Genomic DNA, 133,418 nt, shown 5'->3' on the forward strand with positions numbered 1-133,418 from the left:
CATATTAGGACTGAGGAGTGACGTAGAGACGCCGTATACGTCTCAGGTTGTTGTAATTAAGGTGAACTAACCCTTTAAAGAGTTCTTCTAGGAGGCACCAACTGAAAGGTGTGACAGCAGTCTGTCCGGACACATCTGAGTCCGACAGAAGCCCTCTACTCACAGTAAGGATGCATAACCGACTGCACGGATGTAGGATTCCTGATACAGCTTGTGTTTACACACGAAGTCCCTGAAGGGATGGAGAGGAGACGAAGCACAGCACAGGAGTAGGAACAGTGGTTCACGTTGTACAAAGGTGTATTTGTAGTGAAAGTCATTCTTCCTAGCCGTGTGCTGTGCTGCCGGCCTCTCTTCACCGTTCCTCTTGGTTTATTTTGGGCGGTCCTCATCTAAAGAAAGCACAGAATATTCCTCTCCAGGCTGTAAAAAGGGATTTTTAATAAGCACCAAACTTGTAACGTCCTCCTTTTGTTCTCCTTTTCTTGGCAAAACAGAGGAAGCACTCCTCCCGCCATCCTCACTGGACGCTCGGTGCCAGCAGGTATCCGTTGAAGGTGATGTAAACATCCACGTCGTCGCTGTACACGGCGTTCTCCCTCTCCCTCTTGTAGAGCCGGACCCAGACCTCGTCGTTCAGGGCCAGGTCCATCATGACGCTCTGGCTCTGCATGATGGACCTCTCGCTGGGCTGGGCGTACAGGATCACCTGCTCCTTGTCGTTGTGCATCAGGTGCAGGTAGGTCTCCTTGAAGTTCCAGGTGTGGATGTTGACGTTGAAGAAGTAGATCCCCGGCACGTAGCAGTAGAACTTGCCCTTGAACATGTTGAAGTGCTCCTGGAGGTTGACGAACACCGTGTCGAACACCAGCGCCTGGTAGTAGTCTATGCTGTGCAGCGACTTGCGACGGCCCACCGAGAAGGAGGAGTGAGGGATCTTGCAGGCGTCTCCAGGGGAGCCGGCCTGGCCTTTGGTGCCTTTAGGGCCCACGGGTCCTCGGTGGCCCACCGCTCCCTCCAAACCGGGCTTGCCAAGTGTACCCTTGTCCCCTCTGTCTCCTTTATCACCTGCGTGGATGAGAAGAAACATCGGGAGAATAATCATACTTTCTTATTTAACCCCTTTATGCTACTTCACAACATTTCACAGGAGACATTGTGCCTCACTACTCTTACTTTACAGTTATAGTTACTTTACTCAAGAAACATGGAATAATCAATTAGTACAATAAAGTTAAGAACACAGAAATAAAATGAAATAAAATCTTTTTTTGAATGCAGGAATGGAGCGTTAACTGATCGGACTTCTTACTCCGCTGGTGATCTCTGGTTGTTAATCGGAACATTATAATATTTGAGCTTTTAACACGTGGAAGAAGTCTTTCATTGAGACGCTGATATCTTGTTTTTGTCTGTTGTCGTGCTCGTAAACAGTCCCGGCTGGTCCAGATGTCGCGATTGTTTTTTGAGTTTCGGCTCTTACTGAGTAAACGACAATAAATAAACACTCCGACATGCAGACAACGCCATTAAGCTTTTTCTGACTTTTATTACGACTGCAAATTCATAAATGGAAACAAGCTACAGGAAAGCTCTCACGTCTGACGCTCCAAATCCTTCTCATAAATCTGAAGGGATTCCTCTGAACGTCTGTCTGCACAATGTTAACTGGTGCGTTCAGGAGCCAGTTTTAAAACGCTGAGTCATTGTTATGTTGTCTGTGACCTGTACTGACCTCCGCTGAGGACCAGTATGAAGCATGAGGAGCAATAACGTGTGTTTATTTCAGCGAGAGGGAACATCGTCTCATGCCACAGGGTCTCAAACAGAAAATACAAGTTCTAAAGCTTTCCGTCTCAAATACGTTCTCCTCATACGAGACAACTGAGCTTTAATTTGAAGGAAAAGGTGTTAATGTGTAGGAGACAAAGCAGTTAGTTCTATTGCTGCAGTTTGTATTGTACGATATTATTTATGGTCATCAGGCTGGAAACACAACGACACGTCTCCAAATGAACTGTTCTTTTGAATCCATCTCCTCCTCCTGGGGCAGAATGAATCATTTAGAACATTATCTGAATAATGCACAAAATCACACAGAGCTGCTCCTCTCAATAACCTCTCAACATCCCATAATAACAAAGTGACACACTCACACACACACACACATACACACACACACACACACACACACACACACACACACACACTCAAGTCAGACTTTATTGTTCTGAGCAGTCAGTGAGTCAGTGCAATACAGAGAAGGGTGTGTGTGTGTGTGTGCATGTATGTATGTGTGTGTGTATTTGTGCATGTATGTGTGTGTGTGTGTGTTTTCTGCCACATCAGCAGCTTCAGTGCCAGGTGAAGCGTCTGTTCCCTTGTTGCACAGCTGCACTACAGTAACGCTGTGAACTGTTTGTTTTATTGCCTCATCTGTAAAGAAGACGAACAACTTGAGACATAAATACAACTTGTGAGGGTTAAATCCTTTCTCTCCACTTTCCATCCACGTTATAAAGTCCAGTTCTCAGTGTGCTGGACCTGAACGTGGTCCAATAGAAAGTTCTGCTTCAGTCGCAAAGACATTCTATAGTTCAGTGAGTTCCAATCCATGTGTGTCTACGCGCATTCTGAAGTATCGCATTAGCAAACTGTATGGAAACTCCAAAACTTAATAAAACTTCCCTCACTTGACCCCTTGCGAAGTCCCGCCTCCAGAACAGGGACTGGCCAATCATAGCGTAGCAGAGCTCCATCGACTCTCATCAATGCGTCCGTTTACTCGTCGTGTGATGGAGAAAACATTAGCAGAGTACATTAGCACCTTGTTTACTAGCGTTAGCACTTCTATGCTACGCTAGCTACTGAAGGTACACTGAATGTATTTACACTTTTAGCTTCTAACTTTATCTTTTTAAGCTGTTTTCATCCTGAAACAAATCTTTTACGCTCGCTTGAAGTGCTTTTTTTGTCTTTGTTGAAAAAGACTTGATGCACTAAATAGATTATGGAAACATTGATGAATAACATCTAGATCACATGAGAGCCACATGCAGCCTCTTCCTTTAAATGTCTTTATATTGTCTTCGTCTACAGAGAAACATGACACCAGCTGACATGAAGACCTCTCTCCATCTTCCTCTCTCAGGTGGTTAGATGGTCACTTCTTCTTCTACTCTGTTTTCTGGCAGATTACATTCGTAGCCTACGGTGCAAACGTCTGTCTGACCGAACTACACTGAAGCCGAGTTCACTGACTCCAAACCAGCTGATGGAATCTACACTTTCCTTATTTTACGACATTCCAAAGGTTAAAATACTTATAATACAAACTTTAAACTGCAGCTTTCAGTGGAGAAGTTGTGGTTCTTCTGCAGCACAAAAATAACTTAATTGCCTAAAACTATGCGTGCCCACTATTTCTGGGTCTGTCGGCGGCTCAGCGCTGGTTCGGGGGTTGATCTCGGGTCAGAACAGAATCGGCATGTTCGGTTATCAAACGACCAGCGCATGAAGTGTGATGACACATGGTTTGGACCGCTCTGGTTGAGTTGGCCGCTCAGGCTCTGATATTAAACACACATGTTCCTCGCAAAGAGAAGAAATATCCCTCTCCAGCTGTGAGTTCTTGGATATCGTTAATATCCTTGTATTTTCTTAATCCCTTTCCTCTTGTTTTATATCTCTCTGCGTTTCCTCCCTTCAGGCTTAAACACACACACACACACACACACACACACACACACACACACACACACACACACACACACACACAAATAAGGCCACACAAATGCATAAACACAGAATAATCATCTCGTACACGCTGACACAGAGTTGCCCGAGTTGAGTCAGTCATGTGTTACAGTAGAAGTCTTATGGAGTCCATACGTTTCCTCTTATCCTAAGAACTGACCCGGAGGCTCGAGTCAGGTATGATCCTCCATCTGACCTCGTGGTTGTTGTTTTATGTGTTTTTGTAGACAGAAGTCAGACTGAAGAAGGCGACACACAAACCCTTCCAGGTCTGTTGAAATGTTGCCTTCTTCAGCCCAATAAAACTGTCTTTGTGTGGAAACACAAGTATAAATGTCTTTCTTCCTTCACTTTAGAGCTCGCATGAATTCATTAGTTGATATGGATTTTCTGTGAGAGACACTGTAAAAGGCTGTTTAACGTCGCTGTTGTTTAGCAGCCTGGTTCCTTCACTAAGTCTTTAAGAAGAGGTTGATTTTATTTCTAAAGTGGTTCCAGGTTGGAGCGTCTCCTTTCCTTTCTGAAGCACCAATGCACGGCTACTCTTCAGCAGCACTGTTCCACTACAACATACATGATTACTCTCCTGGTTACAAAGGCGTGTTGTCAGACAAACATCTGTAGAAGCAGAAGCTGAGATCTGATTGAGGAAACAGATACTTAAGGAAGGATGGTTTTAATGAAAACGTTCAACTGCAGCACTTTCATTGACCCTCGTCTAAGCCCCGCCCCCTCAGAGCTACATTACCATGGAGCCCACACTGTCACTAACTGCACTGCCGGTAAACGAAGTCAGAGACAAAGACTTCCCATGTTCCATCCTGCAAGTATCAAAAGAAGAACTGGAAACAGACAGGAAGCACCAGTAAACTTTAATTCCGTGCTCAGAAGCTAACAGAAGCTAACAGGAGCTAATCCGGGCTCTGGTACCTTTGAGGATGGTCATGTTGATGACAGTGCGGACCTCCGGTATCTGATATTGGGCCGTGGCGGCGGGGGTCTCCGGGTGGTCGCAGCACCGCCTGCAGAGCCTGGAGGGAGGTCTGGAGGGGGAGGGGACGCAGCAAGCCAGGGGGAGGAGCAAGAGCAGCCTGAGACACACCGCCGACATGGCTGTCACGAGCTGGAGGTGAAGTGAAACAGAAAGGGGAGAGAGTGGAACAGTTACAGCGTGCACGTACGAAGACACCCGAGACTCTAAAGCACATCACGTAACACTTTGTTCTTAGAATGAAGCTTTTGAGAACTCTCTTCTCCAGAGCAACTTCTGCAAAGTCCAGTAAGCTCAACTTAAAACTACCTCCTGGAGAGAAAAACAAAGCCAACAACTTTTGGGTGAGTCTTGTTGTTTGTTGCATTGTTCACATTCCTGTGGATATCTGGCCATGTGTCAAGATACGTCCAAGACAAAAACAAACGTTTAAAATGCTGACTTCTGGCAGTCCTTAAGAATCAACAAGCAAAACCGTCTTTCTCTCTTTTTTCCATAAATGTGCAACAATCAAACAAGAGAAATCCTATTAAACCGCCATTCTCTCTAGTGACCACCAGGGGGCGACTCCTCTGGTTGTATAGAAGTCTATGAGAAAATGACTCTACTTCTCTCTTGATTTATTACCTCAGTAAACATTGTAAACATGAGTTTATGGTCTCAATCTCTAGTTTCAAGCCTTCTTCAATACAGCATGATGTTCATTTAGTACATTATGGTCCATTTAGAGTCACACAGACCATAAAGCAGGGGATGCTTTAGGGCGGGGCTACACGGTGATTGACAGGTCTCTACCTCGTCTCACAACTTTAATACTTCAATTCATGAAAGTTAATTGTAACATTTTTGTCTTTTACCCAGGAGACTGTTCGTTTCTCATGTCAAACAAGTTGATTTAAAATCACCACATTAAATTATTAAAAGCTTTATTTATTCATTTTTGGGCCACAGACGGGCAGAAGATGAGAAACTGCATCCAATTATATATTTGTCTATTTACTAAATCTCTTATTCTTTCCTTTTATCTCTGTTTTGGGTTTCACCAACTCTTCATGAAAAAATATTCGTCAGAGTTTATTTATAGAAAACAGCTGCGGGGTGTTGAGTGGAATTTGAGGATCTACAACAAAAACAGTGGTCAGATAAATCCTCTGTCTGTTCTGTGTCCGCCATCGTTTTCCTCTTTCAGTCTCTTCAGGCGACAGTTTATCCCAGATTCCCTCTTTCTACCTCTCTTCCTCCCACTCATCCGTCTCCATCCATCCTCAGCCTCTGACATCCACACGAGTAACACAAAGTCGTCTGAAAAGCGAGACGGAGAAGAGCAACGACAACAAAAGGTCTGATGAGAGAGAGAATAAACAGGGGGATGAAAGATGAGAGATCGTCAGAGGGTTCCACGGCGATGGATGGAGCATGTGAGAAAAATAAATAGCGTTTTTGTCGAGCTCCTGATAGTGAAATATAATCATAACCGTTATGATCTGAATGTTTCTACTCACTTACGCAACAAGTTCTATTATTTTACTGATTATCTGCAACGACGACGCTTCAACTCCAACTTTACAAAACTTCACAGAATAAACTGCAGCATGTGTCACACGGTAAAAAGAACTCAATGTTTGTTGCAGAACGACTGCACCGTGTGGAAAACGTAACTTGTGTTTCTACTTTTTTTGTTGGAGAACTTTTTACTGTGGATTCACTGCAGCGACACGAAAAACAAAGAAGATTTTGGAGATTTCCATCAATCCCACATACTGCTCACCAATGTTTCCACCAGTGGGTTGTTTATCCTCACACAGTATTCCTAAAGTAATGCGCCATAATTCCTTTGTAATCTTGAGCGATGTGAAGTGATGCAGTACATGCAGCGACAAAGTCGTCTTAGGGACGAGGTCGGGGACGACAGATGGGTCTAAAAACACAAGAACAGCGATCTCCGGGGTGAACGTCTCCTCTCGTGTGGCAACAAATGTTAACGCTGACTTTTAATGTTACGTGACTTCCTGCTTATTTGATCCCAAACCACCATCTTTTACTCTTTCAAACAAAGTAGTCCCCCCCCCCGGGGGCCCTGATGGAGGAGCAACGAGTGCAAAATGTAACTTCTGAGCAGCTCTGTTGTTGGTGAATATATATATATATATTATATATATATATATTAAATGCTTCATGCATTCTACACCAGGTGCATTTAGAAAGCTGGAATACTTTGACAAACTTAACCTTTCTGCAACCACTATCCTGCAAAAATAAAACAGAATATAATATAATAAATACTTTACAGACCAAACACATTGTTTCCCCATAGACCACCAATATAAAACACTGAATAAGCAGCATCTCGGAGTCCCGTGTCCAGTTCAAAGAGAAGAACAATTCCAGCCGAGTCTGAACTCTATCGGTAGGTTAGCAGTTTAACTTTTCTGACCTTATTTAACTGAAAGTTAAGGTTGCTTCACTCAAACACCTGTCGACCTCATGCATCAAGACTCTTCATATGTGTGTGTTGTCAAAAGTGAATGCAGAGGAACACTAAGCGTGTACACACTGAAATGTTATTTAAATACTTCTCACTACCTTCATGAAACACCAACTATTGAATAGTTTGCACTGATATAATGCAATCACACATGATGACACATGAACCTCAGTTTGTCCATCACTCTCGGTGCACGAACAATATCTGCTAAATGTAGTGAAAGTGATACAACATCAGACATTAAGATCCCTGGGTCCTTAAATCTGTTTTTATGGATCTATTATTGAACAGATCTCATGTTTGGTAACCGGATATCTGACACCTCTTGAGTTGGTGCCAAATGTGTATATCACCTCACGTTACCCCTCCTCACCTCAAGAAAAGAAAAAGCCGCGTGCACAACACGCACGATCACGATAAGTGCCAAACACAAACACTCGTGCCGCGTAACGCACCGACCGCAACACGCATAATGAATTAATTTCGGGAGCCACGTCTACAAACGCCAGAGCATCATTGGCATGCAGCTGCAGTCCGGATAAACCACACACACACACACACACACACACACACACACACACACACACACACACACACACACGAGCACCGTGCACTATGAGAAAGGTGTCAGCGAGACGCGTGCACGAGGATAACCGGCCAACTTTCTCCACCAAAAAAAGAGCTGCTGCTGAGTTTGTGAAGTAACTTCTTGCACGTCTCTGCGGGAACGCGAACGCACCGCCCGGTGTCTCTTCTTCTTCTTCTTCTTCTTCTTCTTCTTCTTGCTTTGTGTTGTTGTTAAAGCTCCGGTGGTGAGGGGGGGGGGGGGGGGGTATTATTGTTCAGAGCCGTGATTGTCATGAAGTCGTTGTCACATCGTGTCAAGAGTGTCTGGTCGCTTTTTTCTTACCTGGTGGAGTTTCACCGGAGGAGGAAAGAAACCGGGCTGCTGGTGTCAGAGAAGAGGAGGAACTACTGAGGAGCAGCCTCTCTCTCCCCCTCTCTCTCTCTCTCCCTCTCTCTCTCTCTCTCTCTCTCTCTCTCTCTCTCTCTCTCTCTCTCTCTCCCCCCCCCCCCTCTCTCTCTCTCTCTCTGTCTCTCTCTCTCTCTGTCTCTCTCTCTCTGTCTCTCTCTCTCTCTCTCTCCCTCCCTCTCTCTCTCTCTCTCTCCCCCCTCTTCCTTTGACAACACTCCCCTCCACCCTCCCCTGAAGCTCCACATCCATCACTCTCACTGAGGAGGTTTTTATGACGGAGAGCATGAGGGAGCTGTCACCACCCAAACACAACATCAGGTCAACTCTGTCCACGTTTTCACTTGATCGTGTCCGTAGTCTCAGATTCTGTTCCCTTTAATTCGTCTCACGCTGAACTGACTCAAAAATACAAAAATAACTCTCTTAAACTCCCATTAGTTCATAAATCAGGCTGTCGGAGCTTCTTTTATTCTGCTGTCATTTGTATAAAGCTGTCATCTGATTCTCTTCCCTCTCTGGGAAAAAAAGACGTTGAGATAATCTGAAGAAGAACATTTTTGAAAACCATTAAAAAAAAAGTAATACAGAAGAAGTTGAAGTTGGTGTTTCACATAATGTACTTTAACGTCTCATCTGTAAGTTAAAGAAACAATCCACTCTTAAAAACACGGGGAGCTGTTTTCCAGATGTGCAGACATTAGACGTCTGAGTGTCCTGAGGGCCTCGAGGGCCAATCGTTCAGTGAGCACATTCATCAATAATGAAATATAAGAGAAGCATAGAGCATCTTATGTTGTGCATATAAAATAAAAAAAACAACTTTGACCAAAAGACTACCTTTATTATTATTATTACCTTTATTGGTAAATAAACAAAGAGGTGGAGGCTTCATGTGTTAAAGCTGCATTCTCTCTACTGACCACCAGGGGGCGACTCCTCTGGTTGTATAGAAGTCTATGAGAAAATGACTCTACTTCTCTCTTGATTTATTACCTCAGTAAACATTGTAAACATGAGTTTATGGTCTCAATCTCTAGTTTCAAGTCTTCTTCAATACAGCATGATGTTCATTTAGTACATTATGGTCCATTTAGAGTCACACAGACCATAAAGCAGGGGATGCTTTAGGGCGGGGCTACACGGTGATTGACAGGTCTCTACCAGAGACGTATACGACGTCTCTACGTCACTCCTCCTCAGTCCAGATATGGTCACTTCCTGTTCACTGGTTGCAAAACACAACATGGTGACGGCCATATTCCAAGATGGCGACGGCGAAATTGTCGAACTGGCTTCAAAACTTCAGTCCACAAACCAATATGTCCACTTTTTATATATAAATAAATCATTATCTTTCACTTGAATAACACGGTCATAAAACAAACAGCTGGTTTTAACTGGTCGAGATGAGAGAAGGTGATGTGGAATCGGCTGTAAAAAATGATCAGGAATGTTCTTTTACACACAAAATATAGATATGTAATGATTTATAGATAAATCAGTGAATTGGGTCGTGATGATTCATCTTCTTTTTCTTTTTTTAAGTGTGAAGTTGGGAAACACTGACCTATGGGACAAAAACACCCGGCCAACTGTCCGTGGAATGAATTTAACACTGCGTCTAGATTTCTTATTATATTCATGGTCTGAACCAAAGAACTCTGCGGGGAATGAAGACACAAGTCTGGAGGTAGGCTGAAGGAATCATCAGACATAAAGATACAGAGTGTAAGATCAACTAACGGGGAGATTCCGTTTGATAAGCAGAACAAAGTCTTTCCTCAGCTCAGCGGTCTCGCCCTGCAGCCCTGTTGTACTCGGCTCTCTCATATGGAAGGACGTCTGCGATGGTAAAAACAGATAATTATACAGCAAACTTTTTAGCAAGCTTAACACATCCTGTTTAATAAAGACTCCCAGATGTAGTTTGCATTCAGCACAGACCGGTAAGAACTGGAGAATGAGAAGATGTCCTCGTGTCCATGTTTTCACAGGACACTACTTGTTTAGGTTTAGAAATAAAGGTCCTGGTTTGGGTTGTGATGAGTACGTTTGTTACGTAGGTCGGCTACTGCACGCACACAACGCAGTAAAGTAATTGACCTGCTGGTGGCACTAAATGGAGAGTTACTCAAGTGATACATCCTCTGGAGAACATGAATACCTGGCAATTCATCCAGTAGGTCTTGAAATAGTTCAGCATGACATCAAATTTCTTAAAACAATGATTGATTTCCAGTAAATTCTGAAATGAATAGCAGCATCACCTCCGGAGGATCAAACGCAACTTAAAAGTGAAGAAGCCTCTGAAGTGCAGATGCTTGGCTGCCCGTTCTGACTCTACTGAGGATGATTCAACGACAAGAGCGACTAAAACATCAGAACAATGAGAACACGTGTTGACTGCGTTTCTTAGAAAGTGCACCTCAGCTCTGATTATTTCGCCAGAAGGCTTGAAAGTTGAACCGGCGATCTTCCGAACATCAAAGCCGGTTTGACTTCCTGAGCGGAGGACGTCCGTCTGACACAACATGCTCTTCATTTAATCTGCAATCATCGGTCTTTCTCTTTGGCTTCCATATGCCACAAGTTATTCCACATGTCCTCCCAAGTCCCCCTATACCCTCTATGTATTTATATCTATCATTAACCGCATGAACTCAGTTTCCCTTTTGTTTCCGGTCCCGATGTTTCCAGCTGTTTTCAGAGAACGAGCTCTACAATGTAGCAGCTAAACGTATACGATTCCCTCAGGACCTGGTGAAGAGCGAGACGGAGATAAAGGAGAGTGAATGCTGGAAACAAGTTCCAACAGCACTCTTAATGAATGCTACACCTCTGCTCCTCGTCTGCTGGATGAGTCGAGTAAACAAAAACTACATCAAATACTGGTCAAAGTTGAGTTAAACTGAGCTGAAATATTAACTTGAAATCCAGACGTCAGGCATCATATTTGCTTTAATGAGCATGAATTATAGAGGTACGCTTCAAAAGAAGACAGAATAGAGAGAGATTGCAGGCACAAAGAAATATCTTATGTTTATATTCAATCTGACTTATAAAATGTACTCAAGTTCATTTGGTTTTCTTTCATCACTTTCATCACTACTCTCTAGTTCTGAAGACTAAACCATCTCATACAGTACTGAAGAAAAAGGTTTATTCATTCGATCCTGTTTACGTTAAAACTCGGCCCCTTTAGGTTATAAAAAGTCCTGGCTGGTGAGAAAATGACTCTACTTCTCTCTTGATTTATTACCTCAGTAAACATTGTAAACATGAGTTTATGGTCTCAATCTCTAGTTTCAAGTCTTCTTCAATACAGCATGATGTTCATTTAGTACATTATGGTCCATTTAGAGTCAAACAGACCATAAAGCAGGGGATGCTTTAGGGCGGGGCTACACGGTGATTGACAGGTCTCTACCAGAGACGTATACGCCGTCTCTACGTCACTCCTCAGTCCAGATATGGTCACTTCCTGTTCACTGGTTGCACAAGAAACAACATGGCGACGGCCGTAAACCAAGATGGCCGAATCGCCGAACTCAAGGCTTCAAAACCTCAGTCCACAAAGCAATGGGTGACGTCATGACGACTACGACAGCGATCTGTCCGTCAGCAGACCTGCTCGTGTGAAACAAGAAGTCAGTGTTGATTCATTTGTCAGGTAACTTGCTTACTTCAATAACAGTTTCCTGTGAAGACAGAAGTTTATTTTCACTGTTTGTATGTAACGAGAGAAAATTGACTTTTTTTGTTGCCGGACTTTCAAAAAACGAGGAGTTGTTTTTCCTTTAACATCTGTGAGCTACAAGAAGTAACATTCTTTGTAACTGCTGTTATATTTCAGAGCTCCACATATCAACGTGCTCATCCATTTGGTACCTTCCCGTTTTAAATATGAAACTTTTATTCCACCGCCTGTCTCTCTGTCACTTTGTCTTTTGTTCTGTCTCTCTGCTTTGTCTCTCGACGTCTTCACCAGCTTTTCTTTCCCCGCTCTGTGCGACACCTTTGAGGTCGCATCTGTGGAAACTCGACATGGGAGGAAGATGAGACAGATGGTGGGAGAGATCGGGGGAGTTAGCAGTGTGTACTGTGTGTGTGTTTCTGCAGAGTGTCTCTCTTTGTCTCTATTGGACGCCTCTCTTGCTCTCCGTATGTGTGAGACAGTGTGTGTGTGTGTGTGTGTGTGTGCATGAGAGACACCTCTATAAACTGAAAGCTAATTACAGATCACACATGTGAGAGTGGTGTAACACACATACATCCTTAGACACACACACACACACACACCCACACACACACACACACACACACACACACACACACACACACACACACACTTCATTTGTTTTGTTAGTTCCACTTGACTTTAGCCTCTTTAAATGGAGCGTGTGTGTTACACAAAGACTAAAATATGTTCTTTTTGAGAGGATGGAAGGTTTTTAAGAGAAAGATTTAAATACATAGAGACACACACATTTAAAACCACAAGATACAGAGATACAAAAATATTTTTTCATCTGCTGTCCCCGGCCAGATGTTTGAAGGCAGCCTAAAATTACAAAATTTCAACTGAAAATGGAATTAAAATTCATAGATAAACAGACAGCAACGTATAGACAAAAGTGTACGACACTAGAGCAGAGCAGACACAACAGGCTGCAGCATGCGTCAGGCAGAACAAACCCACCTACAGTACGAGCACACATATATAACACTGAGGCACATAACAGACACATCAAAATGGAAAATAGCAACACTGAACAAGACAAATGCACATGTAGGCGAAACAAGCAGGCAGGACAGACAGCACATCAATGCTGGCACACCTGATCGGCAACTTTGTCTCCCGTTTGTTTCTTTAGCCGCTTTATGAGCTTTCTCACCTGTAGTTTTCTGCAAGTTGAATACAGAACACACATATTCAACACATATCTCTCCTGTACCAGTCTGGTAGGACTGCATGAACAGCCTGCTGCATTGGATCAAAGCATGAACTATCAACACTATTATCGTTCACCGACTGTAACACCTCACCTATAAAAATAGTCAACACTGGAAATTAAAAATCTATGTCTTTGTTCTCCATTTTTCAATCGATAAAATCTGTTAATCCTCAGCAGCTGTTGGGAAGCATTAATAAATCTAAAATCATATGCTATGCCTTTAGAAATGCAGCGATCCTGATGAGCGTTAATCTGAGTGTCATACTTAAAAGTACATCAGTTTAGAATGCTGACATCACATTAACTGGCTGTTATCAGTAGTAAATACAAACATACAGAGCAGACAGTCAGTTAGTAAAAAACAAATACATAGACAGGTCATGTTACACATTAAAACTGTCTGTGTATATATGATATACTCAGTTACTTTGTTGAGTAAAAATATTGATGGTACTTGAGATAAAATAATTCTTAAATACATTCTGAATAAATATAGGTAAAAAAAAAAAAGATGGCGACGGCCGAAATGCAAATCTGGAGGCTTTAAAACCGTGACTACTTCAGTACTTCATAAATTTGCAGGTATTAGGATGAGGCTCAGTCCTTGAGGCACTTTTATTAGAAACTTGTTGCAGGAGATTACAGAGGTTTAAAATTCATTAATTTAGACGGCAATCTTGAGGTGATAGATTAAAAGAATTAGAAACACAGAGAATATTACAATTAGCGTGCTAATTTAGCTGATAGGTGGGTTTTACATTAATATTACTGGTTTCTAATTAGGACGCTCTTAAACCTTTAATTGGATTATTCACATGAACAGAAATACACAATAAACTGGTCAGTCAGTGTAGAGTCAGGCAGGAGTTTTCAGTTTATTTCAATTTGAAGCATCTTGGCTTCTTGCTATACACCAGAACATTTCACCTGTGTGTGTGTGTGTGTGTGTGTGTGTATAACAGATAAGGCCTTTAGGATTGTACCTTCCTTCCTGCCACTGATAAACAGTAATTTAATGATAACAGTGTGAGAGACAAACAAACCAATTCATTAAGAGAAAGAAATCTTCCGCTTCCCCAAACACTGTGACATTTAGAAGGAGCAATTAAAGCTCAGGCACTGAGTCACTCCATCAAAGATCGAAAAGGACCTTTAAACAACTGGCTGACAAAGTGCAAAAAGTGAACGAGGATTTAATGTGGTTTGTTTTTACGATTTTCACTTCCAACACGTCGCATATGGAGACTTGGTCTGGATGCGTTCACGTCATTTTTCAATGCGCAGGGAAGTCCGATAGACTTCAACACGTGGTCAACGTTGTGAATTTAAACACTTTGATGAGGGTTTGGGTTAAAACAAGTAGCCTACTTTTTGTTACATAACTTAGTATCTGACGTAAGTTATGTAAGTAAAGTAAGTCAGCAGTGACTCACACGGTACATGAACAGCGGTGTCCTGGGTGAAAGTCCTGTGTGTCTTTACCAGATGACAACTTCCGGTTCTGAAAGGCGAAGTCAATGCTTCATGTCTTAAAGCTGCATTCTCTCAATCTCTAGTTTCAAGTCTGCTTCAATACAGCATGATGTTCATATTGTAAATTATGGTACCAAAAACAATATGCGACAGCCAACAAGCAGAACTCGAGGCCTCAAAACATCAGTCTACAAGCCAATGAGTTGCACCACGGTGACTATGTCCACTTCTTATTTACAGTATGGTTTGGACCCACCTCCCTATGTGGAGTTTGTCGTTCTTTAGACTACGTCACCTGACTTCCTCCTTTGCTCCCAACATAACAGCCAATAGAGGACAGTCCTGCACGTGGGCTCATCCAGCATTCGTAGAAAGAAATATTGCGCTGTAATTTGTAGATATCCCACAAAACTTATTTCATATTTTATCCACGTGATCTTGAACTAGGACTTATGAAGATGGATCGATCAGACAAACAGTGATATTTCCTCCAGGAGTACGCTGTTCTTTCCCCGTGTGAAATGAGAAGTCAACATTGATGTTTTTCTCACGTAACTTTTATACTTCAGTGATGGCACTTCTGTAGTTATTTTAACCCAAGCAATGATCTTTTCCTAAACCTAACCAAGTTGTTTCCTGTGAAGACGGACATTTATTTTTAAGATATCATTTGAATGGTTGTAGAAGGGTACGTTGTAGGAGGGAACGTTGCAGGAGGGTACGTTGCAAGAGGGTACATTTTTTGAGGGTACGTTGCAGGAGGGTACGTTGTAAGAGGGTACGTTGCAGGAGGGTACGTTGCAGGAGGGTACGTTGCATGAGGGTACGTTGCAAGAGGGTACGTTGCAAGAGGGTACGTTGCATGAGGGTACGTTGCATGAGGGTACGTTGCAAGAGGGTACGTTGCAAGAGGGTACGTTGCAAGAGGGTACGTTGCATGAGGGTACGTTGCATGAGGGTACGTTGCAAGAGGGTACGTTGCAAGAGGGTACGTTGCAAGAGGGTACGTTGCATGAGGGTACGTTGCAGGAGGGTACGTTGCAAGAGGGTACGTTGCATGAGGGTACGTTGCAAGAGGGTACGTTGTAAGAGGGTACGTTGCATGAGGGTACGTTGCAGGAGGGTACGTTGCAAGAGGGTACGTTGCAAGAGGGTACGTTGTAAGAGGGTACGTTGCAAGAGGGTTTTCCTTTCTAAATGTATTTACTATGATTGAATCTGGAATTAATAATCTGTTAAAATGACTTGTGCGATGTGTTGTCTACAGCATGTATGAAGCTGGCTTTGTATTTGACTGGACTGATCGATGAAGGTTAGAGTCTCTTATTTCTTGTCTCTTGAGTATTCTGAGATCTGACTGAACGTTAGAATATATATAAATAATATCCCCTCATCCATCTCCCACCATTCTCCTTCCTCCATCTCTTTTTCACTCTAATATCTTCCATCCAATTTTCTCCCTTTTCCTTCCTTCTGTCACGTCCTGTCCTCCTCGTCCTCCTCCTGCTCCCTCACATCGTTTGCTTCCTTTCACATCTTGGTCACGCTGTCTATTTGATTGCAGCTTGCTTCCGTGGAGTTTTCTGTCCTTTTGCTTTTTGGGTCATTTTCCGTCTGTCTGTTTTCATTTCCATATCCACCTATATTCTTCAGTTCTCAAAGAAATTATTTTCCTCCAGCTCACCCTCTGTCTCCTCTTTCTCTCAGATTTCTTTTTACCTTTTATTTTTTGCTAACTTTCTCTGAGCTGCCTCATATTACTGTTCCCTCAGCTCTTAGTCTTACCACCTCTCTTTGTACTTTTGCCTGTACTTCTATTCCTCAGCCTCCTACTCCTGTTCTATACCACATATATGTCACAAATATACTCATCTTCACACAGTAGTATACTCTTTTGGCATTTATTACAGAAGAGATGAATGTAATGGAGCCAAACTGTGACCTCCTGCCAATGGAAACTTTGGAAGCTTGAAGCCCTTTGTGAAAACCTTTTCATAGTAAAATGATCATGTGACCAGCAAATTTTAAGTACATTTGCAAGTCTGGCAGGAGTCTTCCAGTTCATATGTAATGTTTTTAACATCATAAGTGGGCGTGGTCACCATGACGTCACCCATTGGTTTGTGCACTACAGTTTTGAAGTCTTGAGTTTGTCCTTTTTTTGTGAAATGGACTTTGATTTGTTGGTACAACACTGTTGCAGGGACCAGCGGGTGTCGAATTCCACTTGTCAGATTCTTTAGCAGTTTACCAATGTGATTTGTACACAAGTTACCATGCTAAGTGTTAGCATGCTGGTTAGAGATGTTCCAAAACAGTTTTTTCAATTCCAATTCTGGTACCTGAACTCGCCGCATCAGCCGATACCGAGTACCGATTGGATACCAGCGCTTTAAAAGCACATCACTGGTTTACTGGTGGCATTTTCCAATGTAAGATTTAATTGCTGACATTTTGCTAGCTCTGGCTAAAGTTACACTCCCCACGAGCACCTGCCTGATCTGTACTTGAAGAACTTAAAAGGTTCTCTAAAGAACCTTTTCCAATTTTGTTTTGCTAATGTATACCATCCTCCACCATCCAATAACTCAAACATGAATTAATAATAACCCTTTAACATCCCAAAGAACCTTATGACAAACCTGTAGAACCATTCAATAGATAAAATGGTTCTTTAGTGAGTGACGGTTCTTTGTGGAACCACACAGCCCTTTAAAGAACCCGGTAAGAACCATTATTTTTCCGTGTGTGCCTTATAACTATCTCTAAAGCCACATCCATTACTTTTATTGCCTAATGTCGGCCCAGTGATCCATTTCTACGATTCTAAGACCAGTGAGGATTTAAAACAAACCACTCTTGAGCACTCTGAGCTTTTAGACCACAATCTGAAGAAATAGTCCAATGGATGGAAAATGTTTTTGTAAACTTCACTTTACAAATGACCTAAATCTCCCTGAAACCTTCCTTCTCCTCCTCCGCTTACTTACCCTTCACAGTTTGATTAAAGTTCCAGTTTAAGAGCGAGTGGACGTTGGTTAATGAGGTTTCTCTACCTCCTCTCTCTCCTTCTCTCTCTCTCCCTTTTTGCTTTGGTTCTCTTGTTTCACACATTAGAAAGAAAAATAGAAAAACTGCTTCCCTTAATGTAAACAGAATAAAAACTCTCACATTTCTATCCTTTCAAACTGAACTACACTTCACTCTTTTATGATGACTCATCCGTATGAGATGTACTGTGCTTTTTCCATACACAAGTTTCAGGTATGCGTTTGGTTTGATGTGTGTGTTCTGCCCACACGAGCACTTTAAAGACTGTTTTCATTGTTCTCTCTGCTGCAGCTCCTCGTCCCTCTTTACACTCTTTAGTTCAACTCATGCAAACGTTACTAAAACAACTTATATGTTGAGTTTTTTTTTCCTCTTTCTCTCTGTTTTAATCTCCCTTTGTCTTTCTTTGTTAACAAAAATCAAATAGCATCAAGGCCAGCGAGATGGGCCTCCAATGAGCAGGCAGGGGTTAGCCCTGAGCGTCCCAGCTGTAAAACGAGACACACCTGATGCCAATTAATCCAGACGTTCATACACAAGCTGGGTCCCATTTCAGAGCTCCGCTTCCTCCTTCAAAAGTCTGCACTTCAAGGCTGCAAATGCCATGAAGGTTTCCCTCGACAGAAGAAACCGCAGAATAATTCTGAGAGCTGCAGCCTTGTTTTTATGAATCTGTAGGACGCAACAGGGAAGAAGTGTAGATTCAACCCACCGGTCCTGAAGTTGCTCACTTTATATTTGGAGGTTATTATGTGAAGAAGTCTGAGAGACCGAAACAAAGAAGGTCATTAGAGCATCGTTGTTAGAAACAAGCTCTGAGAGCTGAAGTCTGGTGAAAAGGAGCTTTAGGTTTCAGATCTTATTCTACTCTTTAGACTGACTGTAGTGTGAAAAACACAGCTAATCACATACATTCAAGCATGTGTTACTTTATATGAAGAACATCGTAAAGTCTGCTGTTTATCTTGAGATTAATTAGTTTTTGTACATATATACATATATGTATATATATGTATATATGTATATATGTATATATGTATTTTAATGATTCAAGCACTGCCTTCATTTACCAAACTGTGGGTTTTGTACTGAATGTTGGCTATTTGAGGGTAAATCAAATAAACCTTGAACTGATATGTTCAGCATCAACATTTTTTTGTTTTGTATATAAAAAAGTAGTTTCTAGGAAACTGAACCATCTTCATCTCCAGCAGCTCAGTGAGTTTAATCCTTCAGGACGGACAGACTTATTTTTATAAATGTAACATATATTATATATGATTGTTAGTTTATCATATTTAGTTTATATTCTTAACAATGTCTTCAAACTATCGCGCTGTGTTTATTGTCATGCACCAAGTCAAATCCCTTCTGTGTGTGATGCTAATGTGTACTTTGTGTTTGCTATTTTATTACAGCTTATAACATGAAGCTTAAAAGCTGGACCTCTACTTGACACAAAGGGTCTCCATGTGGTTCCTCTGACGTGTAGTTTCAAGTTACAGCGTAGGCCGAGTAGCTAAAGCGTGACCCCTTGATGCACAACTACAAACCCCCAAATACAAAGCCACTGACACTCCCCCAAAGCCTCATGGGAACTGCAGATTCTGAACAAAACAATCGTTGTAAAATCAACGATCGATGAGAGTAACCTTCTATAAAACCTTCTCTCGGAGGCTTGAATGAAATGTGCAGGAGGCCTCTGTCCTTGTGTGTAAACTGAGCGTGACCCGTATGAATGCGTGCTTCGTACTCCTCTCTCCGGATTCTTCCGTCTGCCTTTCGTCATTCTTTTGGGCCTCCCTCTCTCTCAGTGTTTCCTGCAGGACCTCTGCTCACTCTCAACACCCTCCTCCCACATCCTCCCTCTCTCCCAGTCTAACCACCGCTCCCAAGATAAATGCAGACCACAATGAAAACACGGCCTTCAGCTGTTTAACCCATCACTGTGAGGAATGAGAGGGAGAAGGAGCCCAGGGGAGCGATGGAGAAAGTGGAGAGAAACGAAGCTAAAACTGTCTCTTTAAAAAAAAATAGAAATACTTTGCTTTACAGATGCCACAGCTGTGTGTCAAAGTGTGATTAAAACAATATTGAATCCAGTCAAATACAATATATGACATGAATGTTGCGGCTGTTAAACGTTTTACTCACACTGAAAGCCTCACTGCACAGTTCTGATTCATTGCTCTGATATTTAGTTTGTTTTGTTTAGCCGTTCACATTATTATATTATAAGTGGATCAGATTCCAGTGAGAACAACAAAGATGTCTCACATAACCTTCAGCTTCGTGTAACGGGCAGACACTGTACATTTCCTGTGAAAACACAAGTTTATTTTGAAAAGCCACTACGTGTGTAACGAGCTTCCCTGAATATCCTAAACTGAGGACGGAGAGGAAACAGTTTGACGGTTCGAGCCGCTGACTAAGCGTCTGAATTTGTTGAGTTGGAAGTGAGAACGCGTCGTTTCTATTTTTCTGTTCTTACAAAATAAAAATCAACGTTGAAATTGATTTTAGAAATCTAAAAAGAGATTCCGCACTAATTCAGAGGAGCATGGAGGCTGTGCCTCGTTCTCGCCAGCTTGTGGTCTTTGTGAGGATGAAACAGCAGCTTCCCGTCACGCTCGTGTTGTTGTTACGATGAAAAATGCATCCATGACGTGTTCTCCGTTGTTCCATAACTGTGAAGAATTGGTTTGTAAATCCTATCGTGTGCGAGGACTCTGCTCACTCAGTGTTCACGGTTCAGTGGAGATGTTTTCATCCAGCGAGTGAACTACTGGATGGAGATCAACTGGATTCCCTGTTGCTGTGGACAAAGTTATGACCACACACACACACACACGCCTTATCTATACCTACAGTATTACTACAAAGAGACGAACCTATTGTGTGGTTATGAAGACGAGTGTGATGGCTTATGAACAAGTTTGCTAGATATCAAAGCTACACACACACTGATCAAGTGAAGGTCAGCACGATGTTCACGAACTGGACATTTCACTCATAATTTCTGTGAATGTTAATTTATTAAAACTGATTATTAAAATGTCAGCTCCCTCTGAAGCACTTCAATGTGTGTGTGTGTGTGTGTGTGTGTGTGTGTGTGTGCTCTCTGGCTGTTAGCAGTGAGCCGTGGCTGTTCTGTAAAATGTTTCATTCAGTGAGGAGAACCTCGATGTTTTGAGGTCAGACATTGTGTTTGGAGTTTCAGAATACTTTAATACCTCCTCAGGGCGTTTTCATACTTGGCCTGAGTACTCGAATCTCAAGCCATGATCACCTGTTTGGAGGATAAGTATGAGAAGTTAATATCCAGTCATCCTCCATTCTGCCACGATTCATTCTGAACATAGTGAGACATGCTTTAGGAAAGCTCAGAACAGTGTAATACAGTAACAACGTAACGCATTGACGTAATGAGACACGTGACAACATAACAGCGTAACAGCGTAATGTGTAATAAGCTCTACAGGTGAGCAGAACGCTGACCCTTTAGGCCGGCTGCTATTGGCTCCTTTTAAAGAGCACCTTGAGCTTCTTCTTGGTGGTTTATTCAGCTGCTTCCTCTCTTCATGACAGGAAAATTAATCTCAGATTCAGATCAAATAGCAACATAATTCATCAGGAGTCTCCTAATGGTGAATGTTTTACAGTGGCCCAGTGGCCTAATGGACAAGGCACCAGCCTCCGAAGCTGGGGATTGTGGGTTCAAGTCCCACCTGGGTTGAAATAGTTTGTTTGTGGTTTAGTGAAATAGTGTTGATGTTCATGGTGGTCCCTACTGTCACTAGATGTCGCGGCCAACCACATCAAGACTTCTCATCATCTGAGGAACTATCAGCTCATCAGACATGGTGAGAATTATTGTGACATTTTCGACCACAACAATAATCTTTTTCATACTTAACGTGAATTAAAACCTCACCGCTCATTTCCCTGCTACATGTAAAACATCATCTAACAGTCTGTCATTGGGAATGAAGAGGTATTTGTAACATTATCCAACTGTGTTTAAGGTGCGCAGTTCAAAATGATCTTTTGCTTCCACGCGGCTCTCAACATGGCGCCGGCAGAGTTGGTGGCTAAGCTAACAGCGCTAACGGTGCAAAACAACCGCTACATCACCAGGACGACGCTGGCGGTCTGGAAGGCGTTATCAGCTGCAACCGCCGTATGAGAGCAGAGCAGAGCGGCGGCTGTGAGCTAACCAATGGGGCACGCTCACATGCACTCACATGCACTCACATGCACTCACATGCACTAAAGGCCATGGCTTAGCTATGTCAACAAAGCAAAGAGAAGCTCTGATAACGCACACAGAGAGAGAGAGACTTCATTCTCTGAATGTCTTAAAGAAAACCTCTAAGAACACGATGAAGTGTAGTGAAATACAAAGTGAAAATTCATTGAGTTCTGCTCTTTGTTTTAGATTGTTTAACACATTTGTATTTAAGGTAACACGTCTCTGGAGGGGCTTCAGATTGTTAAAAATACATCTTACAGTTTTCACATGGATGATGTTGGTTTAATATTGCATGTTTGCTCATACCTGATGTTAATATTGTGGTCGGTGGCGACTCAGATTTCGGTAAAGACAAAGTTAATCAGCTCCATCCGTCCTCTCAACTGTTTTCATTGAGCAGCAAGATGGCCGACGTCCATAATTGAATCAACATCCCACGCCAAGTCTGCCGGCCTTTCCCCTCTGGCTCTCTCTCCTCCGGTCAGAGTTCAGTCTTCTTCAGACTGAACTCATTCATTTCCTGATAAATATGCAGATCGATTGTTTGCTGAATTGTTTGACCAGCTGGTTGATTAACTGAGAGGGAAAGGAGCTGCAGGCCTCCTTCTTAACTCGATCACACATACATCTTCAGTCTCTGCACTGTGAGCGGGAAACACAGCTCAATATTCAGGCAAACGAGCCCAGACACCGCACCGCTTCCCTTCACCTCCGGAGGAAATAACGTTTACGATGTCGCGTACGTGATACTGACACATTTAAAGAAAAGCAGAACCTTCATTTTAAGACCTCTGGTGTGTGAGAGAGTCTCCATGCTTCATCTTTAACTCAGTAGCTCAGTTTAGTCGACTCTGAAAGAGGCACCAACACCTGACTTTGTTTAAATCAGCGGATCACATGTGCAGACTCAACATCAACAGTCCCTTTTGGCATTCGGGTTTCTTTTATTGTTGAACACCATCCTGGTGGATACGGTACCAGCTGTAACTCAGAGCTGCTGACTTATCTTCACCTCAATCATCCATTAATGCTCACTTGCTATTTGCGTTCAATGGCGCCCCCTAACGGCTGCCACAGGGAAGAGCCAGAAATCCTGTGATTTAATCAACATTCAAGATTATACAAACAGCATTTAACAAATCCGTTGAATGTTTAAGAATCATTTAAATCCAGAAGAAGAAATGAGTGAAAACATCTTTTAAAGAGTAACTTTGGTATTTTTCTAATAAAACAATATCATTGTGTCTCAGTGGCTAATGGACAGCAGTGTTTTAGTTGGTTCAGTATTAAAGGAACAACATTGCAGACGCTTAATGGATGCAATTTAATCCTCACAGTCAATGTATTGTTTCAATAATTTTAAGTGTCTGCCGACATTATGGAAAGAACCCGACAGAAATACAAAGAAAAGCGGTTTTATTTCTCTGTTTGTGAGCTTTAATTGTCTTCTTCATGACTGAGCCTCCAGCCACAGGGAGGGACGCCGATCCACTAGAGTCCAGACTGAGTCCACATTCATGTCTCTCACACGATGAATCAGACCAAATGTTTTTTAACCATTCAAAGCTTCTTTTGAAGTTTTCTATTGAACCTGTCGTCATATTTTATAACTTCAACGTGAATAAAGTGATTCATCCGATGAAACAAGTTAGTGTTTATCTATATTGGATATAACTCGTCAGTGCTGTCAAAATGTTGTTTTTGAAATGCTAAAAGCCAACAAATGTGGAATGAAGAGAAATATTTTCTGAGATAAAAACATGTTGAACGATTACGTCGATGTTTTGTTCAATAAATGTTGACTGTTGGACTTTGAGCTCTGGAGTTATTGGAAATGTTTCATCCGTATAATATACAATAGTATGATATTCCACCCAAACATGTAAACAAACATTTTATTGCAAACTTGTTGACAAAACAGAAATATGCTTTAATATCGTTCGATGTCTTTAAAATAGAGATTCAGTCTGTAATAGAGTATTCATGATGGTTTACAGTCGAGTCAAACAACCGTTACATTTCATTATGAGGGTTTCTTCATCACTTCTGAAAAAATATTTAATTTGAGTCCTATTCTTTCTAAACTTATTTTATTATATTATCACTATGTTTCTTTTACTGCATGCTGGATAAACACTTCATAATATCAGTTCTGAAAGATGCTGCATAAATAAGGAGATCTCGCTGTTCGGCTGAGATCTCAGAATCCTCCTCCAGCACTTTTCAGCCTCCCGTGGTTTCCTACTCCAGGACTTTGAGGACATTGATAGAGATGATGAACCACCGTCTCAGGGGCTGCTGATGACCTGTTTGATCCAGTCGGTGAGCCGGGTGACGCGAGTGTAGACGCCGTAGTAGTCTGGACGCCCGCAGCCTTTGCCCCAGCTCACCACGCCGGCGAGGAACCAGCGACCCGACGGCTCCTGGCACACCAAGGGACCGCCAGAGTCCCCCTGACAGAGACAGGCGGCGTTAAAAGGGGACAGGGGGGGGGGGACATCTTAATGTCTCTACAGCACAAGATGACCACGACAGGCTGATGACCACTGGTGACTCAACTATGATGTCACTCGGGGCCTGGACGTCTGGCCTTTAAAACACATTTTTATGGCCGGCAGGAACACGAGTACTCCACCCTGAGGACGTCCAGGATGTTTGTTTACGATGAATCTGTTCCACTTTTGTGCCTTCTGACACTAAATATACCATGACTGAGGATTCTACCCAAATGAAATGTGTTATATAACTATGAAGTATTACAGGAACCATACGGAACATTAGATATCTGTATTTAGTACCACATATAATGCCTCATATCTGTCTCTTGTTCAATGCAGCTGAAGAAAAGGTTGATTGAGAGCAGTGAGACTGAACCACAACAGTAAAGGTGCAGCCTGGAAAGCCACAACAAGATCAGCTCTGTAAAGCTGAGGGGAACTGCAGACATGATCCTCTGTGGGGTGGTGGTCACCGCGAGTGTCCGTCCACATGTTGGCATTGTACGTCTCTGAAAACCACGGATATGTTGAATGTTCAGAGCAAGTGACGTATGACGTGGTATGAAAGTTAAGTGGTGTAATAACGAGTATAACAAGAGGGAAAGTCAGTGAGGGCAGGTGGGAGGATGGACAGGTAAAATGAAACGTACGTTATTACATTACATTGTTAATGTTGTAAGTTGACCTTACGTTAAGTAGTTACGTTAAGTAGTTACGTTAAGTAGTTACGTTAAGTAGTTACGTTATGTTGTTAGTTATTTTTGTAACTTGACGTTGTTGTGTTACATTGTTACTTAATGTTGCTACATTATGTTGTTAGGTTACGTTGTTACCTCACGTTGTAGTTGTGTTGCCTACACCGTACCAATCTTTTCACAACTTTAACGACATGGAATTGTGCGTTTCTGGAACAGTGACATGAGGCTGATACAAACTTATTTTTGGTCCGGAAACGTCGTCAACCAACCGTGGTTTGCAGAAACGTACGATGCCGATATTTCTGTCGACTGGGTTGTAGTTTCACCTTTTATTTCACGCAGTAATCTAATCCACCGTGGACATAAAATCATAGTGCAGCTTTAAATTCAAACTGCATTGTGATGAAATGAAAAGGGAGCACTATATATACTGGTTCAGTTTTTACATGTTTCTCTGTACCTGACAGGCATCCTTGTCTCCACTGCGGTAACCAGCGCAAAGCATTCTGGGAGTGACCAGGTGGCCGTAGGAGCGAACGCAGGCTTCCTCGCTCACCAGGCGAACATTCACCTTCTGAAGCACATTACTGGCACTGCCTGAAGAGGAGAGGGGTCAGAGAGGGTCAACGGGTGACACCCAAAAGATTGACAACATGTTCTTCCTCTTCCATTTATACAATGAAGACAACGTCTGCATTCACTTCCCCTTCCTCGTGTTGCTGTATTTGGCTACATGGAAAAAGAAAAAGGTTCCTTAAGTCCACAGAGAGCTGAAATTCAAAAGCAACAGTTAATTATGTCACAGAAAGCCATCACATGATTTCTACAGCTTCAACAGAAACCACTAAACGTGTTTATGTTACCGGTTCTCAACCGGCAGCGACGTTTTCATCCTTTCAATGACAAGAAACCACTTCACCGCACTTTAACATCTAATCCACCTCAGCTTTTCTTGAAATATTTGTGAAACTGTGTTTCTGAGGGTGGTTTCTAACACCTTCTGTCTCAAACGGCCGTCTTCTGTTCATTGGGTTCATCAGAAACCACAACCCACTCTCTTCCACCCACATCCCTCCATCTCCTCCTGCGTCTCTAATCTAAACGAGCTGATTTCAGCCCTCTAATTCAAAGTGCTACTGAGGATATGGGGGTTTTACTGGCTGCACATAAAATCACTTCCTGCGAAAATACTGCATTATTCTGCGAAATACCATAAGCCATCGGAAAAAAAGTTGACTGCTCATCCTGTGACAGAAATAAAAACAACTTTGGACATCAACCTTTATGAAAGAAACCTACGAGTCAAAAGCACCAAATAACGGTCCATCTTAAAATGTCTCCTGGTGATAAACCTGCACATTTACAAGGCGGTCAAATGGAAATGATAATGGGAATGGGATGAAAAACAATTCCTTTACCTGTAGTTCTGAGTAAAACGTTGAATCGACGGCGGTTTTGCAGCATTTGAAGTGTTTGTTTAGAGAATGACTGTGATGACCTGTTCTCACTCCCAACAGTGACCCGTTTTAGATTACTTTTATTACGCAACCAACGTACTAAACTAACACCACGTACGCAAGTTACGTAACAAACATACTGTAACCCAAAGAAGATCTAACCCTAAACCTAACCGTAGTTTATTTTGAAAAGATACTCTGCAAACTGCAAAACACACGTTACTTCATGCAACGCTACGTATCCTCACACGTGTGTCATCTTATGGAAAGTAATTTCTCATGTTTTCGTGCTTTTTCCTACAAAAGTCCAGCAACACGAGTCAATTTCTGCTCGTTGCGTGAATACAGTCTTTTCAAAATAAACTTCTGTTTTCACGGGTACATGTTGTGGAAAAGACTGTTGGACTAATCCCGCCGAGTGTGTGTTCATGCCGTCTTTATACTTCCTCATTCGTGATTACGTGGATAACGCGTACAATTATTTCGTGGCACATTACTTTCCGTAGGTTTCGCTATGAATGCTGGGTGAGAACAGCGTGTTGCGTATAACAGGCAGAAACTCACACGCCGTCTCCAAACGTCCACAACTGACACCAGAGGACACGTTGTTCAAGGGGTCAGAGGTTAAATCTGAGAGAAGACAAACTCTCACTTCCTTGTGTAGCCATTCTCCATCCGTCCAGACTGTCACACCTGTCCCAGTCTCCTCTCCTCTCCTGCAGTCACAACTTCCCCTCCTCTTCCCTCACCTGACCACATCCTCACCTGCTTCCCTCTTCACTGATCAGTGTCAGTATATTTAGCAGCCCGTCTGCACCCACACTTTGCCAGGTTGTCTTTGTCGTGTATGTCTTTTGCTTTCCAGCCATTTCTGATTTAGTACCAAAGAAAGAAACACAAAGAACTTGTGGAACACGCGAGCTTAGAGACGGATTCATTAAAAAGCTGGTGCAGCTCGATCCTGTTCTTTATTTCCCTCCATAGTAACATTTCTTCAAATGAAACAAGCTCTGAGATACAACCTGTGATTAAGGAGTGAACTGGTGAATCTCTGCCACTGATTCTGGATTAAATACTAAATCCCATCTTCTACCAACTCCACTACTTCCACTACTTTTCCCCTCTCCATCCGCTCCCCTTCCCTTCTCACCCCTCTCTCGGAGAGCCCCCCAGCCGGTGACCCAGCAGAGCAGGCCCGGCTCCAGCTGGTGGGCGGGCGGAGGCAGGCAGGCGGGCCGAGCGTGTCCGGCCAGCAGCGCGGAGGCGGGTCGGTCCAGCTTCAGCAGGGCCAGGTCGTAGTCGTGGGACTCGTCGTCGTAGTACTGGTGAAGGTGGATCCGCTGGACTCGCGCCACCTCTTCGGTGGAGCTGCTGGGGTTGAGCAGGAGTTTCCCCAGGTAGACGGTCCACACCGAGGGGGAGTAGAGGCTGCAGGAGGAAAGACTTCTTATAGGGGCAATAAATAACTTTTAAATATAGTTCCACCCAACTGTTTCTATATCTCAAAAAGCTACTTCCTCTTTCCGAATGTCCACTGAAATAACAACACAAGCTTTTGATCATACAGGCAACATTAAACGATCAGAATCGTTCATCCTCTGCAGGATGTCGCAGCTGTAGATTTGCTCGTGGTCCAACAGAAAAGAACAAGCAGCCGGACTGAAGGTAAAAAAAAAATGTGGAACTCATTTCAAAAATGCTGAAGCTGCTTCAGAGCTTTGATGAATAAACATCTTTAGCTGGAAAAAAATAATCAGAGCGCCTTTGTTTTGAAGGTTACATTCCTCCACTTCCTCCCGTCTCTTACCGGTCGTCATAGAAACAGTGGGCAGCGGAGACCACCCATTGGCTGGAGATCAACGCCCCCCCGCAGATGTGTGTTCCCCGCACCTGAAGGCTGGCCTGCCATGGCCACTCCCCCTCCGTGGCATTGGTCCCGCCCACTATACGGCTGGAGAACTGCCTCAGGCCGCAGTCTGGAACACACACACACACACACACACACACACACACACACACACACACACACAGAAATATTAAAACACAGAAAATAAATGCTGAAAATGTGTAAAAATAATCAGCATAGTAGTGTTAAAAAGAAGACCAAGATTTTTGCTAGATAGCTTTTTTAAAATGTATAATATTGTGTTTTTTATTATTATTTTGTGAATTTTTTTTTCAAAATTAGATTTTGTTGTTTTCTTTCTTTTCACTTTATGTATGAAACCAGGTTGACATTAAGTCTCAGGAAAGATTCACTCGTTCAGAATCTCATCAGTTTATCACAACCAGTTCTGGTTCCGACCCGCCAGATAAATGAACTCTTTATCGTCTCACCACACTGCTTCTCGTCGGAGGCGTCGGGGCAGTCGCTAACGAAGTCGCACTCTGGATTCGGCTTCTTCAGACACGTTCCATCAGCGCACACGTAGGTCATATCTGTACACTGCACACCTGCACACACACACACACACACACACACACACACACACACACACACACACACACACACACACACTGTGTTGCAGCCTCCACACACTACATTTCATGTTGATTGTTTTTCATTAATGTTGCATTTCTGATACACAACACATTTTGTTTAGAGGTAAAAATAAAATGTTGAAAACTAGATTTTGGTATTTTGTGAGTGTGTGTGGTGTGCTCGTGTCGGTGTGTGTGTACGTGCACGTTTGCAGGTTTGAGTGTGTTACCATCAGTGCAGTTCAACTCGTCCGTTGCTTCGGGGCAGTCTGGGAGTTGGTCGCACACTTTGTAGTAGTCCACACACTGACTGTCCTCTGGACACTGGTACTGTGCCACACACACTGAAACACACACACACACACGCACACACACACACAGTCATTTTCTCATAGACTTCTATACAACCAGAGGAGTCGCCCCCTGGTGGACACTAGAGAGAATGCAGCTTTAACACATGAAGCTTTGAAGAACCGGAGGTTGACGTCTGGCTTCGACAGAATATAATGTACAACACATTCGATTACTTTAAGACATCAATAAATACCACAGTTCCTCTCGTCCAGTCCGTTGGGACAGTCTTTGATTCCATCACAAGCAGGAACACAGAGGCCGTTAACAGAGCACAGAAACTGGCCTGGACACGCTGTAAAACACACACACACACACACACACACACACACACACACACACACACACACACACACATTACAAAAATGTGTTCATGAACACGAGTAAAACACAACAGAGACGTCTCTGAGCACACATCCACATCGTACGATCTGATAGGTTGAAGACTCCGTAGCGCAGCTGAAGTCCCGGCCCGGTGAGCGACACCTCCGACCTCATGGCGACGGCGGTCACCGCGGAGAGCAGGAAGAGGCGTTCACTGTACGGCTGGAGGCCTCTGGAGCCACACAGTCTGAGAAGAGGACAGAGAGACACTGAAGTCAGAGGATCAAACCCCAGAGACGTGTCCCTGCAGAGACAACTGGCTCTGGTGGACGTTTGAGAAGTTTCAATAACATGGAGTGAACCTTAAGAACAACACTCGATTCCCAGTTTGTCACAAGATGTATCAGATTGAACATTAATATAATGTAAAGTGCCTCTGATTTGAAATAAAGAAAGAGGACTCTGCTGCCCCCTGTTGTTCAGCACTGAGCATCTTTACTGTGTAATTCAGATATATGTCATTCTATTTGTGTTTTTTAGGTATTGTGAAACTAACTGAAATGTCAGCACATCACGTCCTGTATGGAAACATTCTACATACGCACACACACACACGCACACACACACGCTTCCTGTCACACACAGGTGGCGGTTATAAATACACAGTATTTAACAAGCTGACAAGACAAAGCATTTTCTGATCTCTCTGCTCTGATTTGTACCAAGAGAATCATTTTAGTTATTTTCCATGTTGTCTATTTCTTGCTGCCACCTGCGCGAGGTGTCTGGTGGTTAGCAGGCTGAAGAGGAAGCAAGAACATCGACATAAAACATCCGTGCAGATTAAGACGTGTTTTATATAGAAGTTGTGTTGTGCAGACTTGTTGATCTCTATTGAAGGTTTGGCACATGAGATATAAAAAGAGTTTTAAAAAGCCTTTGCAAGTGGAAATTTTGGGCAAGAAATGCCAAAATGGCCACAAAGACACTGAAAACAACTACAAAGAGACGCAAAACAGATGCAAAGAGACTCACAATGACTATGAAAAGTAGCAGAACAACCACAGACAAAACACCAAAAAGACACAAAATGGCCGGCTCATCGTGGTCCAGCCTACCTGCGGTTCTGGATGGTCCACCGTCCCTGGGTGCAGGCCTGGTTGAAGCTGGCTCTGCTCAGCTCATAGCCCTCAAATTCCAGAAACAAGCCCATCCCTACACCGGGCGTCTGAGATCACACAGGACAGCAAACACAAAAACACAATAACGTTACAACACATACTGACATGCATGGTCACCAGGAAGTAATGAATCAATCACTCAATACATCAAAACGTTGGAGTCATATGGACGACAGAGTGTCTTACACATGGATGGATTACTGAACGGGGCCTACCGGGCACAGGCACAGGCCCAGGGGCCCAAAGACTCAGGGGCCCCCCGGGCCTTCACTTACAAAACAACTACAGTCAAAGAGACACGTACCAACCAGGAAGAGGGTTACAAAATATAAAACGTCCACAAATAGATGCAAAGGAGACTGACATCGACTATGAAAAGGAGCAAAACAACTACAAAGAGACACTGAACAACCACAAAAAGACACAAAACATCGACAAAAAGACAGTAAATGATCACAAAGAGAAACAAAATGACCACAAAGAGACCAGATTAACTATAAAGAGACACTAAAGTACCATAAAAAGGACATGAAACAACTACAAAGAGACACAAAAACGACCACAAACACACAAAGTAGACAGAGAGATCCGTAACTACAACAGAGGGCCCGTTGTCTCATAATCGTCCGACGGTCTTACAGTAAAGCTCCAGGTACAGTTGGTGTCGGGGGGGTAGTAGCTGGGGAAGAAGGGCGTCCTCAGCGTCCCCTGGAACCCCGATACTGCCTTCAGCTCTATAGTGGAGTTACAGTCTGAGAGAGAGAGAAGATTTTCAATCCACAATCACATGAAACATTGCTGAACTAGTCAAAGGAAGGTTGAGGTGGTCTTACCCTGACGGTCCCAGGCCTGTGCAGACAGAGAGAAGGGGTCCTTGTAGTTGTACAGACCCTGTTTCCAAACCACCGTCATCCACTCCCCTGAAGACAGGACGTTCACCACGCGCTCGTGTCTGCTGCAGCCATACACACTGGGAGGACAGACGGGAAGATAACTCAAGAGTTTAGAGAATAAAAAAGGGTAAAAACATCATAAATATTAGCCTGATATGTCCCAGCTGATATATCTGTGGATGAAACCCACGAAGTGATGAGGTGGGAGTCGGAGGGGGTGAGGGAGTCGTACACCACCAGCCTGTCCCGGCACTCCGGCAGCAGCCACTCCATGTGGAGCTCCAGCTGGGATCCGGGGCCGGCCTGGAGGTGCCACATGCAGGAGGAGCGCTGCGTGTCGGGGCCCCGGAGGGCCGAGGGGCTGCTGGACACCACCTTCTGGTAGCGGTAACAGTCTGGTGGAAACGATGCAAAGAAAGAAAAACAGAGTTAGAGTTGAGCTCATGTGGGATTTTGTGTTGGAGTAGATTCAGGCCTTGATTGTATGTTTGGATTTATTGTATTTATTAAAACACTAAATTAATTGCCATCAAAACTATTCATGCCAGCAAGGATGCGAAGAGGTGATTGTTTTTTTAATTAAAGGTTTGAATAGATTCTGCAAAGTACCCTCATACAACAGTTCGTATGATATCTTATCTCCTTCATTTTTCCTACATTTTCCTACGAAAGTCCAGCAACACGTGACAATTTACGCCCATTACACGAATAAAGTATTTTCAAAATAACTTCCCTCTTCACAGGAAACAACTTAGCTAAGTTTAGGCAACAAAACTACTTAGTTAGGTTTCGGAAAACATCAGGTTTGGGTTAAAATAACCACGGATGTGTCGTTTACTTAAGTTACGTGACAATTAAATCAACTTTCTGTGTCACATGAGGAACAAACGGAGGTAAACAGTTATGCAGTGTTTATGTCCTGGGCTTTTATTGTGAAAGTTAAGAGAAAAAACGGCAGGTTTTGTAACAAATCTTTGGCCAAATGTTGGAATTACAATTTCCATGTCCGTCATGTGACGCCATGAAGCCCAAAAATACTTTTTCCCCCGTTGACTTACACTGAGAAAGAGACCTCTGTTACTCAGAGGATCGTTTATTTTAAAGGTAAATCAACCTTCCTCCTGAGGGCTGGGAGGCGGGGCTAAAGAAAACGCTAGTGAGCATGCTCAGTGGGCCCAGAGATCGTTGGGTAACTTTATACACCGGGGTCAAACTTTCATGGGAATGAACGCTGAATCCAGTCCTCTTCATACGACCATGGTGGGTCAGGTCTGCGCTGCCTTTGTCAAAGTTTAAGGAGTAATAAAGTTGTCCCTCTTCATTCATGGAGCCTCCTTGTTGAACACTGCGGTGAATATTTTGGATATGTGATTGGTTGATGTCTATATTTGTGGTGCGAAAGCTCAGGAAAATTAATCCAATTAAGTTACTTCTTCACGTTCTGTGTGAAAGTACTTATGACAAAGACAGTTTGGGCTGCATGCTAATCACAGTTCAATCACATTGTTAATTGATACAAGCAGAAAACATAAAAAAATAGTGTGATACCAAACGAGGCTTTCAAAAGCTCAATAACTTTGGAGTCGGTTTCTGTGGAACAAAAAGACAGAAGAGACGATTTAAAACCAACCAAACACTTTCCTGCTCACACACATTTCATCTCCTGTCTCACTCTCACCACTGACAGACAGCGAGGGGAGGTGCAGGAGGTATCCGCTGCAGCTGGCCTCCTCCTCCCCCGACCCTCCATACCCCCTCAGGCCCTCCTCCAGGCTCCTGGTGACCTCCTCCAGTGTGACCCTCCCAACATGGCTACCCGGCACCGACATCACCATCCAGAAGTGAGCCACAAGGCTCCCCTCCCTGCATGACACAAAGCCAGGACCATGAAGATGAAATCACGTGCCTCTGGTTGAAAAGGTTTCAAGTGTGCTGCACCTGTAACCACGCCCATCAGTGATGTCACAGTGTACCACAGAGTACACCGCTACATCACTGCAGCGAGGGGAGTGAATTAAACCACTAGACGTCAGCAAAACAATGTTTTCAGCTGATGTTAGGTCGCTCTTTAAGTGCTGATGCATTGTGAAGCCACTATCTTTAAGATGAGTTACTCCTACAAAAGTCCAGCAACACGTGTCCATTTCCGCTCGTTATATGCATACAATCTTTTCAAAATAAAATACTGTCTTCACAGGAAACAAGTAAAACTACTTGGTTAGGTTTAGGAAAAGGTCGTTGTTTGTGTTAAAATAACTTCAGAAGTGCCGTTACTTAAGTACTTAAGTACGTAGTACTAACTACTTACTACTTACTTAAGTACTTAAATACTTAAGTACTTAACTAAGTTATTCGAGGTATCCTCTTACTGTCACAATCTTGTTTTTGGTTTAGTTTGTTTCCTGTTTTATTTTGAAGTTCTCTGCCTCTTGCGTCCTGTGTTTGTTTGACTTCCTGTCTTTGTGGTTTTTCTCGTCAGCCTCGCTCTGTTCCCTCGTGTTTCTTATACTAATCAGCTCTCAGCCCTCGTGTCTGCCCACCTGTGTCTCGTGGTCTGATTAGTTTCTTGTGTATTTATAGTCCTTCTGTCTTTCGTCTGTTTTGTGGTTCGTCTGCGATGTTTCCTGTTTGTGTCCCTCGTGTCGTTGGCCTATTTACCTGATCCTGTTTTGGTTGTGATTTAGCAAGTTGGATTTTCAATTCGTCACCTTTGGACTCATCGTCCTCGTAATAATAAATAAAATAACTTTATTTATATAGCACCTTTAAAACACAGTTTACAAAGCGCTTTGACCGACGAAGCAGCAAAAGCAGCAATAATAAGAACAGAAAGCTCAGTGAGGCCCAACAAAGAAAGACGACTAAGGTGAGAGTTAAACCCGGATAAAACAAAACAGTCGATACGATAAAAATAAACTAAGAAATCAATTAAATGAAAAAAAATAATTTAATAAAATCAACAAATAATAATAAAGTAGTAAAGCGACGTCACATAAAAGCCAGTCTGTAAAAATGGGTTTTAAGAAGTGAAGTGTGAAGTCAACATTTCCTCTGTATATTTTGGGGCCAGACCCAGATGTGCTTTAAAAGTGCTTTGTAAGTTTTGTTTTGGTTATAAAAATCACCGTTAAACATGCTTCTGCTCCTCAGTCTTTTCAAAGCAACAAAACTACTTTAGTTAAGTTTAGGATTAAAATAACTACTAAAGTTCTGTGATAAAAACATCAACATTGACATGTTGTTTGACACGGGGAACAAACTACGGTCTTTATACTTCCTCGTTCATGATTACGTTAATAACATATCATTTTGTAAAGATCCATTAATTACCGCGCATTATTTTGTGTAGGTTCAGCGATGAAGCTCTACTGTATGTCTCACCTTGCAGCTATTCTCCCTGGTTATTGTTACCGTTCATGAAACAGTTAGATCCACGTACCCAAAGGCGAACACAGTGGTGTAGTTGAAGTACCGAGAAAGACTGGAGCCCATTATTATCTTCTTTACCTGAAAGACAGAGGAAGACAATATCACCTGTTTACAGGAGTCAGAACCGTCTAAACACGGATTGTAGACTCCGTTTACAACAGAGAGCTGCAGGAATGAGTCCTGAAAAACAAGAAATGACTTTTGCGTGTACGGTTCCCAAGTCAATGTGTCTTTTAAATCTAGTTATGGTTAGATCAAAAAGCATCGTTCAAAATCATAAAAGTGGACTTCTGAAAAACAGGGTTAATAAACAGTAGAACTGACACGGTGGTTTCTTCATTTTCATATCTGCATCTTATTCCGTCTCTCCTCAAACTCGTTGCTGACTAATTTAGAACAATGTCTAAGCACTGGTTGGACGGAGACGGATAGAGTTTGTGGCATGAGATGACAAAGGAAGCGCTGGTTTCCACCACTTTCAATCGCTGCCGATGAATACCTACTACTGCTGCAGAGTCATTTGTCCTGTGAATTAACGCCAATTATAAGTGAAGACAAAAGACAGACGTTAGTGGGGGTTTTGTCCAGTAGGAAAAGAGGCTTCATGGAGTTGTTTTTGGAGTACTGCTGCTTTCCATCCTCACCAGGTAGTTCATTAGCATTGTGAAAACTACATGTAAACACAGAAAAGCAGTAGCAGTCTTGGTCCCTTAGGAGGTAATTCTACATCAGCGTCAGAGGAATTCATGGTCCCCACTCACCATGATCCGTACCCCTTTGGCCTCCTTCTTGAATGCAGGGCTGCTGTGAGAGGACAGATCGGCAGAGAAGTTCCTGTTGAGGATGGACAGGTAGGCCGTGTACTGCTGCTGGACTCGAGGCTCCAACACCCAAACCCTGTACTCTGTCACAGAGGAAGGTCCACACAGCGTTCAATAAACACACAGCGATGCTAGCCGAGACTGTGCTTTGAGCTAAATGCTAACACGCTCTCAATGCTAACAGGCTGAGGTATAGTGGGTATAATATTAACAATAGTCATCATCTTAGTTCAGTGTGATTACTGCTAATTAGCAGAACTCCACCACGGTCACATGACTTCACGTTAGTCTATAAAGGAACTTGGGGACGATGAACAAAGTAAAAAAGAGGAAAACTCTGTACCCAGGAAGTACCAGGCCAGTGTGGCTCCTGCGGCGACGAGGATGATGATGAGGAAGGCCAACACACACTTACAGGACCGAGCCCTCCTGGTGGGTGGAGCCACAGGTTGGTCACCAACTTCTACCTGTTGAGAATAGACAAACACTGTGACTTTCTATTGGCATTGAAAATATAAAATCTGGCAGTCTGGAGGGTCTTTTCACGCAGCGTCTGAGTGAGGGATTATGTTCCCTATAGATTATGTTCCCTATAGATTATGTTCCATGTGGATTATGTTCCCTATAGATTATGTTCCATGTGGATTATGTTCCCTATAGATTATGTTCCATGTGGATTATGTTCCCTATAGATTATGTTCCATGTGGATTATGTTCCCTGTGGATTATGTTCCATGTGGATTATGTTCCCTGTGGATTATGTTCCATGTGGATTATGTTCCCTATGGATTATGTTCCCTGTGGATTATGTTCCCTGTGGATTATGTTCCATGTGGATTATGTTCCATGTGGATTATGTTCCATGTAGATTATGTTTGCTATAGATTATGTTCCATGTGGATTATGTTCCCTATAGATTATGTTCCATGTGGATTATGTTCCCTGTGGATTATGTTCCATGTGGATTATGTTCCATGTGGATTATGTTCCCTTTAGATTATGTTCCATGTGGATTATGTTCCCTATAGATTATGTTCCATGTGGATTATGTTCCCTGTGGATTATGTTCCCTGTGGATTATGTTCCATGTGGATTATGTTCCCTTTAGATTATGTTCCAAGTGGATTATGTTCCCTGTAGATTATGTTCCCTGTAGATTATGTTCCCTATAGATTATGTTCCATGTGGATTATGTTCCCTATAGATTATGTTCCATGTGGATTATGTTCCCTATAGATTATGTTCCCTATAGATTATGTTCCATGTGGATTAACATGTGGATAACTGGGTTCTTCAGTTTCTCTGGTGAAACGCATCATCAGGCAACAACATGATCTATTATTTTGACATTTTCAGGAATTCAAAATTACAGTTTTTACACATTTTATCGCCCACAACTAGCATTTAGTTATATTCTTATTCCCATCAGTAATACATTTGACATATGAAACATATATCTAAATGTATATATAAATATACATATATATATAAAAGGCCCATTTTTATGTTATAGTCTGAACAGTTTACCTTCAAGATGACTCAACTGATTTAGCATCACTCTCCTATTGTCGGACTCACAATGAACAATTAGAAAAAGGATCGAAACAGAAGGAGCGTTTTTTCTTCCCTGTCAAAATCTGGCGCCTACATTACCCACAATGCAACCCGGGGTCTGGTAAATCCAACAAGTTTAGTGACATTAGTCAAGCAGCTCCCACTGGAGCCACACATAGTTTAAAATGTAAATTAATAATAAATATGCATAAAATACCACAAAATAAAGAAGCGGCGCAGCATTAAGTGTGTGTGTGTGTGTGTGTGTGTGTGTGTGTGTTGTATTCCTGCCTTTGTATTGATTGGCTTTTCAATCTGTGAAGCTCTATGATTGCAACAAGATAAAAAAAACAAAAAAAACAATAGCCTCCATTTAGAGAATAGCCTTTAGAGTTCAGTTAAACACTATTTTAATCGAACGAGTCCACGTTAATGTGAAGCTGTGTGAGTGAAAAGCAGTTGTTAGTGTCATCATTACTGACCCCGTGGTTCAGAGGACCAGCTGAGACCACCTGATCACATGAGATCGACTTCTTGGAGCCGTGCCCGAGCGCCATCGCCTCCTCACCACGCGTCCTTTGCTCCTTGACAAATCATCTCACCGTCCGTCGAGGGCTCGTTGATTGAACTTCCGACTCGGCAGCTTTTTTATTTAGCATCTCTGCTCAGCACAAAAAAAAAACAGACATGTTGCTCCAGCAGACGGAGAACAGCTCTCTGTTTGTAAGTCCAAAGGTAAAACAAGAAAAAAATCAATATCTCCTAAAGCTTGTTGGGTTTCAGTGGAATAAAACTCAAGGTACGTCCACGAACTGCTGGCTTGAGCTGATCTCACATGTTGTTGAGCTCTTTCTCATCTCAAAGGAGCAGCCAGGTGAGAACAGGTACGCTGATGCCACTGAGCATCGCCTAGCGACGGCGATGCTGCCCTGCACACCTGGGAATGAGGCCGCGTACGTCGGCTCAACGCGCTTTCCCAGAGTTCATTTCACTTTCCATGCAAACAAGAAATCCCACATGGGCAGTGAAGCGAGGTCGAGATGTGAAAGGATTAACAGATTTAATATTGATCTCTGGCTTCTTCTTTCTGAAGATAAATTCCCTGTGAAATGTCAAATTCTGAATGTTTTCTCAACAATACGTAAACAAAATGTCCCCAAATACTCGTTTATTTTATCAGGAATTCCACTTTTATTTTTAAAAATATATATATTTGAGTCATTACACACAGCGTGCAGAAACAAAACAACAACAAAACAAATGAACGGCAACACTTTATATTTGTTCATTCATGACAACTTGTCCCTTTGATGATATATTTTCATGAACAGTAACAAAGCAGTAACATGGTTAGAAAAGTCCCGACATGGATTCTTTAAAAGTCAACAACTGATTCACCTTCTAAGTCTTTTAATATAGCTGCCATAATAGCATATAATAAATACATATTTATTTGCTATTAAAGTTATCATTTTGAGGTTTTGCCCACTAGTGGCGCTAGAGAGCAATGTTTTGATGAGTCACAGTATTGTTTAAAATGTGACAAACACTGATCTTTAACACAGAAGAGACCAGCAATGCAACATTTAAAGAGATAGAGTGAAGGTTCGGACCACTGTAGGTTCAAATATATCAGAAATGTATAAATGTATAAAAGAATTTACGAGATTAAAGTTGTACAAACCTCAGACATTTCTGAGAAATACTCTGAGATTATAAAATCCGCAATTTCGTTCCTAATTTTAGGATTTTGTCGAGGCACCACATCAGGAGGATCGACCTCATCACAACAAAGACGGCGAATGTGCAAAACCTGAATGTCTTTGCTCCTAATGTGTTATTATGAGCACGACCTCTGAGTGAAGCCGGTCATGAAAGACACTTAACACACGTTTTCTTTCATGTTCTTTCTGCCTTTTTTTACGAACATAAATAAATACTCGTACAATTAATACACTGCCGAGTCTAACGGAGGATCTGTGATGTGAAGCTCTGAGGTTTCCACAAAAAAATGAAACTAATCTCATTAGATTTATGATTTTATTTCTCGTAACTTTGTGAGTTTATTCTCGTAAATTTCCCACTTTATTCTCAGAGAATATCCAAGTTCTTTACCCCCCACCTGCCGAGTCAGCAATTATTTTACTTTACCCAAGATGTCCCTAATACTCCGACCGAGGCTGCTCTTTTGAATAAAGAAATAAAGAATCTGCATGTATCCACCCTCATGAAGTATGTCTCTCAAGCTGTTGTACTAAACAGGCTGATCATAAACACAGGTAGATGTTTCATTTATATATAGATATATATATATATCTATATATATATATATATAGAGAGAGAGAGACATAAACATCTATAAGTATAAGAAACAACCAAAGCATAATTGGGAACATGAAGCTTCTAGTTTTTTTGTTTCTGTTTTAATAACATTTTCATTGTTTTTACTGACTTTTTTTTGCTTTGTCTTCACTCAGAGAAACTGCAGTAAAATGAGATCCGTTATAAATATTGCGATAAATAAGCAGAATATAACAGTGTAGAAACAAAATACATTCTTTGGAACCAGCCGGTGTTTGAGAGTATAAGATTAAGCATTAAATAAAAGTGTCTGTCCTTCGCTCCGTTCCCGTCTTCCTCACATGTATCCGTCACCAGAGGGCTCCACTGACCTGCTGGTCGACATCAGAGCGATCCTCTCCAGGAAGTGACTCGGCAGAGCCGGACTCAACCCTGACCCGCAGAGGTCCAACGGCCGTGGCGTGAAAAGGGGCGGGAAGACCGGTGAGGAGCTGCAAGGAGGAGGAAGAGGAGGAGACAGGAGGCAGGAGGATTCAAAGGACTGATCAACGTCCTCCTGACTCACCTGCTCCTCGCCAACGCCGCTAACGCCTGAATCCATGCTGAGGAGCTCGGGGCCGTCGGGCTGCGGCGTCTCGACTCGCTCGTAACCGGAACAAACCTGGATGGACCCTTTGTGGAAAACGCCTCCGCCGCCTCCGAACAACTTCTGAAAATCGACCTCTTTGCCGCTCCCTCCCTCGCTCTCCTCCTCGCCCTCGGCCGTGTTGATGCTATCCGCCTCCAGGCTCTCTTGACTGACCTCCTCGCCGCTGCACACGCCCGAATCCAGACTCTGGAGCCTGGCGCGCTCCACCTGGATCTTCTCGGCCCTCTCGTAGTCCGAGACCATCGGCATGGACTCGCTGTCGTTGCCGCCTTTGGAGAGCAGCAGGCGGATCTCCACTTCTTCTCCTCTCGCTTCCTGTTGTGCTTTGTCAGCGTGACCACCAACAGGCCCGTAGGGTGTATCGGCGGCGCAGGGCGCCAGACTCCCCGCGGTGAGCGAGGAGACGGGAAGAGGAGGAGGAGGAGGAGGAGGACACAGATGGGAGTAACTGGGGTTGGAGAAGTTGGAGTTGGTCGACTCGTAGCTGCTTTCGCTTCTCATCTTCTCCAGCAGCGCCGCCTCCAGGCCCAGCGGCGCCACGCCGTCCACGGCGTAGGTGACCTCCACGGAGACAACTTCCGCGGGTTTGAAGAGGGAATGAAAGGACTCGTCGGAGAAGTGAGGGGACCAGTTCTGTGAAGAAGAGAAGGGTTAAAAACATACAGAACTGTGCAGAATGAGGTTGTGAAGCTGCTTTTAAATAGATCATAAAGGTCACATGTCTTTTTGACTGATGACTCGTTGCTTTCCGTCTGGTTTCTACATGAGATGTACATCCTGCTGTCATGTCGAGCTTTCTTTAAAGCTGCGTTCATCAATATGTTTACATGATGGCTTCACATTTAGAGTCAAATTTGGATTCAGTCTCACTGTTATTTACAACATTGTTTGCAGCTGCATCGGACAGCTGGAGAAGACTATCTGCAAAAGAGACATAATAACATAATAATACATCCGTGTTGTTTACAGCTTGTTCTGCTGCCTCCAAGTGGCAGCTTTAATGTGTCATGTGCTCTCGCTCTAACACAGTTCTTACAGTGATAAACATTTGCCTAAGAAGGCAAATAATAGTCTGTTTGCAAATACAAAAAACAAACAGATTAACTCAAGTTATGAGTCATGAGCTCACCTGGAAATCGACATCCTGCAGGAAGGACTTCGCTGGGTTCGGAAGAGGCGGCCCTCTGATTCTCTTCACCATGTAAACCCTGCAAAACAGAGCGACGTCATCTTAAAACACGAGAGAGAAAATATACTCCTACATACGACTAACATAGAAAATCTAAATGTGTGTGTGTGCTCACCAGCTGGATTTGTCGGTCTTAAAGTGAATGACGGCCAGAAACACGGCGAACGCTGCAGCAGCGGCGACCATGGCCAAAATACCGACGTGACGATCTGACAAACGCGGGACAGAACGAATCACGTTAGAGATAATAACACGGTGTTTATCGCACCGTGAGGAACAAATCTGGGGGGTCAGGTTTCATGCAATTATCCCGATACACAGTGATTATGAGACAAACGCCCCCACCACCTCTCCTACATATATAGAGTCTCTCTGTAGTCCTTACGAACCTCTTAATTGTATAATTTTGTACTGTTTGCAGATGTTTGCCCCTTTTTGTAGTTGTTTGTGGTCTCTTTGTGTTCTCATTGTAGTTTTTCTTGTCATTTTGTGGTCATTTTTAATCTCATCGTGATTTCTTGTCTCTTTGTAGTCATGTAGCGACTCTTTGTGTCTCTTTGTGTCTCTTTGTAGTCATGTAGCGACTATTTGTGTCTCTTTGTAGTCATTTAGCGACTCTTTGTGTCTCTTTGTAGTCATTTAGTGACTCTTTGTGTCTCTTTGTGTCTCTTTGTAGTCATGTAGCGACTCTTTGTGTCTCTTTGTAGTCATTTAGTGACTCTTTGTGTCTCTTTGTAGTCATTTAGCGACTCTTTGTGTCTCTTTGTGTATCTTTGTAGTCATGTAGCGACTCTTTGTGGTCTCTTCATGTCTTTTTGTAGTCCTTCAGCTTTCTGTGTAATTATAACTGTTAAACGAAACCACTTCATCATATTTGGGATCTTTTACCTGACGGTCGTTCTTTTGTTCCTCCTACGGCTGACTCCCATGATGCAACGGGGCTCCAGTCGCTCCAGTCGCTCCAGATCGACTTCTTCTCGTCTTGAACGGCCTTCACTCGGACGCGTGCCTCGTACCTCTCGCCTCGCCTCAACTGGTTCTCGTGCAGCTCCCTGGTGAAGCTCCATTTCTTGTCAGCTGTTAAAATGTTTTTCAGCACAGAGGGATCCTGACAAGGACGAAATCAACAGGCTGTTGTTCTTTTTTTTGTTCATGCATTGATCATTTGTACAAATAGTTCATCTCTGACAAAATAAACACACACCATCCACGACTGATCCTCGTGTTTCCACTGCAGTTCGGACCTGTAAAAGACGATTGCCTCATTCTTGGTGACTTGGGGGAACCAGGAGACGGTGGTAAAGTTGACGTCTGGTCGCGGCGGAGGATGCAGCTTTACTGCAGCGGCACACAGTTTGTTTTAAGGTCAGCATGAGCAGCTCGCAAGGTAAGTCACAGGGAGGCAGGGTGTGTGTATATCATTGTACTCACTGTGACAAGCTGGCTTGAAGGAAAGGCTCAACGTTTGCTTCCCGGGGTTACAGCTCAGATTGATGGACAGGACCTGACTGGACAGAAACTGAGAAGAAAAGACATTCATCAGACATCATAACAGCTGATGAAATGTAGATATAAAAGCTTCATCGGTGCTTGTCAGAAAAGAATAAATGAGGGTACGTTTGTGTTGAATGTGCTTTTGTAGCTTTGCATTCTGGGAACTACACATTCTCAGTTTCTTGCCAGGAGTTAGATGATGAGATTGATGGAACTCTCATGTCTCTATGCTAGCTACCACCAGCAGCCGGCGAGCTTAGCTTAGCATAAAGGTAAATCTGATAAAGGTCAGCAATAAACTGTAACAAACTTTTTTTTAAGAGCGAAAACTAGGTAAATCTTCCCTCCTATGACCCCCATAACACCGCTACCTGTTCTTTATGCACTGCGGGTTTGTTGGTACGGATTAAATAAACGAGATCAGGATGTTCTCAAACAGCGTTCAGAGCTATATTTACGAAAAGGAACGCGCTGTCATTTGTAGATATCCAACAAAAATTAATTTGCATATAATCCACGTAATCATGAACCAGGAAGTATAAAAAAAATGCAAAAACCAGTCTTTTACTCAGGAGGCCGTTGTTCGTTCCTCGTGTGAAAAGAGAAGTCAACGTCGATTTATTTGTCACGCAACGTCCGTACATTAGTAACGTCACTTCAGTAGTTATATTAACCACAAACCGCCATCTTTTCCTAAACCTAACAAAGTACTTTTGTTGCTTGAACCTAACTAAGTATTTCGTCATCTTTTCCTAAACTTAACTAAGTTGTTTCCCGTGAAGGAGGAAGTTTATTTTGAAAACACGCGCGGAAATTGACACGTGTTGCTGGACCTTCGTAGGGAAACGCACGAAAAGGTAGGAATAACGTTTTAATAAGATATCATACCAACATTTGTACGAGGATATGTTAATACGAGCCAGAGCTTCATGTGTTAAAGCTGCATTCTCTCTAGTGTCCACCAGGGGGCGACTCCTCTGGTTGTATAGAAGTCTATGAGAAAATGACTCTACTTCTCTCTTGATTTATTACCTCAGTAAACATTGTAAACATGAGTTTATGGTCTCAATCTCTAGTTTCAAGTCTTCTTCAATACAGCATGATGTTCATTTAGTACATTATGGTCCATTTAGAGTCAAACAGACCATAAAGCAGGGGATGCTTTAGGGCGGGGCTACACGGTGATTGACAGGTCTCTACCAGAGACGTATACGGCGTCTCTACGTCTCTCCTCCTCAGTCCAGATATGGTCACGACTACGTCTGCTTCTTATAGACAGTCTATGGATGTAACTAGTGAATTGGTTGTTATGCTAAGCTAAAAAGCTTTTCTCTAACAGACAAACATGAGAGAGGTATTGGTCTTTTCATAAAATTCTCTGCAGTAAAGCAAATGAGCGTATTTCCTAAAGTGTTGAACTATTCCTTGACATATTAGTGTTTGGTCAAAACTCCTCACCAGCCTTACTCGGTATCTTCTCTTGAAGAACAGCAAGCACGTCTTCAGCGTCGGTCTGGAGGCGTCCACCGGCTCCAGCATGCATGAGTTGCGGTAGTTGGTAAACTCACTAAAAGGGAGGGAAAGCATGTTTCTCTTTATGCTGCTGGTCTCATAACAGTTCTCTTCTGCTGACTGTGTGTTTGAGTGCATTTCTTAGTCCCTACCTCTTTCTCTCGGCGAGTATCGTGCACACGTTGCCTGGATGATCGGACACAGACGTGCTGTTCCACAGACAGGTGATGGTCTGATCGTAGTCACTGTGGCAGGTGAGCTCTGTGAGCTCTGACGGAGAGATGAAGGGAAATGTTTGTGCTTCACTTGAGTCTTGTGTAACGAAAGATCTCATATCAAAAATATAAATCGAGCGATGAAAATAATAAAAACCACTGACTGTTATCTGGGACGCTCGGACAATTCTCGTCTCCGACAGCGCAGACGCAGAGCAGAGCCAGAGGAAGAAACAGAAGAGGGGTTTTATTATTTCTCTCCATTTATCCTCTCATCTGTCTTCTCCTTTTGGTGTTTGGTTTTTGGACTGTTTGGTTTTGCAAAGCTGAAGGTTCGATGGATTGTTCTTGCTTCAGAGTGCAACTCACTGCTTCCTCCGTCTTCTCATTCTGTGGAGAGGGATGACACACACACACACACACACACTTAATGCTGCGCCGCTTCTTTATTTTGTGGCATTTGCAGGTTTATTTCTGCACACACACACACACACACACACACACACACACACACACTTAATGCTGTGCCGCTTCTTTATTTTGTGGCATTTGCAGGTTTATTTCTGCACACACACACACACACACACACACACACACACACACACACACACACACACACACACACACACACACACCCCTGACCACAAACACAGCAGGTGTCACAGGTGTGACACCAGCAGGTGATGGGGATGTTTCGGATCCTGCCTCAGTGCCTCTGCTCTGGTTCGACTCACACGAAACATCTGATGATGTGATTCTTTGTCAAAGATCAGCAGCAGTCAATCTCTGTCTTGTCCTTTTGTTTCTTTTATCTTTTACTTCGTTGACTGAATCCTTTATCTGAACAGCACTTAAAGCCGCTGTGTTAACACAGGCTGATGGTTTCAAGTTACACCACGAGAGGTTTAGTTTTTCATGTTTGTGGGTCAGTTTAACATGAAAAAAGAAAACTTTTCCACCAGTAGGTCGACAGGTGCGTAGGAGAACGCCTGAGGTGGGCAATATAGAACAAAGAACTCACGCTGTCTTCTTCACTTATTCATATTTCAACGTTTCATCCGGTTACTTTACAAAACAATAAGAGAACAAACGGGCTGCTAGACTCACGAAGATGAACCAGGTCATCAATCAACCAGGAATCGTAAACACCATGGCACCAGCAGATACACACAAAGAGTGTGAAGACAAAAAGTTTAAAATGCTCATCGCCATAGTGAGGAAAAGCTGCCGTACCGAGATGAATGTTTAACAGATGCAGTATCAGAATAAACAGAATAATAAGGGCTGTGCTGCTCCTCTGATGAAGAATGTGAGCACAATATAACGATGCAGGACGGAGCGGAGTCAGATTTTTAATGAAAGCATTTATATAAAAGCATGAAAAGTTATTGTCGTTATGAAACACACGATGTTACGCAAGAAAAACATTACAAAACGAAAACACCGCGTTTATTTATTCATGTTGCATCTGGAGGAATTTAAACAGCAGCAACAAAGACAAGTCTCTGGGGCAGATAATGCGGTCGGCATCTTCATATAAAACAAAATAGGACGAGACGTTGTCGTGTAACGAGACACACAACAAAGGTCTCCAGCTGGACTCGAAGCTTCGAATCACCAAACATGAAGCAGTGAACCTGGAGCTCCTGCAGCAGCTGTTTACAGCTGATGATGGCTTTAACATGTTTGGATGATCGCATCAGTTGGGGGATGTCAGAGTAGTCAAACTCTGCACATAAGTGGCTTCAAAGAGAGGGGACATTGGGGTGAAGCGTGAAGCATGCATTAACACTCACACAATCAACCAGCCGATCAGTGCACACATGGGTCAGTTTGATTTAACGAGCTCCTTCTCATCATGTCCAATAAGAAATAAAAGGACCAACAATAGTCCCAGCAGTTGAAACATGAATAATTAATGAGCCACAGCCCGTTTTCATTAGTCAACACTCGTCCTGATGACACCAAACACAAAGCTGCCGGTCGGTCAGACTCTTACCTGTTGGAGCAGCGGCTCAGGATCTGCTTCACAGCTCTGCTTTCATTCCATGTGACGCTCTGTGAAGGAACGCCAGATAAATATCACTGGTTTGGGTTTTTTTTATTATCCTCTCATAGGAAATGGCAAACAGCCACCGTGGTGAAGAAGATAACGTCCGCACGCTTTGAACGTCACTACTCAGAAACACAATCACAAAGCAAGATCAGACTGTTAAGGAGCTCTCGGTTTGAATACGCTCGAAGGTGTGACAACTGAAGTCATCTTCATCTGTTTCAGAGTCTGCGGTTTAGCACCTCAGAGGCGCTTTAGTCTCGGACGTATTCTAATGTTGTTGTGCAGCGGCTCCAGAGGGTTTCAGGAGGAACAGACATCACATTCCCAACAGGTGGACTCTGGATTCTGCCTACTTTCAGTGTGCACGCTGCAGTTTGAGAGTTTCAAAGTTAATGTTTCACCTTCCTTTACTTCCCTGCAGCCTGTTGTTTCCCCACTATATATATATATATATATATATATATATACATATATATACATATACATATATATATATATATATATACATATATATATGTATATGTATATATATATATATATATATATGTATATGTATATGTATATATATATATATATATATATATATGTATATGTATACATATATATATATATATATATACATATATATATGTATATGTATATATATATATATATATATATGTATATGTATATATATGTATTCACACTGAGCAAACACACGAGCACCACATTAATATCTCATGAGTGATTCTGCTTTATTCAGCTTTTTATGGCAAAACATGCAATTGATACTGAGCGGTTGTTGTTTTCACATCTGAAACACGCTGACTTAAAGTCAAAAACAGGATGGTGTGTGTGTGTGTGTGCGTGCGTCAGGTTATTTGTGGTGTGTGGTTATTACAGCCCACTGCAAACACACACAGCCCCAAACTGCAAAAACTAAATCAAAAAACTGCACAATAACAATTACATCACATATTTCCATTTTATATGTGTAAGAAAACATTTTAAACTTATTTTGTAATCTGCGTGCACAGGGGGAGTTCGTCATGAGGTTTTAATAAAGGTTTAAAATGTATTTTTTCTGAGAACAGGTGAACTTCCTGCTACCGGCACTTCCTTTTCTTAAAACAGCACTACGTGCTGAGCATGGCGTCAGCGATCACAATCACTAAATTAGAGGCATACCTTCCCAACTATATGTGTTATCGGAAAAAAATTTAAAAACCGCAAATGTGCCAGTAATCAGGAAGTAAAGCTCTCGGTGGTTCAGAAAGGTGAGAAAAGGGAAGCTGAACTGCAAAGATCCTCTTAAAGCAACAGTGTACCAAAGTATTATCAGAGCCAGACCACAGAACCAGTATCTGTCACAAAGTGTTCCATCACATTCAGGAACAAAAACATCCAAAATACACATCCAGGGGTTGATTTTACTACTTTGTCTGTAGATTTCTCCTAAATTCACCAAAAGTTACCATTACATAATGCCTCATTTGCATATTTAAACAACATTTCAGTAAACTTGTAACACAATAAATACTGCTCTTAATGTGAGTGATGAAGTGGTGAAGTTTCATGGTGATATCTGTGAGTTCATGTGTTCACCTGTAGAGTCTCTAAATGTCTGTAATGTAACTAAACGTCTCTTTAAAGGACGTTTCCTCTAAATGAGTTTGTTCTCAGACTCTGATGATAAATCTCCACTTCAGCAGCTCTTACATTCACCAAACTTCACACGTTCATTCCTCTCTGTGTGCTGAAGGTTCACACATCACTCACACACTCATTTATACATTTATTAATAAAACATGGAGGAATTTGTTTTTATAATTGTTGGTTTATGGAGTGGTACAAAGTTCATCTGAACCAAACACAGAGAACAAGTTATCCACTAAACTAACTAACTAACTGATCTCAGTAAACTAATTAACTTGTCGGTTGTTTAGTTGCCTAAAGTTAACTGTTGGTGGTTTAGTTGCCTGAAGCTAAGTTTTGTTTTTAATATATTGTGTTCCCAGGTTGTTCTGAGGGACACAAAAAAACTGATAGATTGCATTTTGTGACTATTTCACAAACTGCCGTGAGACTGTGTTGGTTTATAAGAACTGGACGTGCTGAACTGAAGAAGACTTGAAACTAGAGATTGAGACCATAAACTCATGTTTACAATGTTTACTGAGGTAATAAATCAAGAGAGAAGTAGAGTCATTTTCTCATAGACTTCTATACAACCAGAGGAGTCGCCCCCTGGTGGACACTAGAGAGAATGCAGCTTTAACACACGAAGCTTTGACTTCACTTTTTAGAGATAGAAGTTGCAGCCTGGTAACAAAAGTCATGCTATCATGTGGCATTATGGGAAGTGTATGATCTTGTGTTTTTTGCAGCTTGACCTATGTACGGGAAGTTTTGGTTCGTAAACGGAGATAAGTCCAGTGTGACCAGCTCATAACACACGATGACCCGGCTCAATGTCACGCTGCACAACTTCCCTCGACTGAAGATCTGTATCTCATGATCAGTGACTGATGGTTGGGGAAATCCTCTTTCAGGGAAGCAGCACTTTGAACATAGACTACAAGTCTTCAGCCTCACTTTATCTACCTCGTTCTAACTTCTCTCACTGTTCCTTCTGTTTAAATATTTTTCTGACATTTGGACTTCCCCTAAAAGCCGACACTCTGTTCTCTCACTTTCTTCTCAAAAGCACGGAAGCGACCACAAACTAGAAAGAACAAACACACCAACACACACCACTTCCTAACCTCTTTGTCTTCCCAGAAAGCTACGGTTGTTTCTACTCAGAAAAATAAAAAAAAGTCATTCACTATCCAGCAAGTGAGCTCTTCATTTCCTGTTCTCTAATAAACTTTTATTTTCTTGACGCAAAGACTTCTCTGTGCTCAGCCTCTAACAGCCATTGAACCTTTTTTTATCCAGGATAATCCCATGAGATTCTGAATCTCTTCTACAAAGAATGATGCCAGTTACTCACTCACTCACTCACTCGCTCACTTACTTACTTACTCACTCACTCTAGGGTTGTGTGAGGTGCACTAAAACCTGCCACTCAGCAGACACATTGCACTGACTCCGTTTGGTAATAAAGCTGTGGCTGGAGGAGTTGAGGGGTGAACGATGGTGGAAGAAATGAAGGTCCAGCAGAAACATGTCGGAGTGAAGAGCACAACCTGAAGCAGCAGCAGGGACTCAGTATAGATTATTATAAATCTGATTATTCATTCAACATTTACTGGATAGATTGCTGCAACATTTGGAGCAGAAACGTTTCTCTATAAGTTAACAGAATTGTTTTGATAATATCAGCATGTTAGCATTAGCATTGTGAGCATGTTAGCATTAGCATTTAGCCCAAAGTGCAGGCTAACTCAACAGGAATGCAGTCCAATGTCCAGTATCTGTGCCTCTACTATGCATGGGCCTACGTGCCGCTTGGATGGTAACGTTGGGTCTTTCCCTACTGTCTCAGTCCCCCCTCCCTTCCTTCTTATTTATTAATGCTCCTACTTCTGGAGACAGCGTCACTGCCGTCCGCCGGTCACAGTGACCCAAGAAGAGCCAGATATTCTGGTCCCTGGGCCCATACACAAAGGGCGTCCTGTTTTCCTCGGGTGTGATGGGGGTGATATTGAGGCCAGTCCCTACTGGACTTTACCTTCTTTTTAGGACTCATGAGAGACATGAATCCTGTGACTAATCCTATGTCAGTGACTCTATGCCGGGGCCTGAACTGAGTTTAATACAAAAGAGTACAAAAGTAAGATTATAAAGATTATCTGAGCAAATGTATAATATAGACGTGAATGAATACATTTTACAGATATATGAATAAACACATAGGATAACCTTGGAGAAAATAATATAGTGGCAAACGCATACATTTTTCCTCCCACACCTCACAGTATGTAGACACAAGAGGAACTACTGATGGGGCCTTTAAACACACACTAAGAGTTACTGGGTCACTCTATGTCTCTCTCTCTCTCTCTCTCTGTATCTCTATGTCTCTCTGTCTCTCTGTATCTCTATGTCTCTCTCTCTCTCTCTCTCTCTCTCTGTCTCTCTCTGTCTCTCTCTCTCTCTGTCTCTCTCTGTCTCTCTCTGTCTCTCTCTCTCTCTCTCTCTCTCTCTCTCTGTATCTCTATGTCTCTCTCTCTCTCTCTGTCTCTCTCTGTATCTCTCTCTGTCTCTCTCTGTCTCTCTCTGTCTCTCTCTCTCTCTCTCTCTCTCTCTGTATCTCTATGTCTCTCTCTCTCTCTCTGTCTCTCTCTCTCTCTCTCTCTCTCTCTCTCTCTGTATCTCTCTGTCTCTCTGTCTCTCTCTCTCTATGTCTCTCTCTGTCTCGCTCTCTATGTCTCTCTGTGTGTCTCTCTCTCTCTGTCTCTCTCTCTCTCACTCTGTATCTCTCTCTCTCTCTCTCTCTCTCTCTGTCTCTGTCTCTCTCTCTATGTCTCTCTCTCTCTCTGTCTCTCTCTGTCTCTCTCTCTCTCTCTCTCTCTCTGTCTCTCTCTGTCTCTCTCTCTCTCTCTCTCTCTCTGTCTCTCTCTCTCTCTCTCTCTGTCTCTCTCTCTCTCTCTCTCTCTCTCTCTCTCTCTCTGTATCTCTCTGTCTCTCTCTCTCTGTCTCTCTCTGTCTCTCTCTCTCTCTCTCTCTCTCTCTGTATCTCTCTGTCTCTCTCTCTCTCTCTCTCTGTCTCTCTCTCTCTCTCTCTCTGTCTCTCTCTGTCTCTCTCTCTCTCTCTCTCTCTCCCTCTGTATCTCTCTGTCTCTCTCTCTCTGTATCTCTCTGTCTCTATGTCTCTCTCTGTCTCGCTCTCTATGTCTCTCTCTGTCTCTCTCTCTATGTCTCTCTCTGTCTCTCTCTATGTCTCTCTCTCTATGTCTCTCTGTGTCTCTCTCTCTCTCTCTCTCTCTCGCTCTCTCTCTCTCTCTCTCTCTATCTCTCCCTCTCTCTGTGTCTGTCTCTCTCTCTCTGTCTCTCTCTATGTCTCTCTGTGTCTCTCTCTCTCTCTCTCGCTCTCTCTCTCTGTCTCTCTCTCTCTCTCTCTCTCTGTCTCTCTCTCTCTCTGTGTCTGTCTCTCTCCTCACACCCCCACACTGTTTCCTTTTCCCTCCACCTCTCGCTTCCTCCCACATCTCTCACCTTCTCTCACCTTCCCACATATCAAACCTTGTCTACCTGCCTTTCTCTCTCCTACTTGTTTTTTGTTGTTGTTTTTTTACCGATGCCTCTTTTTGCTGCACTATCCCTTTTCTGCTGTAATACTGCAAATGTATATTTATATTTGTATATTTATATTTGTATATATATATGTATATGTATATATATGTGCGTATATATTTAGTCCTGCTGTGGGAGCTGTGTTATCTCTCTTATCTTACTTTGATACAGATGTGAAGAACTTCAAACTAATCTACGTCAGTCAGTTCAAACAAAGTTAAAGAAACTCTTAATTTGAAAGAGCTCACAGTCTTTTTTTTAAGTTTGTTTCCACAGTGACACACTTAGACTCCTACTTCCTGTCCAAACGCCAAAATAAAATCATAACTGTATTTTATGATCAGAACATGAGAGGCCATTGGAAACTAAACAGGTCTTTCATATCATCATCATCATCAAACCAACTAAAAGCACCTCTAATCTGTCATCAACAACACAGAACATCCTCATTTCTCGTCACCGACTCATTCATTCATTAAAGTTTATCTTTTTAAAACCCCTCACGACATAAGAGATAAGATACCAAAGATAAGGAACGTACCCGCTCAGCGTCTGTCTGTGGAGAGCTGCTGATCGATTCGTCACCATGTCTGTCGACTCATTCAGAGACACTAAGAGAAGTCCTGTTTCCCCTCCAGAAGCCCAATCGATGCCTCCAACCTCTAAAGTGACGTCAAGGAAAAGTTTCTGAGTAAAGAAGAAAAAGAAGTGAAGTGGTGGTTGGTGTGGTTTCTCTGACGGTATCTTGGTGAAACAGCATCCCATGTTTGAAGAAGAGCTGTGAGAGAAGGGTGGAAACCCCTTTAGAGGATCGGCTCTTTCTCTCTTTTCATAAACGCTTTTCATGTTCACTTCATCACTTTAGTTTCAGGCAAAATAAAAACTCTTAAGTTTCGGTTGATTGTTGCCTCCTGTGACACATGTGATGGTGTCACTACTTTGGTGGTGTCTCTTTGAAGAGAGCTGAACTAAATATAGTGTACACTGTAACTGATATTGAAGTACCTTGTATAATTATACTTCTAAACCTCACAACTATCCCTTTAAACAATGCAAAATATACCCTCACACGCTCCTTAACACCAAGTGAAGAAGCCTTCTATTGTACTTGTACTCTTAAATCTTAAATCTTAGGTGACTTTTTGTTTACTTTGAAGGAATATAGTTGTTGTTTTTCAGCTTATTTGCTTTCTTAAGAGTTAGATGAGAAGATTGATACCACTGTCACATCTATAAGATGCATGTGATCAAGGGGCTTAGCTTAGCTTAGCTTAGCTTAAAGACTGGAAACAGGGGGAACAGTTAGCCTGCTGATGAAGCTAACACAATATAAATAAAGAAAACACTTCATCAATTTGACAAAACATGCGCAACATTTCAACAACATCTTCTTCGACTTCACGACACCATGTGACGCGTGAAGCATAACATATCTTTTGTTTACTTGGTGCGTCACTTTAAATGTTGATGCCGCAAAGCATTGTGGGGCGGAATTATCTTCTTTCCTTTGGAAAAGGAAGCTGCAGTGTTTCCTAGGCTGAAGGACACTTAGATACTTCAGGTCATTTCACTCAGTCAGACTCATGTTTAGCTGAATAATATAATAAGATTAAGAGGTTAACAAGGTTCAGATTGTAGAATCTCTGGCTCGTGTGCTTGGCTTTGGCGCCCCCCTGTGGTTCTATCACAAACAGCTGAGTTGCTACATTGTTACATTGTAGAACCACGAGTTACTCTTCACAGCATGCAGATCAGTGCAGACTGACCATCATCAACTGTCATTCGACCAATCAGGACACTCGTCTTTTGTCAATAGTTAGATGAAAGAAATGAGACTTCTTCCATCAGCGTGTCTCACGTCTCTGTGTGTGTGACCTGAACAGACGTCACTGTTCATGACCAATCATTTAAATATTACACCCGACTCATATTCACTAAAAGTGTTCAGTCATCAGAACAACGATGAACACTGAGCATAAAGTAACAGACTGATTGTCTCAGAAAGAAACATTTTAACAAACCTCAGCAGAGAAACTAACAAAATATAAATATGATCCGAGTTCAGACTGAGACGTTTTCTCCTAAATTCTCTAAAAGTTACCATTAGATAATCACTCATTTGCATATTTAAACACATCAGAAAACTTGTAATACTAATACTAATCGTCTTAATGTGAATAATCAACTGGAGAAGTCTATTCGTTAAATATTGTCCCCTTGAATGATTGAAGACATTTATATATATAACGTCTAAATAAGAGAAGACAAGACAATAATGTTCATATTGAAAGAAGGCGGCAACATTTCACTGTGAGAGGAGCTGGTGTTCACAGCGAGATAACAGAAAGACTTTATCAACACACTCACCCGTTACTCCCTCCGGCTGGAACACAGACCCACGACCCGCCCGACCCGGTCGACTCCCTTTCTGCATCGTCTGTACGAGACTCCGTTACAACAGAGAACGTTCAGAAGGAGTGAGTCAGAGACGAATTCAGACGAAAAGGAAGTCAGGAAGTTTGGAAGCTTCACTTCCCTTTTATCTGAAGCCCTGTCCTTTTTATTACTATTAGGAGGTTTAACACGTTAGAGAGGAACGTGTTTCTATCGAAATGCATTTAGGTTCCTTGTTTTGAAGGAAATGAAAGAGGATTATTAATTATTATTTTTACTGGTGACACTGAATTATAAGAGGTGGAAACAAACATGTTGAGTTCAATAAACATGTGAACCTGAGGAAGGCTGCCACAGATACATCGAGACAATAATGAGCTTTGTGTGTATTATTATGAGCTTTGTGTGTATTATTATGAGCTTTGTGTGTATTATTATGAGCTTTGTGTGTATTATTATGAGCTTTGTGTGTATTAGTATGAGCTTTGTGTGTATTAGTATGAGCTTTGTGTGTATTATTATGAGCTTTGTGTGTATTATTATGAGCTTTGTGTGTATTATTATGAGCTTTGTGTGTATTATTATGAGCTTTGTGTGTATTATAATTACTGTGGGACAACGGGATCAAATAAGAGGAGGCTGCAAAAAAAACACTATTTGAAAGCAACAAATCTAGTTCTGTAATTCTATTGTATTTCACTTCTCCTCCAGTTAACCCTTATTATCAAAAGGCAAAAAGCACAGTGTGTGTGTGTGTGTGTGTGTAAATGTCTAATCAGCATTCTGAATATTGAGCTCACAGGTCTGAAGTCCAACGATTGAACTCAAAGTGAGCTTCTCTACCAGCCGCCTGAACTGAACTCTGATCTCAGTCAGTTTTGTGTCCCTTATACATATATATATATATATATATACAGTATATATGTATACATGAGGAGCAGACGTGCATGAGCTTTCAACAACTGCACCGACTCGTGATTCAAAGTGCAGCTCTGCTTTATTCCATCGTGAGCATCACAGCTGTAAACAAACCTTTAACGTTCGTGTTCACGCTCTTCGGTCAAGTCGTCTAGTTTGGAATGAAAAAAGTTTGTAAATGTTTAAAGGAATACTTTTCACATCTTTTGGGGAACAACAAGAATCTCGATACCACTCTCATATCTGCACATTAAATATGAAGCAAAGCCAGCAGGAGGTTAGCTTAGCTTAGCATAAAGGCTGTTTTTGTGCATGAATTTAAACAAACAAGATGTAATCAGGCAGCAACCTCCGGTTCTTCCGAGTGAAGTCAGAGCTTCATGTGTTAAAGCTGCATTCTCTCTAGTGTCCACCAGGGGGCGACTCCTCTGGTTGTATAGAAGTCTATGAGAAAATGACTCTACTTCTCTCTTGATTTATTACCTCAGTAAACATTGTAAACATGAGTTTATGGTCTCAATCTCTAGTTTCAAGTCTTCTTCAATACAGCATGATGTTCATTTAGTACATTATGGTCCATTTAGAGTCAAACAGACCATAAAGCAGGGGATGCTTTAGGGCGGGGCTACACGGTGATTGACAGGTCTCTACCTCGGTGGACTAAAATGCCGAACTCGAGGCTTCAAGACATCAGTCCACAAACCAATGGGTGACGTCACGACATCTACGTCCACTTCTTACTGTATATGGTGAAAATTTGTAAAAGGCGTTGGATGGTAGGATTTTTAAAACTTAAAACAGAGCCAGGTTAGCTGTTTTCAACATTTCCAGTCTTTATGCTAAGCTAAGCTAAGCTAACCGTCTGCTGGCTGAGTGGTATCAATCTTCTCATCTAACTCTCGCCAAGACACTAAACAAGCAGAATATTAGCAGGACGTATTTTACCAAAATGTCAAACTCTTCCTTCAAAGACCACCACCGGTCTGATCCGGTCTGACCCGGTCTGATCTTTAACCCCCCCGTTAACCAATCACAAATGTTTCCCTCGTCCTTCGGAGATGACGTGCTCGGGCACGGCTCGGGTGTACCACTCCGACCACCCGCCGTCGTACACCGACACCTCCGGTTGGCCGCACTCGTGGGCCGCCAGCGCCACGGTGCACGCCGTCACGGCCGAGCCGCACAAGACGCAGACGGGCCGGCCGAGGTCCACGCCGGCCCGGACGAACAGAGCCTGGAGCTGCTCCCTGGGCAGGAAGTGACCCGACGGCGACAGGAAGTAGTGGAAGGGCACGTTGATGGAGCCGGGGATGTGGCCCGGCTCCGTGTCTGTCAATCAATCAGAGAGAGGAGAATGAGCGGGAGACATTTAACCCTTTAATAGGAAATACGCCATCTTTAATGTGGATGTAGGATCTAAATGTGTTGTTCTTCCAGCATCCTGCGCCGTCATTTGACATGACAGTGAAGGTTCCATTTGTAGGTTTTACATCAGTTCCATTGTTAAATAAAAAGGTTCCATTTGCTTGTATTGCAAACTAGCTCCGTGTCCAACAGTGACAATCGTATCCCAAGATACGAGGGCGAGGATTGAGGCGGTCTATTGTTTAAAAATGTACGATACCGATCCTCCTACTTTGATCAACGCACTCAAAGCACTTTGTAACTTAGCTTTTGAAAGGAGCTTTATAAATAGAGTTATTATAATACTGTACACATATTGTTTGAATCTATTACTATTTGCTACCTGAGTTTTAATATCAAAACAAACCTTTTTCAATACTTTACTTTGAAAAGTACGAGCATATTTTCAACAAAAACTCCTTTTTGCATTTAACGAAGTAAAAGTTCCAGCTGTGCAAGAACTTAATCTATAACTAGTACACAGCCATGAATCATATATAAAATGAGCAGATATCATATTCAAAGTTATTACGCTATGAAGTCAGTCTGCGTTTAAAGAGTTTTATTATTATTAGTTTGATAGATGAATGAATAAGAAAAGATTCTCTTGATTTGGCACGAAGGGGAAAACCAGTTCCTCTCTTCCCTGAACTATAAAGATTAGAAAACAATGGAAGCAGTCAGTCAGCCTGAGGTCAAAGTTCACCCTGAGACTGTGTTCACATGTGGAGTTTCACCTGTGATAGGGAGCTCTACCAGCACCTCTGTGTGTGTGCGTGTGTGTGTGTGTGTGCGTGTGTATGCGTGTGTGTGTATGCGTGTGTGTGTGTGTATGCGTGTGTGTGTATGCGTGTGTGTGTGTGCGTGTGTGTGTGTGCGTGTGTGTGTGTACTCAGGGTGTGTTATCACTGCATATCTGTAAAGATCTGAATATCTGAGAGTGAACAATATATCTAAAGACTCGAGGCCGTCCAGTCAGCTGCTCCTGTGCTGTTTGCTTCTGGTGTCATTATTGTTCCACATTAACCTTTTTATCTTATTATAACTCAAGTTGTCTGAGAGGAAACCAGACTTCTGCTGCTCTCCTCTTCAGAGCGTCTGAACGTTACGCTCACAGACGAGGAAACCTTCGTTGTGAGTTACGCTTTGAGAGGAAATGTGTTTTTGTCGTTGATGTTTGCTTCGGACCAACTTTCACCGGGAGACCGCGGTTCGTGTCCCGTGTGAACTGAGAAGTTTTATTGCGTTTAGGTTTATTTTATTTATTTATAAATAGACACAATTTAAACAATAAAATAAAAGTAAACAAAATAAACATCACAGTGCAGGAAGAGGCTTATTGGAAGCCTTCAACGAAATAATATTTAAATGTAACAATATTACAGAGAACATAAAATGAATATGCATAAAGATACGACTACGTACAATATTATTGACAAGATGTTTTTACAAGATATGAAAGATGATAATAATATCAATACATTACCAACAACAAAAGAACAATATTGTGTTTTTTTACTAAAGCTAACCGAGTAGTTTTGTTTTGTATTTTATTTCATTTTGTTGCAATTTACACCTTTAACCACGAGTTTCAAACGATTATAAACTAAGACTGTATGAAATACGTTTCCCTCATAATGTGAATAAGATCGCACTTTAGTTGATGTGTTACTCTGAACATAGATATTGTACATAAAGTAATAACAATAGCTGTATTTGTGTTGGTATTATGTTCTGAAAGTTAACAATAGAAATGATATTTCCATGTGTAGCTCAATATGTTTTACTTCAGGCTCCATGTGTGTAATATCTGTAATATAATACAAACATGATGAACTGAACTTTCTGTTTTACACGTTTAGCCTCATGTAATCCAACATGAGGACAGTTTATGTGTCGATGCATCTATTTGCCACAATATCAGATTCATGAATATCACGATATTGATTTGAATTGATTCGACCGGTTTCCTTTAAATCAAAGTAGAAACACGTTGAGCTGCTCGACACACTGATGAGTCTCAACATCATCCGACTGACTGATGTTGTGCCGATCATCACATCTGCTGCTGATCGGATCAATGAATGAGCAGCGAGGCTTGATTAATGCGATCAATAAGGATTCATTCAACTCAGGCAGGTTAAGAATGCAACATTATGTGATCAAACCTGAGAACACATCAGAATGCAGTGTTGTGGTTTGAGAAATGAACAAACGACATCCTCCGTCCAGGGACCTTCACACCGGGACAGAAAAAACTCCCCAAAATAACTTTAACGGGGAGAAAAGAGGAAGAAACATCAAGATGAACAGAGGAGAGATCCCATCAGGAGAACAACAGATGTCATGTGAATAATAGAGTTTTAGAAATAATAATAATAGAAATGTGACGAAGGATTACAACCGCAAAATAAATAGTTCACACAAATAAGAGACAAATGAACCTTTGTATTGTTTTACCTGAGTAATGATTAAAGTGTGTTTTACAGCCTAATGAAGTCTTGCAGCATTGCAGCATTTGAAGATTTCACTTCTGCAAGATTTAGAATCAAGTGTCTGATAAATGATCATGAAATAAAAAAGATGATTTGTGTTTGACAGCAGAGCCTCCTCACGGATCAAAGGGACTAAAGGTGACGTTTAGTAATCATTTACTGCTGTGAAGGAGATCCATAACTCATAACTTTCAGTTCGGGTTCGTGTGTAACGGACTACTCACTGTCTCTGGGTTCGGGGTCCAGTCCTCTGAACCGGGCCGCGGGTCTGGCGTCCACCACCTGGAACCTCTTGGTGTCCAGGTTGTCCAGGATGTCCTCGTAGGTCTTGATCCAGGAGCGGTTCAGGGAGGCCTTGAACTCGGCCGGCGCCGGTCTGGCGTACCGGTCGCTCACCGGTCGACCCTCCAGCTCCCAGCTCCCGAGCCCCCCGTTGAGCAGCGAGACCGCGCTGTGCCCGAACACCCGGAACATCCACCACGCGCGCGGCGCCGAGAACGCGCCGAACTCGCTGGCGTCGTACACCACGACGTGCGTGTTGCGCTCTATCCCCAAACTCCCGACGTAGTCTGCAAAGACCCTCTCCGGCGGCAGCATGTGGTCCAGAGGAGACGTTTTATCGCAGCACTGATCGATGTCGAAGAACAACGCGCCCGGGATGTGCCGCTTCTTGAACTCGCTCTTTGCGCTGCGCCGCAGTTTGGGCAAAAACCAAGAGGTGTCCAAGATGCGCATTTTCCCCTGGACCCTCACGGCCTCCGCGAGCCACCTGGAGGTCACCAGAGCTTTGGCTTGAAGCGCCATGGTTCACTCTGGAGAGGTAGTTCACTCTGCTGGGATAGACCTGGTCCTGGGCTAAAGGTTGAGAGAGAGAGAGAGCGAGAGAGAGAGAGAGAGAGAGAGAGAGAGAGAGAGAGAGAGAGAGAGAGAGAGAGAGAGAGAGAACGCCCCCAGATGACCGAGCAACAGCTGGAAGTGAATGGAGGCGGTGACGCGCCACACTGTAATGTGATTATATACTTACTTTGATGGTATTTAAACTCATGCATGTATTAAACATAATAAGCCTACAGGTCACTGCATCATCACAAGGAACATTTCATTTTATCAAAGAGTTATTATTCCAAAGTAACGGACCACAAGAGTTTTAGGCTTTATGTCTAATCTATAAACAATGACGCACCAATAGGACTACATTTTCATGACCTCTGATTTTTACTGTATCCATATACAATATATCAATACCAACCAACAGAATAAAAATAAAATAAATAAATATATTTGATACATATTTACATGGTTTACGTGTGTGTGTGTATATATATATATATATATATATATATATATATATATATATATATATCATTTTTCCTTAAATTGTACTATTTTAATCAGCTTTAATTATTTATTTTTATTATTATTAGTAGTAGTCGTCGTCGTAGAGGTAGTAGTCGTAGTAGAAGTAGTAGTAGTAGTAGTACTGATATTACTACTGATATAGTAGTAATATCAGTAGTAAAAACATACAGTATGCATAGCACACTAGAAGTTTACCAGGTAGGAACTTTACGCATCTTCGACTGTTTTCCAGCCGGTTGCTTCAAAGCGGTGCACCACAGCAGCTCACCGGATGTTGATGGACTCACGTTGCTGTTTCTGAGTTCAACGCGAATCCTCATCGAGGTAGTTTGTGAGACATTTACACAAAACTTGACGTAAGTCCACCAGGATGTCTGCGTCGTTGGTCAGAAGAGGACTGGAGCTGTTCAACAGTGACGTCAAAGGTCAGCCCGTTAGCTCGCTAGCTTAGCATTGGCTAACATTAGCATTCAGAGTCAGACACGTTTTAGGTTTTATTTCACAAAATAAAAGTCCAACATGCGACTTAGTTCTGATTTTATTTTATTATCTCTCATTATGATTCTTCACATCACGTGCTACTCCATTATATGACGCAGTATTATAAATAGCATGTTCATACATCTTACAAATATTAAGTTTACAATAAGGAAATTTAATTATCTTTAAGTCAAAATATCTTTAAACGTGTTTTTTATTTTCTTCTATAAGATCTGTTGGAAATTTTAATTAAAAAAAAAATGATTTTCGTTTGTATAAAAAATGTTTTACTCGTTTGATTACTGTAAATTTTAAAACATAAATATTGTTGCATAAATGTTGCAACTTATCTCTTAGGTATTCAGTAACAATTTCAACCCAATCCAGTTAAAAATAAGCATCTAGTGAGATTTATAATTCTCTGAATTCATATAAAATATATATATTTCAAGTACATAGGATTTTTGCACGGCCCCATGAATTTAGTAGAAGTTTTCACATAAAAATATGGAAAATATAATAAAGATGCACAACATAACTTTCCCAGAAGGAGAGAGCTGTGCAGGATGTGCAACAGTTCACAATAAAGAGAATATGTGCAATGAAGAGGGATACTAGTCCCTCCCACACATAACCAGTTCACTTAGTATCTTCTGCCTTTCTCCACCTCCCAGATGTCGGTAAAGTGAAGAAGAAGAAGAAGAAGCAGCAGCAGACGACTCCCGGCTCCTCCTCCGTGATGGAGCTGGTGAGCACCAAGCGTCAGGGAGTCACCCGGCAGGTCAAACGTCTGCAGGGCCGCCTGGGACCCGGCAAGAGCAAAGCTACAGTCAAAGACAAGAGGATCAAGTCCGCAGTGGGTCAGTCTGGTCCTGGTCCTGGTCCTGCATCGGGGGTCCAGTAGGGAAATGCACCCGGAAGTAGAAGTCTCACGTTAGTTCAGCAAATGTGCAGCTCAGTGTTGTTTGAATAGACCAAGTGTGACTCGTGTGTCGGGTGTTTGATGCTGAACATATGGTGTAGAATGAACCAACACGGGCTCTGTTACACACTTCACAAAGTTCAAAACCAACAATTGTTTTAGTAACCTGGTCCTTGAAGCCGTCGGGGGTGTTTTGTGTCACAACATCTGTTCTGCCTTCGCGCTCTGAACATCCTCTTCTTCTTCGTTGGTGTTGTTTTCAGAGGAGTTCAGGAAGAAGCAGAAGAAGAGCCAGATGAGCACTAACCTGAAGTACTTCATGGAAGCCGACTACAAAGCACCAGAGTCTCACACTCTGAAGGTGAGACAGCAGAGGTCACTCGGCTGTAGAGACGTTTTCAGAAATAACTGTGTACGTAGTCAACAGCAGGAGAAACGATCTTTAGATCCATGAAGTACACGTATGATATTTGTCAGTTTAAAAGATAATTTTGCACGTCAAGAAAGTCTCAGTTAGTCGTAGAAACATTGAGTTTTGTCTCAACATCTCGTAGTCTCACGATGTCCGTCACCAACGTGGACGTTAGCTCGATAAGCTAACAAGCCAAGCTAACTTAGGTTTTGTTCCACGCAGTAACGTAATCTCGCTGACGTGTTTCATCAGCCGGAAGAACGAGTGCGACCTCGTTGTTGGTGTGACACACAGACATCATAACTTCAGAGAGAGACGGCACTCTGACGTGTGCTAAAAAACGTGTAAAACTGTCTTATTCTTAATCTACAGGAACAACATCATTCGTGCTTCATGTTTTCCTCATTTGATTAACTTCACATGAGTTCCTGCTCCTCTATAAGAGAGTTTGACTTCCTCTCTGTCTCTCACTTTAGATCCTGAGCCACAACTCGGGGAGGCAGTCGAGGAATCACCCGGAGCCGCCGGCCAAGAAGGCCAAAGAGACGCCATCTTTGTTCACAGAGAAGGAGTTCCAGCAGTTCCAGAAGGAATACTTCGGCAGGACTGTCGAGGAGAAGAAATGAAGCGCACCGAAAAAAAACCCACAAAGACGCTTCAGCCTCAGTGGAAACTCCCGAAGCTGCTGATATTTACTGCTTTACGTCGTTCTGGTGTCTCAATCAGGATATTCCGGTTTGGACTAAAGACTTTTGTTTATTATCGAATTGGAAATTCAAAGACATCGTATAAATGTTTCAACATCTAGAATCACAAGATGACTGTTATTGTTATTCAAGGTGTAACAGAAATAAATCTACATGCACAAAATGTACGAGTTTAACCCAGAAGACAACCTCTGCTTCACGTGTTAAAGCTGCATTCTCTCTAGTGTCCACCAGGGGGCGACTCCTCTGGTTGTATAGAAGTCTATGAGAAAATGACTCTACTTCTCTCTTGATTTATTACCTCAGTAAACATTGTAAACATGAGTTTATGGTCTCAATCTCTAGTTTCAAGTCTTCTTCAATACAGCATGATGTTCATTTAGTACATTATGGTCCATTTAGAGTCACACAGACCATAAAGCAGGGGATGCTTTAGGGCGGGGCTACACCGTGATTGACAGGTCTCTACCAGAGACGTATACGGAGTCTCTACGTCACTCCTCCTCAGTCCAGATATGGTCACTTCCTGTTCACTGGTTGATAAAAATTCCTTCTGGGTTTACAACAGTGATTCCTGTACCTTTACACCTGAGCTCAGGATATTAATACAGTATTAACACCATATTTCACTCCCACAGTTTATTTGATTGAATCTGAAATAGCAGAACCGACAAAACAAGGCGGATCCACCTTAAAGCTACAGGTTTAAACGTGTTAGTGAGCAGGGTTCAGTGAGTTCAGTGATCTCACACGAGTAACTGGAAGCCTGCCGTTTCAGAGAAGAAGGAGACTTCTTGTGTCTTTGTGTTCTGTGTTTTGTAAATGATTTCAAGACTTTACATTTGTGTTGTGGTGTTTTTAACACTTTAAATATTTGGTACATGTTGTCATGGATGAGTGAGCTCTAACCTAAATATGTAAACAAATCAACAGGAAGTCATTATTTATTAATTACACTACATTCAATGTTATAATGATCCAAATAAACAGAAATAAAACATTTAAATGAAAACAGGAAACTGAAGGAGGATGATGTCACAATGACATCGTGGTGAGAGAGGTGAGGTATCTAACACAGAAACGCACAAACACACACTCACGTACACACAGACACTAACACACTCAAGCACACGCACACACACACACTCGCAGACACATTCACGCACACACACAGTCACTCACGCTCACACACGTACACACACACCTTCCTCCACAAGAAGTTAGTTTTCAGCATAAATCCCAGATTGTTCTTCCTTCAGACCATCATCATAATATGAAAATGTATTTGTCATATTAACACTAGAAGGGATTTTTGTCTTGTTTGAACAAAACAAACCTGCTTTATAATAATCTCTATAAACATTTAAGGACTGTCCTTGTTAAAACCTGCAGCTCGCCAGCAGGGGGCAGTCCAGCTCTTACCCCGCGTGAACCAGACGAGTTCATCAAGTCTAACCAGCAGCTGCAACGAACTCTCAGGAGACTGTCATGAATCAATACCTCATGAAGGAGTACAACGTATAGTTACTGTGCAGAGGACAGGCGCAAACAGCTGGAAGGCGATAGAGTGCACCGATGTGAACGTTTTCTTATTATATAGTGACGTTATTGTCCACAAACATGTTAAAATAGCTCATGAATACAGTTCGTAGTCTAAATCTTTTGTGTTGGATTTAATTTAATCCCAGATACGGTTATTTAATAAAGGCACCGGAAATAAAACATAATTATTAGTCATTAACATTTATAAAAGACTAAAAAACTGTTTCCTTTCTCAATGTTTACATTTTGCATCTGACCTACATTCTGAGGAGTGGAGGACGCTCCTGTTTAAAGATCCATGTGGATCTATTTTGTCAGCTGTGTATAGACGTTATGCATCCAACCACAATCACAAACCACATTCAAGCGCAGTAATCGCAGCGGTGTTTGTGTAAACTGTCCAGCTGTGAGGTGGTTATTGCTTATGAATTAGTATTTTCCTCTGAGAGGGGGAAACTCTTCTGATACCTAAGAACGAATTGCCCCCGCGGAGTGATACCGCGGAAGCAGACAGTCGGCAGTGTTTCGGCGCTTTATATAGCTGTGGGACTCTCTCCGCTCGGTCTTCGTCGCCACGTCTTACATCGTAAACATCAACTCCCAGTGAACGCTGTCTCGCGCCAAAATGGCAGTTTAACGGCGTGCAGCGGCTATCTTTGCAGCGGCAACAACCCGGCAGTGCAGCGGCTAAGTGCTCCGGCTATTTCTTGCAAAATGGCGTAAGTATTTATTTATTTTAATTTACGACACTTTCACCTCCGTGGTGTCACATTACAAGCTGTCAGTTAAGTCCCACCGTGGGTTGTTTCCGGGTGGTTTGTTATGTTTACCATCGTCTCTGTAAACGGCGATAGCCTTTTAAAGCCCCCTCCATTTTAAACAGTTTGTATGTATTCCACCGCGACAGAAGGTATTCGTCAACATCGGTTAGTGTTTGTGTGTATATTAAACACTTGACAACGTGGCGTGTCCAAAATGGCGCGCATGGGCTCTCACAGATGGCTCTCTGTTGTGAAAATGGCGGTTGCCCCGCCCATGACGCACAGGAGGTGGGCGGGGTCACCGGGCAGTAGCATTATGACCAAATTAGGAGATGTTATCCCCCACGGTAGAGGGCGGTGGGGTGTGTCCATGACGTCACCTAAATGGAGCCGATTAGTCTAAATATAGCCCCCCCCCCCTCCATATGTTAATGACGTTAACAGCCTTAACGACCAAAGCACGCGGCTAAACTAGAGTATAAAATCAAAGAAGCTTAATTGTTTCCGGAAGTGAAGATAATCTGTTAACAATACAATGATTCAAATAAACTAATTCTTAAAATTAAACGCATGTATAAGGTTAAAATATATTAGAGAAAATGATGGTGTAAAATATACTTAAATAAATAATAAGTAATTAAATATTAAATTAGGAGCACAATGTTAGTTTTAATAGTGGATGTTTTTGTCTAAATATCAAGCTCCATTTATTTTATTATTGTATTTTATTATATATTGTGCATTTTTACATTTAATATGTTTTACTAAACTTATACACGAAAATACTTTTTCAAATAATGTAATTAAAATGTAAAATATATAAAAGGAAATGATTGGATAAAAAGTCAAACATAGTTGGGTCATGTAATTAAACATTAAAACATAATCATAGTTTTAATAGCTGATGTTTCTGTCTAAATATCTGTAGGTTTACTTTTAGACATTATACATGAAAATACTTTTTCATATAATGTATTTAAACCCAAAAAAAACACATTTTCCATCAGCAGGTCAAACTTAAAAAATATAATCAAAGATTTAAAAAAAATAAGTGCAAACACCATTTATAGATACTTTATTTTATATTTAAAATATTATTATTTTAAAATATTATTTTTTTATATTTTTAAATATTATTTTAAAATATTATTTTTTTATATTTTTAAATATTATTTTTTTAGTTTTTTAAATATTTTATTTTATATTTTATTTATTATATACATATAGACGTGTCATAATATTCTCATATAGTTTAGATATATTTGCCCTCTTCTGATGGACCTCTTCATATCTGAGTTAAGTGTTTCTGCTCGTATTTAACCCTTTAGTGACCGTGTCTTCTTCTTCAGGTCTCTCTCGGGATCAACACACAGCTTTGCTGCCGTCGACAGCAGAACCGAACCTCTCGACCCGCTGACGTCATCGGGCTCGTCTTTGTTTTTATTCACGCTGAGCAACAGAACCAGAAGCAGTCATGACCCTCTGCCTGGAGGCCGTGGAGGCCCTGTACTTAGGTTGGTTTCATGTGATGATGAACTAAATGTTGAGCACGAGATAGACGGATACTTTACTAATCCTACAAGGGATTACAGGTAGAGCAATACGAATAACACTGGACAGGATGAACCAAACGTCCATTTGGTTCATCTCGTTTATTTAATGTGTGTCAGAGACATAGTTTGAAACATATAATCAGGATTTAGTGCATAAATCTGATATTAAATGAGTGTTTATGTCTTCAGGGCCCTCGTTTCTGACGGCTGACCCCATGGGGCCCCTTCTGGACCAACATGAAGAAGAAGAAGAAGAAGAAGCTCTTTCTCCCTCCTCCTCTCTAGAGGGGAAGGCTCCAGCTTCGCCCCCTTTCTCTTTCGCCTCCTCCTCCTTCCTCTCTCCTGCCTCCTCGACTCCCCCCCCCCATCCCTCCTTGTTCCTGGGAACCAAGGCCGGAGGGGACTCCTCGTCCCTCCCCTGGCTGGGAGCCAGCGACCTGCTCGACGCCCACATCGGAGCAGACGACGGTGAGACTTTAAAACCTAAATCAGACGTAATGAGGATCACTAGTACTGCACCAGAGTAGAGGAGTTACATACTAACAGGAGCTGGTTTACTGAGTCAAATTACAGACTTGGGAATGCTTTCATGCCGTCTGCAGATGTTTTAAAGGACCCGTTGAGTGTCAGTGAAGCTATTTAAAGCAGCGCGTCATCGGCGTTAACAACAGGTCGTTCTCCGTGACGTCGTCTCCTTAATGACGGCTCTACTGCCACGTTTACATGTTTGTCTGTCCACGGTGACAGGCGTGAATGTGTAATTGGTAGGCGTGTCGGGCTATGAAGAGCTGTCATTGGCCGGCGGCTCTGAAGCGTGTGATTGAGGTAATGTGGTATTTCAACGTGCCGTGTCCGCGATCGTTTAACGTGAAGCTCTTTGTGTCTCTTGGCGTCGGTTAGAATCCTGAAGTTGTGAATGTACGATCACGTGTTCACATGCGTCACTAAAACATAATACAGGGAGGTGGTCTTCGGCCGTATCAAACTATTTCAGTCTGTCGCACAGCATGGTGTTAATCAGTGGTGGGAAGTAACTAAAGTACATGTTCTCAAATGCTGTACTTACTACTCTACCACTAGAGGAGAGTAATGTACTTCATTCATTTGACTCCAATAATGATCATCGTGAAGTAATTGTTTAAATTATCAAGAGGCTCTATTGTTGATCTATTTCATAATGGTTTGGTCCAAATCTCTTTGTCTGTAGATGATGCTTTTGCGGGCATGGACTGGATGTCGGAGAAGATCGACCTGAGTGAGTTTGACCTGGACTCGCTCATCGGCTCGTCGGACGAGCGTCCCGGCTCCCCCGAGGATCTCCTGGCCTCCCTCGACTCTCACATGGACCTGGACGTCGACTCCTTCGACGCGACCGCGCAAGACGACGTCTGTGGCGGTCTGGAGCTCGGTCTCTCACTGCCCGGCATCCTGGAGCTCCCTCTAGCCGCGAAGACCGAGACCGAGGTGGCTCCTGATCAGCACGTTGTTACCAAGTCTGAGCCTCCTCCTCCTCCGTCGTCTCCGGCCTCCACTCTGGAGCTGGGCAGTGAGGTGGACGTCCTGGACGCAGACAAAACACCGCTGGCTCACCTCACCGCCCCCGTCATTCCAGATCCCAGTGGAACCATTCAGACCATCTCTCTCGTGGTGGTCCTCACCACCGAGGACAAGCCCCCCCTCGTGTCCATCGCCTCTCCGTCAAGCGACTGCGACAGCGACTCCGGCATCGAGTCAGTCACCGACTCACCTGTTCGCCTCCCGAAGTCTCCGACAGCTGGTTCCTCCAGGACCAAACCCTACTCCAGACCAGAACCCTCCTCCTCCAAGACCCCCAAGGTTAAATCGGTGTCCGGCGCTCCCAAGGTGGAGAAGAAGCTGAAGAAGATGGAGCAGAACAAGACGGCGGCCACTCGCTACCGGCAGAAGAAGAGGGTGGAGCACTCCGTCCTGAACACGGAGTGCGATGAGCTGGAGAAGAGGAACAACGAGCTGGCGGAGAAGGCCGAGTCCATCAGCCGAGAGATACAGTACCTCAAGGACCTGATGGAGGAGGTCCGCAAGCGCCGCGTCAAGTCCAGACCGGTGGCGTAGAAACCAGGATGTTGTTTAAAGAAGAAGAAGAAACGTCGCGTGAGGGTGGACGAATGAAACGCACCACTGAGCAGAGTTTAAAGCGTCTGGAACGGACACACTCCCAGCATCACTTCTTACCTTGTTTCCTGCGTCCTTTTCTTTACCCCATGTCCACTTCCTCTTCTTCACAGCTTCAGTCCAGAAGGAGGCCTCGCTGTTTATGAGTTCCTGATATGACACGGTCAGCGTGTTATCGTGCGTGTACATAGTCTCCTCCTCTGCTTGCTGATAGTTTATTTAATGCTGGATTAAAAACCTGCTGTTTGCTCTTCTTTTTCTAATAAAGATCTGTCGGTACTCTGACGTGTTCCGTGTGCTTCACTCATTCACAACATGTTAAATTGATTTTAAAACTTAGTCGATGAAGCTTCTAACAAAGTATAAAGTAAATAATCTGTAAACTTTATGGGGCTAACATGAATACCAAAAACAAATAATTACGTTTTTATGTTCTTAAATATGAATATATTAGTGATATTGGTTATTTTTGATTAGCAGTCTATTTAATATGTAAATAAATTGGTAAAAGGCTGCAAACTATTTCATTATTGATCTGCAGATTATTTTCTAGATTAATCCTCTGACCTATAATAATAATAGAGTCCAACATGTCTACAGATATCTTAGTGTGTCAAAAATATCTAATTTTAGAGTCTGGGATGAAAAGAACCTGCTTAAATGATGAGTGTCTAACTCAATGTTTCAGCTCTGATATCTCTAAATATGTAAATATATAATGTGTCTGCTGTAGGAAAGACAATCAGGAACTGTGTTGTGGAGAAATGAATGAATCCTGCTGAACTGGTTCCACTGGACTCAGCGCCGTACTAGTGTTTACATGAGTCAGCGTTTATCAGACTAGTTAAATACAGAAAAGGGTGTGAACACATGAGATTACATCGAGTAGAAAAAGACTCTTTATCCTTAAATGCTGGTCTTAAGCAGAGTAACAAACGTGTTGTGTATACATATATGATATATATGTATACACACACTAATGTTTAAGTGTGAGTTCAAGTTGTAACTTAAAGCTGTTGAACCTGCAGCCTCCTGTCAGGAAGTGAGACACTAGACGAGTGTGTTATGGGAAGAAGACCAGACGATACTCAGACGGAGGGGTGTGTGTGTGTGTGTGTGTGTGTGTGTGTGTGTGTGGGTATGGTCACATCTGTAGTGTTTTATCTGGTTCCGTGTTGGAAGAAGTGCTCTGAAGTTTTACTTGGTCGTGAGCCGGTCTCAGTTTGATCCTCTGTTAGTGTGAAGAAGCAGAAAGTGGAAATACTTTAAAGGTACTTTACTTTCCACCACTTTAATCCCTCTGAGAATACTTTGGTGTAGAATCTCTGAAAGTGATACTGACACGTGTTTGTTTCAGAGTCAATGCTGACTGCTGTGTTAATGTGGTCCAGGAAGCACACACACACTCACATACACACACAGTCTAGTCTATAGAGATATATATCTATATTTATATATCGCTATATATATGTATGTATATAAATATAATATATATTCGCCTGTAAATATATGAATCTGATGTCAAAGTACGTTTATTTTGGTTTGCTTGTGTTCTCACACGACAGACGCTGTGAACAAATGTGTCGTCACTCTTTAGTGGAAATACATCTTCTCAATCTGTGGACCTCAGTAATGAGCTCAGCTGAAGACCAGCACCAGGACTCACTCAGCTGAAGACCAGCACCAGGACTGGGTCAAGTTGACAAACAGTAAACAGTGTAAAGCTGCTGACAGCAGCAGCCTCCTCTGTGCTTCATCACCACAGCCTGATGTTGATCAATGTGCATTCACTCTTATTACATATTCACTCAAATCTTCTCATTTAATGAGATAAAACACACAAGAATGAAATGTTTACGACAGAAGTTAAGAGCAGATGAGCCTCTGAATCTTCACATACATAATATATAATAAATGACACCAAATAACTAAATAATAAATACGCTCCCATCTGGAACTATCCAGACTTTTTAATTAATAGAAAAAACACAAAATCTTTCATCCTGGACTTAGAAATACAACTTTCAGGTCCATCATGAGGCCCCAAAATACACATATATATACTGTATATATTGTATATTATATAATATATACATATATTTTAAATTTGATATTTCATATACAAAATATAAAATGTAAAATGTAAAATATAAATTGTAAAATATAAAATATGATATAGACGTCACTGTAAACTGGGGTGAATAAATATGCAGGACTGTGCTGTTGGTGTTGAGATTATTCTGAGCGTATATACGTGATACAAAGCCGACTGTAGCATCAAGATATCACTTTATTTGAGACGTGTGTTGGTGAGTTAATATCAGACAGGAATAGAGCGTCACATCGAGTCACATGTCTTTACAGTAGACTATGAATAAACCAGCAGCCTGACTGAGTTTCACTGTCTGCTGATCCAAAATACCATCGAGTCATTTTATCTGAAATATAGCTGACGATTGTCTCAACAGAGAGCCTTCACACTGGGGAGCTGAAAATAATACACACACACACATATATATATATATATATATATATATATATATATATATATATATATATATATATATACATATATTAGTGCTGGGCAACAATTACAATTTTTTATTGCGATTAATCACATGATTTATTTGAGATTAATCGTGATTAATTGGTTTGTAAACACTTTAAATACATCAGGTTCTTGTTAGCAGCAGTATTCTCTTTACACAGCAGCAGTTATAACACAGTTATAATGATTCTGAATATAGATATTCAGCCGGTGTTCATAACTTTATCTTCATGTGTGTCAGAGATGCAATTTAAATATACACCTTGAAAACTGAAACCTATCTACGTCATGTTTTTATGTTTGTTAAATTCTCAGTAGTGATACTAAATGATGCTTATTATACATATTACAAACAAAACCCTTTAAAAACTCTAAAACAATAATGTAAATGAATCATTTATTTTTTGCTTTTTCTGGTATTTTGGTCAGACACATATGCAACGCTGATTACCGTAATATGTGTGGTATTTGTTATAAATGTACGTTGGTACATAGAGGGTGATAAGAAGCTGTACAACTAGGAGGGCCTTAGGACCCAGGGGAGTGTAGGTGAAGGAAACAGGAAGAGACAGAAGAGACGCCACACAAACAGCTGTTCACCGCTTGCTGCAGGTTCTTGTGTTAAAAATGTCAGTTTAATAATAAAAAATAAACTTTGTTAACGCGCGATAAAATAATTGTCGGTGTTAATTAATGAATGCGTTAACGCGATAATAACGCGTCAACTTGCCCAGCACTCATATATATATATATATATATATATATATATATATATGAATGTTATTTTGGGGAACAGTCTCTTTAAACCTCATGAAGAACATGACGCCTCTTCTTCACATGCTGCTGACTTCACTTGAAGGAATGTGACCAGACCAGAATAATCTGGTTCTGGAGGCCACGCCCCCAAAAGGAGCTCATTCGGTTTGAACAAAGTGAGACTTTAACTTTAAACTTTAATTAGGTTCTCTGTAACGAGCTCAACGAGCTTTAATCTGACTCCTCGACCTTCTACCTGAGTTACTCTTCACCTCCACTTATGAGATAATATTTTACATTTTACTGTGAAAGGAATTGGTGTTGAGAGTGAAATAAAGTGAGATAAAGCGTGTGTGTTTGTAAGTGTATGTGTGTGTGTGTTTGTATGTGTGTGTGTTTGTGTACGTGTGTATGTGTGAGTGTGTGTATGTGTGAGTGTGTGTTTGTGTGAGTGCGTGTGTGTCTGTGTGTGTGTGTTTGTGTATGTGTGTGTATGTATGAGTGTGTGTGTGTGTTTGTAGTGAGTGTGTGTGTGTGTGTGTAGTGAGTGTGTGTCTGTGTGTGTGTTTGTAGTGAGTGTGTGCGTGTAGTGAGTGTGTGTCTGTGTGTGTGTTTGTAGTGAGTGTGTGTGTAGTGAGTGTGTGTCTGTGTGTGTAGTGAGTGTGTGTGTAGTGAGTGTGTGTCTGTGTGTGTGTAGTGAGTGTGTGTCTGTCTGTGTGTGTGTTTGTAGTGAGTGTGTGTGTGTGTAGTGAGTGTGTGTCTGTGTGTGTGTGTCTGAGTGTGTTTGTAGTGAGTGTGTGTGTGTGTAGTGAGTGTGTGTCTGTGTGTGTGTTTGTAGTGAGTGTGTGTGTGTGTGTGTGTAGTGAGTGTGTGTCTGTGTGTGTGTGTGTTTGTAGTGAGTGTGTGTGTGTGTAGTGAGTGTGTGTGTGTGTGTGTTTGTAGTGAGTGTGTGTGTGTGTAGTTAGTCATGGGTGTGGAGGAAGAGGAAGATCACAGATGTGGTCATGAGGGTTTTTACGTTGACATTCCACAGAAACAGGAAGTGAGTGAACTTCTGAGAACAAGTGTAACACGAAGAAGAGCTCAGCCTCTCTGATCTGATGATCTGATGATAATTGAACACGAGTTCAACTCTTCTGAGTCAGAAGGTTTTTACTGCAGCAGCGAGTCTGAACTCGTGTGTGAAGCTTAGTGTTGCTCCTCTTCGTCTGCAGCTCAGCAGCGCCCTCTGGTGTCTGTCTGATGTTTCACGTGTGTATTGAATGGACGCTGCGTCACACGAGTTCTGTTGAGATCCGTCCACGATAACTGTCTCTGCAAGTTTCAGTGTCCACTCAAGTTTTTAGTTTTCTTTGTCTTTTATAATTTATAGTTAGGAGTTTATAATACCTCCAAAATAATAAGCCGATAGATGTTGGATTTAAGTTAATTGTTTATTTTTTGGAAATGCATCTTGGAGTAAAAATATAGTAATTTAATGTCATTATTTAGTGTACGTATGTGTATGTGTACTTCATTACAGTTTACTATAACAATGTCGCCTAAAAATATTATAATCTGTTATTAGTATCCCTGTCCAGAAAACAATAGCAGTCAAAACACAAGGAATATATTTTATTATATATATATATATTATATATATAAATATGTATATATTTAAATGTAATTATATACATATTTATTTATATATATTATAACATATATTTTATATATATATATATATGTTAGTTGTGCTTTTTGTAGTCCTTTGTTGTAGTTTCAATGACGTCCACCGTCGCATCATAGTGACGTGGCTTAGTGAACGTGTCGTCTGGATTTAGTCTTTTCCTAACTCCTTATGAACTCTCCTTCACATCTTTCCTTCAACTCATGGACGTGTTCCATCGAGGTCTAGGAGAAGTGTTTAGGAAAGGACGTGAGGAGGCAACTTGTCCCTGTTTCGTTTCCTCTCTCCTCTCTGACTGGATGTTGAAAGCCGGAAGTGTTTTCTGGATCCTCGCGGCTGTTTCTGCTTCTTATTTCTTCTTCTACGAGCCGAAGAGCAGGTCGGTAGTTTCCGGTGTCGCCTCCGTCGGTACTTTACGCTGTTTCCTCGGTTCCTCGTTACTTGACGCTGTTTCCTCGGTTCCTCGTTACTTGACGCTGTTTCCTCGGTTCTTCACTAGCAGGTAGGTGAGCTCTGTGTGTCCTAACGGGTCACGAGCACCAGCGGACAGTGTTTACACCAAACTACATTTAAAAAACACGTGTTTTATGTTTTCCACAGTGAAAACCTGAAACCACACCATCACTGACACTATACTGTGACTTACTTTATATACAGAAACAATCAGCTCTCAGGTGTTCACTCACGAGCCTTTACTTCAGCTCAACCTGACTGTTAAGATGACGTCATGTGAGCAACACGTGTGGACTAATATTGTAAACACGTCAGCAAAATATCTACTTTGACTTTATTTGAATATCTGATAAATACTTAAATGTTAAATATTAGCCGAGCACCACGTGACAGTCACATGGTGATGATGTCATGTGTGACAGAGACACCAGAGAGATGGTAACGTTAATTCACATATATATATATATATATATATATATATATATATATATATATATATATATATATATATATATATATATATATATATATATATATATATATATATATATATATATATATATACACATAAAATAAGGTATGATAAAAATATACTAAAAAATAATATAATTTATTTTAATATAATTTAGTGAAATCAACAAATACAAATGAAGCAGTAAAGCGATGACATCACATGAAAGCCAGTCTTTAAAAAAGGTTTGAAGAAGTGATTTATTGATGATGGATAATCACAATATCCTGTAATATCATTACTTTTAATGGCTGTAACAGATACATGATTAGCATCCTCCATCCTCTCTCCTGCCTCCTACAGAATGTCCTCCTCTCTCCCCCATCGCGTCGTCTGGCGGTCGGGGGGGCTGGTGGCCTACCTGCACCCACGGCCCTGGACCCCCGGCTCTGTGGTCCTGGAGCGCAGTGCGCCCGGCAGCCCACCGGGAGGCAGCGTCTTCCAGCTGGAGGAGCCCGAGTACCTGAGCTGGATGTCGGGGGCGAGAGCCGTGGCCCAGCTGCTGAGCGACCGGTTGGGGGTCCGGAGGTGTGCGCTGGTCAGCCGACCGCACCGGGACAGACCGGCCCAGGTGAGGGTCTGTAGGAAGGACTTAAAGATAATTATCTTTAAAATTAAAAGGTAAAAGTGTTGTTGTTTATTGCAAACAGTCAGCTTTTTGTTGAATTTGAGTCCTGTCGTGGTGGGAAGAGACCCAGTAGGATAAGATAAGATGAGATGATCCTTCATTCATTTACAGTATGAATCAGTAATAAAACAGTAAAGAACATTAAATAAGTAAGTACAGTTCCCAGCAGCCTTAGGTGTGCCTAGCTGTTTCCTAAATAATATATATTATTGATTTATTTATTGTTTTTATTCCCACAGATCCGAGTCCTCCCTCTCCACGGTCTGGATGCAGAGTGGCGCCCCCACCTGGCGGGAGAAGAGGAACACAGCGCCCACGACCCGGGCTTCTGCACCTCCAAGACCGCCCCCCGGTGGACCGACTCCAGCCTGACCGAGATCCAGACCAGGATCCGGGCCGTGCTCCCGTCGCCCGACGCCCGACCCGACCTGACGTTCCTCGGGGACGACCCGGCTCACCCGGGCCTGTTTTCACGCATCGTTCGCGGGGAGGAGCGGCAGCAGTGGCGGGTGTGGGAGGACGACGCCCACGTGGCCTTTCTCACGCCGTTCCCCAACTCGCCCGGCTTCACCGTGCTGGTGCCGCGCCGACCTTTGACCTCGGATATATTCCGACTAGAGAAAGAGGACTACGAGGGGCTGGTGCTGGCGACCCGGAAGGCGGCGAGGCTTCTGGAGGAGGGGTTGGGCGCCTCGGGGGTGGGGCTTATCTTTGAGGGCTTTGAGATCGACTACGCTCACGCTAAGTTGATACCGCTGCTTCTACCGCCGTCATCAGGGACCGGAGAGGAAGCCGCTAAACCACCGCCCCCTCCCCGCTTTTACCCCACGTATCCTGGATATGTGACCTCAGAAGATGGGCCTGAAGCCAGCCCGGAAAGTCTGCAGGAACTGCACCTTAGAATCACTCACACTGACATGATGTGTGTAAAGTAACAGGTTTCAAAATGAAAGATATATATACTGTGTGTCTGTGTGTATATATATATATATATATATATATGTATATACGTATACATATATATGTATACGTATATATGTATATATATATACATATATATAACAGTAGCCAACGTCTGTATGTCGTCAACAACTGACTGTCAAATGAAATAAATAAAGTTATATTGAACATTATCTCAACATGTATTGCCTCATTTATTCTCTCTTTTCAAGTAAAATAAGGATTAAACATATATTACATAACAAAGCTTTTAAATAATGTGACTCTTAACATAAAGTATTTAACTTTAGAAAAATGAATTTAACTGAATTGTCCTGCAGCTTTAAATTCAGTTCATTCAGGTGTGAAGTGAAGTCAAACAAGAAAACTGTGACATTATGTTCTTCTCATCTTGTAATAACATGTGTGAGCATGGACTTCATGTGGTTATTAAACACTTGTTTCAGCTCTATTCTCTGTTAACATCATGGTTGGTCAGTGAACTCATGTGTTGGTATTCTGATCATTTTGGGATCATTTAGATTGTTTATCTGAGACTTAAATCCAGATGTGAGTGGGTACGTTTGATAAAAAGTCATGAATAAAGTCTCAGTATAGTGTGTTGAGTACGTCATGTCAGTTTAACATCAGCCGAGCGGTTGATGTTAAACTGTGAGCTGGTGAACTTCCTGTAGCCGTTAAGCTAACGTGTGACGTCAACTACAAAGTGACGTTTACTTTGTTAACAACACATCCGGTTAACTGACATCTAGTAAAAGTTAACTCTCAATCTTTACAAAGATATGAACCAATTTAAACACCTTGTTACCTGTTCAACTGGTGCTAAGAGGAGTTTTAACACATTTATACACTTTTTACTCCAAATTAAATACCGGAAGCTCTACTACTGTTTGTGTGTTTCTGTCAAGTTACGCTGACCACCTGAGACCAGGTTCCTTTCAAAATAAAACACAGGAAACACCACAGTAAAAGCCTTAACGAAACAACTTCACACAGTAGTCTCAAAGAAACAGAACAAAGATGGAGTCAGATATTTACATGGATTAATTTATTTACATGTTGACAGAATTGTATTGTACAAACACACATGACACATGACTTGTTTCATGTTAACTGTTGTTGTTGTGGTTCCTCTCAGTCCTCATTGGTGGTCTCTGTTTAAAAAGGATCCTGTTCATCTGACCTGGACCTCAATCAAACCTCACATTTCACTCTTTAACCTCGTAGTCAAGTGTTGAAGCTGTTTGTGTTTCTGAAGGTCAACTTTCAGTCAGAACAATAAGAATAAAAGATGTAGCTCAGTATATCAGTCACATATTCATCAAACAATCACCTGATTCTGGTTCAACATGTCACTGCTTTATATTTCACATCACATTCAGATGAACTGGAACCACATTTCTACAAAGTCAAATGATTTGTACATTTGTCTAAAGTTACATGTTTGTGATGATCTATTTGCATAAATGTGTGGAACCTGATTTTATCTGAAACAATAGAATCGACTTGTTTTTACTGAGAGAATAAGATGTGAGAGTAAAGTAAAGCTCAACTCCATAACTGAGCTCTAAAGCTGAATGAAGACATATTCCTACTCTTGTCCCAGTGGAGGGAGAACGCACTCTGGATTCTACAAAGGCTGAGTTCAGCTTCATGAGGACGTCTTTGGAATGATTTTGTCCTCTCGAGTGAACAAAGTGATGAAAACGGAAACATCAGAGCCCAACCTGAAGCTCATCAAACACAAAGATTTCTTGTGTTTTCATCAATTACACAATCATCACTTCTGCTCATTCTAAGGGAACCAAACACAACGATTCTTATCTTCAAGTGATGATGAAAATATACTTATTAATATTATGTTCATTCATCCAAAAGTCTTCAACGGATCTTGAAGTTAAAGTAGTGAAACCTGAAAGTCCTGCATTCACAATGAAAGTAAAAGTACTAAAGTATTCATTTCTGAGTTTCACCGAGGGATCAATAAAGGTTGATTGTTTTCTCCATAATAATATATAAAAGTGATTTATTTGTTGATTATATTTTGTTCTATTGATCTGAATCTGATCGTCAGCAGAGTGAGTTTTTACAGAGGAGGAGACTCTCCGTCCTACACAGAACACAGAGACACTGAACCAGAGCTGAGCCAGACCCCAAACCCAGGATAAAGAGGTTCAGTGAATGTGGTGTTGAAGGTGTGGAGGTGGATCAGTGTGTCAGAGGAGACTCTGTAGAAGGACACAGAGCCAGCAGGACAGTCCACATACACTGCTACTCTACCAGAGAAGGAGGAGGAGGAGGAGGAGGAGGAGGAGGAGGAGGGGAGTTGTGTTGTACTGTCATTGTGGCAGACAGAGTAACGACCATATAAGCACCTCAGACTCCAGGACTGATCGTTCTTTCCAAACCTACAGTCATCACTGTCTCCTTTCCTTCTGATTCCTCTGTAACTCACTGATATATGAACTATTCCTCTCCACTCGACCTCCCAGTAACAGCGACCAGTCAGACCAGTTCTACACAACAGCTGAGGCCAGGAGTCAAACCTGTCTGGATGATCAGGATATGACTGATCCTCCTCCACCACACGTGTCACCTTCCTGTTGTTGTCAGACAGTTTGATCTTTCTGTTCACTGTGTTTGTGTCGATTGTGAGTTCACAGGCATCTGAAGGAGAGAAGGAGACATGAAACAGCATCAGTTCATCATCAAACACAGCTGATGGGTTTATTTGAGACTTCATGAATCAAAGTGAACACTCACACTTCATCAGACCAGGTTTCAGCCACTGAACTCCAGCAGGTTCAACCCTGGAGGAAGAAACAGAGTCAGAATGAAGCTTCATCATCATCACTGATCTTCATCAACCTTCACTCAGATCCTCCATTCAGACAAACAGCTGCAGTTATGAAACACATTTTATACACAAGCTGTAAGAATGGATTAAACATCATTTAAAGTGGAGACCAAAAGCTGTTCAAGTCCGTGTTGAACAGAGAGGTTTGTATCTTGGATTCAGCTTTACAATGAGCAACAGCTTGTGTCCCATAAGATCAGACCCAGCATCAGCTTTAGGGGCTCAAATCAGCTTGAGCAGCGTCATCTTCTCCTCTGTAGTGTGCTGGAGCAGCAGGGTGAAGGCAGCTGATGCTAAGAGACTCAATCAGCTCATCAGGAGAGCTGCTTCTGTGGTGGAGGTTTCAGGGAGGAGGATGCTGAGGAATCTACTCAGTGTTCTGGACGATGCCTCTCAGCCCCCGAACGTCCCACTGAAGTCACTTCAGAACCCCTTCGGCCGTAGACCGAGACCACCGAGGAGAACCGCAGAACGCCATAGGAAGTCTTTTCTACCTGTGGCCATCAAACTGTAGAACTCCTCCCTATTCTGCATGAAGGACCGCTGAACCATCGCACACTTACAACAATAATAACCTTTTTTTAATTTTAATTTTAATTTATTGCAAGACAAGAGACAATACATAGACAAAACAAGAGGACGACAAGAACAGTGAGATACAAGCCAGCAAACATCATATAGTTAGTGTATGGGAGAACGGTGTGTGTGTGTTTGTGCCTGCGCCTTTTGAGATGAAGGAAAAATCCATAAGAAAGTACAAATTTTAGTTCTTTATTTATACTTAGTTACTGTTTATTTTGTACTTTTTGTACTTTTTTACATGTAGTTTTATAAACTTAGTTCAGGAACGGGACCACGCCCAGAACACGGCTCATTTCCCCTGCACAAGTATTTAAGCTCAAATGAACCCGTTCACTTCCTCTTCGACTCCGTTCTCTCATGACGTACGATTCCCGAGCCGAACACCACATACTTCACAACATGAACCTGGAGATCTCCCTCACTCCTTCTGACAACGACCTGTTCGAAGACGATTCACCAGGAATCCCGGAGACGGCACCGTCTCCTATTATCTCTCGCCGCCAGCAAACTCGGCCGAGATCAACCATCTACGACCCACGCGGCTCCCGACATCTATTCTCGGACCATTCCGATGTCGTCGGTCCTTCGCCGTCCAACAACCCCAGGGGAAGATCCCGATTCCGGCGTCTGAGGGACATCGTCACTCCACAACGCTGCTCTTCCACCAGCTCGAGATCCAGCCGCTCGAACGACCGCCAAAACCAGAGCGACCCTCCTCCTCCTCCACGCCAACACTCCGATGGCCCCCATACATTCCGCTTTTCCGAGTGGACAGTCGCTCGCCTGAAGCACGCACTCACCCAACTCAATATCCATTTCCACCAGTCCGACAGGAAATCTACACTTCTCAAACTACTCACGGACGCTCAGGAAGACACCTCCCGCGATCGCCGAGCCACCAGAGCATTTCCGGGTTTCCCGCGCAGCGTCAGGCGCGACGTCGATGACGTCATGACGCACAACGCGGACAGACAAGGCCAGTCATCCACACTAGCCCCTCCAGAGGGCCAGGTCGTATCGCACCCCCCCTGTTCTCTCTCTGCACCAGGGTTATCTCACCCCGCAGTCTCTTTTCCCCTTTCTGCACTTCCAACCCACGCACATGCTTCCTTTCATCCCAGCATCTCTTCCTCTTCCCTCGCTCCTGCCTTTCCTTCCAACTTGACACCGGCTACCTTAGCCGCACAGAACGCTCCAACAGCAGGATTCTACGGAGGAGCCAACAGCCAAAACTTTGCATTTCCTCCCGTCTCTGCTTTCCCCTCTCTCTGTCCCTACCCTCCCCCTCCCCATAACCCATATGTAACTAACCGTCCCTCTTAAAATGCACCCCCCTTTTTCACAGGTCCACCAGCTACCAACCCCAGCTTCCTTCCAACTCCATCTCCCTCCACCCACCAGCTTTACATTAGCCACAGCACTACCCCCAGTACGGCCTTTAGCAAACGCCCGACCATCCCCCGTGCCACACACGCTCAGGCAACAGATTCTCGCAGGTAACTACATCGACCTTGCCCAACTCATTCATCCATCCACCTGCAATCCCCATATCCCGAGAGGTATGGACAAAAGAGGTAGACCAATCCTCTTCCAGGGCGGGAGGATGGTCTGCAACAATTTCAACGACCTAGGGGGGGGGCAACAAAGCACAGCAAGTGTAAGTATCTCAACACACCAATAAACATCCACGCCCTAGCTTCCGCCCTTAAAACTCACCCAGTTCACAAGCTTCCTTATCCAGGGTCTTACCCACGGCTTCCACCCAGGCGTGCAGGTGAAGCCAGAATCTTCCTTCACTTGTAAAAATTTGCAATCGGCCATCTCTGAACCTGACACAGTCGACAAAAATTTTCAATTGTCTTTCTGAAGCACTCTGCTGGATCCTGATAAATGTCCATAAACTCCCATACGTCATCCACCTCCTAGACGACTTCCTCACTGTCACGCCACCTTCCTCTCCCCCAGCACTCGGCCTCCACACTCTAACCGCCGTGTTTCAGGAACTCGGTGTTCCCCTCTCAGCAGAGAAAATAACAGCTCCCAGTACATCCCTGGAATTCCTCGGCATCACCCTCGACTCCGTCTCACTCCAAGCATCCCTACCTACCGAGAAAATCAACCGGTCTTCCACCGCATACCTCTCCTACATCCGCTCCAACCTGAACGATATCAGAAACGCCCACCGGCATCTGTCCTCATGAGGCTATTTTTGGGGACTCTGCACCGCCAGAGATTCTCACACTAGAGGCTCTAACACTAAGAGACGGCCCCCACACAACAGCCTCCATTCCCACCAGCCGCCGGACACCAACGGTCTCCCACCTCATCCCTCTAGCTCCATCCCTTCATCCCTCCATCCCTTCATCCCTCTACCCTACCCTTCATCCCTCTATCCCTACCCTACATCCCTCTACCCCTACCCCTACCCTACATCCCTCTACCCCTACCCCTACCCCTACATCCCTCTACCTCTAACCCTACCCTACATCCCTTCATCCCTCTAACCCTACCCTACATCCCTTCATCCCTCGACCCCTACCCTTCATCCCTTCATCCCTCGACCCCTTCCTCTTCCAATCTTCCAATCATCTCATTACGCAAACCTCTAAACTCATACGGTTATTGGCGTGATCCTTGTTAGTGAATTAGTTGATATTCTTACAGTTTATTACTTAATTATATTACCTGTTGCTCTTGTTTTTTTACTCTGTATCTTGTTGCACTGTCCACTTTGCTGCTGTGATCCTGTGAATTTCCCCACTGTGGGACTAATAAAGGATTATCTTATTTTATCTTGTAAATGAGGGGAAATTACATAAATTACAAAATAATAACATCCGAAACAATGCTTTTAACGTAAACAAAGTCAGGGGCAGTATCGCTCCGTCCACTGGCAGCAAACCACGACCAGGGCACCATCAGGGAGCAACACCGCAGGGGAGGCCGTGGTTGACACAATGATGTGACAAAATTGTATTATTTTTTTTCTTCTGTTTTTATTTAATTAAGAAAATCAAAAATCAAATAAATAATAACAAACAAACAATAATAACCTTATCATGTGAAATATTTCTTTCTTCAACATTGTGCCAAGATACATTTTATTTCATCCAATATTTACATTTTATGGACGTTAGTTTTAACAAACAAATGTAAAGAATCCACAGAACTTTGAACCGCTTGAGAAGTTTGTAAAATGTTCTATAAACACTTTGACACCATATTTGTCAAAAAGAATGATCAATAAATGACCAACACCAGATCCTGGTCTGATGTTAGTGAGGAGGTCCGTCTCAGTGGGGACAGGGACTCGCACAACATCAGCTACTGTCTTCACTGTTATCAGACTGTGAACCAACAGACTGTGAGCTCTTGTTGTCTCTTCATACCTGAGAGTGTCCAGTCTCCAGTGTGGATCCTCCGGTCCAGCAGACAGCAGCTTCACTCCTGACACTCCTGGATGATTGTAGCTCAGGTCCAGCTCTCTCAGATGATGGGAGGGGTTGGATCTCAGAGCTGAAGCCAGAGAAGAACAGCCTTCCTCTGTGACCAGACAGCCTGACAGGCTGGAGACACACAATGATATTACATTAACTTTCATCTACTCTTTCAGCCACGTTGCACCTTTAAAGGAAGAGTGTGTAAGATTTAGTGACATCTAGTAGTGAGCTGCAGGTTGCAACCAACTAAATCCCCTCAGCTCACTCCTCCATTTACAAGTGTGTAGAGAACTACGGTGGCCTTCAGGTAGAGATTTTATTACTACTAGGAGCTACTCTGTTCAATATTCTTTTTCATAAATATGGTTTATAGAGCAGCAACAGTTATGTTTACAACAACAAAGTTACAATATAAAGTAATTAATATCTCACACAATAAATACAATTTCTGAGTGAATTTTATGAAGAATGATGAACACAGACTTCAGTCAGTATCAGTAATTCTTCCTGTCCTCTGTCCTCTTGTCCTCCTGTCTTCTGTCCTCCATCCTTTTGTCCTCTGTCCTTTGTCCTCCTGGCTTACATGATTCATGCTTGTTGAACAGATTGATAAAGTATCTGCTTTTTACTCGCTGATGTTTCATGAAAATAGGTAGAGTGTAGTTGTCTTCAACTCGAGAATATATTAAGGCCACATATATATGAAGCAACATTTAAATGGTTATCAGTTAAACAGAAGACAAATCCTGACCTGAGAATCTCTAGTTGACAGTATTGGCTCTCCAGTCCAGCAGACAGCAGCTTGACTCCTGAATCCTGCACGTCGTTGTTACTCAGGTCCAGCTCTCTCAGACTAGAGGACTCGGAGCTGAGGACTGATGACAGAGCTTCACAGCTTCTCTCTGACAGATTACAGCCACTCAACCTAAAACATGTACATCACATGTGTGAAAACATTTCTATCTACATTTGATATAACTCACATATTTAGGTAGCAGTACTGTCATAAATTAAAAGTGGTAAACTGAGTGAAGACAAATGACAGTACACCATATGAAAGTTCTGGTTCACCATTTATAAGTTTGTTTAAACTTGACCTGAGGGTTTCCAGTTTCCAGTGTGAACTCTCCTGTCCAGCAGACAGCAGCTTGACTCCTGAATCCTTTAGGTCGTTGTTACTCAGGTCCAGCTCTCTCAGACTAGAGGATGGAGAGCTGAGGACTGATGACAGAGCTTCACAGCTTCTCTCTGACAGATTACAGCTACTCAGCCTGAAGGAGAGTTAGTGATGAAGACAAACACAATACTGTTCTTTTTTCTTATACAGTGTAAAATACAACATTTCTGAGTTTATAAATTTAACAATTCAGGTGCCGAGAGGATTTTTACCTTTTATTGTGTATATTACTGGAATCTAACCGCAATTAATGGATACCAATCCCTCGTAACTTTTCGTATTAATTCAACAACAAAGTGTCAATTTTTTTATTTCAAAACTGCATTAATCTGTGGACTTGCAATGAAACTGAAGAAACAATTTGCATGTTTTTCAATTGATCAACTGATCAATTTGTTTACTAAATCTGGCAACAGAAGACTTTCATTAGTTGAGAACTACTCTGCTCATGTGATAAAGCTGTTAAAGAAAGTTATCTGGGTACTTACAGAGCTTTATTGGAGACTTTGACCACTGGCAGCAGCCTCAGAAGAGTCTCCTCTGAAGCAAAGTATTTCGTCAGGTCAAACACGTCCAGATCTTTTCCTGATGTCAGTAAGATGAAGACCAGAGCTGAACACTGAGCAGGAGACAGTTCATCTGTGGAGAGACGTCCTGATCTCAGGGACCGTTGGATCTGCTCCACTAGAGAACCATCATTCAGTTCATTCAGACAGTGGAACAGATTGATGCTTTTTTCTGGAGACAGATTCTCTCTGAGCTTCTCCTTGATGTACTGGACTGTTTCCTGATTGGTCTGTGAGCTACTTTTCTTTGTCAGTAGGTCTTCTAGATGAGCCTGATTGATCTCCAGTGAAAGACCCAGGAGGAATCGGAGGAACAGGTCCAGGTGTCCGTTTGGATTCTTCAAGGCCTTGTCAATAGCAAACCTGTGGACCTCTGTTGTAGATGTTTTGTTGAAAAACATTCGCACCTTATTGCCAAAAGTTTGCCCTGGCTCCAACATCACATTCTTGTTTCTGTTAATGACTTTCATTCTTACGTAGAGTGCTGCCAGAAACTCCTGAACACTCAGATGGACAAAGCTAAAGATCTTTTTTTTATTCTTCATCCCACGTTCCACTTTGAAGATCTCTGTGAACACTCCTGAGCACTTTGAGGCTTCACTGACATCAATGCCACTCTTTTTGAGATCTTTCTCATAGAAGATCAGATTGCCCTCTTCCAGCTGGTGAAAAGATAGTTTTGCTAATGACGTAATGTAGTGATTGAACTTTTTTTGGTCATACTTCTCTTCTGTCTGATAAGTGTGAAACACCAAGAACTCTACATACATCTCAGTCAGGGTCTTGGGCAGCTCTCCTTCCTCTCTGGTCTTCATCACATCCTCCAGAACTGTAGCAGTGATCCAGCAGAAGACTGGGATGTGGCACATGATGTGGAGGCTTCGTGAGGTCTTGATGTGGGAGATGATCCTGCTGGCCTGCTCCACATCTCTGAATCTCTTCCTGAAGTACTCCTCCTTCTGTGGGTCAGTGAACCCTCTGACCTCTGTCACCATGCCAACAAAATCACGATGGATCTGATTGGCTGCTGCAGGTCGTGTGGTTATCCAGAGGCGAGCAGAGGGAAGCAGTTTCCCCCTGATGAGGTTCGTCAGCAGCACATCCACTGAGGTGGACTCTGTCACATCAGTCAGGATCTTTTTGTTGTTGAAGTCCAGATGAAGGCGGCTCTCATCCAGTCCATCCAAAACAAACAGAAGTTTGAATTTACTCTTGTTGTAGTTGGTGTTTCCTGATGACTGCAGAGTTGTGAAGATGTGATTAAGAGCTTCTGTCTTGATGTCTTTGGTCTCATCGATACATTCATGAATGAGCTCTGACAAACAAAACTTTTCTTCCTTCAAATTCAGCTCACGGAAGGTGAAGGGGAAAATGAGATGCACATCTTGATTGTTTTTTTTTTCAGCCCAGTCCAACACAAACTTGCGCACAAGAAATGTTTTTCCAATTCCTGCGATTCCATTGGTCAGTACTGTTCTTATGAGTCTGTCTCCTCCAGACGGGGGTTTGAATATGTCGCTGGGTTGAATTGGTTTCTCTTCATCTGCTGGCGTCATCCTCTTCACCTCAATCTGCATGACCTCATGCTGAGTGTTGATGTGTATGTCAGCCCCTGCTGTGATGTACAGATCTGTGTAGATATCATCCAGAGGTATCTCATCTTTCTTCTCCAACCACGCCTGTTGTACACACATGAACTTATCCTGAAAGTGTGATTGAAGCGTTTGTTGGTGAGATGAGATGTGTACTCCCAGAACCATCTCGTCTGTATTGAACACAAACATGAAAAATATAACTATTATTAGATTGTTTGTCTACAGTTGGAGGAGCAGAACACAAATGGTCTTTTGCTAAAGGACTGTCTTCATCAGATTAACAAAAAACGTGTCCTTGCCTTTTGTCTGGTCTGATTAGAAGAGAAGACATTCATCTCACTTTGGATGGAGCAGATCGAGAAATCTGACCGAGTTTATTGGTGAACTTAATCCCTGAAAACCCAGAGTTGAGACAAGGAAGCATATTGAAATGAACATATAATAGTGTTTCCAAAGAGGGGGGGGGGGGGGGGGGGCTCAGGATCAAAAACGCTTCAACCAGTACATGTGTGTCCATGTGTGCGTCAGAAGTTAGGACTGAAATTCCTGTATGTGTTATTTCATCACTTTGACTTTTTACCTATTTCTTATCTTCAAGTTAACCCTGATTGGTAATTAATTTTTATTCATTTTTCAGGTGTTAAACATGTTTCTGTGTTATGTGCTGTAGGTTACATCATTGTGGCTGGGATAGACGATTAGTTGGAGTGTAATCGCTGTGGGACATTGTCAACACAGCTGTAGCTCCACAAACTATTCTTCATTTCTAGATACAATTATTCTTTCATTAATTTATTACACATTGTTCTAAAATGGGGTCCATCCAAGCGCAAATAATGCATTGTCATAAAGCTGATAGGCTTTCGCAACACAGCGGCAGACAAATGCATAGAGACCGGACCAAACTATGTGTATGAATGTGTGTATATACCACCCTTAAGACACCTGGGGCGTTATCGACTACATTATCATTGGGCCGTAAGGATCAAAAAGTCAATTTTCAACTAATCCTACTGGGCACAAGGAGCGCCACTAAAAATCGGGAGACCGCTAGAGAACATATCACATTTGCCAAAGTTCTACGCGGGAAAGCTGTGCTCCGTTCGGACCGTCGGTCACCAAGTTATGATTTTCCAAAGTTTGGCAAGAGTTCTGCCAATTGGCCCTTTTGCGCTTTTGTCCACCAGGGGGCAAAACCCCATGGACGTTCGGGACACAAACTGCCATTTGGAACAAAAAGGGACATTTAAGAAATTCAAAAAAGCTGTCCCGTTTTTTGCCCACTTCGCCCACCAAATGGTACTTTTCCCCCAATCGTCCGGGACGAATGGGAACATTTCGGCCAGCTTTTCGGGATGGTGGATTGATGTTTTGAACTGCAATATCTTCTCAACCGTTCGATTCCCAGCTTTGAAAATGACAAATCTTAGACTAACTCTTAATTATACAAAATAGGTGGTTTGGGACAAATGGGAAAATTTTGGTCACTTTTTGAGTTGGAAAGAAGCTGAAGTTTGACCCAAGAAAATCTCCACAACCCTCTGTGGAAACCCTGAAATGTGGACTGTACTATCTTCTCAAAGGATAGATCCATTGGTATGAAAATTAAAAGGTTTGGAGAAATTGCAACTTTTTGAAATCTCAGGCAAAGTAGCACAAGGCATCGATTTTGCTCAAAAATCAAACTCATCCGATTTGCTTGAAACTTGGTACACTTCGAGGGCTGTTCCCTGGAATGCCCCCTCATACGTTTCAGCCTCCTAACCCAGAGGATACTGTAGATATTGTTTGGGAGAGATGGGGCTCTTTTATGTCATATTGGTTGGGATAATTGGCATACACGGTCAGCCCATAGACATGTAGTTGAAATTACACTTTTTGAGTTATAAGGAGACTGCCTTTCCCCAGACAAATTTACAACACATGTAGTTGAAATGGCAGTTTTTGAGTTATAAGGAAACTGACATTTGACCTAGAATATCTCCACAACACTTTGGGCTAGGAAGCTGAAATCTGGACTGTAATTCCCCCTTTCCTCATAGATTCAAAGGTGTGAATATCAATGGGAAATTCCTTACACTTTTTGCATAGTAATTTATGGCATTTTGCCTTTAGTTGGCCTAGAAATCCCTAGAAAACAATGGGCTAGGAAGCTGAAATGTGGACTGTAATTCCCCGTTTACCCCATAGATTCAATGATGTGAATAACAATGGGATATTCCTTATTTCTTCATAGTAATTTAGTCAATTTTGCATATATTCCGCCTAGAAATCTCCACATAACAATGAGCTAGGAAGCTGAAATTTGGACTACACTACCTTCTCAAAGTCTTGATCCACTGGTAGGAAAATTAAAATGATTGGAGAAAGTGCATTTATTTGAATTATCAGGCAAATAAGTCAAAGGCAATCCTCAAAATTTTGAGGCAAGCCTCAAAATTAAGTCATCCCATTCGCTTGAAACTTTGCTCACTTGGTGGGCTGTTCCCAGGTATGCCCCCTCATAAGTTTCAACCTCCTAGTCTAGAGCAGTGGTTCTCAACTGGTCTGGCTGCGGGACCCACCATCACCCCTTAATGACAAGCCGCGACCCACGACCCAAATTATAATTATATATATATATATATAATTTGGGTATATCTATATTCAAGAAGTCTAGTAGTAGTAACGTATCTGTGTAGTAAACAACTGCCAAATCAAATAAAGAATGTACACATCAATTATATTTTAACAAATATTATTCAAATTTTTCAAATGTAACTGGATGGATTATAAATAATCCATAGAAATACATGAATAAATGTTCTTCTCATTTCAAGTAAAATAACGGCTGGATTAAAAAATAAATTTCGTAACAAAATTTATTTTCACTGAAATGCCCTACAGCTTTCAATTCAGTCCATTCAGGATGAAGTGAAAAGGCCACAATATTATATTTTTCTCATCTTCTAAAAAGAGAATTTAGTGTTGGAAGAATTCACCTATAGAGCATACTAGATATATTGTTTGGGAGACATGAGAACAAATGTGCCATTTCGGTTGGGATAATTGGCCTACATGAGAGCCCAATCAAATGTAGTCGACATGACACTTTTTGAGTTATAAGGAAACTAAGTTCCCTTATAACTCAAAAACTGCCATTTCGAGGACCTTTTTGTCTGGGAAATGGCAGTTCCCTTATAACTGCCATTTCGAGACTTTTTGTCCAGGAAATGGCAGTTCCCTTATAACTCAAAAAGTGTCTTTTCAAATACATATGTATGGGCTGACCATGTAAGCCAATAATCCCACCCCGATCAGCCGACATTGACCCAATTGTCCTCCATTTCTACAACATACAAAATAACTCATCAAATAGCTCAAACAGTCTGGAAATTGCACCCAACATCCTATCTGAGGTCCTGAGCTTGCTCACCAAGGACCCCGTCTCTCAGCCCTCTGGAAAGCTGTCTTCTTTTAGCAGCATGCTAATGATATCAAACCAATTAATCCTAGTAGTGTCCTCTTGTGTCCACCATATGTCAATTTTATAACAAGTAGTGCTGGGCAAGTTAACGCGTTATTATCGGGTTAACGCATTAATTAATTAACGCCGACAATTATTTTATCGCGCGTTAACGCATTTTTTTAATTTATTATTATTTTAACAGACTGTCTCATGTTTATTGTTTTGTATTGGAGATGATATGTCCCTTCAGTGTTGCCATAGAGAAAATGCGACTTCCGCTTCTGGTCGAGGGGGGGACTGAAATAAACAGAGAAAAGTTAGCGGAAAGATTAACGTGAGACAACATCCGGTTTCTTCAGACGAACATCCGGTTTTCAGAATAAGATGCCAACAAAGTATGAATTATATTCACATGAAGTATAAAACGTGCTACCTGCATCTCGTGAACCAAATGTTATTGCACTTTTCTTCATATAGCAGTACTTTTAAAATAAAAGTGCGCAATACACTACTTTTGAATTCATTATTGAACTTTGCCATAACAATGCGATTAATCACGATTAATCGCAAAAAATCCATGGGATTAATCGCGATTAAATATTTTAATCGTTGCCCAGCACTAATAACAAGTCATTTATTAGTGTTTTTATAGGACCCAACAAAAACCCTCTTGACTCTAAAGACTGAAAACTGCTTTTTTTGAAAATGCCCGTTCCCTAATTTTCCATTTCGACTACATTTCCTTGGGCTCTCATGTAGGCCAATAATCCCAACCCAAATGGCATAAGTTTTCCCAAAAGACAATAGGCCCATTTTCATACCAGTCTTTTCTCTTGTTTTTTATACTTTAAATCAAAGTACAGACTTGGAATCCTTTCCTCTTCAAAGAGGGGCTTGTGAATATTAAATACCTAAAAATGGTGGTCGTAGCTGCAAGTTAAGGTCCCCAAAACCAGGCTCAAAGGTCAAAATTTGAGCCATATTCCCTTATTTTGGGGGATTTTTTGACCTCTGTAAAAGTGGCCATAATCTCACAAATATTGGTCCCAGAGACCCCACATTGTGGACTGGGCCTACAATAAGGTCACGTGACCAAAACCCCTCTAAATCATCTAGAAAAAAAATTGGCCTGTATGAAACTCAGAGAACAGCATGGTGTCAGGGTTGGTAAATTGTACACCAGGGGTCTCAAACTCATTTTCACTCTGGGCCACATCAACATCACGGTCGCCCTCAAAGGGCCGGTTGTAAATGTAAGACTGTGTAAATGTAACTTCTCCTAACATATTGGTAAATAACTGTCTCTGCATTTGATTATTGTTTGTTCAAGTGTAAAAATATTGTACATGCAGTTATATAAATGTAAAAATATATTTAAGCACATTTCTGTTATTATAACTTAAATCCTTTTAATTTAGGGTTAAGAAACCCACATTACTCTATCAAAGATCAAACTATTAAAGAAAATATCAAAGACAAATATCAAACACAAGTTATTACAATAACTTTGTTCAATGCTTAAAATCCTTTCAAGGGTGCGTTTGCACAATCCCACGTGAAGTATTTCATGTGTTGTAAAGTCACGTTTAAAGTAGTTTTCAATGTATTCACAATACATTTCATGTCAAATGTACAGTAACCAGCCAAAGAGCTGCTTCTGTGACTGCTGTGTTTAAGTATCTCATAATTTTGACTTTCTATCTCAGAATTATGACTTTCTTTCATAGTTATGACTTTCTGTCCCTTAACTTCGACTTTCTATCTCATAATTTTGACTACGGGGATATTTTAGTTATCAACATTTTTTTTTTCTTTTTTTTTAAATTTTTTTAAACTTTTTTGTTTTGTTTTTGCTGGCGGATTCGCGGGCCACATAAAATGACATGGCGGGCCAGATTCGGCCCACGGGCCTCGAGTTTGAGACCCCTGTTGTACACCCTGTGAAGAAGTTGGTCAGATTGGATCAACTTTTATTTCTAAACTTGTCAGACCCCTGCTTTTTTCATATGTTGTAGCCACGCCCAAATGTGGCACATTCATGTTGGAACGCACTCTCTAGCACTTAGCATGCCTGCGCGAGAGGGGGAGACTCGGCCTACATTTGAATACGGAATTTTGATAGGATAAAATGAATGGAAAATGATGCTCAAATGTCCCTCCTTCAAAATGTCATAACTTCTCAGAAAAGGGTTGGAACTACTTGAAATTGAAACGAAACATTCAACATTCCAGATTATTATTATTTCTTCCATGTTGATGGAGGAAATAAATGGCTTAGTTGATAACGGTTTCCATGGAGATAAGCCACTCCTCTCCGGCGCATTTAACACGAATGACGCGAATAACTGCAAATGGTCCTGCGAGAAACGCAATAAGGTGTCAACGCACCTTAAGGCTGAAAAATTTCAACTCGCGCCAATGTTGCGAATTTGCGTATTTCTCGTGTGTTGGCGTCTCTGCATTGACTTTGGATGTAATCTACACGTTTGGTGTGAACACGACACAACAGGACTCTGATCCCTCACCTGGGCGTGCGTTCTGTGTATTTATGGTCATATTGACGATACCACCAGCGCTGACTGTGATGTTGGAGGCCACGATAGCACTTCTATCCTGGGCACAATTTGTGGCTCCAGCAGGAGGAGTCAAACCAGAGGAGGAGGAGGGGGGTGTCGGAGGGGGGGGTTGTGCAGCTGTTGATGAAAGACACAAACAAACAGGTTTATTTCCTGAAGTACATCAGAGTTCTTTCTAACAGGACTCTGATCCCTCACCTGGGCGTATGTTCTGTAACTTCTCCGCCTCGTTGTTGAGGTTCATCCTCTTCAGGATTTCAACCGTCACGTTCACAGCCAACTCTTCTCCGTAGCTGTCGATCATCCTGCTGACGACGTCCGGCCGGTCCTTGTTCTCCAGACAGCTCTTAGGAATGGGCCGACACCCGTCCAGCACCGGCTGAGTGAGGTTCCACCAAAACCTCTTGAAGTCATCGGCACCCAGCTGATCCAGAGAGTCTAGGATCAGACGTGGAACCTGCATCTCTGATCACTGAGAGGAGATCAGCCTGTAATGGGTTCAATAAAAGCACCGTCACAGGTGGAGGAAGTCTTGTTGCAGATAAAGATGTCAAAGATTCATGTTTGTTGAACTGCCAGTGCTTAGAATGAAGAGAGACGCCATGTTGGACCTGAACTATTGTTACAACACAACATTATTTTGAACAATGCAACACATTAAATGACTTTTCACAGAAGTATAAAAGTGTTGCAGCGCTCTCTCTGCCCTCATGTCTCCTCTCTGTATCTCTACCTCCTGTTTTTACTACAAACACACCAGACAGAACCAAACCAACACGCTCATCACTGGAGAACACTGCCTCGCTGTGTCAGCAGGCTCTTTGTAAAATATCAATCTGCAATGTTAAAAACACCAGAGGAAAACCAACAAGTTGAATATGGTTGTGATCAGGATTAAAGGAAACACAGAACACAGCAGCTGATTATGAATATATGGAATAAACCATCATTAGAATGAGCAAACAGGTAAAAGCAGGCGGTGAGAGAGATCTGTGTTCTGGTGAAGCTCTTACCGTGTGGATCCAGTAATTAGACGGTTCCTCTACTGAAGAAGGATTGTATTTATCTGTAAACTCATATCTCATATTCATAAACTACTTCATCACCTTCATACAAACCCTGTAAATAAATAACTGTTAAATGTATAATAAAGAAACAAAGGTTGAACATCCTGTAAACTATTTGATTTAGCTGATAAATATTTACTCACATGTAGATGTTTAACACTTCCTGTTTCTAAAGCGTCTAAAGATGAATTGACCTTCTTTGTAAAATCCTCAGACATGGAAATAGTGTTTTAATCAGTGAACTCAGTGGACTCAGAACCAGAAGAACCATTCAGAACTCTATTGTTGTTCTGCACACAATAGAGAAGAGAAGAAAGAAAGAACGAGTGGAAGCATCAGGTGAAGTGATCATCTTCAGAGCTCACATGTGATGTAATCTGCACTCTTTTAAATGTTCCATCTTTCAACATTTGTTTACAATCTGACTCTGATCCTTCAGCAGAGCCATGATATGTTACATTCTCTGTTCTTCCACATTTACTGTCAATAGTTATTAATATTCATAGTCATTCATACCTGAGATATAAAGGATGAAGTCCAGGAACAACATGGCCGTTGTAGTCTTCAGCTTCTAGTCACAGAGTTTAATTCATCAGCTCATCAAAACAATAGTAAAGAACAATAGAAGAGCGTTAAAACCCAACAGCCTCGACTTCTACACACTCACAGCTGGAGAGACTAAATGGAGCGTGAGAAAGTGTTTGAGTGAACATGTAGCTGTGACCCAACTTCCTCCTTCACTTCTTCCTCTTCCTCTTCTTCTTCTTCCTCTTCCATCTTATTGGTGCATTACTGCCACGTCATCACTTCCTCACTTCTCATCAAAACTCTTAATAAACCAGGTGAACGTGTTGGCCCCTCCTTCTAAACGTCACCACCAATAGAAACGCATGGATGGTTGAGCTCTGTAGCAGTTGGCAGTGTGTCCTCTGGAGGGCGCTATCACCTGAGCACATCATCTCTGCAGCAGATTGTCCTTCAGACTAATTCAGAGGACCGTGCTGCTGACGTGGACCTCAGACGCCTCACCAGTTCTTTGTGTTCAGGTTGTGAACACAAGTGTTCAGGTTGTGTTCAGGTTTATTTTACACTGTTGGCTCGTTTGATATTTATATATATTATAATATACATTATAACATACATATATATATATTTATATATATTATAACATTTTATATATATATATATATATATATATATATATATATATATATATATATAAGGCATTTTTTTATTTTTTTTTATTTTGAAAGTCCGTTGCTCACTGGCAGCGGTGGAGGAATGGAGACTACTGGACATCACTGCGGTAAAGTCAGCAGACACTTACATGTTAGTGCTCCTATATGTTGACATTCACGGTAAACGCATTAAACGGCACAGATCGGGAGCGAGCGAAGGACTTTGAAAGTTAGCGGAAAGTTAATGTGAGACAACATCCGGTTTCTTCAGACGAACATCCGGTTTTCAGAATAAGATGCCAACAAAGTATGAATTATATTCACATTAAGTATAAAACATGCTGCATCTCGTGAGTTAAAAGGAAAATACACCTAAATTGTGCGTAAAGTGTCTTTATTCTTTGATCGCTGGGTCACCATCATCACCTCTGAGTTACAGCATCATAGTGATGAAGAGTAGAGCTGCATTCACATTGCACAGCAGTGGAACGTTTCACACACAGTCACACACTGAGCACAGATAGTGAAGAGATAGAACTGCTGCTGTGTGAAGAGAACACTGCTGCTAACAACAACCTGATGTGTTTAAAGTGTTTACAAACCAAATGTTATTCACCTTTTCTTCATATAGCAGTACTTTTAAAATAAAAGTGCGCAATACACTACTTTTGAATTCATTATTGAACTTTGCCATAACAATACGATTAATCGCAAAAAATCCATGCGATTAATCGCGATTAAATATTTTAATCGTTGCCCAGCGCTAATATATATATAAAATGCATAAAATGTATAAAATGCACGGCCTGCCACTGATATATATATATATATATCAGTGGCAGGCCGTGCATTTTATACCCGGGCCTTCAGTGCCGTCCTACTACAGTTGAAAATGCAGAAGCTTAAATTGTGGGAAATATAATGTTTTCTGCGCTCACGTAGGAGACAACTGGCTGTGTGACCTCTGAACCCGGAACAAAAAACAAACAGAAAAAAACACAGCTGAGGCCGCACGTGTGTTATTGGAGGCTACGCTAAACTAGCTTAGCAGGAAAACAACAGCAGCACACAAGCTATGAACTCTCCCCGCAGCGTTTATCTGTTCTCTACTGATTCAAACAGACTAAAGCAATCGCCACTCAATCCACATCTCTCCAGACCATCATTCTGACTTTGTTAAAGAAAACAGCCGAAACAGATTCAATTGTCTGGACAATAACTCCGCACATGACGGGATGCTTCGTCATTAACGGACAATGCATATAGTCCAAATCAATATCATTAACACAATGACAAGAACAAACTCACAAGAACCAGTCACATATATTCATATGACAACAGAGCAACAAATCAATCCAGCAGACCTGCAGCAACACGCATTCTGCTGCACACTGGAGGGCCATTCAGATATTACATGTAAAATAACAAATGCTGTTGACTTAAAGACAAACTCCATCCTCCTTTCTTTGTTGACTCAGAGTTTAATGTTAAATGTCCTCCAGAAAGGCGTTGCTAGAAACTCACGAATCCGTTTCTCCTCCTTCAGCCATTGAGTGTTAAAAAAACAAAGCTAGGTAAAAAACTAAAGAATCTACACCAAGCAAAACGCAAAACATCAATTACTCTTATTACTCCAACTAAGCCTCTGATGGCTACCTTATTAAGTAAAATAAGGGCTCCATCTAAAAATAAAAAACACAAAAAATAACTTTTTAAAAACTTGTGTTGTGTTTCCTGGACTGCTGCCGTAAATGCTAGAAAAGCTGCGCAGGTTAAAATAGAAGCGCTCCGCCAAAATGTATAATTCTCAATTATCCATCAGCTATACGTCCGGGTCCGGATAGAACAGCGTCTGGGTCCGGATCCGGACCGCGGTCCACCTATTAGTGACCCCTGGTATAGTGAAACGAAAAGAATCAGTTTTTACAACCAAAATATTTAAATCAAGACTCTTTAAAACATTCTGTAAGATAACAAAGAAACACTTCAGGAAACATCCGGTTTATTAAGTTTTAATCAAAATAAAGAGTTCTATGTCTGAGGTCATTCATCATTTTCATGCATTCCAAATGTAATTATTTTAAATGCAACATATCCATCCTGAAGAAAGAGAAGGTTCAACCACAGACATCGTACTGTTTGACAGTTAGCACAACCCATTCAAATGTTTTTAAAGAGTTAAAATTACATCGGTGAGTTTTTAACTTTCTTTCAAACAAAAAAAACTTTTATTAGCAAAGTAATCGTGTAATTTATCACGTCGTTACACTGCACATGTGTTCCTTTTCCTAATTATAAGGTGTTGCGTGTTGACTCAAACACTTACATATTACACTGCTGCTGATTGGTCCCACAGTGCATCACTGACTATGAGTCTTAATTAATGACCTCAACTCTTCAGTAAACAGCGACCTCATCTACTTCTATTGCAGCGACTACATCTCCCACAATGCCTCTGCTGGCTGCAGGTGAAAGCTAAAAGTGTATCTCATGAGAGGAGGAGACAAAGAGGTCCTTAAAGCTAACTTGTTTTTGACTGCAGTTTAGTTTTAAGGTTGGTCGTTAAATAGTGAAACACATTGAACAGTTGTAGCAAATATCTTAATTTTAATCATAATAAAAAATGTTTAGGCTGATTACAGTCTAGGTATATGAATTATAAATACAAATGAATTCACAATTTGATACGTTTAAATGTCATGTGTAATATAAAAGTCGCTTAACGACATCAAATCCAATGAATCCCATTAGAGGCAAAGGCTGACTCGGCAGATAATGCTACTCTGCTAAGCTAGTTAGCTTTAGCAGGAGATTAGCTGGATTATTTCTCTGCCATGACTAGATATAGCTGCTGCCACATTTAGTTTAATTTGGAATAAACTGATCTTAAACTTTAGTCACCAGCTAGCTTTCACCTGATAGCTGTCTAGCTTGGTTTAGATGCTGCTGCTTTCACAGAAATTATACATTTGTGGATAAAACATTTAAAAAGTCAGTTTTCTGGGGCACATTGGTCCAGGTATCCACGGTGGGGTTACTTTACGGTTGGAAGGCTCGATCACACCTGGACATCATGCGTCTTCTCAGAGAAACACCGGCCGCAGCATCTTCCGTCTACGCGGTCCATCTTGGTGATGTAGACGAGCGGCTCGATGCTGCTGCTCAAGTCCATGATGGAGAACACGCTGACGCTGATCTGGCAGTGGAACACCACGAACGTGTAGTACGACACGAAGGGCATGAGGGCCACGGGCAGGTAGTTGGACACGACGATGGCCAGGATGATCAGCACCATCCGGAGGGCCTTCTTCTTCACCGGGTGCATCTGCTCTTTTCCCGCCACCGCGCGTCTGAGGACCCAGACGACGGAGATGTTGCAGAAGACCATGACCGCGAAGGCGAACAGGATGACGCCACCGAAGACCTCGTTGGTGCTCCCGACTCCCAGGATGGACGAGGTGAGGCCGAAAGCCAGGGTGAGGGCCCAGACCACTGCGGAAATGCCGATGCGGATCTTATTGTCTCGGATACCGGCGAACAGAACCGGGTGGACCACGGCCGTGTAGCGGTCCAGGCAGATACACACCTGGGACAGCAGATCCGTGAAGGAAGAAGCCTGTTACAGCGTGCACTTTAGTAGTAGCTGAATCAAAATTGACTTAATTGATGAAAAACTGGAGCAGGTTTTGGAAAAGGAGAAAGAGTTCTGCACTCAACAGGGATGCAGATAACACACATGAGCTGGAAAGTTGTACTTCCGAGTCCCCTGAATAACACATGGAAGAGTTACTGACACTTCAAACCTCATGGGCAGCTCAGTTGATCCGAGTTTAGTATAGTATTAGTAAAGTGAATAACGCATCTGTCAAAATGCTTTTATGAGGTTTATGTCTGAAATACAACAGCAGTACATTACAAAATGCAACTGAAGTGACGAGGTGGTCAGATGGTGGTTGCAGCGGGTCACAGTATGTAATTAAATAACAACCATCTGAAGTCATTTATGTATTAGAGCGGCAACAGATTAGGAAAAGGCTGTTTTTACGGTCATTTCTAATAAGTTGAAGGTTCATAGAAGACCAAAAACTCACCAGAAAGAGTGGCGTCAGGTCCTTGACGCCATACGCGAACCTCTGAAAGTACCAGATGCGGCTGTTGTCCAGCAGCAGCCGGTTGACCATCTCTACGGGCGTCATGAGGCAGAAGTAGATGTCCAAGATGGCCAGGTTGAAGATGAAGATGTCCGAGGTGGACGCTTCCCTTTTCCTGGAGGCGATCTGCCAAATGACCAGGGCGTTACAGGGCGTCCCCACTGCCAGGTTGAACACCTTGACCCCAAAGTAGAAGATGAAGGCCCAGGGGGACGCGCCGCACACGTGGAACTGGTACCACGGTGGGATCCCTCGGGGGCCACTAGGGGAGGTAGAGTTCACGTAGAGGTTGGTGGAGGGGCTCAGAGTTGTGTTGAACATGGTGGTGGAAGAAGAAGTGCTGATGGAAAGAAAGGGAAAAGGCGATTAGAAGGTTAGTTTTGATTATCCAGATTTCATTTTTCTACATTTAAAAAGAAGTCAACCAATCTTACCTCAAAAGAGTTCTTGGTGTCCTGCAGTCCCCGTCTTCTTCACTTGCTGCAAAACTTTTTTCTGCATGTAGCACCAGCTCAGCGGGGCCAGGGGCCTTATAAACACGCTCCACGGGGACCAATGGCATCGTTGGATTGGGACAAATCTGAGGGACGATCTCTGCGGCCCAGGCAGCGATTGGACAGTAATGCAAAAATAGAGTTGCTGAGACATCTTCAGTGATTGGACGGTTCGGATTCGACAGACACAGAGGCGTGTTTAGGTTGCGTTAGACCGGGGTGGCATTATGTCCATGTAGAGTTATACATGCTGCAGGGGCAAATATTAATGGCCTCCTTGTCTTACTCTCTGTACTTTGAGTTGTTCATGTGTGAAGAGGGACTCTGTCTTTGCCTTCAGGGCAACCTGAGGGTAGAGCAACCTGCCTGGAGAATGTAGTGCTGTCTGTACCATCCTTTAAATTGCCTCTTGTGAATTTGAGTTCAAATAAGCTAATTTTCAGTTGTTGCATTATAAAGACATCAGTCTGGCCTGTGGATGCGTTTTTATTGTTCTCCTTCTGGTTTCATGTTAAAAGAGCAATCTGATCCCAAGTCTGTTGCTTTGTGTAATTACTATCTACAGCAGCACTGCAGCTGAACATTCGCTCTCACTGATGCAACTGCGGACTGTTCAGTAAACAGGTGATGCAACGTAAGCATAGATGAGAAATCTAATGCAAGGAGTTACTAATGTGTCCGGACTGTGTTAAGTGGTGAGAACCCACTTACATCAATACTGCTGGTTTCATAACCAACACTGTCTCCTCACCACGAGCAGCGATACTCTGCCTGTGAAGACAGTGGTGGAGTCTAAAGCACCGTCATCTCAGATGGGACACAAGTATGGGAAATGTAGGATCCAGTATTTTTGGAGTTTCACTAATACTAGTGATTACGACTCAGGATATCCCGGATGTGGTTGCACTAGATTCCCAACACCACAGATTAACACACACACACACACACACACACACACACACACACACACACACACACACACACACACACACACACACACACACACACACACACACACACACACACACACACACACACACACACACACACACACGGATCGTTTTCATTTTAAAACCCTGGATTCAAACAGAAACGCATTAGTGTGGATGTGGCCTACGACGCACAATGAGTTCAGAAGAAGTCACATTTTGGTGACACTAGGGAGGCATCGCCAAATGCAATATCAAACCCACCGCACTGCATTTACATCCATCAATCCACAAATACCTTAGAGGTGATGTGTCCTCTGTCAGCTTTGACTGTGGGTATTCAAATGTAGGGAATGAATCTCCATGAAGAGCCTGGTGTCTGTCAGGTGTTCGTCCTCACACTCCTGGGTCTCCTGCTGAACAACACTGTGATCTAACAGTGAAATATCTGTTACTGAGCTTACAATTTAAAACTATACGCTAGTGACTTCATTCACAGAAACCACATGTATGACAACTGCTTTGTTAGGATTGCAAAAATAATTGCATTGCATCACGCCAATTATTACGCATATATGGTTTTCCAGAAAGAGTGTTGTCGAGTATTTTTGCCTATTTTTTCCCCCAAATAGAGTAAAGTGGTTACAGTACAGGCACATCTACATTGAAATTATTACTACACGTATAAAAACTAAAGAGAACAACAAAGGATCTAAAGCTAAACACAAAGTGTAGTTTAACAGGACGTTATGTCACCAGAGCCAATGAGAAGCTGCACTCCTAACAGTACGCATGCTCAAAGATTATTAAAAACATTCTGTTGCATAAAGCACAAGTTCAACAGCAGACACTCTCTCCCATAAAACAGAACTATCAAAACAAAAATCATGATGCCAATATAGAGAATTTGCATCAAGTTCAGCCAGACAGACAAGAGATCACCTGCTGCAGTACAGGATCGGTGTCACATGCAAAGTCTGTGGCAGCAAACATGACAGCAGCAGGACGTGGAGTGTGGAGACCTGACAGGCTGAAGGACGTCCACCTGAAGGTGACTTATTTTAAATGTTTATTCATTTCCTTTAGCTAAACTTTTAAACTGTTTATAACATTTTAAACTGTTTATTCATTACCTTTTGGGTTTCTTGTACCATACAATTGCTTCGGTTATTCTCTGCCATACTCTGTGTGGTGTTGCATGAAGGCTCTTATTACTATAACAAGTCATTCTTACATTGGGTCTTGATAGGGAAGCTCTGTAAAAACAGGTTAATTTAAGAGACTATATGAAGTCTGACTTTAAGTTCTATTTAAGACAAACCTGTGCTGTGAAAAACAGGCCTTATTTCATGTTAAAGTATGAAACTTCCATCCTGAACAACTACGATGTGGATTCTATTTCAAAATATTACGTTTTCCTGCAGCTGTCGGGAGCATTTGTTTCATAGGAGGTAGAGAACATGACTGGTTTCTATCGTTTATTTCATTAAAAGGCAGCACTAGCTCACTGTATATGTGTCTGTTTCTCCCCTTTTTCTTATTTAAGGTGCATCAGCCGCTCACCGCTCAGCTGTTTGCTTACACACTCACCGTTTATATAAATATATATAATTTATATAATATATATAGTTTATATAAAGTATTGAGCAGTGGCTTTAAAGGGTAAACTTGCATGTTTTCAAAGTATCCTCTCTTCTGACAGACATTCAACACAGACGTCTAAAGATGGAAAACTGGAACTTCATAACATCCAAAAAGACGACTATTGGTGGACGAGTCCAACAAACAGGACTTTAACCAGAAGACCGGTTCAAGACCATGTTGTGGTTTTATGGTGATGGTTTAGTTGCCTAAACCCAACTGTTGGTTTTGTTGCTTTAACCTAACTGTTGTTAGTTTTGTTGTCTGAACCTAACTGTCGGTTTTGTTGTCTAAACCTAACTGTCGGTTTAGTTGCCTGAACCTAACTGTCGGTTTAGTTGCCTGAACCTAACTGTCGGTTTAGTTGCCTGAACCTAACTGTCGGTTTAGTTGCCTGAACCTAACTGTCGGTTTAGTTGCCTGAACCTAACTGTCGGTTTTGTTGTCTGAACCTAACTGTCGGTTTAGTTGCCTGAACCTAACTGTCGGTTTAGTTGCCTGAACCTAACTGTCGGTTTTGTTGTCTGAACCTAACTGTCGGTTTTGTTGTCTGAACCTAACTGTCGGTTTAGTTGCCTAAACCTGACTGTTGGTTTTGTGTGATGGAAAACTCAACCATCAGTCGGAACAACACAATGGAGGTCAATTACCTCGTCTGGTACTTCCTGCCCATCGCGGTCACGGTGCCACCACTGGGGTTGCCGGCCAACGCGCTGGTCATACGCCTCCTGCTGGGCAAACCCGGCATCTGCTCCACCTCTCAGATCTTCTTCCTCAACCTGGCTCTGTTCGACATGCTGTTCTGCCTCTTCTTCCTCGTCGAGTTTGTCTGCTTCGTGTGCGATCCAACAATGGCGGCTTCTAACTTCGTGGCGTGGGGTCTGAATCAGGCCGGAGGGCCGCTGCTGCTCTGCCTGATGGGTCTGGACAGCTACATGGCCGTCTGCCACCCGCTGGTCTTCGTCCGGCTCAAGGATCCCAAACTGCGACTGTCGGCGTGCTCCGTGGTGTGCGTCGTCGGCGCCGCCGCCTGCTGTCTGGTGAAGTTCTCCGCGAAGTTCAAGTGGTACATGATATCGGGGGTCCTGTGCGGCGCCACGGCGATCATGACGACCTGCAACATCCTGATTCTGAGGTCCCTCCGCCAATCGGGGCCCGGCAGGAAGGAGGTGCATCCGGTGAAGAAGAGAGCGTTTAAAACGGTGCTGACCGCGTTGGTGCTGGTGAATGTCCACTACCTCCCGCCAGTCGGCGAGTACCTGCTCCGGCAGTTTGGTCCCAGTCAGTTCAAGCCCTTCTCCTTCCTCACCTGCATGGCCTGGATAGCTCTCTCCACGGCCAGCTTCGTTCAGCCTCTGTGTTACCTGGTCCGCACCGGCCAGCTGCCCAAGCTCAGGTGTGACCGCGGCGACGGTTTAAAGGGGTCCGACCCTCGTGAGACGTAGAGCCAAACCTCAGGGAATGTATCAACATTACATATATCAAACAAAAAACTGCTATAAAGAAACTGTGTGAAGGATTTATTGGCATATAATATTCATAAGTATGTTTTCATTTGTGTAATAATTACCTTAGAATGAGATGTTTGTATCTACATAAGGAGTTCTCTTCACAGAGTCCACCATGTTGGTACGGTAGCCCAGAACGGACAAACCAAACTCCGGTTTTCCCTTCTTTTAAATGTTACCTGAAGGCCACCGTAGTTCTCCTACAAAGCTTGGAAACAGAGGGAGTGAGAGGACGACGGGTGTTCAGCTGGATGCAATCTGCAACCTCACCACTAGATGTCACTAAATGCTACACACTGCTCCTTTAAAAGAGGAACAAACGCAGTTATTGTTTAACTTTAAATGCTTGTATGCAAACATGAAACTCCTTGAATAGAGTCAAAGTAATTGTGGTGATCGACGCTGATGAGCTAACTAGTAACTGTAATAGAGAGCAGGAAGCTGAACACAGCTCTAGAAACTACTGGAGTTCATTGTTGATAAAGGTTATGAGTTATTCTCTGTAATGAGCAGGTTTTCTCCATAGAAGTCTACAAGCAACATTAGGAAATAAGACTTCAAACAACAATAAATGGAACAACAAAAGTGTATTTTTATCTCATATTTATTAAATCAGACAAACATCCCACTTTGGCTTACAGATGGGCATCAAGTACTCTGGAGAACACCTCGGGCAGATTCTGACAGTCAGCAAAATGTTATTGAAGTGATTTTAGATCATCAGACGTGTCTGGAGAAGATGGACGCAGTTCATATCTGTGTTGCTTGTAAACGTCTTCACACCAACAACGATCTGGATTGTTTGTTCATTGTTTACACATCGTCCTGTGTATCATAACACAGAGTTGACATCATTTTGAATTCAACCTTTGACGTAAAAGGTTTGGTAAGCGCAGCAAATCATAATCCACGGTTTCACAAGATCACGCATTCATAACACCAGATCTGTACCGAATTCACTCCGATCAGCAGCTTGAATACAAAAGATTCGAAAATTCATTTAACCTGCAAAACAATCATAAAAAAAAAATAGAAATCTATAATAAATAATTGCTGATCCTGTTTCCTGCTGGTCCTTTGATGATGGACTAGACCTGGTCCACCTCCAGTGAACTTCACAACAAGTCTCTGATGTTCTGCAACAAACGGGTTCTTCTACAATCCTCAATATTCTCATCTTACAAATAAATAACACTTTTCTGTCTCGTACGAGTCATAAGAGAAGAAGAGCGTCACGAAGTCAACACGACGTCTTCAAAGAGGTTTTTACAAATATATCGGTCTCGTGATGCTGTTTCAATAATATCTGGAACTGATATTTGTGTTTGAGAACTTAACTGAACAGATCTTTATATTCTAAAGATATTAAATATTGGACATAAGACGGACAGAGAATGTTAAAAACAAGCTTATTATTAAACTTTATTAATATCATGTAATAAACCTCGAGGTTCATTTAAAACATTTCACCTGATCAATAGTTCAATTAATAACAACGGTTTAAAAAGTGATTCTGTGGCACAACTTTAAGATTTCTTTGGTTTTTAGAAACATTTCACTTCAAAGTGAAGTGATTTCTGTTATGATTGTATATTTATATATACTTTACCTGATGTTTAATCACGGAGTGACTCGTCTATTGAAATGAAGAGAAACGAGCAACAGACCGAACAGAACTATCGAGAATAAAACACAAATTGAATCAGACGTTGTGAAATATTAAAAGCATAGTTTGGATTGTTTGAAGACCTGTTTGCTAGTTTGTGTTATTTGAGTGAATCTGAACAAACTATTTAAAACACCAAAGTCACTCAACACTGACTAACCACCCGCTGGAGGCAGCGGTAGAGCAGCAGCTACCGTGGTGTCTTTGAAGGCGTCGGCAGCAGCACCCCTGACTGTGTATAAGTACCTGCTTCAACCTCACTTCAAACTGTCGCTTTTAAATTGTGCAGTAAAAAAATAAAAAGCATCCTGTCACTTTAACATGAAGCAATCCAAAAACACAGCAAACCAGCAGTAGCATTTGGCCCCTGAACGCACCTCAGACCACCACCTTTAATGTGACTCGTACATGTTGAAATGCACTCTGCTGACATGCGGAGCGAGAGGCTCGGTCAGCGCGTGCCGGCGATCTGTCCGTGCACACGGAAGCGGTAGAGACACGTGTACTCAACGTGACCCCAGTTAGAGAGGACTCGCAGCTCCACGCAGCGATGCACCGCGTCGCTGGGGTTCTGCACGGGAAACAGAGAGAGAAGAAGAAGAAGGATGACCAAGAGAACGTTGTAACTTTATTCTTATATTCTGTTTTTAGGTTTACTTTGTAACATCTGCCTCTTGGCACATTTACAGCACTAGTTGTTATTAATGTGCACTGTCCCTTATGAAATAAACCAGTAAATAAAAGCAGACAGAAGATGAAAGAGAGGTTAGGGTACTTTCACAGTCGGCACATACGGAGCGCTCGCTGTGAGCTGGTCGTTTCTATACACAGGAAGTGGTTGTATTCTATGAACTCACAGGCAGCCTGAAGGTCTGCGTTGACTCTCCGTCTTCATCGTAGGTGAACGTTCCCAAAAGACTTCCTTCTTCTACGTCGTCCTTCATTCCCTGGAGGACAGAAAAGACTCGATGAGAACTGTGTCAGAGTGAAGACGGGTTCTCCAGCAGAACCGCTCGGCTGCTTTGGGCGGGCAGAGTGACTTTACAAGGTTCCAACAGACTTCATCACTTTAAACTATCACAACGATCATCACCGTCTCTGAACCTTCTCTTCCTACGGTGTATCTGTAATGAACACAGTTACATGCAGCTCTGCTACAGGGACAGCAGTGATGTTTAGAAGTGTGGTTGTACTTCTGTGTACTACTGCAAACAGACAGGAGTACCAGCAGTAAAGTCATGTACTCTTTTTACAAAAGTACGAGCGAACATTTTTTGATTTAACTGTTTTTAAATAACGACATGAATACCAAAATCACCCAAACTCTGTCAGAGTGGGACTGATAATATTTCCTTTTAAAGCTGCGGTCTTCTAATAAAAAACAAATAAATATCATTGAACTTACTCATTGTGTCTTTCCTCTACGGCTCTATGTACTTTAGGTTTGTTTGTGTTTGCTAATAATGTCTGTAAGAATATCTTCAATACTTGAAATATCAATATAACTTGTTTGTTTGGTTAAATCTTTGCACTATTGTTTAGTTAGTTCATTTAATATTATTCTATTTCATTGTATATATTGTGCATTTTTATATTTTATATTTTTACTCTGTTCATTTTATTGCTTTGCTTTAAAATGTTCCCGTTTACCTTTAAATATAAATACTGCTGAAGCAGAAACAACGTCCCCTTGCAGGATAAATAAAGTATCCCTCCATCCATCTCTCTATCCATCCCTCCATCCATCCATCCATCTATCCCTCCATCCATCCATCTATCCATCCATCCATCCATCTATCCCTCCATCCATCCATCTCTCTATCCATCCATCCGTCCATCCATCCCGCCATCCATCCATCCATCCCTCCATCCATCCATCCATCCATAAGTTCTGAATTCCAGCCTTTTGTAGACCGGAGAACACTCACGTAGACCTCAAAGTCTCTGGGGGCGGAGTCTATGTGTCCGGCGGGGGCGTTGCAGCGCGGCAGGTGATCCAGCGTCACATGAGTGAGAGTGATGGGGTGAGACAGAGAGATCACCAGAGAGCCCTGGACGCCGTGGAACGCCCAACATTTACCCGGCAACAGCACCGGGTGGCCCTGAGAGGGGGAGGAGGAGACGCAACCGTCCATTAACGTTAACGGTTTAGCTGGTCACTATGTTTATCTTGCAACCAGTGAACAGGAAGTGACCATATCTAGACTGAGGAGGAGTGACGTAGAGACGCCGTATACGTCTCTGGTAGAGACCTGTCAATCACCGTGTAGCCCCGCCCTAAAGCATCCCCTGCTTTATGGTCTGTTTGACTCTAAATGGACCATAATGTACTAAATGAACATCATGCTGTATTGAAGAAGACTTGAAACTAGAGATTGAGACCATAAACTCATGTTTACAATGTTTACTGAGGTAATAAATCAAGAGAGAAGTAGAGTCATTTTCTCATAGACTTCTATACAACCAGAGGAGTCGCCCCCTGGTGGACACTAGAGAGAATGCAGCTTTAACACATGAAGCTTTGACTTCACTTTACCTGAATAACAGTGCGAGGGCTTTCAGTCGGATACCAGAGAGGGATTCCAAACAGAGTCACACACGCTGAACGAATACGATACGTCTCTGAACACCTGGTACTGATCACACTGGCACCTACACACACACACACACACACACACACACACACACACACACACACACACACACACACACACACACAAGAGAAATTTGGAAGACAAGCCAATAACTAAACACGTTGTCATTGTTTCTTTTGAACATTGGTGAATAAAGGTAAGCGATGTTCCCAACCTTGAGTCTCCAGTGCAAAGTCGGCCATTTTGTCAGCCATCGGTCGTCCACAGTCTGAGCAGCTTCCTCTGTCGTCCTGCTTCTGGTTCACGTTCACACACAGTTCATACGGTGAGGAGATGTGTACTACTACATACTCTGTGTATTAGTACAGTAGAAACAGACAGGAGTACCAGAGTGGACGTGTTATAGACTCCTAAAACAATCAAGATCAGTTCAAGTGACGCTGTATTTAGAATAGTTTTAAAGTTATCTACGCTCTTGTACTGTGAATGTAATATTATGGGTTTTAGCGTCGGTGTCTGAAGTCCCTCCTCCCACCTTGAGGTGGTCCGTGAGCCACTTCTCCATGGCCTGCTGGAGCTCCGGGGTCAGGTGGTTTTGGACGGGGGGGCTGCTGGTGTCGGGACAGGGTGCAGGAGGAGGCCTCAGCTGGATGGACGACCACTCCTGGGACAGCTGCAAGAAACAGGAAGTAACATTGGAAAAGGAAAAGACTAAAGGACTACACGGCTGTGTGCTTCCTCAGCGGTGCGTCACCTTTGCATTCTGGGCCTCCAAAGTCTGGATCCTGAGGCGGAGGCCGGCAGCAGCGGACCGGCTGTCCGTCTGGTAAGACAACATCCGCTCAACCAGACCAGAGACCTCCTGCTGTAGACGCAGCCGGTCGTGAGAGTCCACCGCCGCCGCCGCCGCCGCCGCCGCCTCGAGCTGGGCTTTCACATCCTGCACCTCCAGCCGGAGCCTCTCCTTCACCTGAGAGAGACGATTAGAGCGGGTCAGTCGCTGTGAGAGGGGAGGAAAAGTGTCAGAGTAGAGGCTGTGGAAGCTCCATTTATAAGGACGTAAAGGACGTGGTCTTCAGTAAGAGCCTCAACAAGAACAGGAAGAAACACGAGAATGGTTTCTCCTGAGATTACATGGACAGATGGAGATAGAGCTTGGACCAAGGAGCTGCTGATCACTTCACTGATGCTGTATGAAGATCACTACCAGAATACTGCTTTCATTGTTCCCTAAAACTAAAACACAGTCAAGTTTAAAGAGCTTTAAGGCAACAACATCTGTTGAGATGAGGACAGAGAGATACTCAGGAGAGGAGAGGAAAGAAAAGATAAACATGTAGTGTCTTCAGTTCCCATCACCACCACTAGAGGCTCCTCCAGCACAGCTGGTGTTTGAGTCTGTTGTTCCTCCCAGTCTGTCTTCAGCAGACCTCCAGGAGTGAGGAAACGAGAGACAGAGAGAGAGACTCACCTGAGAGAGGAGGTGCTCCTGCTTCAGCTGCTGCTCCTCCTGAAACCAACACAGATCACAGGTCTCACATCTGGAGGAACACATCACACCTTAAATGTTTTAATCGTCTGACTTTTACCAAAAGATGTGTCATCTTAGCTTCTGAAGCAGCAGACACCACGGCTGGATCCTAGAGGGGGGGGGGGGGCAGTTTGATTATTTATGATGTTCTTTATTTAATTGTTGGTTTTTAAGATGATTTTGACTAAAATTGACCATCAGAACTAAGACGTTATGAACAATAATCTCTAGACTGAGCACGAGTGAGAAACAAGAGTGGTTAAGGTTATGGATGTGATTTGGATATATATATATATATATATATATATATATATATATATATATATATGATAATAATGTTACACGGAACAAGGCGCTGTGATGCTGTTTGCACAAACACACAGGCCTTTAAAGGAGGCGTTGTTTGAACGTTACATGCAGGGCCTCCTCTGTTCACATCCTTCATCATCGTTTATTCACTTTAAAGGTTCAGACGCTGAGACAAAAACCTTTATCACAAATTTAACGTCAATAATAATAATTTCAAAGATGCTAAACAGAATAAAATATGTAGAAAATAGATAACTACAGTCAGTTAAATAGTAACATTGATTCCTTATGTGAGCTTTTAAATCCTTAAAAGAAGAAGAAGGTTCCTGGACAAAGAACTACAACCAGCCGTAAAGTGAGCTACACCTCCTCCTCCTCCAGTCTCCTTCTGCTGTCAGTCTCACAGTCTGAATGTTTAATGTCCCTCTTTTAAACAATACATGAATACTGCATTGTGCATTGTGCAGAACTGCAACATGTAAATGAAGAACTGGAGACAAAGACACACCAGGGAAGAACTTTGAGGATCTGAAGCATCTGCAAATAACACACACACACACACACACACACAGACGCACAACCTCGTGTGCAGGATGTTTGGTGTCGGGCTGAGGATGAGGAGGAGGGTGAGGAAGAGTAGCAGCATGCAGAACAGGTTGACTCTCGGGTTCTGTGTGTGACCAGGTCTTTGTGACGGCCAGACAGGAGACGAGGGAGGTGAAGAAAGGGAGGTGGAGCCAAATGCCTGGAGGAGGAAACAGGAGGAGTGAAGCCTTAGGAAGAGCAGCAGACAGAGAAACATGGTATGAATACATGAACCTCGAGGTGTGAAACCTGTGACGACTCACTCAGTCACACTGCGCCCCTGCTAGACGATGACCTGGGGGGGAAACCCCGAGTACAAACAAGTCTAAGATGCTTTCAGGAAGTAGGTTTATCATCACGCTACAAAAAGGTAACTAAAGGTTACTAGCTCTCCTCCTGTTGGTTAGCCGTTAGCGATGCTGCTAACGTTACTAGCTCTCCTCCTGTTGCTTTAAACACTGATTGGTTGTTTACAATGAAACATTATCAGAGACTAGAAACATGTTCTACTGAGTCAGTAACACTTTATTTACACTGATGGTTAACGTTAAACTTTATTTACACTGATGGTTAACGTTTAAACTTTATTTACTCTGATGGTTAACGTTTAAACTTTATTTACTCTGATGGTTAACGTTTAAACTTTATTTACACTCTGATGGTTAACGTTTAAACTTTATTTACTCTGATGGTTAACGTTTAAACTTTATTTACTCTGATGGTTAACGTTTAAACTTTATTTACTCTGATGGTTAACGTTAAACTTTATTTACACTCTGATGGTTAACGTTTAAACTTTATTTACTCTGATGGTTAACGTTAAACTTTATTTACACTCTGATGGTTAACGTTTAAACTTTATTTACACTGATGGTTAACGTTAAACTTTATTTACTCTGATGGTTAACGTTAAACTTTATTTACTCTGATGGTTAACGTTAAACTTTATTTACACTGATGGTTAACGTTAAACTTTATTTACACTGATGGTTAACGTAAAACTTTATTTACACTGATGGTTAACGTTTAAACTTTATTTACTCTGATGGTTAACGTTAAACTTTATTTACACTGATGGTTAACGTTAAACTTTATTTACTCTGATGGTTAACGTTAAACTTTATTTACACTGATGGTTAACGTAAAACTTTATTTACTCTGATGGTTAACGTTAAACTTTATTTACACTCTGATGGTTAACGTTTAAACTTTATTTACTCTGATGGTTAACGTTAAAACTTTATTTACACTCTGATGGTTAACGATAAGCAAATTTAGGGACGATTGCTCAAAATGTATAGTAGGAGGAGGAGGGAAGAAACACAATTCAAAAAAAGGATCCAGACCCAAATAGCTGATAGATCCGTCTGGACCCACAGAATCCAGGAAAAGATTTGCCTTTGAGACGAAACATACGGTTTGTTGTTTAGCGCCATCGTTGGGCCAAATTGCACCACATTCGACTTCTATTGCCTTATGAGCAAAACTCCCACAAAGTGTGAAGTAGATCAAAAGATTCTCTAAGTATGTGTAGAACACACAGACACATAAATAAAATATATAATATGAGACATATAACAACGGTCAAAACTTGAGACATCGTTGTTTCTTCTTCTAGCGACTGTGAAAGTGATCATTAATAAAGTTATATTCACTTGACATTGTCTCTTTCTGAGAGGAAACAAGCGTAACTAAACACCGGTCGACGATGCGTCTCCGCGCTGTGATTGAAAATGATTCCATGTGACGTGTTAAATGTTTCACTTACACAGAAGTGCGATGAGGAGGAGGAGGAGACCGCAGGCCTTCTTCGTGCGGCCGCTGACTGAGGCGTGAGCTGCTGCTGCTGGGGGGGGGGGGGGGGGGGGAATGAGAGGAGAAGTTTAACCTGCAGCGATTCTGAGAGAGCTGGAGCCAAATCACATGAGACGACTGTGAAAACACAAAGCTGCTGGTGTGGAAGCAGTGTGTGTGTGTGTTTAATTAAATACGCTCAGCAATAATAGAAAACAAGGATACGTGACGTGTGGACCTTAAACATAAAACATACCTAAAGCTGTCAGACGCATTATTTGTGACTGCAATGCAGCGGCCATCAATGAGACGGAGTCTGCACAAAACAAAAGAAACAAGGAGATTATTATACAGACACACACACACACACACACACACACACTAACACACTAACACACACACACTCCAGTTCTCACCCGTCAGACTAAAGAAGGAACAGCTGATCCTGTCCCAGTATCCAGCACTGGGAGCTCTACTGTTCCTGCTGCTGGTGGCTGCTGCTGGTTTCCTGTGAGGACCCTCGGAGGACGAGTACCCCGAGCTGTCCACGCCGCTCTGACTCAGCAGCTCCTTGTGGTTGTCGGGTCGGAGGTGTAAACCCGGCCAGCCGGAGCCACGGAGCCCAGCGTAGAGGCTCTTCTCTGGGGGAACCGAGGGGCAGAGTGTGGGCGGAATCTGACCGCGGGTCGATGACGTGGTCAACGGGGGCCGAGGGGTCGCCGTTGTAGAGATGTAGGACACGGTCCTCATGGTGGGCTGGGTCTGGGTCTGGGTATGGGCCTGGGTATGGGTCTGGGTCCTTAACGGAGAGGGACTCAGGCCTAGGGGGGGGCAGAAAGAAGAGAGACAAACTTAGAGACATTTGTTTTCAGTCACCAGAGGGGCGTTCACTGACCTGTTTTATAATCAGAGAACTAAACGCTTTGTGTTAAACTCAGATCTGATTTCAGACATTTGAACAGAAAGACTTTGACTTTGAGACGAGGGAACAGGAAGTGTAATAATGCGGACTCCTGCAGCTCCTTATTGACACAACATTACGTCATGATTACTCAACACTGACAGGATGTTGCATTTCTTTTACCATCATACTGGTCTGCAGCAGCAGCAGCAGTGGGCGGGTCAGGACCGACAGAACGAGCATTGCTATTGGCTCTGCTGGGGGTGTGGGAGGCGGCCTTGCGAGTCCCCGCCTTCTTCTTGAAGACCCTGACAAAAATAAACAAAAACAGAGGGTCAAAGGTCAAAGATTGCTTATCATTACATTACACACACACACACACACACACACACACACACACACACACACACACACACACACACACACACACACACACACACACACACACACACACACACACACACACACACACACACACACACACACACACGTACTTGACCGGGGTCTCGCGGTAGGAAATGTTCGTGACGCTACTTGAATCAGATTCGTCGTCTGAGTTGTAGTAGCCGCCGGACACCAGACGAGAACTCCTGCGAGACATGACTAAGAAAAATAATGAGACATGAATTATTAATAATGTACATAGAGGGAGGAGATCAGTACACACACACACACACATATCATCATCATCCTCAACTAGGACGACACACACTTTAAAGACAACGTTAAAAATCACAGGTTAGATTGCAGCAACACGCTAGTTTTAATAGCATCAGCAGCAGAGGGTCGTTGTATTGTAGTAGTAGTAGTAGTAGTAGTAGTAGTAGTATGTACTTGTACAGAAAGAGTATAAGCAGTACCAGGAGTAATGTGTACTACTTACACGCTGTGGTAGCTTAGTTAGCAGTAGCAGTTGTAGTCGTCATATATTAGTTTAAGTAGTAAGAGATGCAGAAGAAGTAACAGTAGTAGTACTATTGTTGATGTAGTAGTGGTAGTAGTATTGTTGATGTAGTAGTAGTACTATTGTTGATGTAGTAGTAGTAGTAGTAGTATTGTTGATGTAGTAGTGGTAGGAGTAGTACTATTGTTGATGTAGTAGTGGTAGTAGTAGTACTATTGTTGATGTAGTAGTGGTAGTAGTAGTAGTATTGTTGATGTAGTAGTGGTAGTAGTAGTAGTATTGTTGATGTAGTAGTGGTAGTAGTAGTAGTATTGTTGATGTAGTAGTGGTAGTAGTAGTATTGTTGATGTAATAGTGGTAGTAGTAGTACTATTGTTGATGTAGTAGTGGTAGTAGTAGTAGTATTGTTGATGTAGTAGTGGTCGTAGTAGTAGTATTGTTGATGTAGTAGTGGTAGTAGTAGTATTATTGTTGATGTAGTAGTGGTCGTAGTAGTAGTATTGTTGATGTAGTAGTGGTAGTAGTAGTATTATTGTTGATGTAGTAGTGGTCGTAGTAGTAGTATTGTTGATGTAGTAGTGGTAGTAGTAGTAGTATTGTTGATGTAGTAGTGGTAGTAGTATTGTTGATGTAGTAGTGGTAGTAGTATTGTTGATGTAGTAGTAGTAGTAGTATTGTTGACGTAGTAATGGTAGTAGTAGTAGTATTGTTGATGTAGTAGTGGTAGTAGTAGTATTGTTGATGTAGTAGTGGTAGTAGTAGTAGTATTGTTGATGTAGTAGTGGTAGTAGTAGTAGTATTGTTGATGTAGTAGTAGTAGTATTGTTGATGTAGTAGTGGTAGTAGTATTGTTGATGTGGTAGTAGTATTGTTGATGTAGTGGTAGTATTGTTGATGTAGTAGTGGTAGTAGTAGTAGTATTGTTGATGTAGTAGTGGTAGTAGTATTGATGATGTAGTAGTGGTAGTAGTAGTAGTATTGTTGATGTAGTAGTGGTAGTAGTAGTAGTATTGTTGATGTAGTAGTGGTAGTAGTATTGTTGATGTAGTAGTAGTATTGTTGATGTAGTAGTGGTAGTATTGTTGATGTAGTAGTGGTAGTAGGAGTAGTATTGTTGATGTAGTAGTGGTAGTAGTATTGTTGATGTAGTAGTAGTATTGTTGATGTAGTAGTGGTAGTATTGTTGATGTAGTAGTGGTAGTAGTAGTAGTATTGTTGATGTAGTAGTAGTAGTATTGTTGATGTAGTAGTGGTAGTAGTATTGTTGATGTGGTAGTAGTATTGTTGATGTAGTGGTAGTATTGTTGATGTAGTAGTGGTAGTAGTAGTAGTATTGTTGATGTAGTAGTGGTAGTAGTATTGATGATGTAGTAGTGGTAGTAGTAGTAGTATTGTTGATGTAGTAGTGGTAGTAGTAGTAGTATTGTTGATGTAGTAGTGGTAGTAGTATTGTTGATGTAGTAGTAGTATTGTTGATGTAGTAGTAGTAGTATTGTTGATGTAGTAGTGGTAGTAGGAGTAGTATTGTTGATGTAGTAGTGGTAGTAGTAGTAGTATTGTTGATGTAGTAGTGGTAGTAGTATTGTTGATGTAGTAGTAGTATTGTTGATGTAGTAGGAGTAGTATTGTTGATGTAGTAGTAGGAGTAGGAGTAGTATTGTTGTTGATGTGGTAGTAGTAGTATGAGCAGAAAGTCTGACAGACGTTCTCTTAGTTAATCTCGGCGGTCTGTAATCCAACTAATCTACAGGAGTCATCCTGCTGCACACGCGCACACACACACACACACACACACACACACACACACAGTGTACCGTAGCGGAGCCACCATCTTTAAAGTATGAACAGTCTAAACAGCTGCTGATGAAGATGACGAGAGTGAAGAAGAACAGAAGCAGAGTCCAGCTGCTCTGCGTTGTGGTCGTGTGTGTGTGTGTGTGTGTGTGTGTGTGTGTGTGTGTGTGTTACGCAACAGGCATCTTAAGACGAGCCATCGGATTGGTCGGTGCGTTCTTACAGTGCAGGTGATTAGCATAAACCACAGATCACCAGCTTTAACTGGTCGCTGTGTTGCAAAACTCCTGTGGGAAGCAAACCTATCCTGCTTAATCTGAAGAAAGTACAAACGCCAGAGAGGTGCATACATATATATGTATATATATATATATATATATATATATATATATATATATATATATATATATATATACATACACATATATATGTACCCCCACAGGCCTCAGCCTGAAAACAACAGGTACTTGTGTACATTCTGAATATAGATAACAACACATTGAACAGGGTGGAATATCTGCATCTACAGTAACTATTATAACTTTTACAGTATATTACTATTTACGCGTTAGGTTTCATCACATCCTAATTTCACGCACACACGCACACGCGCACACACACACACACACACACACACACACACACACACACACACACACACACACACATACACACACCTTTCTGGCTCACTTTTGATGCATTTAAGTTGATGTTCAGATGTTAGTAAGCTGTAACGTCTGCTGGAGCCTCCGTGTGTTTCACTGCACACGGTCAGAGAGTCCACCAACCTTCAGAGACTCCAGTGTTGGTCCTGCAGCACACTGAGCCTCCTCTGGAGGAGAGGAACCAGCCCGCTGAACCTCCTGATGATCAGAGACTCTAGCTACCGAGAGGAGAGGACGACAGAAAGGGAAGCTGTGGCTGTTAGTACCCGACAGATAGAGACAGGAAGTCACACACACACACACACGCACACGCACACACACACACACACACACAAAGAGGGCGTTCAGGTTTTATTTAGTTTACATTTGACTATCTAGATCAGTGGAGACAGTTCTCTCATCTCAGCTTCCTGCACAGGTTCTGTGGTTCTGTGCCTACAACAGAACAGACTACATGCAGACACGTCTCTGTTCACTGTGAACAAGAACACACCGTCGTACAGGAGCTGATGCAGACTCTCATCAAGAGACGTCTTATTATTTTAAGCTGATATTACATCACTCATCTCTACACATGAGACATCTGTCACACAAACTGTTACTGTGTTAAACTTTACATGATAACAACATATATGTATTTATTCTCTCTCTCTCTCAAAGATATCACTTTTTAAATGATAATAATAAAGCAACATGCTTTAAACCATTTGGCACGTCCACTTATTATAAAACACAGAACAGATAACTGCGCTCTTCGCTGTCACCTTTTTTTTTACCTAGCCGTCCAATCTCAATGGAGGATGGGCGGGACAAATACAACCAGACGCTGCACCTCATTGCTCTTCTGCATTTATCTATAAACAAGTATAATATATAATAATATACAATAAAGTACTTCATTAGTTTTAAAACTGTCATCTTCATCATCTAAAAACAACAATGTACCTGATAATAGCCCAACACTTTATAAAGCACTGAAATCAGGGTAAATTAAGTAATATGCTACCTCACATCCTGTTACAGGATCTACAGGTAGTGAGTCTCTGAACACCAGACCTCCCTTTGCTACCTCACATCCTGTTACAGGATCTACAGGTAGTGAGTCTCTGAACACCAGACCTCCCTTTGCTACCTCACATCCTGTTACAGGATCTACAGGTAGTGCTCAGGGCGGTCACTGTAACTGGTCCAGTCTCTCAACCACAGCCACCAGCTACAGACAAAGAGCAGACTGGGACAAAGGGATGAAATGACAAAAAGGGAGAACAGATGAAGGAATGTGTGTGTGTGTGTGTGTGTGTGTGTGTGTGAAATGTTAGTTTGAATCCACAGGAGGGGAAATGTGTAAACCACTCTTGTGGGTTTAAAAGCCAGCGAGGGAATAAAGAGTTTTCTTAATGAGTGGAAACATCAGAAGAACGAAAGAACGACGGAAGAAAGAAAGAAAGTAAAAACAGAGAGAGAGAGAGACAGAGAGAGAGAGAGAGACAGAGAGAGAGAGAGACAGAGAGAGAGAGAGAGAGAGAGAGAGAGAGAGAGACAGAGAGAGAGAGAGAGAGAGACAGAGAGAGATAGGGAGAGAGAGAGAGAGAGACAGAGAGACAGAGAGACAGAGAGAGAGAGAGAGAGAGAGAGAGACAGAGAGAGAGAGAGACAGAGAGAGAGAGATAGGAGAGAGAGAGAGAGAGAGACAGAGAGACAGACAGACAGAGAGACAGCGAGAGAGAGACAGAGAGAGATAGAGAGAGAGAGAGAGAGAGACAGAGAGACAGACAGACAGAGAGACAGCGAGAGAGAGACAGAGAGAGATAGAGAGAGAGAGAGAGAGAGACAGAGAGACAGACAGACAGAGAGACAGCGAGAGAGAGACAGAGAGAGATAGGGAGAGAGAGAGAGAGAGACAGAGAGACAGACAGACAGAGAGACAGCGAGAGAGAGACAGAGAGAGAGAGAACGGGTCCTCATCGGCCCAAAAACCGACGGGCAGACGGTTTAATCCTGCCGCTAACTTTAGGACGGTGTTAGTGAAACTCAAGACATACAGAACAGATGAGTCATCAGTGTGGAGCTCTCTGTAAAGTAGAGAGACACACACACTCTCACTCACACACACACACACACACACACACACACACACACACACACACACACTCACACTCACACTCACACACACACAGTTCAGCCACAAACCGACTAAACACCGTTCATACCAAAGTGAACCAGATGCTCACGTTAGAGTCAGTCTGTCTGAGGAGCAACATCTCCTCCTCATGTGATCGTGCAGCCTCCTCCCAGCTCCTCTTCAACCCTTTATTAATATTCTGCTGTTAGTGCTGAGAACCAGTTCAGAACAATATATGGATAAAAGGTCAAAGATCGGTGTTCAATATTCTGGCACGATATGTCGTGACATAGAGAACACAACGTGGATGAAAGAAGTAAATTATGCTTAGAAAATATAAAGTATGATAAAACTCAGAGTTTCTTCCAGATATTATTCAGTGGGAGATTTTTAACTTATATTTACTTTTTAATCCTTAAATGAGACAACAGAACAACGACTCTATTTTCAACTGAGCACAATGTTAAATATTAACAAAGTATAAACACAAAGTTAAACCTTCAAAGATAAATCAAAATGAGTCTTTAGTTATAATAAAACTGATGAACAACACTTATGTTAAATATGATATATTCTGTTGCTTTTGACAGAAATACAACATTCGCGCAGTAAGAATACTACAGCGGAGAATAATTAAAATAACTACATACACTTTAAACATGTCAGATATTAAGACTTTAGACCAATCGGACACAGACTTTGTGGCATTTATTTTGGAGCACAACACATGTCATTTTTGGCTAACTAGCCTTGAATATATATATATATATATATATATTATAAATGAAAATTATATATTATACATTAAATTATATATTATACATTAAATTATATATTATAAATTAAATTATATATTATAAATTAAATTGTATATTATACATTAAATTATATATTATAAATTAAATTGTATATTATATATTAACTTGTATATTATATATTAAATTGTATATTATATATTAAATTGTATATTATATATTAAATTATATATTATATATTAAATTATATATTATACATTAAATTATATATTATAAATTAAATTGTATATTATACATTAAATTATATATTATATATTAAATTATATATTATACATTAAATTATATATTATAAATTAAATTGTATATTATACATTAAATTATATATTATAAATTAAATTGTATATTATATATTAACTTGTATATTATATATTAAATTGTATATTATATATTAAATTGTATATTATATATTAAATTGTATATTATATATTAAATGTACTGGCTCTATTAACGTTAACTGCTAGTTGAAGCAACTCAACTCTTAACAGTTATTTAAGTTAGTTCAACTTTACAGGAGCATCCGGGTACCGGCAACATGTTTAAATAATAACAGCAAAGTCAGCTGGAGAGTAGCGGAACAAACACTACATTATATTACATACTAGTTAGCTATAAATGCACTATAGACTACAGTTGTAAACGTAAGTCCTTAATCTTACCTCTGAAGTCGGTTTACAGATATAAAACACAACAGGACCAACGTCTCCGTTACACGTTCAGGAAGATGAAGTGTCTTCAGACCGCTGCTTGTTGTTGTGACGACAGCTCGGAGTGTTGACAGTAGCGGAATCAAGCTAGCTAAAAGGAAGCAGAAGAAGAAGAAGAGGGGGACTTCCGGTTAAGGTTTACAAAATAAGCTTCTGCATCACAACTCCGAGACGAAAAAACCCCCAAAATATTATCTTTATTTTATGTTATTTTTAAAAGTTCTTAGTTTCCATTTAATTTGAAGTATTATTATTATTATTAAATATAATTATAATTATATTATATTATACTACTGATGATGATGATTATTATTGTTATCATCATCATCATCATTATTATTATTTATATTATAATTATAATTATTAATGTTGTTGTTGTCATCATCGTTACTATTATTATTATTAATAATATTATTATAATTGCTATTATTTATATTATTATTATTATTGTTATTTTAAAGGAGTTATATTGTACATATTTGTTATACTATTTTATAGTATCTTTGTAATATTTTTATTGTAAATTATTCTATATTTACTTATATTTAGTTTTGCATTGCTTGCCTGTGTTTTTTATTTATTTGTTTATTATATGCATCAAATACCAAGGACAATGAGTTATCAGTTAAAATACTTACCTCAGATCAGAACTGTCAACTTGTTACAACTCGATGTCATTATTCTTATTCTTGTTATTATTATTATTATGGAAATTTAAAATGATGACCAGCAATCCCACATAGTAGAATGGTGTATTATGTTCAACAAAGAACAACAAAGACCTTTTCACCAGGAAATAGTAACGACAGTCCCCTTTTAATTCATTTTATTATTATTATGTTTATTTTCACTTTGTACACGACGATAGAAATGATGTCGTCCACCGTGAAACTGTTTCCGGTCTCGTTCTAACGGCAGACACGCGGGGCGCCCTCTAGTGGTGGTACATGAGCCCTGCTTTAACCCTCCAGCTGTTATTCAGGCCGGCAGACGCGCGGTGGCGCCATCACACCGAGAACAACCAGCCGAGCAGAAGCTCATCATGCAGCGTCACACTGGACACTTAATATTTAGGACCAACGTCAAATCAGAAGTGTGAAAACAAACATAACCATAATTAATATGATATTATTATTTAAAATTACAGAACGAGAGCTGAATGACACACCTGGGTCAAACTGCCAACCAAGTGAGCTAAAACTGTTAAAAAATAAAACATATGCTGCAGAGTTATATTATCCAGAAGCTGAACTGAACTCAAAACATATCTTTACCTCATCAAAACAAGTCTCTGCAGTAGTTCTGGTGCATTTAAACAACATTAACTTCTCTGCACATTTAGATATTAGTCGTTGGAATTATATATATATATATATATATATATATATATATATATATATATATATATACACTGTGTATATATATATATATATTGTGTATATATATATATTGTTTGAGTGAAGAGAGAAAGGGACGACAGCAGCAGCAGTAATGCAACCAGTCAAGATCAAGCCTCTCAGAGACCAGGTGAGGGACCAGAACCTCCCAGAACACAACTACTAAATGCTTTTAAGGGAAACTCTTCAGGGCTTTGGTGCTAAAATAAACCCAATCTGACCTCATCACTGGGCAGACGGGGTCCAGGCAGAGGGGGGGGGGGGGGGGGTAATTATTTATTCCAAAGGGTCAATTTTAGGGAAGAAAAGGAAAGAGACAGAGCTCAGAAATGCGGCTGGAATGTCCGGATTGTTCCATATTTGATAAATAATTTCAGAGAGTCTGGAGGCTGTCAGGCCGAACCCCCGACCCCGAACACAATGCGTGTGTGTGTGTGTGTGTGTGTGTGTGTGTGTGTGTGTGTGTGTGTGTGTGTGTGTGTGCGTGTGTGTGTGTGTTTACGCCCGTTGAACCCATTGTCTCCCACTCTGTTATCATTATGCAGCAGTTTCCTCCGGCTGGACGCGAGGGAGGGAACGAGGAATATACACTCAATCACCAGCCGCTCAACAATGAAGAGTCTGTGAAGCTGACGAGCTCATCGCTCCATGAGGCCAGTTTATGAGCGTCAAGAGACACACACACACGCACACACACACACACACACGCACACACACACACACACACACACACACACTCACACACACGCACACACACAGACACACACAGACTGCCAACCTGCTTTACCAAGCTGCTGCCCCAGACACAACCACAGTATGCAAACAAACAGCTGACGTCATGCACACATACACACACATACACACACACACACACACACACACACACACACACACACAAGCTTTCCCGTTTCTGGACTGAAGTCACCGGGTTGGAATGCGACCAGAAATAGAGCGAGAGTGAAAATGTGAGCGTGTGTTTGGGGGGGGGGGGGGGGGATTGTTTTTGAGACTGAGTGTGATGAAGGTAAAAGACACGGAGAAGGAGGGATCTATTAACAGACATGGGGGCACACCTTTTAGACGGTGACAAACATACACACACACACACGCACACACACACACACACACAGTCTGAGTCATCACTCTTATCAACGTCTAACAGTCCACAGTCACATGTACACACTGTACTGCAGCTGTGTGCACTTGATGTGTTCAACATCATGGAATGTTTATTATTTGCACGCGATAACGTTTATTCACATTGTGGCAAATATGACGAGACTTTCATTTATTATTTATTTTGTCCCTTTATGAACAAGAAAGTTCACTCAGGCAGACATCAAACTCTACACACTATAAATCATAAAATAAAGCTCCTGCTGAGGGGAACTTCAGCTCTTGTATATATATATATAGTATATATGTATGTATATAATTAGCTTATTTAGAGAAATGTCTCATTATGTTGTGCAGCCATTCATGCTCCCCAGAGGATGAACCTTAATGACTTTGTTGATCCTCTGACCCTCTCTAGCGCCACCATGAGGTCTACATTTTTGTTTTTAGTAAAATGTCTCGACAACAGCTGGATGGAAGGCCATGTCACTTTATACAGGCATTCATGTTCCCCAGAGGATGAATCCTACTAACTGTTGGTCCTCTGACTCTTTCCGTAGCACCGCCAAAAGGTTGACATGTTTATTGAAATATCTCAACAACCACTTTATAAAATGTCTTCAGACATTTATGGTCTCCAGAAGATGTCTTCTAAGGGTTTTAATCCACTGGTGCAGCAGTGGTTCAGATCATGAGCAGAGTAACTCGGATGTTGGATACATGTTGCAGCGAATATGTCGTGTTAAGCTCTCTGTCCGTCTGATCAGGCTTCGCAGGCTTCGCTTCATTCATTCTAGGTCACGCTCACTGAATATTTCATGCAACAAGTCTGGTGAGAAGCTTAAATTTAGATGGTTAAATCTGGGACGAAGTCCAGATCTTCTTTGGTTCGTGTTAGACGAGTGTTTACACTGAAACCAGCAGACACAATACCTCCGAAGAACCCCACAGCCCTGTGGTCCACTGAGGTCTGCTGCTATACCTTTCATACAATCATGCTACCTGAAGTGCTTCACAGAGCGAGACCAAAACTAAACTAAAAATAGACAATACATTTACAAATGCAAAAAACAAAACAAAAATTATAAAATGTAAAAATATTTTTTAAATGTCAGTTGAATAAACAGAATCCAAAGCTTCATGTGTTGAAGCTGCATTCTCTCTAATGTCCACCAGGGCTTGCTTTTTGGCCGTTTGTCAACTCACAAACGGCTGTTTTAGATCACTGAATACAGACCTTTTGTCTTGATTTGAAGATTTTTAGAATCTCTGACGTGTAGACTAAGAGACAACCTCCGGTTCTTTAGAGTGAAGTCAAAGCTTCATGTGTTAAAGCTGCATTCTGTCTAGTGTCCACCAGGGGGCGACTCCTCTGATTGTATAGAATTCAGATTTCAGACGCTAATGAATCATCTTTGTTTGTCATAGTGTCCGAGAAAAAGTCCCACAAAGGAGAACAAATATGTTGTCTATGTGTCATGTACACTACTTTCTGCTAACAATCCCACAATGCAATGCTCTGGATTTCATAGATTTTGTAAACATCCACAATTTGATGCGCTATTGACCTGGCAGCAAAGCTTCATGTGTTAAAGCTGCATTCTCTCTAGTGTCCACCAGGGGGCGACTCCTCTGGTTGTATAGAAGTCTATGAGAAAATGACTCTACTTCTCTCTTGATTTATTACCTCAGTAAACATTGTAAACATGAGTTTATGGTCTCAATCTCTAGTTTCAAGTCTTCTTCAATACAGCATGATGTTCATTTAGTACATTATGGTCCATTTAGAGTCAAACAGACCATAAAGCAGGGGATGCTTTAGGGCGGGGCTACACGGTGATTGACAGGTCTCTACCAGAGACGTATATGGCGTCTTCATCAGTCCTCATATGGTCACAAAATGCCTTCAAAACATTCGTCCACAAACCAATGAGAGACGTCGTGACGTCCACTTTCATCGTCTCTGCTTAAAACTAAGACAATAGATGACGAGGCATTTTGAGACAAAGGCCTAAAACGATATCTAAAAACAAAGGTGCGTACGTTGTGACCCCCCCTTCACCCTGATGATGACCCACAGAGCATCAGTGGGGTTTCCCTAATAGAGGAAATTAAGAAACTTCCGATGAATTGTTCAGAGTAACCATGGTAACGGTTGCTTTTGTTGTGACTTTCATGAGAAAGATGACCTGTGTCATTGTTATGAATGTGCAGGAGGAGAATAAACAGGATGGAGTTTCTTTCCATAGAAGCCAACAAGCATTTTTCCTTAAAGGGGCGGCGCACCTGAACTACCAGTATTTCATGATTCTCTTCCTGAGGTTGTTTCCTGTGAAGGGTTTGTGTGTGGCGAGTGGAAACTGACACGTGTTGCTGGACTTTAGTGGGATAACGTTTGATAAGATGTCGTACGTTTCATGAGGATACGTTGACTGTTTTCACTGGAACGACTGAATATTCCTTGAAAATAAAATGTTGAAAACATGTTTTGTTACGAGGATGTTACGAACAAATTTAAATTCAAACAGATACGTCAAAATCGTGTGTGTGTGAGTGTGTGTGTGCGTGTGTGAGTGTGTGTGTCTGCGTGTGTGAGTGTGTGTGTGTGCATGTGTGAGAGTGTGATTGTGAGTGTGTGTGTGATTGTGTGATTGTGAGTGTTTGTGTGCGTGTGTGAGTGTGTGATTGTGAGTGTGTGTGTGATTGTGTGATTGTGAGTGTTTGTGTGCTTGTGTGAGTGTGTGATTGTGAGTGTGTGTGTGTGTGTGCGTGTGTGATTGTGAGTGTGTGTGTGCGTGTGTGATTGTCAGTGTATGTGTGTGTGTGTGTGATTGTGTGATTGTGAGTGTGTGTGTGTGTGCGTGCGTGTGTGATTGTGAGTGTGTGTGTGCGTGTGTGATTGTCAGTGTATGTGTGTGTGTGTGTGTGTGTGTGATTGTGAGTGTGCGTGTGTGTGTGTGTGTGAATGTGTGTGTGTGTGTGTGAGATTGTGTGTGTGTGTGAGTGTGTGATTGTGTGTGTGTGTGATTGTGTGTGTGTGTGTGATTGTGTGTGTGTCTGTGTTCGTGTGAGTGTGTGTGTGTGATTGTGTGTGATTGTGTGATTGTGTGTGTGTGTGTGATTGTGTGTGTGAGTGTGTGTGTGTGTGATTGTGTGTGTGTCATTGTGTGTGAGTGTGTGATTGCGTGTGTGTGTGTGATTGTGTGTGTGTGATTGTGTGTGTGTGTGTGATTGTGTGTGATTGTGTGTGTGAGTGTGTGTGTGAGTGTGTGTGTGTGTGGTTCAGGTCCTCGTTAGACGTTGTCACTTATTAACTAAAAGCCTCCTTCAGTCTCGCCAGCTGGGAATTCTTCATCAGTGACATCACAGGTGGAGGACAGACGGACGCTCCTTAAAAGGACATTTATGTTGTTGTTTTTGTTTCGGTCCATCAAACAACATCATCTCCACTTCCTCCCATTGTTCTTCCAACACCACCGACTGTGAGAACAATGAGCCTCAGTAGTTCAATGCTCTGTTCAAGTGTGACACCATTTACACCCTCAAAATACACACAGACTATAATAATCATAATATGAAATAAAATGAAATAAAATGAAATAAAATGAAAAAAATGAAATAAAATGAAATAAAATGAAATAAAATGAAATAAAATGAAATAAAATGAAATAAAATGAAATAAAATATTAAATAACTATTTTGTTTTAACTGAGCAGAATAGTTTGAGTGTGATCTGACCTGACTTCATTGGGATGCTGTGTTCCGTTAGCTCAGTTAGTCATTACTCCAGGGTACGTGGGTACTTGGGTACGAGGGTACGTGGGTACGTGGGTGGTTTGAAGGCTAATCCAGGTTTCTGGAGTTTCATTATTAAATTGGAAGAGATAATGATGGATGGGGGAGTAATGGAAGGGAGGGTTGGAAGGTTTAGAGGTTAAATAATGGAGCTGAAGGCCGTGGTGTACTTGTAATAATGTCATGTACTCCTACATTAAGAAGAGCAAATGTTGTTTTTCTGACGATATCCTCTCTTGTAATAAAAAATCTGCTCTGAGCCACTAAAGCAGCATGAAAATAGTTTTATGTTTGTGTTCAGGCCAACACAGCACTTTGTTAAAGTTACGTTTTATGTTAAATATTAAAAAGCACACAATGTGTTTCCTTTATTAACGTTTAACTGAAACACAATCTCTTCCATCTGTAACCAATCTGAATTTCAGATCTGACTTTGGTCTCAGAATAAATCCACTTTTAAATGTTAGATCTGGAGATATTCTATATTTCTGTTATCATTAACAATCCCAACAAAAAGTCCAAAATGAACAATGAAATTAAACACACGAACAAGTGCTGTGTGATTATTCTGACTGACCTGCTTTGCTGTTCAAGAACTATAACAGCACATCAATAAGTCATACGTTGCACTGTGTGACATCTTCACGGTAGTTCAGTTTGTGTTAACCCCTCACACACCGGCCTGCTGCTGTAAACACTCCACAGCGCATCAAATGTGTATCAATCCGCAGCAGAAAATAGTCCTCAACAAACACATGCTTTGCTCTTGTTTGAGTAATGTTTGCCAAAAACTACATTGCACAACTGTTATAAAAATAGAGGTAAGTGTACTTTTGACCTGTTTTTAAATATTAGTGTCTTCAGAAGGAACAAAGCGGGTCACACTCTTGGTTTCGGTCTTTTAATACAATTTGTTGACAGTAAAAAAAATAAAGACAACAAAACCAACTGTTTAAAAAGGCGTCGAAGTGCTTCATGTTAGTCATGATTAACTCTTTAATATTGCACCTTGTTTCATTATGTTTTCATCAACACATTAACTGTTCCTCCTCAGACAAGCGTGTAAACCTTTAGTGGACATTTCCACTCAATTCCACAAATTATAATATATGCATGAAAATGCACCTATTGTGAACATTTAAGGTGAAAGCGATACGTCTCTAATCATTTATAAGTGTGCGACCCGGTGCACGGCTGCAGGTAATGACAAGCTGTGAAGAAGGAATGCACCATGATGAGGCTGACTTAGTGCCCGAACAGCACGAGGGAGTTACAGGGAGTAACGATGGATACAGACACACCAATAGACACAGACAGACGTTTAGACACATCAAGGGGAGCCGTGCCTTCAGACAATACGAAGGGGAAAAAGTGACACGATGTGTTTGATGGTTCCTCGTGTGAGGATTTCATTGAGCCAGACGAGCTGACTAAGACAAGCTCATTATTTCACAGAAACGACCCGAGGCAGCAGATAAATCACATTCACCACATTCTTCTGCTGCTGTCGGACCGCTGGGCGGCTGCAGCTTCTTTTGGTGCCTTGCTAAAAGGCTCGAGTCTTTGAGCGAGCGATCCTTCGCTTTTTCCGCTCAGCTTGTTAAAGCCTTCAGGGGATTTGAACCGCCAACCTTCCAGCAGAATGTCTGAGTTATCTGTGTGCACACCAAGCATTTTTAAGGATGAATGCACATGTGCAAAAGTGAGTGCATGCATGAACGTGTGTGTGTGTGTGTGTGTGTGTGTGTGTGTGTGTGTGTGTGTGTGCAGGTACGATTATTTACACAGCCGTGCATCCCCAAACACACCAACCATGTTCACCCCCCTAAAAGAAAAATCCCACCACCACCACACCTAAAGGAGTCTACCTGTGAGCTCATGTCTGCAGCTCTGCACACCTCCCGTCTGAGACACGATGATACGACGACAGTGTTTTCATCCGTACAGTTCGTTTGTAGGCTGCATCTCCGAAATAAACTCACTATGGAGATTTATTCACTTTTAGTTTCTGAGCATTTAAATAAGAGAGTTTAAAATCATTTCTTTAATCCAAGCTTTATGATTCTTATTCATATTTTATTTTTATTGTATTATTATTATTGTTTTATTATTATTATTGTTATTATTATTACGTATTACTAATTTATTTTTATTTGTTATCAATGCTATTGTTAATATTATTATTATTATTATTATGATTATTATTGTTGTTGTTATTATTTATTACCACCAGTCGTCCGTGTTTTCGGCTCACAACTTCAACTCTTCCACGTTGTGTTTTCACTTTATTAAAGTTAATTGTAACATTTTGATACTTTAAAACATCTTATTCAGTGTTCGGTTGTACGAAGCTCCACCCTCTCGTGTCACTTCTGGTTACAAAAAAACAAGATGGCGACGACCAGAATGCCAAACTCGAGGCTTCAAAACGTAAGTCCACAAACCAATTGGTTACGCCACCATGACTACGTCCACTTCTTATGTATTCTGTGTTATGAATACAAATCTGGGTGATTTAGATTAAGTTATTTTAGACAGGCTAGAACTATGTCTAAAGTATTGTCCGTTATTAAGTCTAGTTTTGAACATCGACATCATCATTATGTTTCATCTCGTCTTCTCAAAACACATATTTTTATATTGTTGAGCATTAAAATGAACCAGAGAAATCGTCTTTTCTTTATTGCACATATCTTTCTTCTCTATCATAATGTGGCGCCTACATTGCCCACGATGCAACTCTGGTTGTGTTAGCGACTAGTGTTAGCTCGCTTCTTTTTAGCTCCACATCCCCACATTTGTTTCTTCCCGTCGTAAACGTGTCGTCTTCAGCCCCGACCGACGCTGACTCAAGTGACATCACTCAAGGTTTTATATTTATCATATTGTAGTATGACTAGACCTAGACACAGTGTGTGTATGTGTGTGTGTGTGTGTGTGTGTGTATGTATGTGTGTGAGTGTGAGTGTGTGTGTGTGTGTGTGTATGTGTGTGTTTGTGGAAACTTGGGGTCAGGATGTCTAAAAGAGGGCTGGACCCCAGAAGCAGGATCCACCCAGAGAGACTCACGCAAGCCTATCAATGGAGCCATTGATACATGAAAGTGTGAGTGTGTGTGTGTGTGTGTGTGAGTGTGTGTGTGTCTGAGTGTGTGTGGTAGAGTGAGTGTGTGTGTGAGTGTGTGTGTGTCTGAGTGTGTGTGGTAGAGTGAGTGTCTGTGGTAGAGTGAGTGTGTGTGTGTGTGGTAGAGTGAGTGTGTGTCTGAGTGTGTGTGTGTGGGAAGAGATTTACGAGAACCGATCCAACAGATGCAGAGTGTGAAGCGAGCTCCAGACTGTTTGGCCGAGGTCACGACCTCAGAGAGATTTCGATTTCTGCAGACATCAGGCGAACGACTTCCTGCTTCCAGAAACATTTAACCGTCTTTCTCCTCATTGAAACCTCTTTTTATTTATTAGCATTCAAGTGACTCAAGTGGAAAACAGACTTTTAAATGTTTTCTCTGCCAATGACGGCAACGTCACGATGAAACTCACGGAAACAACTTAAAACTGTTATAAATTAATGTTAATTAATTAATTAAGTCCAACAACCAGCAATCTTTCATCCAGGAGGCCGCTGTTCGTTCCCCGTGTGAGATGAGAAGCCAACGGTGAGTTGTTTGTCACGTAACGTCTGTACTTCAGTAGTTATTTGAACGCAAACAAAGATCTTTTCCTCAACCTAACTAAGTGGTTTAGTTGTCTCAACCTAACTAAGTAGTTTAGTTGTCTGAACCTAACTAAGTTGTGTTGTTGTCTCAACCTAACTAAGTAGTTTAGTTGTCTCAACCTAACTAAGTAGTTTAGTTGTCTGAACCTAACTAAGTTGTGTTGTTGTCTCAACCTAACTAAGTAGTTTAGTTGTCTAAACCTAACTAAGTAGTTTAGTTGTCTCAACCTAACTAAGTAGTTTAGTTGTCTGAACCTAACTAAGTTGTGTTGTTGTCTCAACCTAACTAAGTTGTTTCCTGTAAAGAGGGAAGTTTTTTTTAAAAAGACTAAATGCATGAAACAAGAGGAGATTGACCCGTGTTGCTGGACTTCAGAAGGAAAACGCACGACATATGAGGAGTAACTGAGCTCCGGAGGTGATTCTGCCGATCGGATCACAAGCCCTCCTCGCGTGTTTCGGGTGCATCTACACCTGTGCTTTCATGTGGTCCAGTTACATCTAGTTTTAAAGGCAGGTGTAGAGGAGGAAGTGTCGCTGAAACACTCTTGTTGTTCACAGCGAGGAGCACTTTAGAGTTTATTGTCATAAGTGAAGTTATATTTAATAATCTGTTGCTAAATATATCCTGTAACCTGCAGCTCAAATAAAATTAGATTGACACAAACAAATACGATTTCCAATGAAAAGGAAACAGAGCCGTTGGGAAGCAGGTAGATACTTTGTTATAATGTTATCAGTTTGTTTATTGTAAATGATTTACTGTAACTTCACGTTGTACACCCACTGGGCTGAATGGATGAATCATTATGTTCCTCTTGTTCCTCTCAGGAAGCTGTGGAGCAGACACCTCCATTCAAACATGTTATTTTACTGCTGCTTTACCTGCGATGAATGACGGTGCAGGAGGTTCACAGAGACGCCTTCTGTGAAGTCCTCTCCTGTCCCGTCCGTCACCTTCTCGTATCGGCCTCATCTGTGTTCCCTCTGTGGGAGCGCACTCCTCCACAGCCAGCGCTCACGTCCGTTTGAGCAAACAGCTGCTCCTGTTTTGATTTTCACTTGTTGCTCTGAGATTCAGTGCTACCTGAACCGTGGCTGACACTCATTTACACACACACACACACACACACACACACACACACACACACACACACACACACACACACACACAAGAAATGTGGAGGTGAAAACGCTGCCAGCGCTCATAAACATCACACGCCACATAAAAGAAGAAAAGGCATCGTGATAAACGTGAGACTTCTCCGTGTGTGTCTGAGCGTGTTTTATCTCCAAATCTAGAAATACAGTTAAAGGCACGAGAACTCAGGAGACTCTTCATAGCGTTTATGTAAAGTGTGTGTGTGTGAGTGTGTGTGTGTGTTGTATCTGCGGGATTGAATATCAAGGTGTTTCTGCTCATATATCTGTTTGTGTGTGGAATGATCATAGTGTCACACAGCGGGGAGGTTGGCCACCACAACACACTACATCCACCTTCTTTAGAAGCTTTGTTCTCGACATCAGAGGTGAGATGAAGCTCTGATGAAGGAATGAACTGTTGCAACAGCAAACAGCAGCAGGCGACATCACAGTACCTGAGGATATTATACTGTACACAGTAGAAGGCCATAAAAACATATATCAGTTTCAACATTCGTTCAGATTAAAGAGCTGTAATCCCCCCCCCCCCGTCATGGTCATTTATTTCTCCAGAAGCTTCTAGGATAATTATTTAACGGAAGCTGTGTTTCCGTCAATGCATTGAGGCTGTTCTCATCCAGTTTATCTATGAACAATGATGATTATTATTCACGTAGTCCTGAACAAACAGTGAGTTCACCTCCAGGAGCGCGCTGCTCCTTCTTCATGTGAAACGAGAAGTCAACGTTGATCTTTTTGTCACATAACTTGCGTACAACAACGCCACTTCTGTAGCTGTTTACCAAAACAACGTTGTTTGGGAGGTGAGGGAGCGTTATAGTTCTGTGCTGGTGACCATGGTGATGGACTATGGGATGGATGGTGTAATGTAAAAGGTCATGCATTAGATGAGCACATTTCCAGACGAGACAGAAATCTAGACGTGTCGATATTTATCTTCTTGGGGAAAAAAAAATACCAGGCAGAGGAGATTATCCTGATACTGATTGCGTAATTTCGGTGTGTTTGTGTGTGTGTGTGTGTGTGTGTGTGTTTGCAAGCAGACGGCACAATTAGTCACTCACTCAGTCATGCCCTGAGGCTGCGACAACACACACACACACACACACACACACACACACACACTTTAACTGACTCGAACACGCAGTGCTGTTACTCTCAGCTGAGGTTTGGTGTTCACCCTTTTTCACTCCCTCCTTCTCTCGTCTACTCTCTTTCCTCCTTCCCTTCCTTACCTTCTTGCCTTGCCCTATAGTTCCTCCTTCTCTTATCTCTACTTCTTTGTCCTCAGTCCTCCACCTGCTCTCCCTTCTTTCCTTCCTTCCCATCTTCCTTAGTGACAGCTCTCCTTTAGTTCCTTTCCCCTGTCGCTACCTTCTTTCCTTTCCTTTGTTTGCCGTTCTTCCCCATCCTTCTTTTTCTCTTCTTTCCTTCTCCTGTCTCCTTCTCCCTCATTTCATCCTTCACTTAATCCTTTACCCTCACCTTCTCTTCTTCCCTCTCCTCCTCTCTCTCTTTCCGTGTTTCTTGACTTCAACCACAATAATCCAATTAAGGGAATTAACACATGATCCTTCCAGACCTATGATGTCATTCTTTCTTACCGACTCTTTCCCAGTATTCCTCCTCCTCCTCCTCCTCCTCCTCCTCCTCCTCCTCCTCCTCTTCCTTCGTTCACATACTTCTCAGAGGTGTAGTCAGTGATGTCAGTGGCTTTTCTTCCATTGTCTGAGTGCTGTAAATTCCCCCCATCTGTTATG

The 133,418-nt window shown here is 42.0% G+C and overlaps 11 protein-coding genes and 1 non-coding gene across 25 annotated transcripts; 4 read left to right on the top strand and 8 right to left on the bottom strand.

The window, feature by feature from the left end:
- Nucleotides 1-520: 520 nt before the first annotated feature.
- On the bottom strand, nucleotides 521-4,867 carry c1qtnf6b (C1q and TNF related 6b). Its single transcript, XM_076083023.1, has 2 exons — nucleotides 4,687-4,867; nucleotides 521-1,068 (listed from the first exon to the last, which is right to left on the bottom strand). The coding sequence occupies exons 1-2, from the start codon at nucleotides 4,865-4,867 to the stop codon at nucleotides 521-523; spliced, it is 729 nt and encodes a 242-aa protein (XP_075939138.1).
- A 16,483-nt stretch (nucleotides 4,868-21,350) lies between these two features.
- Nucleotides 21,351-21,423, top strand: trnar-ccg (transfer RNA arginine (anticodon CCG)). The gene has a single exon. It is a non-coding gene; the product is annotated as a tRNA-Arg (tRNA).
- A 2,397-nt stretch (nucleotides 21,424-23,820) lies between these two features.
- tmprss6 (transmembrane serine protease 6) lies at nucleotides 23,821-38,651 on the bottom strand. 2 transcript variants are annotated; one of them, XM_076082918.1, is made up of 18 exons: nucleotides 38,109-38,651; nucleotides 36,416-36,539; nucleotides 36,013-36,155; nucleotides 35,262-35,329; nucleotides 33,501-33,685; nucleotides 33,371-33,412; nucleotides 32,013-32,217; nucleotides 31,763-31,899; nucleotides 31,569-31,681; nucleotides 30,867-30,976; nucleotides 29,853-29,995; nucleotides 29,621-29,719; nucleotides 29,304-29,417; nucleotides 28,930-29,046; nucleotides 28,400-28,568; nucleotides 27,743-28,020; nucleotides 25,596-25,732; nucleotides 23,821-24,392 (listed from the first exon to the last, which is right to left on the bottom strand). In XM_076082918.1, the coding sequence occupies exons 1-18, from the start codon at nucleotides 38,181-38,183 to the stop codon at nucleotides 24,228-24,230; spliced, it is 2,424 nt and encodes an 807-aa protein (XP_075939033.1). In that variant the 5' UTR covers nucleotides 38,184-38,651; the 3' UTR covers nucleotides 23,821-24,227. The 2 variants fall into 2 exon arrangements, with proteins under 2 accessions (XP_075939033.1, XP_075939034.1); XM_076082919.1 differs by lacking the exon at nucleotides 33,371-33,412.
- Nucleotides 38,652-38,793: 142 nt separating this feature from the next.
- LOC142940051 (uncharacterized) lies at nucleotides 38,794-55,541 on the bottom strand. 3 transcript variants are annotated; one of them, XM_076082921.1, is made up of 12 exons: nucleotides 54,630-55,541; nucleotides 52,804-52,949; nucleotides 46,986-47,044; nucleotides 45,151-45,376; nucleotides 44,924-45,041; nucleotides 44,718-44,826; nucleotides 43,197-43,284; nucleotides 42,970-43,103; nucleotides 42,654-42,873; nucleotides 41,881-41,974; nucleotides 41,706-41,784; nucleotides 38,794-41,209 (listed from the first exon to the last, which is right to left on the bottom strand). In XM_076082921.1, the coding sequence occupies exons 4-12, from the start codon at nucleotides 45,248-45,250 to the stop codon at nucleotides 40,265-40,267; spliced, it is 1,887 nt and encodes a 628-aa protein (XP_075939036.1). In that variant the 5' UTR covers nucleotides 45,251-45,376; nucleotides 46,986-47,044; nucleotides 52,804-52,949; nucleotides 54,630-55,541; the 3' UTR covers nucleotides 38,794-40,264. The 3 variants fall into 3 exon arrangements, with proteins under 3 accessions (XP_075939036.1, XP_075939037.1, XP_075939038.1); XM_076082922.1 differs by adding an exon at nucleotides 50,053-50,136 and having other exon boundaries at nucleotides 52,804-55,491; XM_076082923.1 differs by having other exon boundaries at nucleotides 44,727-44,826; nucleotides 52,804-55,491.
- A 93-nt stretch (nucleotides 55,542-55,634) lies between these two features.
- Nucleotides 55,635-60,351, bottom strand: LOC142940052 (3-mercaptopyruvate sulfurtransferase-like). Its single transcript, XM_076082924.1, has 2 exons — nucleotides 59,698-60,351; nucleotides 55,635-56,903 (listed from the first exon to the last, which is right to left on the bottom strand). Exons 1-2 carry the CDS (start codon nucleotides 60,275-60,277, stop codon nucleotides 56,605-56,607), a joined length of 879 nt encoding a protein of 292 aa, XP_075939039.1. The 5' UTR covers nucleotides 60,278-60,351; the 3' UTR covers nucleotides 55,635-56,604.
- Nucleotides 60,352-61,055: 704 nt separating this feature from the next.
- rps19bp1 (ribosomal protein S19 binding protein 1) lies at nucleotides 61,056-63,677 on the top strand. The gene is made up of 4 exons (XM_076082925.1): nucleotides 61,056-61,257; nucleotides 61,987-62,172; nucleotides 62,498-62,595; nucleotides 63,123-63,677. Exons 1-4 carry the CDS (start codon nucleotides 61,203-61,205, stop codon nucleotides 63,270-63,272), a joined length of 489 nt encoding a protein of 162 aa, XP_075939040.1. The 5' UTR covers nucleotides 61,056-61,202; the 3' UTR covers nucleotides 63,273-63,677.
- Nucleotides 63,678-65,448: 1,771 nt separating this feature from the next.
- atf4a (activating transcription factor 4a) lies at nucleotides 65,449-69,645 on the top strand. The gene is made up of 4 exons (XM_076082949.1): nucleotides 65,449-65,614; nucleotides 67,006-67,170; nucleotides 67,399-67,677; nucleotides 68,417-69,645. The coding sequence occupies exons 2-4, from the start codon at nucleotides 67,131-67,133 to the stop codon at nucleotides 69,298-69,300; spliced, it is 1,203 nt and encodes a 400-aa protein (XP_075939064.1). The 5' UTR covers nucleotides 65,449-65,614; nucleotides 67,006-67,130; the 3' UTR covers nucleotides 69,301-69,645.
- A 4,825-nt stretch (nucleotides 69,646-74,470) lies between these two features.
- On the top strand, nucleotides 74,471-77,055 carry LOC142940108 (uncharacterized). Its single transcript, XM_076083013.1, has 3 exons — nucleotides 74,471-74,832; nucleotides 75,598-75,865; nucleotides 76,162-77,055. The coding sequence occupies exons 1-3, from the start codon at nucleotides 74,534-74,536 to the stop codon at nucleotides 76,855-76,857; spliced, it is 1,263 nt and encodes a 420-aa protein (XP_075939128.1). The 5' UTR covers nucleotides 74,471-74,533; the 3' UTR covers nucleotides 76,858-77,055.
- Nucleotides 77,056-77,915: 860 nt separating this feature from the next.
- On the bottom strand, nucleotides 77,916-87,457 carry LOC142940103 (NLR family CARD domain-containing protein 3-like). The gene is made up of 6 exons (XM_076083007.1): nucleotides 85,427-87,457; nucleotides 84,859-85,032; nucleotides 84,513-84,686; nucleotides 83,711-83,887; nucleotides 79,646-79,692; nucleotides 77,916-79,549 (listed from the first exon to the last, which is right to left on the bottom strand). Exons 1-6 carry the CDS (start codon nucleotides 87,286-87,288, stop codon nucleotides 78,993-78,995), a joined length of 2,991 nt encoding a protein of 996 aa, XP_075939122.1. The 5' UTR covers nucleotides 87,289-87,457; the 3' UTR covers nucleotides 77,916-78,992.
- A 3,640-nt stretch (nucleotides 87,458-91,097) lies between these two features.
- Nucleotides 91,098-94,223, bottom strand: LOC142940104 (caspase b-like). Its single transcript, XM_076083008.1, has 2 exons — nucleotides 93,322-94,223; nucleotides 91,098-93,240 (listed from the first exon to the last, which is right to left on the bottom strand). The coding sequence occupies exons 1-2, from the start codon at nucleotides 93,584-93,586 to the stop codon at nucleotides 93,026-93,028; spliced, it is 480 nt and encodes a 159-aa protein (XP_075939123.1). The 5' UTR covers nucleotides 93,587-94,223; the 3' UTR covers nucleotides 91,098-93,025.
- A 4,054-nt stretch (nucleotides 94,224-98,277) lies between these two features.
- LOC142940073 (G-protein coupled receptor 35-like) lies at nucleotides 98,278-100,081 on the bottom strand. The gene is made up of 3 exons (XM_076082961.1): nucleotides 99,954-100,081; nucleotides 99,460-99,859; nucleotides 98,278-98,954 (listed from the first exon to the last, which is right to left on the bottom strand). The coding sequence occupies exons 1-3, from the start codon at nucleotides 100,079-100,081 to the stop codon at nucleotides 98,427-98,429; spliced, it is 1,056 nt and encodes a 351-aa protein (XP_075939076.1). The 3' UTR covers nucleotides 98,278-98,426.
- A 4,598-nt stretch (nucleotides 100,082-104,679) lies between these two features.
- On the bottom strand, nucleotides 104,680-120,548 carry sun2 (Sad1 and UNC84 domain containing 2). Of its 11 annotated transcripts, none has more exons than XM_076082933.1 (18): nucleotides 120,428-120,539; nucleotides 119,066-119,142; nucleotides 116,958-117,052; nucleotides 113,966-114,074; nucleotides 113,655-113,779; nucleotides 112,987-113,391; nucleotides 112,827-112,886; nucleotides 112,545-112,622; nucleotides 110,773-110,936; nucleotides 109,941-109,991; nucleotides 109,823-109,861; nucleotides 109,106-109,321; nucleotides 108,887-109,024; nucleotides 108,566-108,647; nucleotides 108,294-108,409; nucleotides 107,686-107,859; nucleotides 106,615-106,704; nucleotides 104,680-106,328 (listed from the first exon to the last, which is right to left on the bottom strand). In XM_076082933.1, exons 4-18 carry the CDS (start codon nucleotides 114,070-114,072, stop codon nucleotides 106,209-106,211), a joined length of 1,965 nt encoding a protein of 654 aa, XP_075939048.1. In that variant the 5' UTR covers nucleotides 114,073-114,074; nucleotides 116,958-117,052; nucleotides 119,066-119,142; nucleotides 120,428-120,539; the 3' UTR covers nucleotides 104,680-106,208. The 11 variants fall into 11 exon arrangements, with proteins under 11 accessions (XP_075939048.1, XP_075939051.1, XP_075939050.1 ...); XM_076082936.1 differs by having other exon boundaries at nucleotides 116,860-117,052; XM_076082935.1 differs by having other exon boundaries at nucleotides 119,066-119,167; nucleotides 120,428-120,529.
- Between the last annotated feature and the right edge of the window lie 12,870 nt (nucleotides 120,549-133,418).

The sequence above is a fragment of the Anarhichas minor genome, unplaced genomic scaffold, assembly GCF_050575085.1.
Source record: "Anarhichas minor isolate MPS153535 unplaced genomic scaffold, ASM5057508v1 ptg000114l, whole genome shotgun sequence".
Lineage (NCBI taxonomy): Eukaryota > Metazoa > Chordata > Actinopteri > Perciformes > Anarhichadidae > Anarhichas > Anarhichas minor.

Coding starts and splice junctions, on each gene's coding strand:
- tmprss6 (XM_076082918.1), bottom strand. CDS start 38,183: ATGGCGCTCGGGCACGGCTCCAAGAAGTCGATCTCATGTGATCAGGTG. Junction 36,540..38,108: donor CTGGTCCTCTGAACCACGGG/GTCAGTAATGAT, acceptor TATTCTCAACAG/GTAGAAGTTGGTGACCAACC. Junction 33,413..33,500: donor CCCCTCGCTGTCTGTCAGTG/GTGAGAGTGAGA, acceptor TTTGTTCCACAG/AAACCGACTCCAAAGTTATT.
- c1qtnf6b (XM_076083023.1), bottom strand. CDS start 4,867: ATGTCGGCGGTGTGTCTCAGGCTGCTCTTGCTCCTCCCCCTGGCTTGC. Junction 1,069..4,686: donor CAACATGACCATCCTCAAAG/GTACCAGAGCCC, acceptor TCATCCACGCAG/GTGATAAAGGAGACAGAGGG.
- rps19bp1 (XM_076082925.1), top strand. CDS start 61,203: ATGTCTGCGTCGTTGGTCAGAAGAGGACTGGAGCTGTTCAACAGTGAC. Junction 62,173..62,497: donor GAGGATCAAGTCCGCAGTGG/GTCAGTCTGGTC, acceptor TGTTGTTTTCAG/AGGAGTTCAGGAAGAAGCAG. Junction 62,596..63,122: donor CAGAGTCTCACACTCTGAAG/GTGAGACAGCAG, acceptor CTCTCACTTTAG/ATCCTGAGCCACAACTCGGG.
- LOC142940108 (XM_076083013.1), top strand. CDS start 74,534: ATGGACGTGTTCCATCGAGGTCTAGGAGAAGTGTTTAGGAAAGGACGT. Junction 74,833..75,597: donor CCTCGGTTCTTCACTAGCAG/GTAGGTGAGCTC, acceptor TGCCTCCTACAG/AATGTCCTCCTCTCTCCCCC. Junction 75,866..76,161: donor ACCGGGACAGACCGGCCCAG/GTGAGGGTCTGT, acceptor TTATTCCCACAG/ATCCGAGTCCTCCCTCTCCA.
- LOC142940103 (XM_076083007.1), bottom strand. CDS start 87,288: ATGTTTGTGTTCAATACAGACGAGATGGTTCTGGGAGTACACATCTCA. Junction 84,687..84,858: donor TGGAAACTGGAAACCCTCAG/GTCAAGTTTAAA, acceptor TACATGTTTTAG/GTTGAGTGGCTGTAATCTGT. Junction 79,693..83,710: donor TGGAGACTGGACACTCTCAG/GTATGAAGAGAC, acceptor TTCTTCCTCCAG/GGTTGAACCTGCTGGAGTTC.
- sun2 (XM_076082931.1), bottom strand. CDS start 114,072: ATGTCTCGCAGGAGTTCTCGTCTGGTGTCCGGCGGCTACTACAACTCA. Junction 108,410..108,565: donor CTTTGCACTGGAGACTCAAG/GTTGGGAACATC, acceptor GTGTGTGTGTAG/GTGCCAGTGTGATCAGTACC. Junction 107,860..108,293: donor GCCCTCGCACTGTTATTCAG/GTAAAGTGAAGT, acceptor TCCCCCTCTCAG/GGCCACCCGGTGCTGTTGCC.
- LOC142940052 (XM_076082924.1), bottom strand. CDS start 60,277: ATGGCGCTTCAAGCCAAAGCTCTGGTGACCTCCAGGTGGCTCGCGGAG. Junction 56,904..59,697: donor GGACCCCGAACCCAGAGACA/GTGAGTAGTCCG, acceptor ATTGATTGACAG/ACACGGAGCCGGGCCACATC.
- LOC142940104 (XM_076083008.1), bottom strand. CDS start 93,586: ATGCAGGTTCCACGTCTGATCCTAGACTCTCTGGATCAGCTGGGTGCC. Junction 93,241..93,321: donor GTTACAGAACATACGCCCAG/GTGAGGGATCAG, acceptor TTTCATCAACAG/CTGCACAACCCCCCCCTCCG.
- atf4a (XM_076082949.1), top strand. CDS start 67,131: ATGACCCTCTGCCTGGAGGCCGTGGAGGCCCTGTACTTAG. Junction 67,171..67,398: donor CGTGGAGGCCCTGTACTTAG/GTTGGTTTCATG, acceptor TTATGTCTTCAG/GGCCCTCGTTTCTGACGGCT. Junction 67,678..68,416: donor CCACATCGGAGCAGACGACG/GTGAGACTTTAA, acceptor CTTTGTCTGTAG/ATGATGCTTTTGCGGGCATG.
- LOC142940051 (XM_076082921.1), bottom strand. CDS start 45,250: ATGGAGAGAAATAATAAAACCCCTCTTCTGTTTCTTCCTCTGGCTCTG. Junction 45,042..45,150: donor TCCGAGCGTCCCAGATAACA/GTCAGTGGTTTT, acceptor TCTCTCCGTCAG/AGCTCACAGAGCTCACCTGC. Junction 41,210..41,705: donor TGCAGGATGTCGATTTCCAG/GTGAGCTCATGA, acceptor TCTTCTTCACAG/AACTGGTCCCCTCACTTCTC.
- LOC142940073 (XM_076082961.1), bottom strand. CDS start 100,081: ATGCCATTGGTCCCCGTGGAGCGTGTTTATAAGGCCCCTGGCCCCGCT. Junction 99,860..99,953: donor ACACCAAGAACTCTTTTGAG/GTAAGATTGGTT, acceptor TCTTTCCATCAG/CACTTCTTCTTCCACCACCA. Junction 98,955..99,459: donor ACCTGACGCCACTCTTTCTG/GTGAGTTTTTGG, acceptor CTGCTGTCCCAG/GTGTGTATCTGCCTGGACCG.